The sequence below is a fragment of the Cryptomeria japonica genome, chromosome 5 (assembly GCF_030272615.1).
Source record: "Cryptomeria japonica chromosome 5, Sugi_1.0, whole genome shotgun sequence".
Lineage (NCBI taxonomy): Eukaryota > Viridiplantae > Streptophyta > Pinopsida > Cupressales > Cupressaceae > Cryptomeria > Cryptomeria japonica.
In genome coordinates this window covers 727123136-727267314 of record NC_081409.1, presented here as the reverse complement: position 1 = coordinate 727267314, position 144179 = coordinate 727123136, and the positions used below count along the sequence as shown (strand labels likewise).

Here is a 144179-nt window from a genome sequence, read left to right as displayed (position 1 = left end):
TTTTCATGGCCTCACTGTTATTAAATTATTACAAATAGACCTAGAAAGGTGATGAGGATAGGACATGCTAAAGTAGGGCAGAGACGTGGTGCAGATTGGCCTAATGACAATTTACAATGCTACAAGTTATAATTATTATGGTAGGAAATGATGTCCAAAGAGGTAAGAGAGAAAGTGACAACAATGGTGGGGGAGATGGAAAAGATATAAGAGATGATAGGCTATGGAGGTGGATAAAGATACAAGAGTAGTAATAGGTAATGCACACATATATATGGGTTACACTTCTTAAGAGACCTATGATGGGATAGGGATTGGGATCCATATTATAGGTCTTCTATAGGATTTGTTTGTGCTAATAGGTGAAAGAGAGGCATCATTTGTAGAGTGTACTAGTTCATAGGTTTGTGAGTTGATATCATAGTCAAGGTCTATGATATAAGATTTCCTAGGAGGCACCTTTAGAATCCTTGGAACTAGCGGATATAGGCAAATGCATATGATAGATATATGATTTTTCATGTGTGTGTGTTTTTTTATGTTAATATATGTTTATGGTGAAAGTGGATAATGGAGCAACAATGTTGAAAGACTAAATGAATTCATCTACAAAACCCTAGCCTAACAACAACAAAGATCCACCATAACATATGAAGATTACCTAAGACAATGCAAATCAAATGAAACAACACAGATTATACCATCACATGTCCAACAAGGTTTGGATCTCCGTTCTTCCTATCTCCATTGATCTTGTTTGATATATTTCCTCTCAGAGTTTATGTGTACACAAGAGCTCAACAAAGAACGTAAATGTGGTTACAAGTAGGTTTGATTGCATATGAAAGTTCAAAAGCGTAGTTGGGGGTTGATAATGAGAGAAGCATCTCCTTATATATAAGACACTATAAGAAATGGAGGGATAAGATTGAGAGGTGTAAAAGATAAATGGTCGGCTAGGATTAGAGGGTAGGTGAAAGAAATAATAAAATAATAAAAGGGTAGGTAGTGTAGAATTAAGAGATGAATGACATGTGTCATAGGTAGAAAAGGTTAATGAATTAATTAAATAAACTAAGATTCATTTAATTAATATAGGAAGTGGGATCAGTTAAATAAATAAAAGTATTTATTTAATTTAGGAAAATGATAATTTAAATAAATTAAGGTATTTATTTAAATGAGAAATAAGGCTAGAAGAGGATAAATGAATTAATTAAATAAATAAAGATTTATTTAATTAATAGAATAATTAGGATAAAATAATTAAATAAATAAAAATATTTATTTATTTAGATAGGACAATTTTAGGTGTGTATAATGTATACACACATTTACCTAAGTGAATCAATGAGGAGATTCCAATGCGTTAAAAAAATTGCTTGCTATACCATGATAAAATATGTGCTAGGTAAATATCAAGATGATTTGTTTTATGCATAAGAAGACTAACATAAAAGGAGGTGAAAAAATAAATAAAGAGGCAACTAGATGAAAATGGGGACATAAGAAAAACATGATACACCAATGAACATATCAAATAAAAATCTCTTGGAAAGAAGAAGAGACATATCAAATAATAGAAAAGAGAAAAGAGAAATTTCAAATAAAAATCTCTTGGAAAGAAGAAGATCCAATGTGGTGTTACCTATGGTAATGATGATCATAACCAATTAGTCCAAGTTAGGACCATTTCTTAAGAATGAGGGTAGAGATTATTTCAAGACTATAGACATTAAATGGTATGATTTTTATGATATTTAGAATCAATTTTCCTAGTCAATGAAGTCATTTTTTCATGACAAAAGATTCTTATTGAAGATGGTTCAAATATACTTAGTGAAGTATAGATCAATTTGTTGCCCCTAATCCATAATCAAAATTAGACAAAGGAAGGTGAGGAAAAATCTATTTTTTGTTACCGCCTTGTGAAAAAAGAAAAAAAAATTTAAAAATAGAAAAGTAATGAAAGAATGAGATGGTAGAGAGAGTGTCTCTATATATAATGAGTAAAAGTAATCGAGGTATTTTGGTTCTAAAATGTCATATCCGTACGTCGTGTTATATGACATTAGTGAAAATCACAGTTGTTAATCACATTATCGACGGTCAATAAGACATGAATGTCATATAACACAACATACAAATATAACATTTTGAAACTAGAATAGCTATAACCGAAAACTACAGTCTTATAATGATTAGATGAAACTAGGTTAATGAAATGTCTTGATATAGGGGTTTTAGGTAAATTACCAATTCGGCCAACCAACAATGGTCATGTGGAGCCTTGAAAATCAAATCTTACTATTCAGAGACAACCCTGCCCCATTTCTAAGTGCCACCTGATTAGGGGGAACCATGGCATTTTGGGGTGGCATGGTCTAGACTAGGGCATTCCACACCTTGGTCCTACCTTAATCAAGACCAAAATAAAGATGAATAAGGTGGGTATCCTATTGTAGGACCCACAAAATGTTTTTCATGGCCTCAATGTTAGAGAATTATTACAAATAGACCTAGAAAGGTGATGAGGATAGGACATGCTAAAGTAGGGCAGAGACATGTGGTGCAGATTGGCCTAATGACAATTTACAATGCTACAAGTTATAATTATTATGGTAGGAAATGATGTCCATAGATGTAAGAGAGAAAGTGACAACAATGGTGGGGGAGATGGAAGAGATATAAGAGATGATAGGCTATGGAGGTGGATAAAGATACAAGAGTAGTACTAGGTAATGCGCACATATATATGGGTTACACTCCTTAAGAGGCCTATGATGGGATAGGGATTGGGATCCATATTATAGGTCTTCTATAGGATTTGTTTGTGCTAATAGGTGAAAGAGAGGCATCATTTGTAGAGTGTACTAGTTCATAGGTTTGTGAGTTGATATCATAGTCGAGGTCTATGATATAGGTTTTCCTAGGAGGCACCTTTAGAATCCTTGGAACTAGTGGATAGAGGCAAATGCATATGATAAATATACGATTTTTCATGTGTGTGTGTTTTTTTATGTTAATGTATGTTTATGGTGAAAGTGGATAATGGAACAACAATATTGAAAGACTAAATGAATTCAACTACAAAACCCTAGCCTAACAACAACAAAGATCCACCATAACATATGAAGATTACCTAAGACAATGAAAATAAAATGAAACCACAAAGATTATACCATCACATGTCCAACAAGGCTTGGATCTCCATTCTTCCTACTCCATTGATCTTGTTTGATATATTTGCTCTCAGAGTTTATGTGCACACAGGAGCTCAACAAAGACCATAAATGTGGTTACAAGTAGGCTTGATCGCATATGAAAGTTCGAAAGCGTAGTTGGGGGTTGATAATGAGAGAAGCATCTCCTTATATATAAGACACTATAAGAAATGGAGGGATAAGATTGAGAGGTTTAAAAGATAAATGGTCGGCTAGGATTAGAGGGTAGGTAAAAGAAATAATAAAATAATAAAAGGGTAGGTAGTGTAGGAATTAAGAGATGAATGACATGTGTCATAGGTAGAAAAGGTTAATGAATTAATTAAATAAACTAAGATTCATTTAATTAATAGAGGAAGTGGGACCAGTTAAATAAATAAAAGTATTTATTTAATTTAGGAAAATGATAATTTAAATAAATAAAGGTATTTATTTAAATGAGAAATAAGGCTAGAAGAGGATAAATAAATTAATTAAATAAATAAAGATTTATTTAATTAATAGAAGAATTAGGATAAAATAATTAAATAAATAAAAATATTTATTTAATTAGGCAGGACAATTTTAGGTGTCTATAATGTATATACACATTTACCTAAGAGAATCAATGAAGAGATTCCAATGGGTTAAAAAGATTGCTTGCTATACCATGATAAAATATGTGCTAGGTAAATATCAAGATGATTTGTTTTATGCATAAGAAGACTAACATTAAAGGAGGTGAAAAAATAAATAAAGAGGCAACTAGATGAAAATGGGGACATAGGAAAAGCATGATACACCAATGAACATATCAAAGAAAAATCTCTTGGAAAGAAGAAGAGACATATCAAATAATAGAAAAGAGAAAAGAGACATTTCAAATAAAAATCTCTTGGAAAGAAGAAGATCCAAGGTGGTGTTACCTATGGTAATGATGATCATAACCAATTAGTCCAAGTTAGGACCTTTTCCTAAGGATGAGGGTAGAGATTATTTCAAGACTATAGACATTAAATGGTATGATTTTTATGACATTTAGAATCAATTTTCCTAGTCAATGAAGTCATTTTATCATGACAAAATATTCCTATTGAAGATGGTGCAAATATACTTACTGAAGTATAGATCAATTTGTTGCCCCTAATCCATAATCAAAATTAGACAAAGGAAGGTGAGGAAAAATCTATTTTTTGTTACCGCCTTGTGAAAAAAGAAAAAAAAATTTAAAAATGGAAAAGTAATGAAAGAATGAGATGGTAGAAAGAGTGTCTCCATATATAATGAGTAAAAGAAATTGAGCTATTGTGGTTCTAAAATGTTATATCCTTATGTCGTGTTATATGACATTAGTGAAAATCACAGTCGTTAATCACATTATCAACGGTCAATAACACATGAATGTCATATAACACGACATACGAATATAACATTTTGAAACCAGAATAGCTATAACCTAAAACTACAGTCTTACAATATCATCTCATGCACACCATTGCACACAAAATTGTGTGGGAAAACGATGAGAAATTCTCTCTTCATTATTGAGTCCTCAGCTATTTTCAATAATGTTGATGATGAAAAAAGTGACATTACAGGCAACTGCTTAACTCCTGCACCGTAGAACTGACACTACGCCTTTGGACAGTGACCCGGCTTTGGCTGTATGAAAGCGCTTTAGTCAGACTTCAAAGGAAGAAAACCAAGTTATACTGGGACTGATTGGACTGTAGGCGCCGACATCACTGAAACCGCAGGCATCTCTACTTTAGCCGTGATTTCAGGAAGAAAAATACAGCCTAAAATCTAGGAATGATGACCCCACTTTCGTTGTTTGACGTAGAGATATTATCACGATGTGACCAAAAAATCGATATAAAGGATCCACGCTTTACGGACAGGCAGGCAGGAGAGGGAAAATTACAGGGTATACGACCATGTAAAGAAAAACACCCATACTTTCGCTGTATGAAATGCTGGTAACTAAGTTTGATGTCTTGACTGAATATTCAAAATCGACATAAAGATTACACGCTTTTCGAGTAGAGAGACTGGAGAGAGAGAAAAAAAAGTTATGCAAGCACCGACACCACAGATACAGCTGGCATACATGCTCTTGCAATGATTTCAGGGAGGAAAACACATCCTACACCTCTCGTATAAACTAATACTTTCTTAGCAACTTATAAATATGAAAATAAAACTAGTAATTGCACCTTGGTGTGCAATGGGTACACCGAATTGATGTGGAAGTTCAATTAGGGAAAAATTTGGTATATTTTTTGTATACAATTGTGTGCTACATAATATCAATTGATAAGTCACTTTGCAAATAATGTTGTTTGTGAAACAAGTATCTTAATGGAGAAGTGATAGCTTCAAATGAACTTTGCATTCACAAACATAGATCTAAACACAACTAAAATAGAACCTTTGAATCATCTTTTGTTCCTACCTTCTAAATAATGAAGTAAACTATTTAGTGCAGCTTGATAAATGTAACACTATCAGACAACTAGCAAAAATAGACAAATTCACGTTGATACTTTTGCATAGGGACTATTCGGTGTTTTGGATTGGTGCAAACAAGCTTCTAGTCCATACGGGGAAATATCTTTCCTAGGATAATAGAGCAAACGAAAAAAAAAGAAAACATAACAAATGATAAAAATATAAAGTAGCACAAATCCGACAACAAAATCTAACGACTATCTTGCTTCCAATCGTCTTGCATGCCTGTTTGACATTGCGCACTGTTGATGTAGAAAGTTAGCTTTGTCCACTTCAGATAGGATATGCCTTCGGCGTAAATTATTTAACATGTCAAATTGCATTGAGCTATAATTATTAGTTTTGAATAATAAAATAATATTATATAAAAGTTGTATCTCAAAAATTTTATTGGCACCATAAAGATAAAACTAGATGACATTTATTTACATTACAGAATTTGATACTTTAATTGGTTAAAAACTATGTTATTTCACATATAGTTAATATGTAAAAGAATATATATGTTTCGTGCAACCAAAGATTTTCTTTCAAATTGTAAACTTGAAAAAATCAAAAAATCAAAAATTATTATACTAATATTAACAATTACCACCCTCCTAAATTACTCTCCCATATCTAGTCCATGACAATGACTAGGAGAGCTAGGAGTGATGGTTCTAGGGTTCAAGTGAGGTTGTAGATGGGGATTTTGAGGGAGATGAAGAGGATGAGAATGGTGATGCTATAAAGTCTTGTGTTGCGGTTGTTGTTTCTTTTTGTGTTGGTCCCTTGGTCTACATTGATTCTTCCCTGACACTCCACTCTATTTCCTATGTGGGTGCTTATCTCCTTATTTCTTTGTCATTTTCATGTCAACCTTGTTGATGTATTGGGATTCTTCTCTTATGGTCCATCTAGATTCTTGTTTGTTTATTTGCTATTATTATAATTATTATTTTATATTTTCTAATTCATATTATTTAATTTATTCTAATATATTTAATATACGATATTATTTTAGAATTAACCAAGACAAAGTTAGAAGAATTAATCAGGGAGGGGCTTAGTCATAATATACCTAATAAAATTTTAGTTTATATATCATTTATATAAAAGACACATAATTAAATAATAAATATATAGATATTAAATACAACATAATATAGATAATAGAATATATAAATTTATAATTTGATATTTCTTATCTAAGTTGATCATATTTCACAATTATTATATATATCCCTCTATATTCCTCTCTATATCTATATGCCTTTCTCCTCTATCTCTAGATGTGTATGCCTTTTTATATCTAAGCATCTCCCTCCTCTCTCCCTCCCCCTCTCTCTCTTCCTATGCTTTTATATCTATATCTCTTTGTTTGCATGATTGGCATAATTGATGATGCAGATGGAGGATGTTGTCTGAAAACCAGTAAAAGATTGTTGGTGATGATATAGTTGAGTTGTGATGACGAGTTTGAGATTGATTAGCTTAATGGCATTGATCAGTTATTTGTGTTGTGATTGATGGCAATTGATGTTTGTTCATGTGTTTATTTTGTCATCTAAGGCTTGTAGGTAATTGGTATTGGAGACGACTTAACAATGAACCTGTAATGAAGACAATGAACTAGGAATTATGATCTTAACTGCTAAACATGGAAATGTTTTGATTAGTTCTGGATAGTGGTGATGAATCAAGTGTTGCGATTTAGAATATATATTTGTATCATTGTAATGTATCTTTGACTAGAACTGCATCATGTTTTGATCACTAGAAGTCATTTTGATGATTTCTGTTGTATTTTATTTAGGGTTTAAGAAGGGTTTTAGAACCGTTAATGAAATCTTTTAACTAGTAATGATTTTTGGTTTGGCGGTTATTTATATCATGTTCAAATGTTGATAGTGGTGTGGCACAAACCACGTGGAAGGATAAGTTGATGTTTTGGCATGATTGAGGAAGGAATTTCTTGGGAAGCAGCAAAGGACTTAGAAGAATGTTTTATGGGTTTGACTACCCATCAGATCGAGTTGTGGTGATGAGTTATGATCATTCAATGGTTGATATTGTCTTGAAAATTATTGTAATGATCTGTATGATGATCTATAATTATTTGTATTGTAAATTCATTTGATCTTTGTTGTATCTAGGGTTTTGTAACCAAAAAAATTATAAAGGTTATTTAGGTCAGTTTACATGATGATTGTTGGGTCAGTGATTTGAAAAAATAGTGTGAAGCAGAACCAATGTGGTGTATCTGCCAAAGTGTAGCAGATTTGGAGTAGAATTAGATCTCATCAATAAAGTAGTGAGGTGCTATACTCTATTGTTCTCTAACAGTTGCAGTGGATGAAATCCCCTAACTAGGTAGGTTCTAACAGGCCTTAAATTGTAAATCCCCTAACAGCGTAGCTCAACATTTGATTTAAATCCTCTCACAAGGTTGCTTCTAATAGGTCAAATCTCCTAACAAGGTTCATCATAGAAAATCACTTAATTGGGTGACTCCTAACAGGTTCTGGTCCTAACAGTGCATCATTGTAAGCTCCTAACCAGGCTAGGCTCCAAAAGAGTGCAAATTATTGTGGGTACCAATTCCCACCATGGTTTTTCCCTATATGGGTTTCCACGTGAAAATGTTGGTGTTCATAAGGTGAATGTTTCTGATGTGTTGGTTTGATTTATTTTTAGTTTATGCATGTTTATGAACACTAAATGAATAGTTCTGATAAATCGGTTTAACAATTGGATCTCAGTGATTACCGATACTGGTAAATAGTTTGTTACTGGTTTGTAATTGATTTGGTAAATTTTTATAAGTTTAAGTTTGAGTTATGAATTATTGTTAATACTGAGTTAAAAAATATTGTTACTGTAAGGAAACTCAGGTGCGGAAACAGCTTCCTACACTAATCTCTAGAGGAAAGTATTGTGCAAATTCTTTTAAATCCTTACAATTTCAGATTTGTTAACTACTTTAACAAAGATATTGCAGCCATATACCATGCATACAGAAAATAGAGAATGACACAATGATTTAACCTGGGGAAAACCTTTCAGTAAAAAACCCCAGCACTCCAAAACCTACACAATGTATTATCTTCAACACAATGGTTACAACACACTTGCAATGCAAGTTCTTTCAGGAGACAATCGACACTTCAAGACAAATCCAGTAGCTCGATATCATACCAACAATACACTCTTTTCGTATCACAGTCTGTAATCGTAAAAAAATGACTATGCGCTTTCCTTTTTAGGGTAACTTCCAAAGATATCTGTATTAGGGTTTTACCATTCTTCGAGAAAATAGGAACCTACTGTAGGACCCACAAAATGTTTTTCATGGCCTCAATGTTCGACAATTATTACAAATAGACCTAGAAAGGTGATGAGGTTAGGACATGCTAAAGTAGGGCACAGACATGTGGTGCAGATTGGCCTAATGAAAATTTAAAATGCTACAAGTTATAATTATTATGGTAGGAAATGATGTCCAAAGAGGCAAGAGAGAAAGTGACAACAATGGTGGGGGAGATGGAAGAGATATAAGAGATGATAGACAATGGAGGTGGATAAATATACAAGAGTAGTGGTAGGTAATGCACACATATATATGGGTTACACTCCTTAAGAGACCTATGATGGGATAGGGATCCATATTATAGGTCTTCTATAGGATTTGTTTGTGCTAATAGGTGAAAGAAAGGCATCATTTGTAGAGTGTACTGGTTCATAGGTTTGTGAGTTGATATCATAGTCGAGGTCTATGATATAGGTTTTCCTAGGAGGCACCTTTAGACTCCTTGGAACTAGAAGATATAGGTAAATGCATATGATAAATATACAATTTTTCATGTGTGTGTGTTTTTTTATGTTAATGTATGTTTATGGTGAAAGTGGATATGCTCTACTTTCTAACCCCTTGGATGTAATTACACTCAGAATTATGTGGAAAAGTGATGAGAAAGTTCCTCTTGACCATTGGGCGCTTGGCTATTTTCAACCATAATAATGTTACTGACATAAAAAGTGAGAGCTATAATGACATTATAGGCAACTGTGAAATTCCCTGCACTGTAAAAGTTGATACGACAACTTTGTACCGATAATAGTCCAAGAATAGTGACCCCACTTTCGCTGTATGAAATGAAATGTCTTTGACTGTCAAAAAAAAGTAGACATAAAGCTAAACAAGTAGCCAGCTGGACAGATTAAAACAAGTTAGGTATACGATCACTTATGAGACTGAATGGACTGGAAGCACTGACATCACTTCTCCAGTGATTTCAGAGAGAGAATAAACTAAATAACCAATCCTTAAAAGAAAGGTCTTTAGATAAATGTACATTATTGATTTTATATTTCAGGTCGTCCATTTCATAGAATGAGACGCCGAAGTGAGACGCCTTCGGCGTAATTACACTTAGAATTATGTGGAAAAGTGATGAGAAAGTTCCTCTTGACCATTGGGCGCTTGGCTATTTTCAACCATAATAATGTTACTGACATAAAAAGTGCGAGCTATAATGACATTGCAGGTCCTGCACTGTAAAGTTGATACGACAACTTTGCACCGATAATAGTCCAAGAATAGTGACCCCACTTTCGCTGTATGAAATGAAATGTCTTTGGCTGTCAGAAAAAAGTAGACATAAAGCTAAACAAGTAGTCAGCTGGACAGATTAAAACAAGTTAGGTATATGATCACTTATGAGACTGAATGGACTGGAAGCGCCGACATCACTTTTTCAGTGATTTGAGTCTTTGGACTTTGAAGTCCTCCCCAGGAATTTGCTAACCATATCCTCCATTGGGATCAAAATAGGGATGACGTTCCTCTTTTTGTTAAGTGAGGCACTCAGCCACTTAGGGATGGTGGATGTTTCCTTTGGCAATGGTGATTGTTGATCACTGGTGACAATGGCCATAGTATTCCCCCAATCTTCAGGTTGCATGATTTCTTTTCCACTGTCTGCTTTATCTAGGAGGGGTTGATCTTGTATTTGAGCATCCATTGTTTCTTGAATTTCCTCTTCAGAATCTAAATCCACTACCAATGAACTTGCCAAGGTTTTCTAATTACTTTTCCTGCTGTGTGATCTGGTAACACGGGTGGAAGTTGAACCTGTGGAAGACTCTCCGAGACATGTGTTTTTAGTTTTCTTCGTCCTTTGTTTCCTTTCACCTGCAATATCAACAACAACATTAGAAGAAGGAAGAGATGTTTGGGAAGCGGCACTCGTTCGACCAAATTTCTTATCCTTAAGTGCAGGAATAAGCTTTTGCTTGAAACAATGATCTTTCAACCATTTCTCTGTTCTTCTAATTACATTAAAGGTTTTGGACTAAATGCTATCATCTCCTTTTCTACTCCAATCAATTTCTGGAATAGGATGTCCCTGTATCTTTTCATCAAACTCAGGGTCGACTACTTCTTCATCTCCTTCTTCTTGCACCCCAGAAACATTCATGGATAGGCCCATTGTGACAATTTGTTGAATTGTGAACCTCAACCACAGTCTTCTCCGGACTTCAAACTCATCAACACAATTTTCCCAATAATCCTCCAACTGAGGTTCATGCCAAAAATCACTGTCCAGTTCTAAATTTTCTCTAACAAATGCTCGAGTATCAAATTTGTATCAGGCAACATATGGTTGAAGCTTGAACTTTTTGAATTCAAGTTCAAGGTTCAATGCATCTGAAACAGATGCACAACTATAATGGCCAAGTTCCACAGGAAATATCACCCCAAACTTCCTTCCACTCTCAATGTCAATGTGTGCTAGTTGAAGATAGACTTCAATTATAACATATCTATCTAATACAAACTGGGGCAACCTGAAAGGTTCACCTTGGAAACTGCCAACTCGAAAATAAGTGAACTGGGAAAATTGGATTAAAAAACTACCATAAATGGCGATGAGTTCCATGTCCTCTATTGTCAATCTCTTATTTATGTTTCCCTGTAACTCGTGAACCAATCTCCCTACGAAGATGTCATTCCACCTCATAAAATTTTCTGCATATATTTGTTCCTGTAGGTGAGGAGAATATTCATACACCTTTATCCCATCAATCCAGGGTTCATGATGCAACCCATTCCAATCTCAGGCACATGCAAGCATATAAAACAAATAAGATGACATAAAGAAGCCAGTCATTCCTGCAAACTTGTTCAGACTTTCATGCAATCTTTATGCAATTACCTACCCCCAATCTAGGTAGGCGCTCCCATTCAACATGACTTGGATATAGAAGTACATCTAGTCTTCCCAATGGAAGGCATGGGCATTCCCTTTTAACCTATTCAAAAGAATGACAATGTCCTACACCTCCACTATGAAGTGTTCTCTGGTAAGTGGCCACGGCAATCTAGACCCCCCTTTTTGAATCTCTAGTATCCAATTTCTTGCAATCACACTTCTATAAGTGCTCTTCTTCTTAGAGAAGAATGAATATGATGTGCCAATAGTCCAATCCTCATATGGCTCTTTATGAGGTATACCCATGGCTGCCATTACAATTTCTCTGTCAATTTTTAACAACACTTCACCATTGACATTCTTGATGCATCTGTACTCTGCATCATACCTATTCATACATTCTAGTACCAACTCTAGGCATGGTGCAACAATGGGGAATGCAACGGCTTCAACCAAACCACTCTTCACTATTCTTTCCATCATTGAATTCGGAACTGGTTTTTTGGCTCTCGAGAAAATCAAAGAGGTCCGCTAGAGCTAATGAAGTATCTCCCATTTCTGGGAGTGAATTAACCAGGCAAGAATTGCGGCCTAGTTTGGGTAGGGTGGGCCTCATTATGGAACCTATCATTTAAACAAGCAATTTATAGGGATGAAATGAACTTATGCACAACAAAGGAGAACGAACGACAACTAATTTCTTGAATAAGAAAACACAGCAGAAGAGGGAATGACTGAAACTAACCTGGTTTCAATTGCAAATTCTTGAAAAGCTTCTACATGCAGACAAAACACCTTCAATTTCTCGCGCTTGCATTACAACTAAATAAAATTCTAGAGACAATTGCTAGCTTCCGCAACAATTGTAGACAAAATTACACTTAAAAATTAGCAAGTTGTACAAATTAAGGAAGTTCGTGTGAGCTATCGCCTGTTTTGACATATAGCCAACATGCATTTAATGTTCAGATCACTCCATCGCATGACTCACGCTTTATCATAATTGCTTGTCATAATTTTTAGAAACTAACCATTTTAAACTCCTTGGAATATTCTCTTTTCCCCCCGCCACCTTGCTTAATGATGCATGTATCAATTTTGCATAGAACTTTTCGGTCTTTTAAGAATTCAGATTTTGAACCTTAAACCAAGAACCAAGAGGTTCAAAGGTTCAAGTTCAAACACGAGAAATGACACATAACAACATAGAACACCAACTTCGCGACAAGACAAATAACAATTAATGAGCGAAGACGAAACTGACGCATGACCAACTTTGAACCTTGAACCTTGAACCAAAAGGGTTCAACGGTTCAAGTTCAATACAAATTACAATATAGCGTCTGCCTTATCATAATACAAAGTCATGAAGAGAAGCCTCTTTGAGCGTGTTTTGAACTTTGAACGTTGAACCAAGAACCAAGAGGTTCAAAGACAAAAAGTATATAATCGAAAGGCAAAGAAAGACCAAAAGGCAACCTCTGTGTTTGAAATTTTAATGAAAATTGGGGTGGGACTAACAAAACTATAATAATTTTTTAAAATATATATAAAAATGATTTAACCACATTATAAATTTTTATAAAATAAATCTCATATAATTAATTTATACATATATTTTAAATTAAAAATGTAACTTAATAGTAGTAAATAATGGTGAACAATCATGAATGATACTTGTTTATAATTTCTAAATAATATTTTTTAAAATTAGATGTATTTTATTTATTTTGGCTACGTATCAAATCAAAATAAAATAACATCTGCAATGATAACGTGGATTTGAGTTATTCCTATCAAAACATTGTGTAAGTAGTATATCTAATGGTTAGACAATTAAGAATCCATGAATCGTATTTAAATTTTTCCTTCGAAGAAATCATAATTAATATAACTTAAGTCAGTGGGAGTGGCCATGTCATGAGTATAAAAAAAATCCATTTTTGCTTATGAGTTTGTGATCAGAAATGTCATTTATTTTATCAAATTTTAAAAGTTGACAATGCTTATCCTACGCTTTGATGGTGGAGGTGACGTCAGATCAATCTTTATTTTTTCAATTTTTTGGGGAGTTGAATATTGGTTTGGGGTGTCGAAACAATACAATTGGGCGATTTTCACGAGGTAAAGGTGTTGACGTACCATGTACAACAAGTGGCAAGATAAAATATTTTAAATTAATGAGCACTTAAATCTAAGTGTTGGCACTTGCTATGAATAGGAATACTACTCATTGATCAATTGAAATATGTATCAAGAGAAAACTTGTTTGAAAAGGATGATTTGGATTCCTATCTTAGTTTAGTTGAAATCAAATTAATCTTTAAAGATATAAATTTACAAGAAAATTACATTAGTTTGAAACTATCCAAGATATTATATACTTCATAGACGTCAAGATCTAATAAAACCAAGGAGACAAAATGCCTTTAAAATAAAATCAGAGTTGGCATCTATCCTCTTTGTGACACTTGGACACTAATATTTTGAGGTTTATAGAGTCTAATTTAAGGAATTAACCAAATCGTTAAAATTTTCAAAGTGATCCCAAAAATTTCAAATCTAAAATCATTGTGAATTTGTCATATTCTACCTTGAGCCGAACTTTGACATCTATTATGACTTTAAAGCCTATATCTAATTGTAGAGAATCATAAATAGTAAGTTTTAATTAACATTAAAAATACGAGGAGATATTATCTCCATGAAATTAAATCTAGTCAAATTTAGCTAGAAAGAATTTTTACATCCAGAAGTTGTCAAGAGCTATCAAGAGCATTGTCAAACATCTAGGTACAAAATTAAAGTATTCTAAATAATTAATTCTAACAAAGGCAATGTTTATTTCTTCTAACTTTTGTTTGCCCTCTAATATATTACCCAAAGCATTGCTATTAGTCTAACCATTGCATGTGCTAGTAGATCATACAACAACAATGAGATGATAGTTAATCTATGGTTGCCACATACATGTGATACAATGAAAATATTGACATGTGATACAAAACTTTTCCGCTTTCTCATTAAATAATGCAAAAAACATTGATTGAAAAAACATATACATTTTTTTCATAAACTCTTACACATACAATATACAAAAAAAATTTATTGAAAAATATATATATATATTAATAATAAATGCAACAATGCATTGTTCTTCCAAGATAAGAATCTTGAAACCTTGATGCTCAAGACAAAAACAAATACTTCTTTAAATGTCAATTCAACTATTAAAAGCAAACGTCGATTGATAAATCATAACGTGAGGATAATTATGACATTTCAAAAATTAAAAGCAAACGTCGATTGATAAATCATAACATGAGGATAATTACACGCAGAATTATGTGGAAAAGTGATGAGTAAGTTCCTCTTGATGATCATTGAGCGCTTGGCTATTTTCAACCACAATAATGTTACTGACATAAAAAGTGAGAGCTATAATGACATTACAGGCAACTGAGAAACCTGCACTGTAAAAGTTGATACGACAGCTTTGTACCGATAATAGTCTAAGAATAGTGACCCCACTTTCGCTGTATGAAATGAAATGTCTTTGACTATTAGAAAAAAGTAGACATAAAGCGAAACAAGTAGTGAGTTGGACAGATTAAAACAAGTTAGGTATACGATCACTTATGAGACTGAATGGACTGGAACCACCGACATCACTTCTCCAGTGATTTCAGAGAGAGAATAAACTGAATAACCAATCCTTAAAAGAAATTACAGAGGCAAAAGCTCAGACTACAACCGGAATCAAAGTGAGCCAAAATTGAAGGAAACACAAAAGCAAATTAGGATTGTTCTCTCTTTGGCCCTTATCAACATGAAGTACTGTTACTTCGAAGTCACAAAATCATTTTTACCAGACATAGTGATTCCTTCGTACAATAATTGATTCGCGAGATCTCCTGATTTATTTTATCGCCTTATTTTTTGAACGAGTGAAGAGGCGGGGAAAAGGACCCGAAACGCAAAAAATGTGTAGGGTCCAGTGTCACGCGTAATAGGTAGCTATAATGACATTTCATAGAATGAGACACCGAAGTGAGACGCCTTCCGCGTAATTACACTCAGAATTATGTGGAAAAGTGATGAGAAAGTCACGCGTGATAGGCGGCTATAATGACATTACAGGCAACTGCAAAATTCCTGCACTGTAAAAGTTGATACGACAGCTTTGTACCAATAATAGTCCAAGAATGGTGACCCCACTTTCGCTGTATGAAATGAAATGTCTTTGACTGTCAGAAAAAAGTAGACATAAAGCTAAACAAGTAGTCAGCTGGACGGATTAAAACAAGTTAGGTATACGATCACTTATGAGACTGAATGGACTGGAAGCGCGGACATCACTTCTCCAGTGATTTCAGAGAGAGAATAAACTGAATAACCAATCCTTAAAAGAAATTACAGAGGCAAAAGCTCAGACTACAACCAGAATCAAAGTGAGCCAAAATTGAAGGAAAAACAAAAGCAAATTAGGATCGTTCTCTCTTTGGCCCTTATCAACATGAAGTACTGTTACTTCGAAGTTACAAAATCATTTTTACCAGACATAGTGATTCCTTCGTACAATAATTGATTCGCGAGATCTCCTGATTTATTTTATCGCCTTATTTTTTGAACGAGTGAAGAGGCGGGGAAAAGGACCCGAAACGCAAAAAATGTGTAGGGTCCAGTGTCACGCGTAATAGGTGGCTATAATGACATTTCATAGAATGAGACACCGAAGTGAGACGCCTTCCGCATAATTAACACTCAGAATTATGTGGAAAAGTGATGAGAAAGTCACGCGTGATAGGCGGCTATAATGACATTACAGGCACTGCAAAATTCCTGCACTGTAAAAGTTGATACGACAGCTTTGTACCAATAATAGTCCAAGAATGGTGACCCCACTTTCGCTGTATGAAATGAAATGTCTTTGACTGTCAGAAAAAAGTAGACATAAAGCTAAACAAGTAGTCAGCTGGACGGATTACAACAAGTTAGGTATACGATCACTTATGAGACTGAATGGACTGGAAGCGCGGACATCACTTCTCCAGTGATTTCAGAGAGAGAATAAACTGAATAACCAATCCTTAAAAGAAATTACAGAGGCAAAAGCTCAGACTACAACCAGAATCAAAGTGAGCCAAAATTGAAGGAAAAACAAAAGCAAATTAGGATTGTTCTCTCTTGGCCCTTATCAACATGAAGTACTGTTACTTCGAAGTTACAAAATCATTTTTACCAGACATAGTGATTCCTTCGTACAATAATTAACTCGCGAGATCTCCTGATTTATTTTATCGCCTTATTTTTTGAATGAGTGAAGAGGCGGGGAAAAGGACCCGAAACGCAAAAAATGTGTAGGGTCCAGTGTCGCGCGTAATAGGCGGCTATAATGACATTTCATAGAATGAGACGCCGAAGTGAGACACCTTCGGCGTAATTACACTCAGAATTATGTGGAAAAGTGATGAGAAAGTTCCTCTTGACCATTGGGCGCTTGGCTATTTTCAACCATAATAATGTTACTGACATAAAAAGTGAGAGCTATAAAGACATTACAGGCAACTGTAAAATTCCTGCACTGTAAAAGTTGATACGACAGCGTTGTACTAATCAGGCTTGGAATTTGACGGTCACCCCTACCTGTCATATGAATTTTTGATGACGGTTTAGTCATTTCAATGCCTTTCATTTGACGTTTTAAGAAAAATATTAACTATCAAAAAATATTAAAGTAGAAGATTGAAGCCACACCAAAATGCAATGCACATTTTTCTTGGGAAGAAACAAGTTTCTAAATTCATATGAAAAAATAGAACTATTCTAAAAAATCTTATTAAAATATTATAAAATTAGAAACAACTACATCCTTCCATATTCTAAATCCTTCCATTTCAAAATATTCTAAATAAATTTGTATTTTTATAATAAACATTCTAAACTAATATATGTTATCGACTATATTTTTTTACGGTTTATTTATAATTTGAAGTGTCATCTATATGGTTTTAAAAAAAATAGCATGTCAATGCATACATTCTACTAATTTTTTAAGCTGTCAAATATGGTTCAAAAGTGAAAAAACGGCCATTTTGCCTGTCAAATTCCAGGCCTGGTACTGATAATAGTCCAAGAATAGTGACCCCACTTTCACTGTATGAAATGAAATGTCTTTGACTGTCAGAAAAAAGTAGACATAAAGCTAAACAAAATGGCCCGCGCATGCCATGCGCATGTTTGGCCCTCAGAAAAAAGTAGACATAAAGCTAAACAAAATGGCCCGCGCATGCCATGCGCAAATGTACACGGCCACCACGGGAACTGCCAATGACTGTCCAATCAAACTGTGCTATCCCAATATCCTAACAACTACTTTTTTGATCTTCCATAGTAGCTTATGCTCTTTCCCAAACCAATTAGAACTTTTATTACGTTTTGTCACCTTGAATTTGTTTTCTCTAGAGTCGATGATATCCATTTCATGATAGTCAAAATCACTTTACAACTCCTAAAGATGATGGTTAAGTGTTTTGAAGCTCCTCTAGGGAAGGTAAAAGTGATGTCTATTATCAATAGTACCAAATGAAAACAAAACCACCAATTTATTTACATTTAAACACAAAACAACTCGTCGTTTAATGGATTCCTTTGCACATTGAATGGTGTCCTGTATATGATGTCATCTAAATGCCGCACAAATTTCTAACAGAATTAAATACTAATAAGATAAAGAAAAATCTAATTCAATTCTTAACATGAAGGGCACTCAAAACTAATGGACTCCTAAGAGACATGAAAGGAAAATGTAATATTGTTTAAATTTTTTTAAGTTATGTAAATGAGTAATAATGCTCTATCGCTAACTAGGGTCTAGAAAAAACATCATTTCTAAATGGTTTGTTCAAAATTGGTTTTACTTTTAAATTATTGGACTTAGAAACATAGTTTCTATCCACAAATTTATCATAACCAAACAATGATTAATCTTTCTTTTGAAATTTTCTGGATTCGATTGTGTGTATTTTTTTCCCATCAACGTATCGAGTCACACTTCGTGATTCATCATCAAGATAAAAGAATTCCAAAGAGAAATTGAATCTAGAAAATTTCAAAAGAATATAACATGGATTGTGGAAATCTCATAGCATTAAATGATTAATCTCCCAACAACTACTTAAAAATAATGTAAACCTTATATCTTTGTTCTATCATAGTTTATTATTTGCTAAATTCTACAACATTAAATAATAACTATGATAATAATTGTCAACAAATCAATAATTAAAAAACAAAGAGCAAAGCAATTTTATTTATGTTTGAAAAATTGAAATTAAAATAACTAATGAGTCTTTAATTCATTTGGATAATTAATTTCCTGATAAAATATTTAATTATCTACCTCCAAGATAATTGTATTATTATAATCATAGCATAGTAATAGTAAGTGTCTAAATAAAACATGAATAAGATTATAATCAAATATTAATTGCAACTAATTTTAACTTTTTAAATCTTCCAAATTGTTTTCTCAAAAGAATAAATATATAAACTAGTTTACAAATTATTTTTTAGATAAAAAACTAGAGTAAATAAGAGATGGATCAAGTGTAATTTACAAACAAACTATTTTTGTTTTGAAATTACAAATGAGCAAGTAAATTAAATAAAATCACTTCATAAACTAAAATTAGCTTATAATAAAAACATGGCTCGTTGGAGATATTTAGAGCCGAACGAAGAAGGTTGGAGAACCATGGGAAGAAAGGAATTCAAACGCTTCCTGCAGTCGAATACTTCAAACTTTCAACAAAGGTATTAGGAATCGAAGGAGCCATTTGGGAAATTTGAAAGGACTAATTCTCAGAAAATTTCATCTAGCAAAGGATTTTGTTCATTCTCGACTAACATCTCGATTTTCCCTATACGGTTCTTGAGGAAGCCAATTAATCCTCCTCTTCCAAAGAAGGCTTGGCCTTGGGAGCATTGGCATATTGTATTATCTAGAAATACGATTCTAAAGTCCCAAAGCTCTCCTAGAAAGAGGTATCTATCATTCCCTGTAAAGCCCTTTTCACATTCTTACCTGGGAATGTTGAACAGGAACCCCCAATCCTCCTCCTTTATTCCATCTTACCCAAATAACGTCCCTCTTTACCAAATGAGATTTAATGGTGTCCCTCTTCTTGGGGGTATTCAAGATCAAGAGAGACATTCCAGTCATGGAAGAAATTTTGGGGAGGGAATAAAATCAGGAACTCAGGCAGCAACCAAAACTACCTGTATTATTATCTTCAGAAGCTACATGATCAGTCAAGTTGGAAAACAAAAGCCTTCATTCCTATGTAAAAAGGGAAATCTAAAGAGAGCCAAATTGATCAAGTGTAGAGCTCATATGTAGCTAAGGAAAGGAGGCTAAAATCAACAATTCAAGAAGGAGAGATAAAAAACAAAGAAATAGGAATAAGTATGGAAGAAAAAGATCAAGAGGGTTCTTTTGAAACATAAACAAAAAGCGAGAACAAGGATAAAGATTTGGAATCAAGTCAGCAGAGAAAAGACAAAGATCCTCAAGTGAATGTCACCTTCTTAGAGATTTCACTTTCTCTCTAGTTGTCAAAATTCTGCCAAAAGGCAAATAATTTGTAAGTTTTGAAACAGACCTATTGAGAAAAAACATTTATTTCAATGGGTTTATGAGTAAATGAGGTTTTTTTGATAGACAATGGAAATGGATTCTTTATTACTTTGTTTGATTCTAAGGAATATAGAGATGAAGTCTTCAAATCAAATCATGGTGTTTTAAATCCTCTGGTCTATATATGCAAATGTTGACTCCAAATTTTAACCCCTATTATGTTATTATTAAGTTTGTTCCTTTCTGGATTCATGTTCAACATCTTCTTCTAGAATATAGAGAATTAGAGATCATAGAGATTTTAGGGAATTTGTTGGGAATATTTCTTAAGGAAGATTTAAATTTCTTTGAAAATCCTAATCTTCTAGTTAGAATGTGTCTGGTCATGGACACGGCTAAGAATCTTCCTTCCTCTCTAAACATCACCTCTAAAAATGGTTGTTAGACCCAAAAGGTATTTTTTGAAGCACTAGATCTGGTTTGTGAGAATTGTCATCTATCAGAGCATTGTTCTTTAGAGTGTCCAGACTCTAGTCTTTTATTCATTGTTAAATCCTCTCAATTTAGTTTTGAGGAAAGTTGCTTCTCCTCTCCTTCCCCCTTTTCAAAACATAGACCTTTGTTCTCAGATCTTTTCCCAGAGGACCCTTGTTATGGTTAGCTTCGTATGGATAATAAGACTATTGTGGGTTGTCATGGCTCTCTTGGTTGGAAGGCTCCCCCACAAGAGTTGGAAGGTCTACTTCAGGATTGGATTGAGGAGATTCAAGCAAAGATTATCGAGGAAATAGCGGATCAGGTTCTAGAAGAGGCACAAGAGACTAATACGATTGACAGTGGGGAGGCTCAAAGATCTACTTCTCTATTGGAGATCAATGAATTATCACTAATTCATAATGGGTCTAAGATCCAAATGCAATGGAAGAGAAAGTCTTCTTTTTTCCCTTGTCTATCAATTAATCTTAGTTTCCTAGAATCTTTCAAAAAAGGAATTCCATTCAAAAATATTTTCTTCACAAGCCAAGAATATTGGAATCCCTAGATTCTAAGTATATTGATAATTAAGAGGAAATCATTTTTACAACATTGCAAAGGTTGCCTTAAAATTTAAGCTTGAATATGCTTAAGAATGGAGGAGAATCCTCATATAATATCTTTAAGGATGAGGTTGATAGGCAAATCTTCTTCTTTTTTTGGCACCTCTTGTCACTTTATAAGTTTTCCCATCTATTAGGGATAGTGTAGACATATAAAATTGATTAAATTAATATTCAATTAATTATCCCTTTATCATATGATTAATTTAATTAATCATATTATCCTATCATTACCCTTAAATTAATTAAATTATATTTAATTAATAATCCCTTTGCATTCCTCCCAAAGTTTGATTTATTCTAATAAATCAAACTTAGACATAGGAATATTCCAATTTTATTCGTAACCCCAATTAGCCAAATTAATTCATAATTAATTAGGCTAATTTTGTGATTCCTACAAACGTATCTTCTAACTCCCCTCATTAACCTAACTAACCCAAAGCATAATCCCTTTTAGTATTTTATTCAATTTTTAAACACATCTACCTAAAACCCACATGTGACTCCACATGTCACTCAAAGTCACATATCCCTCACATTCCTTGAATTATTGGTGCGACATATAAATTCCACTTTTACAAATTTCCCTTTTGCAAAAACCTACTCTAGGCCACAACAAAATGAACTACAAAGAGTTGGTATCAAAACTAAAGCATGCACACCATCCAATGAAATCGACTACACTCCACTCAATGACAAAGAAGACATGTACATCTACCAACAACAAACAAATTCAATATAACCAACCTCTTCCGATTATCTTGTTCATACATTGCCAGCCACATTTTTCTATTATATTGATACTATAAATTATATACTTAAAAATTATATCTTTTGACATTACATAACTTAGAATTTAAGGAAAAATTAAAAAATTAATGCTTGAAATCTCCTTGATTTTCCTCTTATATACTTTTGCATCTCACCCATTGATTCAAGCTACATAATTACTTTTAAATTTGACATCTAATCTAGGCATCTAATAATTTTGCTACTTTTGTTTTACAAGTGTCAAAGACAAATGGCATATATCATAGAATCCCATCATTGAACATAACAAAGAGTTAATTTTCACCTAACTATTTTTCTTAATAATTTTAGAATTACTATTTAATAATATCACCTTAACTCAGCTATTGGGATGTGAAGAATATTGTTTGCGGAAGATAGCAAAAGTAAAGATGTACAATTCTTATTGAACTACAATATATCATGTCAAGAGTTGATATTTTTGGGTTTGACTAATAGCTACTATGGTTGTTGATCATAATCTTGAATATAGCATAGAACAAAACTACTCAATGTAATTAATATCCTAAGTTAATCATCTTCATACATCATAAAACATTTTGTATTACATAAAAAAAATTCATAGTATGTTGATTTAAATTATATGTTGCATTCGTTCATATTCAAGTTTTTCCAACATTTCACAATCAACTCAATTGTAATCTAAATATTTACTCCTATAAAAAACAATGTTCATTTCTTTCAACTTCAACTTATGCCTACCCTCAAAAATAATACCCAAACCATATCTAGCTATCAGCATAACCATTGCACCTCATTAAGGTGCAAGTGCTAGTTTAAATTATTATAATTTAATATTATTTTTCTTTATGCTTATTAGTTTGTTTAATTTTAAAATTCGTTTGCTTTTCAAAAAATATACATTATTATACATAAAATAAGTACATCATTAAATACATCATTTATTGTATTGACATGCCTATCTTTGCAATTATTCCTTTTACACATGTATTTTCTCGATAAGTAATATTGAGATTAATTAATCCATCTTTTCCTTCACACCACTACTTAGTTTTTAAAAAAAACGAAAATACTTACAGTTAAAGATAGTTTAAAAAACAAATTACTTACAATTAAAAAATTATTTTATCTTACTGCGATTAGAGAAATGGCATGTGTCATCGTATTGCAAGCCATCGTTTATGTGGAAATAGGAAGTATCATATATAATATTTAGTGATATATATTATAAGAAAAATCATTTTAAAAATTTATATACACTATACTTTTATTTGACGTCCATTTCAAAGTAAAAAATGTGCATCAATTGTTAAATATTTTAATGGTAATCTTTTGGAAGTTCTATAAATATGAATAGATTGTGTTATAAAAAGTAAGAGAATGTATTTGGTGGAATTTTATTAATTGGAAAAACAAATAAAAAAATAAAAGACAATTATTTGATAATTAAGTTTTATTGTTAAATTTTGTTGTTAATGGTTATTTTTATTTCTATTTTTTAAAGGTAAATTTATCTTTAAAAACTAATTTCATCGAATTCATAATTTCAATTGTATTTTAATATTTGATAAATTAATTTAATAATTTATTTTCAATTATATTTCTTTTCATTTAATTAATTTTTATTTATTAAATATACAAATACAGATTTTATAATATTTTTATTATATTATAAATTTAAAAAATGATATCTATATCTATCTATATATACATAATTTTTTAACAATACTGTTATCTATTTTATTGGTAAAGATGTAAATTTAATTATATTTATATTCAATTATATAATAATATTTTATTTGTTCTATTTCCATTTGCATCTCTACAACTCCATATTTATTCTTCAATATTTTTATATTTATCTTATTGTCTCTCCACCTCTCTCAATCACCATATCTCTCCCTTTCTCTCTCTCTCTCTCTCTCTCTCTCTCTCTCTCTCTCTCTCTCTCTCTCTCTCTCTCTCTCTCTCTCTCTCTCTCTCTCTCTCTCTCTCTCTCTCTCTCTCTCTCTCTCTCTCTCTCTCTCTCTCTCTCTCTCTCTCTCTCTCTCTCTCTCTCTCTATTTTCCTCTTTAACTATTGGTGAGACTTGACCCATTGCATCCCTTGTTGACATATATCATAACCATTCCATATATCACCCCTTTGAAACAGTTAAATACCATATATAAACCCCTAACATTTTTTATTAATTTATATTTTGATCATGTGTTTATCTAAATTAACATATGTTATTTCGAAAAGAGATTATAGTTATCTCTTACATCTCTTTCTATCCTTTTGTCCTCTCTCTCCATATTTCTCTATCGTTCTTTATCCCCATCTACATATCTCTATTTTTCTCTCTAACTATTGGCGAGAACTTGATGCATTGTGTCCTTGTTCATTATATTGTTCCCTCATGTGATAAGAAAAGCACACTAAAGAAAGTAACTTAAAAATAAATAGTTATGTAAATTTAGTGGATATAACACCAAAAGAGAGATACCAATGTTTATGTTTATCTCTTTTTGTTCATGTACCTAGTCTTACAAAGCAATCAAAGAGAATAATCGATATATGCATAGAAAAGAAATGCTACTCATTAAAACATAAGAAATAAAAATATAATAATGTGCTAAGTGTAAAAATATTACCATGGAACACATATAAGGATAAACAATGGTAATACAAATACACAAACACAAAAATATTTTCACAAATAAAATATACTTAAAATGTACAAGGTAGCACTTTCTTTCGTGAGGAAAAATATATCGAGATTCGCTCTACAAATAAGAGAATAGATGGAGTAGCTAGGTCATGAAGAAGACACCTTGACAAATGTCCAATAGAAATAAGAAAATGAAGAATAAAATTTAGATATTAAAATTGCAAACCAACGAATAGAAACTAGTCATGACAATAAGGGTTGTAAGGTAGCACCAAATACAAGGCCATGCTTGGAAAGAACATAAATGTATCAATTTCAATGGTAGACAATTATGCAAACAAGACTGGAGGGCCTTATCAAACTACCCAATCTTGTAGACTTTACATATTATCCCACCCACATAAACACATTTGAAATAAAGCTTGAAAAATATCTTTATTACAAATTCATCCAAGAACAATTAAAGAACAATTACATATATGAAGGATTTCAACAAGGAAAAAAACTTAGAAATCTTACAAGAGTTCTATGCATTTCAAGCCTACCTTCAAGTCTTCAAACCCTACTTTTTAGTGATTGGAAAGCTAGGAATGCCACTCTTTTTACTTACTATGTTGTTGATAAGCATTCTTCCTTATACACTTAAGTGATCATTCACTCTAATGGTCTCACCCAAATTTAGGTGAAAGCAAGAAAAATTGCATTTGGAGTTGCCCATCTCCAAGAACTATTGGACAAATGGGAAATACCCCTACATTGTTGCATGGGTCTTTTTACTCCATCTCTACTCAAGGCATTGGCATGGATGTAGCCAATCAACAACATGTGATCGTCGAAGTTGTGGAAATTGTGGTTCTCATTACAATGGCCCCTTGTGTTAGAATCCTCTAAACACTATTGCCTATGGAGGATGGTTTTATCTTTCTCCTAGGTGGGATTCTAGCTAGCTAAACATTAGTGAATTCCCTTGTATGTAGCTCACTATTTCTTTGGTCAATGCTTAGTATCTATCCAAATAAAATGAATAAAACACTGCCACTTTCGTTGCTAGGTGCCCATTGAAGATTGCACCCCTGACAATGCTTGTGGGAAACTTGATGATTAGTATCCTCCTTCCCCAACTAGCATAACTTTAACTACATAAATTCGTTTGTGGACTCGATCTCTATTAGTTGAATCTTTTATTAGATTCTATGTATGTATTGTTTATCACACTTTTTTTGGGGTTGAATATTATACTATTTCATCTGTGTTAATATAAAATTTAATAAAATATTAGAAAAAACTATACAATTTTAGAAAATTATCTTTATAGATTATCTTAGTTTTTCTTTAAGCAGCTGGAAGTGAAAATCGAAGAAGCTGGAATTGAGGCGGTCTAAAACTAGGGTTTGCGGACCACATCACTTCCCACTATGATGATGATGATGCCTACCTCTTTCCTCTACCTTGCTTGATATTTTATTTACTTTTTAACTTACTTTCATTCTCTACAATAATTGAGTCGGATCTAAGTAGTTTTGTGGCCGACTTTTCTTCTAATTGTCTGTGCTTTAGTCGGTGCATCCTCTGTTCCAGGTAACCAAGAAAACAAGAACAGGATGAATGGGGAACTCTTCCGTGCTTTGGAATTTGGTGAGGTTCCTCTTACCTTTGAAGAGTTTCAGCGGCAGTTCCCGAATTCGCTAAAAGAAGTTACTTTCCGGGGAGATACTCCTCTTCACATTGCAGCAAGGAAAGGCAATCTAGAACTTGTTCAAGGGATTCTTGGACATATACCCTCTTTGGCTAAATCTCGGAACAAGGATGGCAACACGCCACTCCACGAAGCTGCCAAAAGCAGTAATCTAAACGTCGTCGAGTGTTTCCTGCGACGTGAAGATAGATCTGACTACCTGCATTACAATAAGTTTAGAGAGACACCTCTGGTGATAGCTTCGCAGTATGGCCGCGTGGAAATTGTTGAACGTTTATTGGTGCCGGAGGCCAGGTTATCTGAAGATCTATTTGAATGGGATCGATCTCTTCAAAATGCAGCTTACAGGGGATATGAAGGTATTTCACACGTTATTTTTCCAAGTTGAACTGAATGTTAAATTTGCAGATACACCAAATATATTGAGATCAGCCAATGTAAATGTGACGCAGGTGTAGTTAAGGCAATGCTCAACAGAATACCCAGTCAGGTTAATATTGCCACGATTCTGCATACTGTCGTGCAAGGAGGACATCTTGTGTGCGTACGGGCAGTGTTAAATCATCGTTCGTGGCAGATCGGCTCAATGAAGGACAGTGATGAGTGTGGAAGATGCGCAGTTCATGTGACAGCCATGAAAGGCCTTTGGAACATAATCGACGAGTTTATGAACAGAATGCCAGATTCCGTCGAAATCCGCAGTTCAGATGGTAAATCTGTACTACACTTTGCCGTCGAACATAATCAAATTCAGCTAGTGCGGAATCTCCTTGCAAATAGGACCGAAGATAAAGCAGTGGAAATGGTGAGCCGCGATCATGACGGTTCAGGAAATACAGCATTACATATCGCAGCAGAAAAAAGAGTGGATCCCGAGGTTTGACATCGTTTACCCCGCTTGCTTTTTTTTGGGGGGGGTTCTATTTTTCTGCTTATTTCATGCTTTTTTAGTTGTAAAGCATCCTGATTTTATGTTCTAATGACTCCATCATTAGAATTTGTTCAAGTGTAATCCTAGTGGAGACATGGGGATATTATTTTTAGCACAGTATAAGATATAAAAATTGATTCACCTTCATATCTTTAAATACTATGAATATCTTTAATTTCATTTCTAAAATGTTTAGTGGTAAGCTCGTATCAAGATAAACTTAATAATTTAGGAAACCATTTCATAGTCTCTCTCGAAGATCTAGAAAATAATTTTAAGAATACATATCGAGCTTTAATTTTAAAATTATTGATCAAATAAAAAAAATCTTGAATGTGTACTTAGATATCATTAGTTATGGAAGTAGAAGAGTTATATATAAAAGATAAATCAATATATTCATACTTGTTAACAATAAAGAGAGGCCTTTAAGGATAAAGTTTTTGGGATTTGTCATACACATGTTTGGCTTCCTCTTTAAGAATATTTTTTCAAACATGTCAATATTTTAGGGGTAATGTTAGTAACTTTTCAAGGATAAGAGGTATTACCATGAATTTTACCATATTATTGCATTTAGGTTCACCATAGAAAGAAATAGTAAGATCCATGTGCTTGTACGCAATGATATATTATGCTAATGGCATGCACATTTTTGAAAGAACTAGCTACTTTATAGGATTCTAATATGTGTAGGACTAGCATACATCCAATAAGCTAATTTCATAAATTAGACTTTATCTCTATTTAATTTGGAGATATACATAAGCATTCTAGGGATGACATGAATAGGCCTTCCACCAAGAATTAATATAATAAACTAATTATATTCTTAATGTACATACCCATGCATTCATACAAACCAAGAGTATAAAATTTGTTATCCTTTCATTCATGAAGACAGAACATATGTAAATAACCTTTTCTTTCTTTTACTTGGAGCAATTACCTATACATTCATAACTTGTGGATGGCCTATTATAACCAATAGTAAAGCAATATGAACATTTGATTTAAGGGAAGACCAATAGAATTATATATGTACCATTATTTTATCGACTCTTTGCAATATAGCTCATTCATACTACTATTTGTATTTATACTATAGCATAACTCTTTAAGCAATTATTGATAGTCATAAAAATATGTGCATACCGCAATGATGTATTTATATCTATTAGTTGTGGCCTTGATGTTGCTGACTGTAAGAGTCACTAACTATAAAGGAACCAAAAAAATAGCTTGAATGCTATGGTAGCTTCTAATTGTAAGATAATGAAAAAACTATAATGGAATAGTTTTAATGTAAGAAGTAATTTATAAAATAATTTTATATGCTACATAAAAGGTGGAGACAAACTAGGGGAAGACTTAAAAGTGACTTATTCTAAAAATTCAACTAGTGGTTAAAGTGTAGTGACATTAAGGAAATATCATTAACATGGAGACAAGAAAAAATATGTGCAAATATATAGATAAAAATATTCTGTGTAAAAAAAAATGATCGAAAAAGATCTTATAGGCTTTGTAGACTATTGGTCTGAGATTAATGACTTGAAAAGTCATTAGTTGTAATTTGTAAATACAGTCACTAACTATAAGGAAGACTCTATTAGTACATGATGGGGTTCACCTAGTTTTCTCAACATTGCACCTAGTTGGTGTTGCTCAATTCCACCAACTCGCCATGCCTAGTTGTTCTCTAGACCTCCAAGTCCTTCTCAATCTGTTCTAGGGCTTGATTCTTGACCCTTCTAAGGTGTTTGCTTCAAGTGTTTTGGCTAGGAACCCTACCAATTCATAGTGCTTCTCTGGTGCTCAAATATAGCTTCTTGACTTCAACTTGTCAATTTGACCTCCTATTGTTGTGAGATGATGTAGAGGTGTGGAGGTGTCTTATAACATGTTTTGAATGCATTTAGGGTCCATTAGAGATTTGCAATCATTAGGTTTCTTACCGATTTCAAAATCTTGCCTAGAAAAGGGCTACAAGGAATGAGCCCCTTTTAGGCCTCCAAAATCCAGTTTTTTAGGGCTTGAAGGAAAATGATACAAAGGACACCCTAATAATTTTGGATTTTCTTCAAAGATACACTTAACCTCAAAGGAGTTTTGTGGTTTTGGCTTTTGGTTTCACCTTAAAATATACTAACCCCAAAATGAGGGTTTTGAAGGGTTTTTAGGCCTTCTAGCCGACAGTGACTGATCAAGTTAGGGTTTAGGCATCAAATGGATTTTTCAAGGATTATCCTTGCATTGGAAACTCTGTCCCAACTCCATGGACCCCTCCAAACTCTTAAAAAGTGATTTTTCATTCACCTCTGCACTTGTCACTTCATTTTCACCTTACTTCCTCTAGTCGGGTTACTCCTCGACTCGCCTAGAACAAGGTGACAGTCATGTTAAAAATCTTCTCCAGAACTTGTCACTGCATATGTACACTATAAAAGTGGTTTTCCTTCATTCCCCAACAGGGTGTGATGGTAGCACGTGTGGAGTTCATGGGGCAACCATTTTTACACAAAATTGCTATATACAAACCAAAACTAGCTGTTTGCAAACAAGAACAAGAAAACACTAATGGACACTATTTGCAAAGCTTGAAATGGAAACAATAGTACTATAACACTCTAATGAAACTCAATCCATTGATGGATCAATGAATTCAATCCATTTTCAAGTACAAAATGAGTAAAATCAAGCCAAAAATGTTGCCAACAAGTCTGAAAATGAGTAGTTTCAGTTTGTTGAACTTACATAGCACATTCTCCAACCTTGGTAATCATACAAGAGAGGGTATTTATATTTTTCCCACGTGTGGAGTCATCCTATGGCGTTGGACAATACCTAACTCCACCGCTAACCTATTCAGGACAAAAGTTGTGATGACAACGTTGACAACTTTTTACAACTTTGCACTTTTTAACTTCTTGGTCTTCTCAACCCATAAGACCTATTCTAAGTCACCACATATGAATTTTCAAATATTTCTAAGACCTATTTAACCCTCCCTAATGCATATACCAAGTTTTGACACATCTGACCATCAAGAAGGTCAACTACCTACTCAAACCCACTATTTACACAAAAATGAAAACCTAAGAAGAATGAACTCAACCTAGGCCTATATTGACTCAAAACACTAACTCTTGGACCCTCTTGGAGTCCTTATTTAGTACTAACTTGGCTAGGGTCAGTACAAGACAAAATTGTGAAAACTAGATAGCCTAAGTCCTAGGTGCTCCTACACCATTCTCCCAAACAAAAGAAGATCATGTCACCTCCTTGGGAATCAGATTTTGATCAATTCCAAGCTTCTTAAACTCTGTCTCAAGGACTCATGTAGCTTCAGCATCATCCATACCCTGCCATTTGATTAGGTGCTCCCAATAGGCTTGATGCCTTGTCTTCTTGGCGATCCTTGAACTCAACACCTTTTCTGCCTTTGGATTTGGTTTGGCTGGTAACTGAAGGTTGTTCACATCATCTGATACCTCTGAGTGACTACAATCTGAACCTTGAATTGGTCCCTTATAGGAAATTAGGTCTGCTATGTTGAAAACTAGTGACAATCCTATGTCACTAGGTAGATCCACCTTGTATGCATTTTCTCCATACTTGGCTAGAATGGCACATGGACCTATCCTTCTCATTTGTAACTTGTTAGGCACTGCTTGTTGTAACCTTGCTTTGTTTCGGTGCACCATAACAAGATCTCCCACTTGAAATTGTAGATTTTTCCTCTTTTCATCAACTTTTTGCTTGAGTTTGCTTGTGTTCTCCATCAATGCTTGCTTGACTGATTCATGGACTTCCTTCATTGATTGAGCAAAGTCTTCTATGTATCCACATCTTGCTGCTGCACTACCTAAGTCTCTCAACTCCAAAATCCCTCTTGGGTACACTCCATAGACCACTTCAAAAGGACTTTTGCCAGTAGTCCTATTTATGATGTGATTATACACCTTATTCAGCTTGTGAGAGTACTTGTTCCCATGTCTGACCATATTCCTTAGTAAGGCACCTTAGTAAGTTTCCCATGACAACTTTTTACAACTTTGCACTTTTTAACTTCTTGGTGTTCTCAACCCATAAGACCTATTCTAAGTCATCACATATGACTTTTCAAAAATGTCTAAGACCTATTTAACCCTCCCTAATGCCTATACCAAGTTTTGACACATTTGACCATCAGGAAGGTCAACTACCTACTCAAACCCACTATTTACACAAAAATGCAAACCTAAGAAGAATGAACTCAACCTAGGCCTACATTGACTCAAAACACTAACTCTTGGACCCTCTTGGAGTCCTTATTCACTACTGACTTGGCTAGGGTCAGTACAAGCCAAAATTGTGAAAACTAGATAGCCTAAGTCCTAGGTGCTCTTGCACCAGTACAACTAGCTATTAGTTGTTTGAAAACAACAAAAAAAAACTTGAATAGTATGGTAGTTGTTAGTTGCAAGACAATGATAAATTATAACAATGAATTATTTCTTAAGGTAAAAAGTATTAATTAAGCATTTTTCTGTATACAATAAAAGATGAAGGAAGAAAAATTAGGCAAAGATTCTAACAAAAAAAAATTTATTGATAAAGTTGAAGTGTTATGCCATGAATGGAAAGATGATAGTTCCCTGATTTAGAAAGGCACTCATTTGTGTCTATAGTGGATGGTTGGTTGTCTAGTTTGTTTTTTGTCAATCTGTGTAGTGGTTTTGTTCTGGTTGTCTGGTGATTTTCTGCATTTTTTGGTTTTTGCTTTAGCTTTTTGGTTGGGTGTGCACTCTTCATGCACCCCAACTAGTTACTTTTAAGTGGTTATGTAAAATTTTTGGGCCTATCCTCCCCTAATCAATCAAAATTAAGGCCACAAAAAAGGATTCGATATGCTTTGTGAGCTATTGGCTTGAGATTGACGATTGTAAAAGTCGTTAATATTATAAATGAAAACCCATTACATATAATTAGTTCTTAATTGTCTCTAAACAATTAAAAGTATCTTTAATTGCATGGTAACCATTGGGTGAAAGTTAAGAAAAAATAATAATAAATAAATTTTTCAAAGGTTAAAGTATTAGTACAACCCCTTTAAGGACTGTGTGAAGGGGAGGGTAGATGGAATATAATAATTTCTTCATGACACCTATAGAAATTATTTATATATATGTAATAGCTTGTAGATGACCTATAGTAACCTCCTATAAATCAAGAAGAACGTCTATGGTCCATGAAATACATGTATCATTCTTTTATTGGTTCTTTGTAGTATAGCTTATTCATATTAATACTTATATTCATAATGAATATAGTAGATAAAATAATGAATGAAAGTCATGTAAAAATAATAATAAACAACAATAATGATGTATTTAAAGTTGTTTATGTTATGAGTTTGAGAATGTTGACTAATAAAGCCATTAATTAAAAAGAAAGATCCCTTCATCAAAAATAGCTTTCAGTTATCTCAAAGTGGCAAATATTACTTAAATAAAATGTTGATTATGAATTATAAGTCTACTGGTAAACAAATTTGTCACTATGAATTTATCTTCAAAATTGACATTGTTTGCTCGAAGAGCAATGAAAAACTACAATATTATCCATAATAGACATACAAATACCAAACAAGACTTCCTATAGCCCACAACAAAGAAAAAGCCATCACTTTTCTTATCCCTGTTTGTAGTAAGCACAATCTTTGATAGATTAAAACTACAATATTATCCATAATAGACATACAAATACCAAAGAAGACTTCCTATAGCCCACAACAAAGAAAATGCCATCATTTTTCTCATCCCTGTTTGTAGTAAGCACAATCTTTGATAGATTAAAACTTATGTTCTACGAAAACTAATCCTTTCTCAAAAATAATTATAGAGTCATGACAAGTTAACAAAAGAACTATTTTAGATATCTTGAAAGATGATGTGCTTTGCCTTTCCATTGGCATATTACAAGTTCAAGATTTTTTTCTTTTGTGTTTTCTAACAAATAATCATAGTACAAGACCGTTTAGATATAATGATTTTCATATTTTACAAGCCATCTTCCCAACACATATAGATGATTATTTTTATTTTCCTTGTTTGTTAGTTTAAAGTAGCTCAATAAAACTTCTTGTATCTAACCCCGTCTATTCAAGAGATTTTTTAGTCATGATATGAGCTTTTTGACACAGTATATGCACTTTTCTCGACTTATTCCACGTTTTTGAATTCCAAGCCAACTTTCCTACGTCCATAATACATTAATAGAGAATTGATATAGCTTTCATTGTTTTGATGGTCTAAATAGCCAAAGAAGTTTAATAACACCACATTGTATCGATAAATCCTTTCTGTGTACCCTGCAATCATGCTCTCTTCCATAACTTCTATTTAAACCATTATATAGAAGAGTTCACCATTTTGCCTTCACTTCCATTTTTGCATATAACTTGTGATCATTGCATGCATGAGATTACATCTCTTTGAGCTATTCTGTAGAATAGTTTACATGCTTTGTTCGCTGATTCCGCGTCTTGCAGGCATGTCTACGGGAGCATTTACAACTTGAATATCTGACAAAAATCCATATGAATTTAGCTTCGATAAATGCCTGTAACCTGTTCCAAGTATCCCACTTTGGCGCAAGGTAGGAAGAGCGTTGACAAAGGTGGTGAATTAGTTTTGTAGTTGTCAACAACATTTGATTGAAATTTTCTGAAGCCTTTTCAACAAATCCATTAATTGCATATCCAGGAGTCATTACTTTCACGAAACAAACATTTCTTTGAAGCATCCTCATAGAGAGTTCATGTGCCCTTTGTATGCATCCACAATTTGATTGAATGTCGACCTTGCTTTCGTAGCAGGAACATCTGACAACGTCTTTCTCCTTTATGCTTTGATGAATGTTCATAGCCTCTTCCAAAGCTTCCATTTTATTACAAGCCAAGAATGGTTGGGATTAGGTGTTTCAATCTTGGAGTCTTAAAATTGGTTATTTAATAATTTATTTATTCTAATTTATTTATTTCTTAAGTTGCCATTCATTTTGTGGGTCTTCTTGGTGAGGTGGTATCCTACATGGCAGTGATGAGATGGCATAATCTTTTTCTTAGGAAATTGGTGTCCACTTGGAAGATTCTACATTTTGGGAAGGTGTTCTCATATATTTCCAACTTGGAGTGGGAATTGATTTGGCAATCTCTTATATTGACTAAAGAGTCTTGGCTTGTGTTTTCTATTATGGATTGGAGTTGTATTTGAGCAGCTAATATTTATGGTGAAGTTCACTTTTGACAAGTGGTGTGAGGTAAGGAAAGTGTCTATTCCTAGTTATGGGAGTTGCTATGTTGAACTTGCATTACATTAGGTAAGATAACCATTTTGGATGAGATAGGTGTTAGTGCTTTGGAAGGTTGTTATGTGAAACATGTCATGATAATGGTAATTATATTATTTATGATATGACTTACCTTTTAGGCTTTGAAGTTGGTTTTTGGAAACCATGGAAGCCTACAACTTTGTGTTGAGCTTTATAAATATGTGACTCCTTGGCTTATTTTGATGAGAAGTTGAAAGACAACGTTATGTTGCCAGAATTACTCCTGAATCTTGTAATAGTGTGAAGACTCCTAAAGAGCATTGGCTTTGTGCATTGTATTGTAATTGCTATTGTTGCTGATAATACAATTGAGTCTGGCTTTTGGAATGTGGGTTTTTTCCTGAAAGGGTTTTCCCATGTATATGTTGTGTGATGTGTTTATTTTGTTTTGAATGTTTGTTAACGTTTAATTAGATGTGCATATGAATTTGTAATTGTTAAAAGGTTTAGAAAATTTTTGCATTCACTCTTCTGATAGTTTAGTGTAGGAAGTTGTATTCTGCTACGTAGTTTTCTTTCAGGTGGTATCACAGCCTAATCACCTTTGATCTTAGTTGTGGGGATTGTTGGGTTTTTGGTATTGATCTAGTTTCAGTGGGAGTTTTGCAGAAGTGAGTTTTGCAGAAAAAGATGGTGAGCACATCTGGAAGGATTAAGATGGAGAATGATTATTTCAGTGAGGCATTGGTTGTAGCTTTGGCAGTGCAAGTATCTAAAGATGTGTGGTTAATAGATTCTGGAGTATCTTTTCACATGACATCATATAGAGATTGAGTCTCAAAATATGAAGAATTTGATGGTGGAAAGGTGTACCTTGGTGATGATTCTTACCTGGAAATAGTTGGCTGTGGAAGAGTTTGAATTAAATTCCATGATGATAGAGTGAAGGGAATTGATGGCGTGTTGCATATCCCTAATTTGGCACAAAACCTCCTTTCAATGAGTAAATTGATTATGTGGATGTGCATGTTGTCTTCTCAAGTGGAGGATGTAAGATGACTAGAGGAGCTATGGTTTTGGCTAGAGGAGTTCGAATAGGAACCTTGTTCAAGTTGGATGCATGCACTGTTTAGTGCAATAGTTCTTCTAATAAGTCAAAATATTTAGATTCTTCATCCTTATAGTCAAATAAAGGAGTGAAGAAATTTGTTTCATCTACTTCTGATGGTCATGCTTTCTAGGTACCTAAGGGTGCTCATTCTTTGGAAATGAAGCTTCCTATAAAGAAGACAATGTTATGGCACTAGAGACTTGGCCACATTGGTGAGAAGGGTCTTTGAACCATAAAATCTAAGAGTCTTGTAGAAGGCCTTGAAGATTGCAATCTCGAGTTCGACTTTTGTGAACATTGTATCTTTGGTAAATAAAACCGTGTGTAATTTTATAAAAGTTCTCATAAGTCTTCTGAGATGTTGGACTACATTCATGCAGATATGTTTGATCCTATAAATATTCCTTCATTATCAAAATCTGTATATTTTGTATCTTTTATAGATGAATATAGTAGGACATTTGTTTATTTCCTTGCTGAAGTCTTCAGTCGGTTTACAGAGTTTAAATCCTTGGTTGAAAATGAGACTGATAGAAAGATTAAATGTTTGAGAACTGACAATGGTGGTGAGTTTTGTTCTACAGAGTTTGATACGTTTTGTAATGAACACGGGATTGAAATACATAAGACAACTCCATACACCCCTCAACAGTATAGAGTTGTAGTGAGAATGAATAGGACGTTGATGGAGAGGGCTAGGAGTATACTAAGTGGAGTTGGCCTTAAGCAGAAGTTTTGGGATAAAGTTGTATCCATTGCATGTTATCTAATCAACAGATCTCCTACATCAACTCTTGTTGATAAGACACCCATGGAGGCATGGTCTGGTAAAAAGCCTTCATTAAGGCATTTCAGTGTATTTGGTTGTGAGGTATATGCACATGTGCCAAGTGAGAAAAGGTCTAAGTTGGAAAACAAAGTGGTGAAATGTATCTTCATTGGCTATGGTGTCGATGTGAAATGGTACAAGCTTTGGGATCTTGTGGCCTAGAAGGTTCTCTATAGTAGAAGTGTAATTTTCAAAGGGATGAAACCTTCCACTATATTATTGTGGCCAAAGAAAAAGGAGGAAAATGAGGTAGTTCGAGTTCCACTTACTCCTGGAAGAGATGAACTACGCACTCCTAGTGGACCTAACAAGGAGGAGAGCTCTGGAAGCTCTGAGCATTCTGAAGAAGATGAAGAACCTCAACCTTAACTATTAAGGATCTCTACGTGTGATAGGCGACAACTGGATAGCTTTGGTTATTCACTGGAAAGGTTTAGTTATTTATTGTTGGATTCAAATTACGTTTTTGCCTTGATTGCTAACATTGATGAGCCTAGGATTGTTAGAGAGGCTATGGGTATGGATGATTCAAATTCTTGAAAGAAAGCCATGGATGAGGAGATGGCTTCTTTGAAGAAAAATGATACTTGGGATCTAGTACCATTGCTTGATGGACATAAACTTGTTAGTTGTAAATGGGTGTTCAAGAAGAAGTTGGGTCTTGATGGTAGTGTTGAAAACCATAAGGCACAATTGGTCACGAAGGGGTATTCACACAAGGAGAGAATTGACTTTGGTGAGATTTTCTCTCCTGTAGTGAAGCTGTCATCCATTTGTTTTTTGTTATCACTTGCAACAATGCATGATTTGGAAATTGAGCAAATATATGTGAAGACAACTTTCCTTCATGGCAATTTGGAGGAAGAGATTTATATGTCACAACCTGAGCATTTCAGGGTTGAAGGTAATGAAAATCTGATATGTAAGCTGAAGAAATCTCTGTATGGTTTGAAACAATCTCCTAGGATGTGGTACCAAAAATTTGACCTATGTGTTGAGTTTGGGGTTTCAAAGATCTAAGTCTAACCATTGTGTGTATTTCAAAACTAAAAGTGATTGCATTCTCATTGTTGCATTGTATGTAGATGATATGTTGTTTTTTGGGAATGGTAATATGATTTCAGATTTGAAGTTTTAGTTGTCAACACAGTTTGATATGAAATATTTAGGTGCGGCGAGGTATATCCTATGGATGGAGATCAAAAGAGATAGAGCTAGCAAAAAGATCTGGTTAAGCTAGACCAAGTATGTAAACTCGATGTTGGAGAGATTTGACATGTCAACTTGCAAAACCTTGGTAGTTTCTTTTTTGCAAGGTGAAGTTATGAGCTGAGGATTGTCCAAAATCTCCTAATGAGATAAAGGACATGACCAGAGTATCGTATGCAAGTGCTATAGGCAATTTAATGTATGCTATGTTCTGTACTAGGGCAGACATTTCCCAAGCAATGGGATTCCCGAGTTAGTTTATGGCTAATCCTGGACGAGTACTTTGGGATGTAGTGAAGAAAGTATTCAGATATTTGAAAGGTAATTTCGAGTATTCCCTATGTTTTCATGGTTATCCTAGTGGACCTCGACATTGAGTTTGTATCCGTCGATTTGTGGATTCAGATTGGATAGGTGGTATTGACAAGAGAAGATCCACTAGTGGATATGTTTGGCGATTCTATTAGTTGGATGAGTAAGTGGCAAGATGTAGTCACTTTGACCACGACAGAAATAGGGTACATGGCAGCTACTCATGCTTGTAAGGAAGCCATTTGGCTTAAAAGGTTGTGTTCTAATATTGGTTTTAATGCATAACAGATTAGAACAAAGCATATTGATGTACAGTTTCATTTTGTTCGTGATATGGTAGAAGATGGAGAAGGTTGATACTTTGGCAAATGCTGCAGATACATTAACAAAGTCAGTGAGCACTAAGAAATTCAAATGGTGTGCCAGTTCGATTGGCCTTGGGGCCTAAGTAGTTGATGTTGTAGAGTTTTAATAGGTCTTCGACAAGTGGGAGAATGTCAGGATTAGGTGTCTCAACCTTGGAGTCCTAACATTGGTTATTTAATAATTGATTTATTCTAATTTGTTAGTTTTCTAAGTTGCCATTCGCTTTGTGGGTCCTCTTGGTGAGGCGGTATTCTATATGGTAGTGATGAGATGGCAAAATCCTTTTATTAGGAAATTGGTGTCCACTTAGAAGATTCTATATTTTGTGAAGTTGTTATATATTTGCAACTTGGAGTGGAAATTGATTTGGCTATTTCTTATGTTGACTAAAGAGTCTTGGCTTGTGTTTTCTATTATGGATTGGAGTTGTATTTAAGCAGCTAATATTTATGGCAAAGTTCACTTTTGACAAGTGGTGTTAGGTAAGGAAAGTGCCTATTCCTGGTTATGGGAGTTGCTATGTTGAATTAGCATTACATTGGGTAAGATAACCGTTTTGGATGAGATATGTGTTAGTTCTTTAAAAGGTTGCTATGTGAAATATGTCATGATAATGGTAATTATATTTTTTATGACATGTCTTACCTCTTAGGCTTTGAAGTTGGTTTTGGAAACGATGGAAGCTTACTACTTTGTGTTGAGCTTTATAAGTATGTGATTCCTTGGCTTATTTAGATGAGAAGTTGAAAGACAACGTTATGCTGCTGGAATTACTCTTGAATCCTATAATAGTGTGAAGACTCCTGAAGAGAATTAGCTCTGTGCATTGTATTGTAACTACTATTGTTTTTGATAATACAATTGAATCTGGCTTTTGAAGTGTGGGTTTTTTCCCGAAAGGATTTTCCCACGTATGTGTTGTGTTATATGTTTATTCTGTTTTGAATGTTTGTTAATGTTAATTTTCTGCAATCACTCTTCTCCTTATAATTCAGTGTAGAAAGTTGTATTCCGCTACTAGTTTCCTTTCAAGAATGCACTAGCAAATGTAAACTTATGAATGTCCATACTTTTCTACAAAGCATCTACTTTGGCGCTGCATGGGCGCGGTGGGCAAGGAATTTGGCTTTATACCCGCCAATTGCTTGTTTGTGAGTTTCTAAAACTTTTCTCACAAATCTATGTTGTATGAATGCTGCAATCATGGCATGCCTTGAGATGACTCGCCTTTGAGGCATTGTATTGAACAATTTATGCAATCATCGGATTCCATGAGAAGACATATTACAATTAATAGTATGGAATTCAGGTTTTCACATTGAATTGAATCAATATGCTTTAGTGGGTTTTTCTTTACATGGTGTCAATCTCATTGTTGCAAATCTTTCCATCGATAAAAACTGAAGCACCATAGATATGCTGCTGTTGGCTATTAGAATTTCTTCAAAAAAGAACTATCTGGGCAAAGAAAAAACCCGCACACAAGCTCTGATATCAATTGAAAGATTGAAGGATTAATGAAAAGAAAGGAACAACACTTATGCTATGCCAAAGATAAAATCAGAAATAGATAATTGCAAAATCAATCTCGAATTACAAAAATTAGGACTTCTCTATACTGTGCACACAACAGAGATAAATGAAAATACAGATCTGAAATTGAAATTTTATATATTGAAATTGAAAAATTGCTTACAAATATATAAAGCGCAATGTCTTTAACACTGCTGTCCTAACAGCCAAGTCTCTGATAGTCCAATCTGACCTCCCCATGCTTTTAAACGGTTAGTGGAGGACCTTCCCCACGTATTGAAATGATCCATAATTGGAATTGGAATACATTTTGTCAAGTTGTTCATTTCAACTTCGCACGTGTATAGGAAAGAAATTTCTTTCATCAAACTAGCAGTTTCTATAATCACTGCTGGTAGAAACCAATAGCATCATACTGCTAATTCCCATCGGGTGAGGGTTTAAACTTCATAAGTAAATCATTTTGCTGCTTTGTTATCTTTGCCAAATCTTTATCCATCACACATGTGCATGATTCCTCTCATTGCTAGTCTCTATGTTCTACATGCAATCTGCATTAGGGGCAACCATAAATGTATGTTTTTATATGTGACTAAGTAAATAATTCCCATTAAGAAGAGTTACAATGGATTTTTAAAAAAAGGAGAAGGGAATTTCGTCTTCCTTACATTAGCTTTAAGATAATTGATTCCCTAACTCTAATAAATTAGTAGAACTTATGGAGTTCATAAGAGGAAGAGTGAAACCAATATTTGAATGTGGGACACATGGACCAATACTTCTTTTATTTAGACCTTAACTAGTTTATTTCTGAGTGCAATTTGTTATACGTATTTATCATGGTTGTCTTGGTCAAGTTCAACCCCCATGCTACTGCAGATTTCTGGCTTAAGTTGGTATTGAATTTATAAGGGACTGAATATGGAAAGACTATCAGACTATCACATTCTTATTTTGATTTTGAAATCCAATAATTTTATTATGGACCACCATTATGGTTCATTAGGAGTAAATTTTCTAACCACTGAAAACTTAGCCTCATAATCATCTTTTAGAGGTGGGTCACCTAATTATGTTTCAGATTCTTTCAAAACAATTTCTGGGTTTATTTCTTTTCTCTTTCCCCTTTCCAGAACATAAAGAACTTTTGAATTTGGCTAACGGATGTGAAAGTTATGATGGTTTTAAGACTGCCCTGTTCACTACAATCTGCAGATTGGAAGCTGAGAATCGTTATATATAGATTATATGCACAAAATTAACAATTATTATCATTGTTATGCATATATTATTATGAATATAGGTGAAAAATAATAAATAGTTCATTACCAGGTCTTTGCAAAGGGTTTTAGATTGGGAAAAATCAACAAGTGAGAAAGTAGGACCTCTTGTGCGTAAGTTACCTAAAACTGAATGAAGTTAGGAAATTATGGTTGTTCTTTGAATTGGAATCTTAGTGGTCATCATTATCTATTTGTACTCTAGAAATACACTAATCAAGTTAAACCTAAAGGACTAAATGCTAGCTATGGGCTTGCCTTGTGCTATTGTTTATCTATCTTATTAAATATTCGGATGTCAAAGTGAGATGTTTGGGACATTATACGTCATAAACATTGATCATTGGTTACACCCATGTGTGCATTATTTAGATTGGTGACATTCTCCTTCACATAAATGTGTTCAATGGATGAGTGCATTAGACATGCATTGCACAAGTGTGTAGGCATTCATTCACGTAGTGAATTAGAATTTGTCATGAATGTTGCCACAAACTGCTATATCCTGCTATATCCTTTGTGATGGATTGGGTTTCTCTACTGGAGTAGCATGGGGAAGCTTCATGGCAGGTGGTTATCACCTTGATGATGCTCTCTCTCTTGTTTTCTCTTACATCCTTCAAAACACAAAGGAGACAAAAGAGAGCTTGTAATTCAAGTGTTAATGTATACCTATATTGCAACTTACTACTTGAACAATAGATGATTCTTATGTACTACTAGTCCCTTACAAAGTTTGATTATGAATCAGATTTGTGTTTGGACCTATAATGTAAAATGTTTTTTATTTTTATTTTATTTAAATTTATTTATTAATCATGCCAAAATGTTATGAATTGTATGACCGTAGAAACATTTTGTATGTTAGAAAAGAGAAATTTTTTATGTCTAAGTGTTTGACTCTTTAACCTTCAACGACCATTATGTTATATTATCCATCAAACTTAAATTTATCAATTTATTTTGAGTAGATATTACATAGTAAGCTACTCCTTTTTTGTTTAAAGCTTATTTTGTAAATCTACTATGTAACCCCTCAAGCAGAGCTACTTGTGATTTCAGGTGCAACTAGGAAGTACCTCTACTACTTGTGTGGTGGTTCTTGGTCAAGAGTTGGTTGATAATATCTCCATATTTAAGAGAAAAGACTTGATGTAAAGGTTTAAGAACTTGTGGCCTATGCTACTAAACTTGCAAAAATAGATCTATAAGTGCATTATAACCCTGTGGTTGAAGATAAGATTGAGATCTACCCCTTTGCCTTCAGTTTCTTGTCATCTATTTTACCTCCTCTGAAGATTGTGATGCCCTTATGGTCATGGGTAAATGGAAATGTTGCCCTCTCACTTTATTCAACCTTTGATGCCTTCCTTTAACCTGATAAAAGAATATATTGATGTTTCACTTATTTAGGTAAGACATCCCTATCTTCCCCTATAGCTCTAGTGTAATTCAACTTATGAGGCTACTGTAATACACTAGGTAATTTCCTTAAGGTGGACCCAGATACAAGTAATTTCTCCCATACTTGGACTATTCCTATATCTTGGAAGAAAGTGATTTTTCAAAGGCATCGCTAAGTGAGATTGTTCTACAGTTGTGTGAGTATCCTTAGCCTCTGATGAATTACCATGAGGGACTTCCTTTCTATTGTACATGTAGTTTCACTATGATAGATTTGACCTTTGTTTCTCCCCATGGTGTCTTCCTCCACCTAGTGGAAGAATTTTCATCTAAGCCATCTCATGGTCTTCCTTGACATTTTTGATGTTGAATCAAAGGATTCTACTAATACAGCCTGCCTCTATGCCCTACTACTTCAGCTAGTTTAGTCAACCATACAACCCATAACGACACCATATTATGTCCTAAGGGGTCATATGGTATCCTAAGGGGCCATAGGATACCAGATGACCCCTTAAGACACCATGTGACCCCTTAGAACACCATATAGTGTCGTTATGGATCATATGGTGTCCTAGCGGGTCATATGGTGTCCTAAGGGGTCATATAGTGTCCTATGACCCCTTAGGATACCATATAACCCCTTACATGTCGTTAGGGTTCACATTGTGTCCTAAGGGGTCATATGGTGTCCTATGACCCCTTAGGACACTACATGACCCCTTAGGACACAACATGGTGTCATTACGGGTCGTATTGGTGTCCTAAGCAGTCATTAGGTGTCTTGTGATCCCATAGGACACCATATGACCCATAATGACAACATAAGGTGTCCTAAGGGGTCATATTGTGTCTTAAGGGATCATAACACACCATATGACCAATTAAGACACAATATGATTCTCAATGACACCTAAGGGGTCATATGGTGTCCTAAGGGGTCACAGGACACCATATGACCCATAGCGACACCATATTGTGTTCTAAGGGGTTATATGGTGTCCTATGATGCCATAGGACACCACATGACCCCTTAGGACATCATACGACCCATAACGACACCATATTGTGTTCTAAGGGGTCATATGGCGTCCTATGACCCCATAGGACACCATATGACCCCTTAGGATACCATACAACCCATAACAACACCATATTGTGTTCTAAGGGGTCATATGGTGTCCTAAGGGGTCATAGGACACAATATGACCCCTTAAGACACCATGTGACCCCTTAGAACACCATATAGTGTCATTATGGGTCATATGGTGTCCTAAGGGGTCATATGGTGTCCTATGGGGCCATGTAAGAAACAATATTATCCTTCTTGTTCCCAAGCAAGCAAGTGTAATGTATTGTAACTTAAGATCATTCAGTCTAAGAGCCCCCCCACTTCTTATGAATGGAACACCATTGCCATTTTACAATATGTTGTTTCCTCTTTTCTTTTCCATTAGACCATAGAAACATCCTTTTCTACTTTTGAATTTCATTAACTTGATAACAATAAAATAACCATACTAAGCAATAGTAGAGGCTATATGAAGATAGTATTTTTTGACAGACCTACAATTTGCAAGCCAAGAAATAGAGCTGTCAATCCTATTCATCTAGTTTGTGCTTGAATTTCCCCTTAAACCATAACCATATATCTTTTAAATTTTGATTAAGGGAAACAATATTCTCAATTATCTCACTTGCTTTGAAGGACCACCCCACTCGATGTCATATTTGCAAACCATAGAGGAGGCTCTTCTTGCTACCCTAACATTATGGATTTAGATTTTGATAGCTTTTCTCAAGAAACATCACAAAAAAGAGAGATCTTCTTCATTGGAGATCCCATATTATCTTTGTTGAGTTCAAGAAATAGGGAAGTATTATCCATAAATTGAAAGTTTAATATATTTTCCATGTTAGTGATGCATATACCCTTAGCTTTAGGTGAAAGAGTGGCCTCTTCGAGAAAGTAGTATATAGAATCTACTACTATGAAAAATGGAGTAGGGGATAATGGAGAACCTTATCTAATGGATCTTTCAAGGCTGAATGATTCAATTAAGGAACCATTTATATCAATCTAAACATAGGTATCTTTCAAGAGAGTTTGGGCCTACTAACAAAGGGTTGCTAGGAATCCAAAAGCCTCTTGGGTTAAGCCTCCTAGGTGATGATTGGGATGGAGCACCGAACCCTATCATATGATTTTTTGAAGTCCAAGAGGAACATTGTATCATTTTGTAGAGACCTTGGCCCAATTCATGGCCTCCCATGTAGTAAGAAGATTCTCCATGATGTATCTCTCTTTGATAAAGTTGGTCTGTGTAGTGTTGATAAATTCAAGAAGAAAGAATAATATGGAAGATGCGAAATAAAGTATTTTAATTTTATATGGAAGATGAACGGGTCATATTTTGTATAATTGAGGTTTTAATTTTTTAATTTTTGTCATTTCTTGACATTTATAAGGCATTTTTGACCCATGTCCTAACTCATAGCATAAACTTGTAAGAACTCTAAAAATATAGATAAGCCTACAAATACATTCATATAAAGTACAACAAATTAATGTTATGTTCCTTGGGGAGATTTTGTACATATATTATGCTTGTGTTGTACTTGCACTATATTATAAAGTGCAACTAGGAGTTCTGTATAGTCTTAATTTTCACCACCGTAAAATGAATCCTAGTGATTCCCATATCATGAACATTTTCCTTAGAATTTTGTATGCAATTTTTTAAGTAACTTTTGCATCATAATTGATTTAATGTTGTTTCCACATATTCTTACACATATGTGCCATGCTTCAATTTTTCAATCCGCAAGCAATTCTTATTACCATTAAGATGGAATTATCACATGGTTATACAAATGTATCCATATTTTTTAGTGGAGCAGTGGAGAAACCTTCTAATTTATTGTTATAAACATATTTTGTGAGATTATAGAACAATAGTAGAGCCCCGCGCATATTTTAGTAATGTACTATGGTTCACTCGTGTTTTTTTGTATCTGTTATTTTGATCTACATTCTTGGGAGGTTAATGGACTTTAGTAGACACTATCATTTCCTCTTTAATAATATCTACAAATTCTACACACTTTAGGAGTTCATCATCATCATCATGTTCTCATATTCATGGGATATTTTTCAAGACCTTTCATTCCTTCTCATTTCTCACTTTTGGAGAGGAGTTTTTTTGTTAGTTTGTTTTCTATTTTTCTTCTTTTTATTGGAGATATTTATTGTATATAGTTACCTTATCAGGCTATTTTATTATGACTCATCATTTTTAGTGTTTATTTTTCTTCCTACGTATCAATTAAGCGGGGGGGTTGAATAATCTAGTTAGTGTTTACCCTATCTAGGAGATTCATATTCACACTACACTTAAATCTTAGTTCGGAGACATCTCACCTTTTATATTACCTCATATGGACTCACCAAGTGTCTAAATACTTGTCCATAATGTTTTAGAGAAGATTCATTCTTGGAGGGATAGCCATATTTTCACTCTTACCTTCTCTCCACTCCATCTTTTTAATAAAAAGGGATGTTATTGATATTTAATATTTTATCCTAATTATATTTTCTCATCTTTCATATGGTTTCTTATGGGGATTTTTTATTTTGAAAGTAGATATTGGCTACTCCACCAATGCTTGAAAGGAAAGATCATTCATGAGGGATTATTAGAGCTAGCATTATAGTTTTATTTGAACTTAAAACACCTCTTGATCTAATAAAATAAATTGAAAAGTGTTCATAATATTTCCATTGTTTTCAAATCTTGACGCATTATTTCACAAAAGAAATCTTCTTTTATGACTTGAACATTTTAATAATGATCCTATGATCTTTTCTACATTCTTTAACTTTTTTCCTTCTTTCTCTCATCCTTATCTTCTAATCTATATGTGGTTATATTAAATGATATAATTTTTTAGTATTTTATGTTTAATCCTTAAAGATATGAGTTTTTCTTAACATAGAAGTTCCATACAAGTTGTACATGGAATAAAAATATATAAAAATATCACTTTTTTCACTAACTATGAAAAAGCATATGATAAAAATTATAACATTTAAACTCATATGAATCTCCCCACATTTAGCTTTTTACCTGTAATGGAATGTCACTTGGGATTTTTGGCTTTAGTTTATAGTATTTGTAAAGAATATCTTTCATTTTTCTAAATGATCTTGTTGATCCCAAATCAATAAAAGCATTAAAATATAATGGCCTATGCTGATGAAAAATAAGCCTTATTTTTGTATACATGGTATTATTTACAAGGTAAGTGGTTGGATCTCTTTTTTTATTTTACTTATCTTCATTAGAGGGAAAATATTTATTTATTTATTTTGCATCAATAAAATGTCCCTAATATCTTCTACATATAAAATATTTCTCTCTATACTAGTTGTATATTCTATTATTATATCTATATTCTTAAAGAATAATTTCATTTCATCAACGGTAGAATAATTCTCATACTTTTCATGTTTTTTTAATTTTAGTTCGACTCAAAATATTTGCTAACATTTCTCTTGCCAAGGTTCTGAATTCTTTTTTTTTAATATTCTTTTTGAATCTTTTTTCTTTCTTTATTTTTCAACTCCTCTAAGTTTTGGAGGTAATTTTCTCTTGACCCCTACTTTCTTCCCATGTCACTACATCTTTGTATGGGTCTCCATTTTCTACTTTTTCTAACTTCTTTTGAATTTACTTTGAGAAGAGTTTCAACATAATCTATATCTTCTTCTAGTTTGGATTTATTATAAAAATATTGTATTTTTTTTTCTTTTTATGTAATCATATTATATAATCGAAAGACCCTTTCCTTTTGCATATGTGATCTAATCTTAACAATTTTTTGGACACTATTTAATTTTCATTTTTTACCTAATTTCCTTGAATATAGACATGGATTCATAATTTCAAGTATCCTACTGATTGTAGTGACTTTTTTCTTATGCTCTTTCTCTTTCTCCTTAGGAGTCCAATCTATGCTAGGATTAATTTTAGTTTCTAGCATATTGTAATGTCCTCTTGTGGGCTACCTAATATTTTTTTATAATGGTTGATTAAATAATTCTATTTAGAAGCAATTGTAGTTATTATACTAGGACCTTGATTGGAACAATACAACTTCAGTTTAGCAATGATTCTTATTATTTACAAGCATATGTTGCTAAAGATTATTGTAACAATGTAATAATGACTTCATATGAATACGTCTCAGATCTGATTTGCAGTGTGATTACACAGTTAAATGTTTGCAATTTGTAGTCGATGTGCTTAAAACTGATTAAAAAAGACAATAAGGCAGATGCTCAAAAAGCAGAAGCAAATATGGATAAAAGAGATAAAAGCTTCAAAACCAATGATTGTCGAAGCGAGTTTAATCACTTCCTTATATCTTGCAAAAACGGAATGATAGGCCGTATCCCAAAAGACATCCAATGCCTATTCATTAGTCTCATTAATCATCGCCTTCTTAAGTCATAATAATAGATCACTGCCATTAATCTTCTAACTCACAACTCCATCGGTAACGATATAGATTATTATAATCAATGTCGATTAGCATAATGGTTGTTTATTTGCCGTCACCCATAACAATCTGCTGTCATTAACATTGGTTATGACTAATCATCGATTGGTCAACCTTTTTCTTAAACCGATATCCTTAACTATTGCTCATAATGTAATCTCTTTAAGTCGCTGTTTTAGCATAAATCAAGCAATTCAAAACTGTTTCTTTTCCTAAATAAAATATAAAGTATATACATGAATGCATGAAGACACAAAGACACGAAGACACGAAGAATATACTTAAAATATGGAGCATACATATGAAAACACAAAGTAGACACATGGATAGATACAACTATACACATGTAGATATAGTTTACTTAGTCCACAACAAGCAGGAACGTCCACCTAGGACCAGATCCCTCTCTTGGGCCAATTTAATTTATTCACAAGAGGCAGGAGCGTCCAACTAGGACTAGAACCATCTCTTGGGCCAATTTTCTTTATCCACAAGAGGCAGGAGCATCCAACCAGGACCATAACCATCTCTTGGGCCAATTTACTTTATCCACAAGAGGCAAGAGTGTCCAACCAAGACAAGAACCATCTCTTGGGCCAATTTACTTTATCCACAAGAGGCAGGAGCGTCCAACCAGGACCAGAACCATCTCTTAGGCCAATTTACTTTTCCACAAGAGGTAGGAGTGTCCAACCAGGACTAGAACCATCTCTTGGGCCAACTTACCTTTTCCACAAGAGGTAGAAGCATCCAACCAAGACCAGAACCATCTCTTGGGCCAATTTACTTTATCCGCAAGAGGCAGAAGCATCCAACGAGGACCAGAACCATCTCTTGGGCCAATTTACTTTATCCACAAGAGGCAGGAGCGTCCATCGAGGACCAAAACCATCTCTTGGGCCAAATCAAATGTTAACTCAATTATATGAAATATCTAACTCTATTGATGGTGTTCACCCATAAGGGGCCTCTTGCATCTTTATATGATGTTTTATAAAAAACTTTTAGAACCGCTAGGTTAATAATTTATTGTGGATGCAAGGATGTTATAACCAATAGATTTGATCCTCCACAAAACTCCATGTGTTTCTTGTCCTTTCCCCTTCTTTTCCTTTTTCTTCAGTGGATGTGGCTTCTATTTTATGGACTTGGCTTCTCTTCCTACATTTCTATCCTACCTCCAACCTTTCATTACATCTGTAACACAAGTATTTTTTATTAATGTTCTATAGATTACAAATGTTCCCATGTCTCCATTCATTTTGGCATTTGTAGCACACCTTTTCCTTGCTGATTTCATCTTACTTACAAATGTGTCCCTTTCTCCATTTTTTCTTGCAATCAAAGCAAGGGCCTTTCCTTTTTTATTATTCTCGATCATTATAAGAAAGATATTTTTTCTTGTGTTCATCTTCCTTAATAAAATGATTATCTTTTGGTGGTACTCTCTTATGGTGACTTTTCTCCTTTGTTTGGGTAGAGTCAAGCCTTGTGGCCTTAAGAATCACTTCTTGTAGTGTAGTAGGATCCAAGGCGCTTACTAATCCATGGGTGGTGTTTGGTAATCCTTCTACAAATAGGTAAATGATCCTATCTTTGGATATCCCATGGACCATGATGACTAACCTTTAGAATTTTGAAATATATTCTTCAAGAGTCCCCCTCCGTCTTATCCTTGTGAGCTCCTTAAAATGTTTTTGAGGATGGATGCTGTCAAATCTTTCAATTAGTTTTTTCTTGAAGTCAACATAGGTTTTAACATTTTTATGGTCTTATGTACCTAGTCCATGATGCCACCATTCATGTGTTGTTCCTTCTAGGTGGAGTATGGAATATGTTATAGCATCCCTTTCTATCATAGGGCAAAGGGTGAGGTAAGTTTCTAATTTCTGAATCCATGAGTAGGCTAAAATTTTCTTAGAACCACCAAAGTTGGGAATAGTCATTTTTCCCACCTTGTTTTATATATCCATGTTATAATGTGTCCCACCTTTCCTATAGTTTCTTTTTTAATCTTCTTCACAAAATTTAGAAAAGGGAAACTTATTTTTATTTCAACATCTAGCCTTGTGTATTCTATTGCAAGCTCTCTTATGACCAAGATATGAGTCTCTTCCCTACATATCGAATGTTCTTCTATAATTAGGAAAGTTGGTACATTGGTCCTAGGAGTAGACTCCCAAGTTGTCCTACCATCACTTTTTGATTGACTAGGGGACCTTTCCCTTCCATTCCCCTAGTTTGATCTAAGATTGTCTATGGTGGTTGTTATGTTTTGTAATGTCTGAGTACTTTGTTCCATAAAAGTTCTAAACTCATGTTCTATGGCTATTGTTGCTTCATTTTTTTCTCTTTCTAGGGCCCTTAAAGTTTGCTGACTTAATTGCATCAACTAATCCACTTACATTGGTAGGAACATGCTCTGATATGACTTGTAATGTCCCCTTGTAGACTTCCTCATATTTTTTGACAATGGTTGGTTAAATAATGATATCAAGAGTGTTTGTAGTTATTATACTAGGACCTTGATTGGAACGATAAGAGAGAATAATTTATACAACTGTAATTTGGCAATGATTCTTCTTGAATGTGTGAACAACTTCTTATTTACTATTGATCAAGCATATGTTGCTAAAGCTTATTGTAACAATGTAATAATCACTTTATATGAATACATCTGAAATCTGATCTACAGTGTAATTACAAAGTAATTTTTTTGCAATTTGTAGTTGATGTGCTTACAACAGATGAAAAAGTCAATAAGGCAGATGCTCAAAAAGAAGAACCAAATATGGATAAAAGAGATAAAAGTTATCTTCATCATTTTAATTCGTGCTATATATATATATATATATATATATATATATATATATCTCATTAAATTATATTTCAAAGTGTGGAAATTACACATATCCATTTGATGATGATTATTTCTTAAATCTAACAAAATAGTCATTGAAGAATTAGAATGATAAGGATTAGATGACATTTTTCTTCGAAACATATTTTGAGGAAAAAATATAGAGCTTGACGCTTTGTTTGGAAAATAGTCCATAAGTGGCTTGTTAGTATAATGAGGGATGACATATCATTAGACCATGGAGCATTTTCTAGATGTTACCCTTAGAGATCTTCTAAAAGGCTCTAGTTCTACAATTTATTGTCTAAGCATTTCTTCTAGATTTGTAAGTCTATTATTGGAATTTCCTACCATTGAAGTTTTGGAGAATTGGTTAATCCTTTGAATCTTTGGACATCAAGGTCCCAAAAGCTACTCTTTTCTCTAGAAACCAATTGTTGATCTATTGAAAATATTATAACAAATGTACTATGGTCGATATGATGACCATAATCCATTATGGAAAATTTCCTCTTAGATAAGATACTCTTGATATAAAATATGTAGGTGGCAAAATAGTATTCAACAATATGCAAAAACTTCCATCTCTTATTGTGCAATACATTGATCATGGGTATAGATCAAACCCTTCATTTTGTAGAAAAAAACTAATAGTAGAATAAATATGTTGATTTTATAAGTAGTAAAAATCAAACGCGTAGAACGTTATCCATCTCTTTTATCCAATTTTCCCTAGTGTAACTACAACTTCTTCTTATACTCTACATCTTGTATTTATTAGAATAAACAAATATGTAGATCCAATATCATGATTTAGATAATTATGTACAAAATTATATACATAATAAAGATGAATAAAAATATCCCTTTTCACACATCACTAAACTTCTTTTGCAATAATAAAAGATAAATATACAAGTCTAATGTTCACTCTTTTAACTTGTCGATTCAATTCAAACATCCTAACACTAGTTAACATATTTTATTTAATAACATTTTTGAGTAGAGGTCTAACAGCTTCAATAAATTTTAAACTACCCTTCTCATCAACAAGAATCTCATTATGAAAAGTTTTATTTGTGCTTGCATCCATGGTTATCCTCATTGCCATTTAATTAAATTATAGAGTATAAGTTATGAATTATTACTTGAGATTATTATTCTTTTATTATATTTCTTGCTTCACTATAATTTTAATGTTAATGAAATATTTTTAAAAAATAGTTGTTATAAACATTAAATGTAGAATTTTAATTTTAATATTAATAGCTTATGGAATTTTAGTATAGTGTATGGAGTTTTAGATGAGTTATAAATCAACCAAGATAACATTAAATACTAAGCAATATATTTAAGTCTAGAGAATGTTAGTCAATTCTGTGTTAAAAACTTTTAAGTCTAGAAATCAAACTTATTGTGTGTGATTTAAGCCGTCTGATTCTAAATGATAGTTCTCTGTATTAATAATGTGTATTTATTTATTTAATTTCATTCAAGGTTGATTCCATTGGTGATATCAATAAATGTGAGCATCAATAGAGGTTTCACTGATGTAAGTTTATTTTTTATTGGATGAAAATAAGAATTACAGAATTAGATCATAAATACAAAATCAGATATAGAAGCTCAGTTGTCCCACATACATAGGGACACCTGAAACAAAAACACTAAGACAACTGAGGAAAGAATAAAGAGACAGCTGTGGAAACCAGCTGTAGCAATTACATACAAACTGTTGTAGCAGCCTACAAATGAACCATAGAAACCTAGATCTCAGCAAGAAACATAATCTCCACACTTTAAAACCGTAGCAAGCTGAACACCACCCAACTGAAAATATTGAAGCTGGTAAAAGTCACAGGATGAGCCAAACACCCTCCCTCGAGACATAAAGTATTGGATGGATCATTTATTAATCCATTGATAATGGAATTGTATGATTATTATTAATGCATTGCGCTTGATCCATTAATTCTCAATGATTATTTATCATTAATGCTTATTCATGGCATGAGTTAGCATAGCTTCAAAATTCAGTGCAAGAAATAGTATAAATATGGTTACATATGAATTATCTCAAAGCTTGAGACTCTGTGAGGACCATTAGAATGGTTAGAAATGTAATACAGTATGGTTTTGTTGTGAATACAGATATTGGACCTCCTCCTGCCATTTCGAGGTGCCAATATAAATGTGCTGAACGATGAAGGCATGAATGCACTTGACATAGCATCTGCAGCACCTCAAGACAACCCCAATTGTGCCAGAATCGTAGAAAGACTGGAAGCTGCAGGAGCTGTAAGGTCGACTATTATACCAAAATCCAATACTTCAAAAGACGATAGTATCATTAGTACACACATGGTGGTGGCATCACTGATTGCCACCATCACTTTTGCGGTCATGTTTCAAATCCCAGGGGGGATTGAGGATGACAAAGAGAGTATACATTATGGAGCTGCCAAACTGGCTTTCCATAAAGTTTTCAGATTGTTTTTATTCTCTGACACTACGGCCTTTATCGCTTCCATAGCAGTGGTTGTCGCGTGGTTACTTAAACAACATTTGAAAGCTGCTTTTTGGGGGGGCTCAGCTATGGATACGCTGTCCGATTTCTCTGAGGCAAGCTTGCTAGTCTCAATCTGTTGGACGGTGGTAGCATTTGTGAGTGCCACCATCGCCGTCCTAATACCCCATGATCTGGACAGCTTGAAAAGTAGAGATAGGGAGGTTTTCTCGAAGTATGAATCGCTCTTGACATACGAGATCGTTCTTGTACTCATCACACCAATTGTGGTCGCACTCGCGTTTCTAGTCAAGTCAGACAAACGGGGAATTAAAATTCTACACAAATCGGGAACTGAAATTCTATTCAAGTCCGAAAAATGGGGAATTAAAATTCTAGACAACCGGAGAACTAAAATTCTAGACAAGTTCGAAAAATGGGGAATTAAAATACACTCGCCTAACAACAGTGACGTTTTTGTATACGTGTATTTACAAATGGTATACCTCGTCATCATTATTCTTATCTTTGCTTTTAAATGAGCAAACTATTTTTCTGGTTATGTACTATCGGAAATATTGTTTCCATATATATTTCTGTTCGACCTTGCAGAGTAGTTGGACTATTAATCTTCTCTTTCCTTATACAGATGGTCTTAGAAGAGGTATATGTCTTCTCTTTCAACGTACAGCACTTATGTAGTTCACAGTGACGGCTCATTGTCTTTTTTTTAAGAGATGTCAATCAAATTGGATTTTAGGATTTTCATTCGTTATTCATATTACTTAGAAACTCGGGTTTTATGGTTTCTATTGGAGCATTTTAAACAAGAGCAAAGTTTTTGTCAAATGTTAGTCATTATTTTGTTATAATAGTATAGGATATCAAATAATAATCATTATTTTGTTATAATAGTATAGGATATCAAATAATTACAAGATATGTATGAAAGAAAAGAAAGAAGATAATGGAGTTGATTTTTCTTAAAAAAAATTGGAGGTTTAGTTGCATTTATTGGACTAGATTTTGTTTACTTTTCATTTCCACAACAAAATTTACTTTTACACTTTTACAATAAGTTTACTTGCATGTAAGTTTCAATTTCTTCACAATATTCTTCCATCTATATTGAAATTTTACAACCATTTATTTAAATTTAGTGACCATTCACTATTGTTTAACCTCGGCCATATTTGTTTACCATTATGATATAATAGATTTACTTAATATTTAAATAAAGGTACATTTTTGTCCCGATACTAGTCACACTAATTAATAATAAATAAAAATTAATAGGTAAGATAGCTCTCAAAATAAATAATCAATGACATTTTTTAATGTATAATCTGTCAAGCAATATATATATTATTTTGATTGGTTAAATCATTTCCTACACATAAAATAATCCAAAAAAAATAATTTTCTACACAATAGTTTAAAAATTAAATTGTTCAAAATATTAATGATATCTAATAAACCTATTTTACCTAATAAAAAAGGATGTTTAAAATGCCATTAAAAGATATTTTACTATGAAATATTAAAAAAACTATAAGTATTTAAATATTTAAAATAAGTAAAAAATTCAATAATATTTTTCAAGCGATTAAAACTCATTATTTTAGTATTCTTTTAGAAAAATCAATTTTTTTCATTAAAATTAGAAATTATTCAATTAGCCATTTGAGTCAACATTTTAAGGGAATAAAGCATAAAATGAAATCTTTAAAAAAGATTCATAATAGAATGTTCTCTCATATCGCTTAAAGTTTAAGAACCAATTAAATTGAAGATAATTAATTTTCTTAATATTTTTAATTAAAAAATTTGCATCTATATTTAATAAAGATTAATAGGTTTTTTGGTAGAAAAATCTCTAAATTTTGACTTGTTAATTTGTTTTTTATTAATAACTACTTAAAGAATGGCCCTTGCCAATAGTTCTATGCCTATAGTAAAAAATAAAAATGAAACCAGTATGAAGTAATTGCTAAAATTGCATTTGAAATGGTTTCTAATTTGTTTCTTCATTTTGTTTATTTTTTATTTATATATAGATTGGAAATTGGTGTGAAATGTATATTATTTTTATTATAATATAGTTTTTAAAATATAACATTTTCAATGTATTTTTAATTATATAAGTGTATTGGTAAATTTTGCGTACTTGTTCTAGTTCTTATGTAATTTTGGGTTCAGTTTAAAGAATATTTTAATATAGCAATATATATAAGATTGATATAACTCTACCAAATAATTAATAGGTTTCAAAATCTAGAACTTCACCCTCGATATCATACATTTTGAATCATTTGGCAATTGAGTGTATATATGAAAGAACAAGAGTTGCATTATAGCATAAATCCCCCCAAATGTTGGCAAGGTAGAGTTGGTTTTGACAAAGATACTATGGACATCTATTAAAGAAATTGAAAATGAAGTCCAAATTAAAAAATTTAACACTCTAAGACACTAATTTGTTTTCATTTGGATCACCATTAACTAAATATGTCCAAATATGAAAGAGATTGAAAAGGAAGTCTAAATTAAAAATCTTAACACTCTGATAGGCATATTTGTTCTCACTGACATGTTGTACCATACATAATCATTTGAGGGAACCATTCCTCCAATATTCAAGGTACGTATTAATATCCTACCAAATGCCCTAAAAGTTGTTTAGTAAATTCAAATCAGTATGATTTGACATAATAACCTACGAGAAACTCAAAACACCTTTATATCCTTCAACATTTGCTTCATCCACAAAACTTGTGTACAGTTAGTAGCAGCAACAACATACTCAAAATCAGCAATAAATAAAGAAGTACATGATTTTTTCTTGCTAATCCATGAAACCAACTTCTTTCCAAGAAAGAAAGCTCCATTGGAATTACTTTTCTAGTCATCAACATCTCCAACCCAATCAACATCTATATATGCACATAAAGTAAAGTTATCATCTTTAGGGTACCACAAACCATATTCTAATGTACCTTGCAAGTATCTAAAAATCCTTTTCATCACAATCTCATGATTTTCTCTAGGATCACTCTGAAATCTCAAAACAATATAAATAGCATTCATTATGTCAGGTCTAGTCTGAGTCAGATAAAGAAGACCTCTAATCATAGATTTATATCTTATAGCATTTACAAGTACAGAAACATCTTGTCAATTTCTCGCTTGTAACCATAGGAGTACTTACCAGTTTAGAATCTCCCATACCAAATTTCTTCAACAATTCCTTAGCATATTTAGTTTGACAGATGAAAATACCTTTGTCAGTCTAAGTAATCTGCAAACCTAAGAAAAATTTCATCTAACCAATCATAGACATCTCAAATTCTTTCTCCATATTCTTAAAAAATTCTATGCATAACTTATGTTCACCTACAAAAATAATGTCATTAACAAATACTTCAATAATAAGTATATTATCATCAGTGATCTTGTAATATAAATTAATGTCAGCACTTCCATTAGCAAAACCAAGCTTCAAAAGATATTTATCCAACCTTGCATACCAATCTCTAGGTGCTTGCTTCAATCCATATAAAGCTCTCCTTAACCTGCAAACCATATTTGTATCATCTTATAGTGAAAAACCATCAGGTTGCACAATATAAACTTCCTCATCAAGATCCCCATTCAAAAATGCACATTTAACATCCATCCGATAAACCTCATAGTTTTTTATAAGCAGCATAGGCAAGAAATAATCTTACAGTTTCAATCCTAGCTACAGGTGCAAAAGTCTCTCCATAATCAATTCCTTCCTTCTGAGAATATCCTTTACAAACCAATCTAGCCTTATTCCTTATAACTTGACCATCCTTATTCAATTTATTCCTAGAAACCCATTTAGTTCCAATAACATTTTTATTTTTAGGCTGGGGAACCAAAGTCCATGTATTATTTTTCTCAGTCTGATCTAATTCTTCTTCCATAGCTTTCAACCAATATTCATCTTTACATGCTGCAATTACTAATACCGGTTCAACTTATGAAATTAAACATACCTCATTAGTTGTGAGTCTTCTTCTTGTCATCACTCCATTGCTCTTATCCCCAATGATATGATCTTATGAATGATTCAATCTCACATACCTAGGAGTCCTCTGACTCTTTGTTCCTCTTCCATGTTCTTTAGTCACTGTAGAATTCTCTGATATTGTCGGAGTAACTAGTTCAACACTTTGTTTCGATAAAGATGCTATTGGTTTAGATATAATCATTTCCACTACCACTTCCTTCTCATAAATTTTGATTTGAATTCAATTCAGTTCATCTACTTTGACATTAGCACTCTCCATAATTCTTTGCAATCTCTTATTATAACATCTATATGCTTTTCTTTCATTAGAATAACCAAGAAATATGCCTTCATCACATCTAGGATCAAATTTTCCAATGATATCATCTCTCCTAATATAACATTTACTACCAAATATTCTAAAATACTTAACTGTAGGTGTATTGCCAAACCCTAATTCATAAGGTGTCTTACCGGTTTCTCCTTTGATATGTACTCTGTTGAATGTATAAACTATTATGCTCGCTGCTTCTCTCCAATAGATATGAGGTAGACTAGCTTCCATCATCGTTATTCTAGCAGCATCCAAGATAGTTCTATTCTTCTTTTCCACAACTCCATTCTGCAAAGGTGTCTAGGGAGCAGAAAATTGTCTTTTTATACCACTCTTCTCACAAAAGTTATTAAACTCACCAGATGTGAATTCTCCACCATGATCTAACCTCAAACATTTAATCTTCAATCTTGTCTCAGTTTCCACTTTAGCCTTAAAGATTTTAAACTTTTCAAATGCTTCAGATTTTTCTTTTAGAAAAGTAACCCACATCATTCTAGAAAATCATCAATGATTAGCATAAAATATCTATCACCTTGTAAGCTTTTAACTCTAGCAGGGCCACATAAATCAGTATGAGTAAGATCAAGAAAATCCTTAGATTTATCTTGTATACTCCTTGTAGTCACACAAATCTGTCCATTTTAATTAAATGAATATTTTGTATTTATTTGATTAAAAATCCACTAGCCATCAAATTCATCTCCAAACATTCTTCTATTAATTAAATAAATTATTCAATTTATTTTAATTAATTCATTAAAACCAAGTTCACAAATCAATTAAATAAATAAAATCTATTTATTTAATTAAAATCCCCCTTTTCTTCTTTTAAATAAATTAACATTTATTTAAATCATTTAAAAACCCCCTCCCACTTGCATTTTCCTACAAATGCAACTTGCACACATTTATTGAAATAAATGAATTTTTATTTTAATAAAATCCTATTTTCCCTCACCCACCAAATCCACTTGCAAAATCTAATCCCCTTCTAGATTCTTCTAACCCCTTCCTAATTAGCCTAATCCATCCCCTAATTATTGTCACATTCCTAAGCAAAATGAAGTCACTTCTCAAAGACTCCAAAGTCTTTGAAAAGCATTTAATGCTTTGTGTGTTCAACAAATTAACCCCCCAAAGTCTTCCAAGACCACTAATGGCTCTTACATGACCATTTATGGCTCTTACATAACCATTTATGGTTATTTCAAACTTGTCTCCCCAAACATTTATTGTTTTGACCATATTCATCCATTTCACATTTGCACAAGAGTTTATCCATTGGATAAAAGCTTTATTCTTTGAATTCATTCAACCAACCTTGACTTTAACTCTCAAGGTCATGTCAAGCATTAAATGCTTATTTCCTCTCCTCTCAACCTATCTCACATTGACACTTGTCATCCTGGGATTGAGTTGAAAGCCCTCACATGGATTTGAAATCATTCAATCCTAACCCTTGTTGAGATTGCTCAATCTCAACCATCCATTGCTCCAATTTTCCTATAAATATAGCCCATTTCTTCATAAACCAGATCCTGAAAACTTGTATACATTTAACCTATAGGCATTTTAAGAGAGCATTTAGCATAGAAAACTCAGGTATTGTCATTTTGGGTTAAAATCAATCATTTTAATATCATCTAGTATTTTAGCTTTTTATTTTACATTTAGAGCAATACTACAATCTCAATCCTCCATAAGCATCCATAGTGCAAAAAGCTGCGTAGAGCTACACTATTTTGGAACTTGGAGAGGAGAGGAACAAGGGAGAAGGAGCTAAGAGCATGTTAGGAGGTATTTGGAGATGCCTCATCATATTTGCTTCTTTAGTTAAATATGCTTTCATGTTTTTAGTGTCTCTCTTGATATGCCTATTTAGATTAGCTTTTGATTGACTAACACTAATGATTTTCTGGTTTCTTGTGTTGTTTGTCATTTGCTAACCCTGTCCATTTAGCAGAGCATCATTTGGTGAACCCGACGTGAATCGAAACACCAAAAATTTTATTTTTTTAGCAAACTAACATGTCTGAATGTTGAAAGTGTCACACAAGTTGCGCTTTGGCGCTATTGAACACATTCTAGCGCTACCGACACTTATGTTTTTTGCGCTATTATTCTTACAATAGCGCTATTGTCCAAATTTCAGCGCTTTTGGACGTGTTTTGGCACTTTTGTCATTATTTTGGTGCTATTGACAACATTTCAGCACTTTTGCCTCTCTGTCTTTCCCATTCTTTAAGCTCTTTTGTGTTAAATAGCGCTTCTATTCAAACACAGACTAGCGCTATTGTAACAGAATGTCGTAAAAATCATCTTGTAACCAAAAAAGTGAAAATTTTAGGCTTGTGGAAGCCCCCCCTTGGACATAGATTTTACTAACAATTTGTTGTTTGTGCAGGTTAAAATACACCATTAAAAATCACAAATTTTCCTTTGGTGCATTAAAAACTTGAACAAACAAAATTTTATTGCTTTCTAGTTAGGGCTCATCTTCATTTTGGTGCTTAAAATCAACAAACAAATTTGATTTCCTTGCATCAACCTAAAGAATTTACAATCCACACTTCAAATTTTGGTGCACATAAAATACACAATCCATTTGTTTTGTTTTTTGCAAGCAAATTTTACTTCAAGCAAACATGTTTTTCATTAAGTTGACCAGGATTTCCAAATTCTAGATTACAAAACACATTGCTTTTAAAGTTAAAAAGAACACCATGGTTATTGGAGCAACATCTCCAAATAGTTAGATCACATTGCGATGATGGATTAAAAAGAACAAGTGTTTTTCATACTTGGCACACTTGTGCAAAAAGTCAGTCGAGTGGTCCTACCTCTAACACACACTATCCTCTCCCTTGGCTTTCGTGGTCCTAGGTGCAAGAGAAAAGTGTTAGTAACACTCAAATTTTATCTTTTTAAGAGAGGCCTGCCAAGGGATCGATACTCTTGGGAATGACCTCGAGCGGTAAATCCTTTGAGCCGCTAAAGAAATCAGGTGAGAGCAAAAGCTATAGCCTTGGGTATAGCTGTTCCTACAGTGTAACTGGCCGAAAGGACAAATGGCCCCCACCACTAGTTATAAGGCTCTTAAGTGAGTCACTGCAGAATGAACTTATGTCCAAAAACATCGAACATGACTAAACACCTTTAAGTAGTAGCCCACCCATTCTATTGATTGAGGATATTTGCGATATAATTTATTGCAAGAGCATAGATGGTTTTGCTCCCAAGATACTCACCATACATATTTCCTTGAGTAGAAACATAGCTTTTTGAAAAGTCACTTGTGGCTTGATAAAAGTGGTGACTCCCCCATCATAGGGATCATCTATTTGTTATGCTCGTGCAAGACTTAGTATATCACATCCTTACCTGCCATGGCGGGATTCATAAGGTATGTAGTACCAAAGTCGAAGAAATATCAAGATGTGGGCTAAATTTATCACAACTGGCCATTTGACCTTAGGGATAAAAAGTGTTTGAAGTGTGTTCGTTTTAAAAACCTAGTACAAATTAAGCCGACTTCAGGCTTTGGAAATACACCTTAAAATACATCTAAAGGAAGGGTCATATACAAGTCCAAGGATTGGGTTGATCTAGACCCATACTCATTTGTGCCTTTGGGGGCAACATTCTTGTGTTTGTGTGCTTGCTTTGTTTTCTTGTCAAAGAAACGTCCAAAAGAAAATCACTTTCCAAAACAAAGTATTCAAAAACAACCAAAAACACATCAAAAACAAAGTGCAAACAACAAAGTATCAAAACTTTATGACCATTCTTCACATCTTGCGAAAGAAGAAGCGTCATTAGAATATCAACTTAGAAAGAAAACCATTAAGCTCAAAGGCTTTGATCAAAAGGATGAAGTTCTTCTATATAAATAGACAAATCTTTGTCTCACATAGAGTCTTTCTGCATCGGATGCATCTCTACCTTCAAGGCAAAACAAACGAATTTGATTCAGAATCTTTGAACCGCAGAGCTTTTATGCAATATAGAGCTCTGAGTTATCACAAAAACCAAGGAGGTAAGATTAATCCCAACTTTTTCCCAAACGTTTGTATCACATACAACACAACTCGAGAAATACCACCAACACCCGAGAGAGAAGAGGTAGAGTTTGTCCCATTTGTGACACAGTTTTTATTGAAGTTAAAAACATTTCATCCATCATCTTCTTCACTCATTATCACTTCATCATCATCAATCCATTCCAACTCTCAAAACATTAAGAGGTTCTTGTCCCAAGTTCTCTTTTAGATATTGCTTGAATCAATCGCATCACATTACTTTTTAGATTGTTTCTACATCTAGGATAAGCTCATCCTAAGAGACACATCTACGCAGGTTAAAACTAGTTCATGAGTGAATCCTCTCATTACTAGGTAGTTCAATCTGTAACACATCTCAGATTTCTCTACACCTTATCACATCCAAACTTATCAAACAAGCAAGCAATTCAAAGAAGGAATTTCGGTTACATCTACCTTAAAAGTGCTAGAGATCTACCTACCACACAAATCACCAACCATCAATCTTTCATTTCATCAAACAACTCATCATCATCTTCAATCAACTTCAACAAAAGCTTGTAAAACAAAATGGCTCAAACTCGATCACAATCAAGGCAACAAGAAATAGAAATGGAAGAAGAAGAAGAGGAAAATCTCAATGAATTTCAAGAAGCACTTGGAGGAAATGCGAATGATGAAAACCCAAGTACTCCTACTCCTGCAACAATAGAAAGGGCCCAGCATAACCCTCTCTTTAACAGACTGTTTGACGAAATACTGAGGAGCAATGCGGATGCTCACTTCTTAAGACTCGCTCAAGAAGGAGCAAAACTCCCCTCTGACTTTGATCTTGCCTAATTAAGACAAGCATCAGAAAGGAAAAGTCGCCATGAAGAGGAAAGAGGTAGAGATCCCATCAGATATAACATTCCTCGAGGTAACCCACCACCTCCTCCTCCGAATGAAATGGAGATGTTGCGGCAACAAGTCGAGAATCTTGCCCAACAACTTCATAGTGGTGTCAAGACTAACCAATTATCACTCAATGACATCTGTCCCTATCCTTTTGATAGGAATCTTTATATGCCACCCTTTCCACGTGGGTTCGAAACACTCAAATTTGAAAAATATAGAGGAAAGGGGGATCCCTATGATCATGTCAGAGAATTTCATTCCGCTTGTCTTGAAGTAGCATATGAAGACACCTACCTAATGCACCTTTTTCCCCAAAGCTTGGGAGGAACAACCACATCATGGTTTTCCCGCTTACCAAGTGGCATTAGAACATTTGAGGAACTCATCCAGAAGTTCCTTGCTCATTACTCTCATAACATTGAACGCGACATCACCATGGCTGATCTGTGCAACACTAAACAAAAACCAGGTGAACTATTCTCAGTATTCCTGCAACGATGGCGTCAAATGTCTAGCAGACGTTCTCTTCAGTTACCTGAACGAGAACTAGTGGAAATATTCATTTCCAACTTAAACGAAGAAATGGAATTTCACCTGGATGTCAAAGACACAGACTCTTTTAATGATATGATCACCAAGGGTTTGAATTGTGAACGGGCCCTCATCAAGAAAGGACTCATCAAAATCTTTAATGAACCAAAAGATGGTCCTCGCCCGCGCTTCAATAGTGATAAACCAAGTTTCTGGAACAAAAACAAGAATATCGTCAACGATGGGGTTGTGGATGCCCGGAATATCCAAAACGCACAACCTGTGGTTCGGTTTGCAGGACAAAATCCTCCACCTCAGAATAACACAAATGTTCCTTCCAATCAAGGTCACATCACATCTCACGATGAACCAAGACCTCGTCAGCAAAAATAGAAACGCACATACACTCCCTTAGGGGAACCCATTGAAACTGTCTTGCGACAACTCATTTCTCAAAATTTGGTCACTCTACCTAAACTATCAAACTTTGAGCCTCAGGTCAAACCGGCATGGTGGAGAGATACTGAACACTGTGAATTCCATCAAGGGAGAGGACACAAGACAAGTAATTGTCACCGATTAAAAGGTCTTATTTAGGATCTTATTGATCGAGGAGAAATTGAAATTGAAGGACATGACCCAAAAACAACAAATAATGATCATCTGATGTTCAAAAATCCACTTCCATCACAAGATCAAAGGGGTCCTTCCACTTCCAGGCGAGGCACTGATACCACTGATTATACACAGGCTACGTATAATTACATTGTAAATCATCTGTATGATGCTAGTGAACAAGTTGCAACTATAACCTTCAAAAATCCCAACTCCAATTGCAATGTTGTTACACGTCGCGGCAAGGTCACCATAAAGGCAGCTCCACAAGGCACCACCTCCATCCCAAAGTAGTACAATCTTGTGGAACAATTAGACAAAACGCCTGCACTTATATCCATTTTAGAGCTATTACGCCTGTCACCATCTCATAAAACTATCTTGGATCAAGCACTCCAAGAGGCGTTAGTCTTTGCAAACCTAAATACAGACCAATTTCAAGCCATGGTTGGAAGTCTAAAGTCATCACCTTGCCTCACTTTTTTCGAAAGTGACAACTCTTCCTTCCAGCAACCTCATAACGCTTCACTACACATTGAAGGCTTTATCAATCAGCATAGGATCAAGCGAGTCTTGATCGATAATGGAGCAGGCCTGAACATTTGTACACTATAGTTGGTCACAGCATTGGGATATGTGGTAGAATTAGTGGATCCTCGTAAGAAGATCACAATCAAATCCTATGACGATGCAGAGCATTCATCCAAAGGAGCTGTGCTACTACCAATCCGAGTAGGCCCCATGGTAAAGCACATCATCTGTCAGGTTCTGGACCTTCCTCTGCCATACAATCTATTGTTAGGAAGACCTTGGATACATGCCATGCAAGCCGTTCCATCTACCTACCATCAATGTATCAAGTTCCCACATAACGGTGTAGAGATCACAATCCTGGGCAATGCAAATCCCTTTGCGTTTTGCCATAATATCAACCATCAACCAGAGATTACCATTCCTAATAATAGAGAAGCCACTTCATCCACATCATATATAAGTCCCGCCTCTCTTGCCAGTTCGAACACCACCATACCAAAGCAAGAAAAGCTTAAGATGAAGATAGCAGAGGAAGGTCCTGGGGAATACAACTTGAGTCAACTCTTTTGTGTGGGACAAATGCCCACTTCTCCTAGAACACATGGTAAACCACAGCAGTTACTCCAGCAACCACTGATCATGCCAGCGTGTGCTTTGACGCCTTTCATCCTTGGAAAGAGTCAAGAGGAAGAAACCCAAGATGAGGACCTAGCGGAATGGATCTACAAATATCCCATCACCATTGATATACCGCAAGTTAAACTTCCTATGGATCAGTATGGCAAAGGTCTCCTCATTATGCAACGAATGGGATATGATGGTCAGAGTGCTTTGGGATATTGCAAACAAGGATGACATGAACCTTTGTTGCCAAAATTAAAGCCCAAAGGTAATACAGGCCTAGGCTTTGAAAAAGAGATCTTTCCTAAACTCAGATTCAAAGGAAAACCCAACAAACCATTATGTCAACCTACTGCAAAAAGGACACCTTTCATCATTAAAGCAGCCTCAAGCACCATCCCCACTGCCCCATCAAGGCTCACAACCCCAATGCAACTATCACCAATGCCATTCATCCCACCAAACGAACCCGTAATCCCATCAGCAGCACCATTAACAGCAGCAACTATATCAGAACCCATAGCAGCATCTATGGCACCAGTAGTTGTAGCAGAAGCACCTGAGTCAACACTACCGGCACTCCCCATATCGGATTCCTTGATCCCCATCATCCTTCCTGCAGCACCAAACACTACAAGGGTACATCAACCAATCATGCCTGCAGTGTTTAACTCAAAAAATATCCTAGTGTGGTATAGTAATCGGATGCTGGAAAGTGACTTAGAGACCAACTCACATGAATGGGAATTTGATTCTGTATAGCTTAACACTTCAGATGAGGAAGACACATCACCACCTCCACCATGCAAAGACATCCTTGTTTACAGAGAAGCACAGATAAAGACCACATGGGTTCCTGAACTGGAAACATCTTCCACAAACCCTACGTCTCATCCTACGCCCGATTCTGACAAGAAGAGTACCATTAACGACCTTCACCATAACGTCTTAACCCTCACTGATACATCTAATGCAATTAACCTAATCGATGAAGTAATGCCCATTATCCACCCTGAACTTATCGAATGGAACCAACCAAATCCCCCATGTCTTGACTTCTTCCAAAACGATGAGGCTATCATTGACTTTTTGGAATTAAGGGATAATCTACCAAGCGGGGATCACAAAGCTGGATTCGCCATTGAACTTAATAGCGCAACATACTTTGGGGCGGATGCCAAACCTTTCAGCTACAAAAATATAACAATAAAACATGGATCTTCCAGTGAAAATCACATTGTGGCACTATTTGATCTGACAAAAGTAAAAAGAAAGAGCGTATCCGATGGTGAAAACCTCTCTGAGGCACCTGAGGATGAAGGGTTTGACATTCTCCCTGCTAATGCACAACAGGAACGATCAACGATTCTCATCGAGGAAACCAAAGAATACAATGTGGGGACCCCTGAAAATCCTCATCTCATACATCTAGCATCTCTTCTCACTCCAAAGGAACAACCTAAATTTATAGAGTTCTTTCAAAAGCGTCAGATCAACTTTGCATGGTCATATGCAGACATGTCGGGGCTTGATCCTGATTTAGTCATGCATCACCTCACAGTAGCAGAAGGAGCCAAACCTGTCAAGCAGAAGCTTCGTAAGGTGCATCCTCAGATTGCAGTGCTAGTCAAAACAGAACTCAAGAAACTCCTAGATGTTGGTTTCATTAGGCCAATTCATTATGCAGAATGGATCTCCAACATTGTGCCTGTCGGCAAGCCAAAAGGGGGCATCCGCATTTGTACTGACTTCAGAGATCTAAATAAGGCATTTTCTATGGATGACTTCCCCCTACCAAATATCGACATCATAGTGGATCTGACAGCAGGACATGCCATGCTTTCACTCATGGATGGCTTTTCAGGATACAATCAAATAAAGATCGCACCAGAGGACCAACATAAGACAGCCTTCACATGTCCATGGGGCACATATTGCTGGAATGTAATGCCTTTTGGTCTAAAGAACGCAGGAGCAACCTATCAACGCGCAATGACCACCATCTTCCATGACATGATGCATACTATGATGGAAGATTATGTTGATGACTTACTAGAAAAATCACTCACTAGAGACAAGCATCTCCACGTCTTAAATAAAATCTTTGATAGACTGGAACAATACCATGTTCGACTCAACCCAAAGAAATGTGTCTTTGGAGTGACCTCCGGGAAGCTTCTAGGATACATTGTCTCAAGCAAAGGTATTGAGGTCGACCCAGCAAAGGTAAAAGCAATCATGTACATGCCACCACCAAAGAATATCAGTCAGCTACGAACATTACAAGGGCGACTTCAATCCATCCGAAGATTCATTGCACAGTTTGGTGATAAGTGTCACCCATTCACACACCTGCTACACAAGAAGATCCGCTTTCAGTGGGATGCTAGATGCCAGCAAGCATTTCAGATGCTTAAAGACTATCTCATGAATCTACCATTGCTGATGCCACCAGATCCAAGTAGACCGTTGTTACTCTATATATCAGCAACAAGTACAACATTGGGTGTACTACTGGCACAACATAATGTAGAAGGAAAAGAATGTGCTGTTTACTACATTTCCCGCACACTGGTGGGCTATGAACTCAATTACACACCTATTGAGCGAGCTTGCCTCGTAGTAATCCTAGCAGCCACTAAGCTGCAGCACTATCTGTTAACACACAAGGTACAACTCATTGCAAAGATTGATCCACTCAAGTATTTACTTAGCAAAGCAGCATTAACAGGCCACTTGGCCAAATGGGTGATGATTCTAAGTGAATTTGACATTGAGTATGTAGACCGTAAAGCTATCAAAGGGCAGGTCATTGCAGATCAGTTGGCCGATGCACCCCTCACAGGCGATCATCCTCTCATTTCCAATTTTCCAAATGAAGAGATATTCATGATCACAACAGCACAACCATGGAAACTATACTTTGATGGTTCATACACTAGGCACGGCTTGGGGGCAGGCATTCTATTTATCACACCTCAAGGTGACAGCATCCCGAAGTCTTACAAGCTCACATTTCCCTACACAAACAACATAGCAAAGTATGAGGCCTTGATCACAGGACTTAGGCTAGCCATACAATGGAAATTACAAGAACTGCAAGTATATGGCAACTCACAATTGGTCATTCGACAAGCAACCGATGAATATCAGACCAAGGATGATAAACTCATCCCATATAAGCAAATGGTGGACAATCTAAAAACATCATTTACTACTATCACTTTTGAGCAGATACCGAGAGATCAAAATTGAGCTGCTGGCGCTATAGCTACCATCGCATCTCTCCTAGATCTTCCACAAAATTCAACACGCTACGAGTTCTTGGTAGAACAGCTTTGGATCCCCGCTTATGATATCCCCGAATCCGAAATGATATGTCCCCTTATTGGTTCTGAATCCCCATGGTATGGTGAGTTCTACACCTATCTCCGCGATCACACCCTTCCTCCCAACCAATCGAATAACCAACGTAAAACCTTCATTCGCCAAACTGCTCGATATACCATTATTGCCGAAACCCTATACCGTCGTGGTCTTGATGGTACTCTCCTTTGATGTCTGGAACAAGGTGAGATAACAAAGGCTTTGGAAGAGGTACATGAAGGAATTTGCGGGACTCACTCAAGTGGTCTGTCACTAGCCAAGAAACTCTTGCGAGCTGGATATTATTGGCCATCTATGGAAAAGGATTCCTACTACTTTGTCAGAAAATGAAAGAAATGTCAAGTTCATGGCGACCTGATACATGCACCAGCCCAAGAACTGCAACCAATCACAACACCACGGCCTTTTTGTCAATGGGGCCTTGACCTTGTGGGTAAGATTCATCCATCTTCATCCAATGACCATAAATTCATTATTACCGCCACCGCATATTTCACAAAGTGGATCGAAGCTGTTCCACTTACCCAAGTCACCGACAAGCAGATCGCCTCATTCATCCTCAACTACATCATTTGCTGATATGGTGTGCCCATGTCCATCATCACAGATAATGGTCTTCCTTTCAAAAATCAGGATGTCCGCAAACTTTGTGAGAAATTTCATATCTAACACCACTTTTCCACTCCCTATTACCCACAAGGTAATGGTCAGGCTGAAGCATCTAATAAAAACATATTGAGGATCCTAAAGAAGACAGTCAATGATGCCGGTCGTGATTGGCATGTTCAACTAAATCCAGTGCTATGGGCATATCGAACTAGCATTCGAACACCTACAGGTGCAACTCCCTACTCCTTGGTCTATGGTGCAAAAGCTATCTTACCTATTGAGGTTGAGATCCCATCACTACGGGTTTCCTTGCACAATCTCATCGATGATGAAGCATATAGAGTCTCACGTCTTTAGGACTTAGAGTTACTTGACGAGAAGCGACAAGCTGCATATAATCACCTCAAAGCCTATTAGCAACGCATGAGTAGAAGCTACAATCACCGAGTTAGATCTCATACATTTGAGGTAGGTGATCTTGTTCTATGAGAGAATCCTCGCAACCAACCAAACAGAGAACATTAGGGCAAGTTTGAATCAAACTGGCTGGGCCCATATATTGTCACTGCTGTATTTGGGTCTGGGGCATATCAGTTGGCTACATCAGAAGGAGAACCGCTCATAGATCCAATCAACAACATGCACCTCAAATGGTTTTATACCTAAGCTGAACAGAGCATCAGGCTCCCCTACATACCAGAAAATACCAAAAACATTCAGAAAAATGTCCTGAAGAAATACAAAAACATTCAAAAAAATATCTTGAAGAAATACAAAAACATTCAGAAAAGTAAAGAAAAATCATGCATCCAAACAGTGAGCAACCACTCCGGTGGCACCTTGGGTAAGTACGATGGTGAAAACCTGGCAAACAGGCGCCACTCGTAAAGACAATGGCTCCAGTATCTTTCAGGCTCATTGCGATCACATTCATACATACACACATCCATCCATCCAAACCATGGCTTGCTATTTGATCTACAACAAAGAGAAAGTACTTCATGCGTCTTGCATCCCGCTTTTTTATAGTCATGTCTAAACTTGGGGGCAATACCCTTAAAATCTAGATGATGGAAGTGGATTCTACATTACTGGTGATTCATTGGCAAAAACATTCAAAAATGTCTCACAAAATCCAAAAACATTAAAAAATGTCTCACAAAATCCAAAAACATTCAAAAATGTCTCACAGAAAATGCAAAAAACATTCAAAAATGTCTCACAAAATCCAAACAAACATTCAAAATGACTCACAAAATCCAAAAACATTCAAAACTGTTCCACAAAATCCAAAAACATTGAAAAACCATGGCAACACCTTGTACATACTCATCCCAACAGATACAAAACAAACATTGACACAATACTCACATGATGACCATTTATCAATCAAACCACACAATCAACATCAACATATCAAACTGTCTTTAAACAAGGATGCATCCTTCCTTACCAAAACAAAGACAAAGTGATGTTTTCTTTGACAAGAAAATTATGTTAAGCTGTCAAATACTTGGTTGATTTGTGAGTACAATCATTCGTTTATCTGTATCGGGATCTTTCGGCATTGTTTGTGTATCTTCGGCACATTATTCCAATGAAGTTTTGGGGCATGTACTAATGGTGTCTACGTGGGAAGTTCACCAGGCTACATGATATTATGCCAAATGTAGTCATAGATCACTATGGCTTGCTGACTACAGCGTATACCTCGACCATATGAACATGAACCATTACCAAGGATCCTTATTCTTTATTGTTTATGTATATACTGTTTGTTTATAGGTACAATGCTCATTCTTTGGTTCCTCCTCATCCAAATTGGATAAAGGTTTTATGTCTTAGTATGGTATGCACTTGTCTCAGGATATGAGCAGCCTAAGATCAAGGAGGACTATCCAAGTCATGCATGAAACGGAGATAATCCTTGTCTGTTCTGCAAGCAATACTTTGGTCGACTTGACCCTTATATCAAGTCGTTTGTATTAACTTGCTATATAAAATCCATGTAAGGAATACTCAGGTCATCTTGAATTATTATGTCAAGATGCTTGTATTCTCTTCCAACATTTTAAAGCTCAATGATGAAAATCGAGCACTATGGATCATCATTCCATCTCATCTATTTATATCTTGCATTTCGTTGCATATCACCCATCCATTCATTCATTCATATGTAGGCTTTTACATGCAAAAGTGACCATAAAAGCTGGCCTTGGATACAATCATGATCGAGTACTCTGATACATCATCAATGCATCATGCAAAGTCTCAAAAACCTTGCATTCCTCATGGTCATATCATCATTGCGTTTAGGTGCATCTTGCATTAAGTCCATTCATGTCATTTTTAACTTAAACATTGCATATAGTTCATTTTTGACATTAGTCTTCATTAACCATTTGCATCATTGCATCAATCATAAATAATTAGATTCAATCATTGGATCAAATTGTCTTTGATTGTGTTTTTAAATCATTTACTATGCATTCATTTAGTGTCCAAATTATCCATCATCATTTCATCATCTTTTATCGTTTATCATTGCATCCATTCATTTAATCAAAAAGTGCATTCATTCATCCATTTATTAAAGTATCTTAGTATGCTCATTTTAGGATCCATTTCACATTACATTATCCATTTTTACTTACATTAAGGTGCAGTTATTAAAACCATAAGTTGTATTATCATCACATTATCATTTTTACTTAGATCATATTTAAGCATTTAGAATCATAAACCCATTTGTTTCAAAACATTGGTTCATACCATTATATATATCCATTATACATATGCATTTATTTAGGCATTATCATATAAACATTTGTATTTAACATTTTGTTTATCCATATTACATTCATCTAAAAAACATCTAGATGCATATCCATACATAATATCATTCAACCACTACATTAACATCATCGCATAAATCATCTCATCATTATATCACAATAGGAAACACCAAAATCCTACTCATAAATCATCATAAGCATACATCATCATCAAGGCATTACATAAAGCATTACATCAAAAATAAAAAATACATCATACATATATAAACCTGCATTCATATGTCAGTATCCCACATCATCAATCATCATAAACACATGCATATAGGAAACATCTCATCAAATGCATACATATACACATATCCATCTAAGCAATAACTCATCATCCTACATAAACATCCATAAAAATCAAATGCATATCATCACAAAAGGGGATCTCCTCATATATATCATCTCATATATCAGAGTACAATGAAGTCTACAAAATCGGTCACCAAGAGCCATCCAAGATATAGTCCAACAAATAAACAATGATACAATGCATATATGCAAAAATGCTCTCTCAAATGCCACTCTAGCCAGATGCTGTACCACCACCACCAGCACCACCTACTCTCCCACTGGTGCCTGCACCACTTGATCCATCTCTCCTTGGAGGCCTCATCGAACCCCCACTCCCTCCCGCATCCCCTGATCTCTCCCACCGTAGAGGACCCATCACACCCCCACTGCTCTATGCCCTCTGCGATCGCTCTGATCTGGCCTGTCGCATCTAAAAATAGCTGAGAGCTTGCTGGCTAACTGGCACAACCTGCTCATACAAACCCCGCCAGTACTCTATCTCTGCCTGTGCTCATCACATCTCCCTCATCACCTCCCCTGTAGGACCCTGTGCCCCTACTCCAACTCGGACTCTCTCCTGCAGCTCGGCCAATCTCTCCACTGCACTATCCCTCTCCTGCAGCACCACCACCAGCTCTGACTCCCATGCAAATAGCTGCACATCCCTAGCTACCACCTCCTCCTCCAAATCCTCTATCCGGGTCTACAAACGTACTATCATGTGATCCCGCAGATCTCCAATGGCTCCCTCCCCGGTGTCCATCACTACCTCACCTGTATCACCCTCTCTAGTAGTCCCCTCCCCGCTGTCAATCGGGATCTCTCTCTCCATCCCCCTCCCACTCAGTTGAACTCCTCCCTGTATCAATGGTCCCTGTGATATCTATAGAGGTAGTCCACCTCTCCCTCTCCGCTGACTCCGCAACCCCAACCCACCTCCTCCTCCTCCTCCTCCTCCTCCTCCTCCACCCCCTCCTCCTACCCTGGGTCCTTGACCTCCTTCTCTCCTCCGTCTCCATCCCCTCTCATCCTCAAAATTTGGGATCGGCTCAGCTGGATCTGATATCCGTAGGATCGGGTGCGCTGCCCGGTACTGCGTGTACTCATCTATAACATCTGCATCCACGACCCTCGATCGTATATCCCACGATCTCGCCTGTGGTGTCCAGAACTCTGCCAGTGCCTGATCATATGGTAGCACTGGCCCCCATGCGCACCTCTCCTGAATAACCCGAGCATACTCTCCTGATCCACTGGGCAGTCCCTGCTGCCGTCCAAACTGTCTCAGCACTCTTCCAGGCACCTGCCTCTCCACATGGTATGCAGTCCTCCCAATGAGGAATCGAGTCATAAAAACATACGGCAATGCCTCTGCGTCATCATCCCATGGCTCACACTCCAAGTATGGCTGCCATATCACTGCATCCAAATCATCCAATGCCCACCACCACCACTCTAACTTTCCCAGGTGGGGCTGACTCATCATACCGCTATACATGAACATGTACGGCTGGTCTACTGCCCGGAATCTTAGACTCATCGGTCGAGTCACTGGTAGGTGCTCCCAAGCCCAAATATGTAGCAGCGTCATGCCCACTACTAAGGAACCCCTCCCCCGATAAACCACCTCATGGAGCTCCTGGTACATGTGCACCAGCACGCATGACCCCCACGCAAATCGGGTCCCCTCGGTAACCATCATCTCGATCACCTGTCCCCACCCCACGGCCAACCCATGTGATCGCTTGTCTAGACAGAGTAGTCCTCCCACGATATTGCTAAAACTGCTGGCAGAGGCTCATATAATGCCGCTATCTCCTCCCATGCAATTGAGCCATCATCAATGAAAACATCCTTGTCAAAAATCCTCTAAACTGCAAAAGTCCCCCAGGATCTATCATATGTGACCAGCTCCCCTCGAATCAGAATCTGTAGAATGCGCCACACATCCTCCAGGGTCACTGTCATCTCCCCCTGTGCCAAATGGAAGGTGCACGTCTCGCTGTGCCACTGCTCTGCTAGTGCTGTGATCAAACCGTGATTCATACGAATCACGGGCATATGCACCACCTCATATAGTCCCGTCGAGGCAATGCAATCGATCTTTGCCTCTGTCAATCGATCCCGCAACTCTTATGTCGCAGGATGGCGCTCGCGTAACTGCAACACGCGTAGCTCCTCCTGTGCATGGACATTCATCAAATCACCATCAGTTGTTTTATTTTCAAACTTTCTTAAGTTTAAACCTAGACTATCATGAGATACTTTGATCAAGTATCTTCGGGTCTCAACAGGTAAGCAATCATGGCCACCTAGACTTCAACGGGCATTTATCCTAACAGATGACCTAAGTCTCATCAGGCTGCTATGGTTCAAAACAACTCCCACTTCACCTCACCATCCACCCATCATTGGCATCAAGAGATTCTCTTCATCCACACTGGGGCATATCTTTATCCTAATGCAAAAGCGCTATTTTACTATCAAAAGCACTAGTTTCTTAACAATAGTGCTACAACCCTAGCAAAAGCGCTCAATCAGCTATCCGATAGCGCTAAAACTATAAATGCGCTCAAACAACTATGCAGTAGCGCTAATAAATATTAATAGCACTCAACCAAGCCTTCAATAGCGCTTATTCATCAATAGCACCTAAACTTGCCTACAATAGCGCTAAAGAAAATCAAAAGCGCTCAAACAAAGGGACAATAGCGCCATTGCGGCACAATAGTGCCAGTTAATAGAGCAAAAGCGCCAAAACCGAAGTTCCAATGCTCTTGCTCTGACTCAACTTGGACTCAGCTAAAAACATATCAACAAATCCTAAAAATTAAAAATTCAAATTTGCGTACCGTTGGTCCGTAGTCATTTCGATGCTGGAACCATCGGACTCACTCGAATCTGTGCTCGGCTATCGGTATCGGCATCCTAACTACTGCTTGCTCCTCCAAATGTCCCTATCAGAGCTCTCGTTTCACACTGGTCGCGGTCACAAATGATCCTGTTTTCACCCCTTTCACCCCATTTATACCCTTCGTCGTCACCGTAACTTCCCCCCGTCACCGCCGTGGTCCCCGTGAACTTCCCGAGCCCCCCATTTCTCCATTTTTCCCCCATTTCTCCATTTTTCCCCCGTTTTCTTCTATTTTTCACCCGTATGGCTAACTTCTTTTCTTCTAACACCTTGCCAATTTTCATTCTTTTTCGAGAGATCGCCCGATTTTTTGAAATTTTTCGGCCCATCTCTCGAGGGGGCATACCACCCATTAAATTTACATTTTATGGGACATTTCTTCACACCAGTTTTTCTTTCTTTGAAACGACGCGATAAATCACACCGTCTCAAAGAGGGGCAAATGTAGTCACACAAATCTGTCCATTTTAATTAAATGAATATTTTATATTTATTTGATTAAAAATCCACTAGCCATCAATTAATTAAATTAATATTTAATTAATTCATCTCTAAACATTCTTCTATTAATTAAATAAATTATTCAATTTATTTTAATTAATTCATTAAAACTAAGTTCACAAATCAATTAAATAAATAAAATCTATTTATTTAATTAAAATCCCCCTTTTCCTCTTTTAAATAAATTAACATTTATTTAAATCATTTTAAAACCCCCTCCCACTTGCATTTTCCTACAAATGCAACTTGCACACATTTATTGAAATAAATGAATTTTTATTTTAATAAAATCCTATTTTCCCTCACCCACCAAATCCACTTGCAAAATCTAATCCCCTTCTAGATTCTTCTAACGCCTTCCTAATTAGCCTAATCCATCCCCTAATTATTGTCACATTCCTAAGCAAAATGAAGTCACTTCTTAAAGACTCCAAAGTCTTTGAAAAACATTTAATGCTTTGTGTGTTCAACAAATTAACCCCTCCAAAAGTCTTCCAAGACCACTAATGGCTCTTACGTGACCATTTATGGCTCTTACATAACCATTTATGGTTACTTCAAACTTGTCTCCCCAAACATTTATTGTTTATCCATTTCACATTTGCACAAGAGTTTATCCATTGGATAAAAGCTTTATTCTTTGAATAAAGAGTTTATTCATTCAACCAACCTTGACTTTAACTCTCAAGGTCATGTCAAGCATTAAATTCTTATTCTCTCTCCTCTCAACCTATCTCACATTGACACTTGTCATCTTGGGATTGGGTTGAAAGCCCTCACATGGATTTGAAATCATTCAATCCTGACCCTTGTTGAGATTGCTCAATCTCAACCATCCATTGCTCCATTTTTCCTATAAATAGAGCCCATTTCTTCATAAACCAGATCCTGAAAACTTGTATGCATTTAACCTATAGGCATTTTAAGAGAGCATTTAGCATAACAAACTCATATATTGTCATTTTGGGTTAAAATCAATCATTTTAATTTTATTTAGTATTTTAGCTTTTTATTTTACATTTAGAGCAAAACTACAATCTCAATCCTCCATAAGCATCCATAGTGCAAAAAGTTGCTGAGAGCTACACTATTTTGAAACTTGGAGAGGAGAGGAACAAGGGAGAAGGAGCTAAGAGCATGTTAGGAGGTATTTGGAGATGCCTCATCATATTTGCTTCTTTAGTTAAATATGCTTTCATGTTTTTAGTGTCTCTCTTGATATGCCTGTTTAGATTAGCTTTTGATTGACTAACACTAACGATTTTCTGGTTTCTTGTGTTGTTTGTCATTTGCTAAACTTGTCCATTTAGCAGAGCATCACTCCTAAAAGAGGTTCTGGCCTATTTACCCATTTGACATTCTTTACATATTGGGTTATAGGGCTTCATAATCTTAGGTATATCCCTAACCGCCTTATTTGAACTGATCTTCACAATGCAATCAAAATTCACATGATAGCCTTTTATGCTGTAGTCACATAAATCTGTCCATTTTAATTAAATGAATATTTGTTATTTATTTGATTAAAAATCCACTAGCCATCAGTTAATTAAATTAATATTTAATTAATTCATCCCCAAACATTCTTCTATTAATTAAATAAATTATTCAATTTATTTTAATTAATTCATTAAATAAAATTCCAATCAATTAAATAAATAAAATCAATTTATTTAATTAAAAACCCCCTATTCCTCTTTTAAATAAATTAAATAAAATATTTATTTAAATCATTATTCCCCCCCCCCCACTTGCATTTTCCTACAAATGCAACTTGCACACATTTATTGAAATAAATAAATTTTTATTTTAAATAAAATCCTCTTTTTCCTCACCCACCAAATCCACTTGCAAAAATCTAATCCCCTTCTAGATTCTTCTAACCCCTTCCTAATTAGCCTAATCCATCCCCTAAATATTGTCACATTCCTAAGCAAAATGGAGTCACTTCTCAAAGTCTAAAAGTCTCTGATAACCATTAAAGGCTTTCAACCTTCAACCACTTAATTCCTCAAAGTCTTTGATAACCATTGAAGGCTTCCAACTTTCAACCACTTAATCCCCAAAGTCTCCAAAAACCATTAATGGTTAACCCAAACCCTTCCACATGGTTAAAACATTTGTTTTGACTCAACCTCTACCCAACCCAAAGGTCTCATCAAGCTTTTAATGCTTTGACCATGATTATCTCTTAATCATTTGCACAAAGATTTATCCTTGGATTAACTCCTAATCCAGTGGGTAATCCTAATTTAGGCTTGACCCTTAGCTTTTAGATAACCATGAGGTCTTCTCAGGCCTTTAATGCCTCCAACCCCTTTCTTTCAACCCAACCCTATGTTGACACTTGTCACCATTTTATTGGTGCCAATTGTGCACATGGATCCCCAACTTTCAAGCTTGACCCTTGATTAAACCTTTCAATCCTGGCCATCCATTGCTCCATTTTTCCTATAAATAGAGCCCATTCCTTCATAATCCAGATCTTGAAAACTTGTATGCATTTAAGCTATAGGCATTTTTAGAGAGCATTTTAGCATAAACAATCTAACATCTTATCATTTTGGTTAAAATACATCATTTTAGCATAGTATTATCTTTTTATTTCATATTTGAGCTATACTACAATCTCAATCCTCCATAAGCATCCATAGTGCAAAAAGCTGCTGAGAGCTACACTATTTTGGAACTTGGAGAGGAGAGGAACAAGGGAGAAGAAGCTAAAGCCATGCTAAGAGGCAGTTGGAGATGCCTCATAATCTTCGTTTCTTTTATTAGATATATTAGCATGCCTTTTTGTGTCCCTTTTGGTATGCCTTCATAGTTTAGTTTTAGATTGATTAACACTAATGTTTTGTGTGTTTTGTGTTCTTTGATCATAGACTAACCTTGTGCCATTTAGGAGGGCATCATTTGGTGAACCCGACGTGAATCGAACACGCAACCTTCTGATATTTTTTGTGACAACTAACATTTTTGTTTGTTGAAACTGCCACACAGGTTGCGCTTCGGTGCTAATGAACACGTTTTAGCGCTATCGAAACAATTTATTTTAGCGCTATTGTCCCTAAAATAGCGCTATTGAAAACGTTTTAGCGCTACTGATTCTATTCTGGCGCTTCTGTCATCTTTCTGGCGCTATTGAAACACTTCTGGTGCTTTTGACCTCTCGGATTTGTCTATTCTTTCAGTGCTACGGTGTAAATTAGCGCTTCTGCGAGCATAGACTAGCGCTATTGTATAAATTAGCGCTTCTGCTCAAAAAGCAGAATAGCGCTATTGCGACAGAGTGTTGTCCAAGTCGCTTTTGTAACCAAAAAATTGAGTATCTTAGGCTTGTGGAAGCCCCCCTTGAACATTGGTTTTTGCTAACTTGTTTTTTTTTTTGTTCATGCAGGTTAACAACCCAACATAAAAATCACAAAAAATTTATTTAGTGTTTAAAAAGAACTTAAAAACACAACAACAAAAAAAAAAAAAAAAAATTTCATTGTTTTCTAGTTAGGACTCATTTTCTTTTGGTGCTTAAAAATTAACAACACAAGTTTGATTTCATTGCATCAATTGGGACCTAAAATTTACAATCCACACTTCAAAAATTTGGTGCAAATAAAATACACAATCCATTTGTTTTGATCTTTTTTACAAACAAATTTTACTTGAAGCAAAACGTGTTTTTCATTAAGTTGACGAGGATTTCCAAATTTTTAGATTACAACACATTTTGCCATTGAAGTTAAAACGAACACCATGACTGTTGGAGCAACATCTCCAAATAGTTAAATCATCTTTGCAAATGCTGGATTAAAAAGAACAAGTGTTATACGTGTTTGGCACGCTTGTGCAAAAAGTCAGTCGAGTGGGCCTACTTCTAACACACACTATCCTCTCCCTTGGCTCTCGTGGTCCTAGGTGCAAGAGAAAAGTGTTAGTAACACTCAAAATTTTATCTTTTTAAGAGAGGCCTGCCAAGGGATCGATACTCTTGGGAACGACCTCGAGCGGTAAATCCTTCGAGCCGCTATAGAAATCAGGTGAGAGCGAAAGCTGTAGCCTTGGGTATAGATGTTCCTACAGTGTAACTGGCCGAAAGGACAAATGGGTCCCACCACCAGTTACAAGGCTCTTACGTGAGTCACTGCAGAATGAACTTATGTCCAAAGCCATCGAACGTGACTAAACACCTTTAAGTAGTAGCCCACCCGTTCTATTGATTGAGGATATTTGAGATATAATTTAGTGCAAGAGCATAGATGGTTTTGCTCCCAAGATACTCACCATACATATTTCCTTGAGTAGAAACATAGCTTTTTAAAAAGTCACTTGTGGCTTGATAAAAGTGGTGACTCCTCCATCATAGGGATCATCTATTTGTTATACTCGCGCAAGACTTAGTATATCACATCCTTACCTGCCACGGTGGGATTCATAAGGTATGTAGTACCAAAGTCGAAGAAATATCAAGATGTGGGCTAAATTTATCACAACTGGCCATTTGACCTTAGGGATAAAAACTGTTTGAAGTGTGTTCGTTTTACAGACCTAGTGCAAATTGAGCCGACTTCAGGCTTTGGAAATACACCTTAAAATAGATCTAAAAGAAGGGTCAAAAACAAGTCTAAAGATTGGGTTAATCTAGACCCATACTCATTTGTGCCTTTGAGGCAACATTCTTGTGTTTGTGTGCTTGCTTTGTTTTCTTGTCAAAGAAAAATTAGAAAATCACTTCCCAAAACAAAGTATTGATCCAACCAAACATTTTTCAAAAACAACCAAAAATACCAAAAACAAAGTGCAAAACAACAAAGAGACAAAATTTATAACCATTCTTCACATCTTGCGAAAGAAGAAGTGCCATCAGAATATCAACTTGAAAAGGAGACCATTAAGCTCAAAGGCTTTGATCAAAAGAAGAAAGTTCTTCTATCTAAATAGACAAATCTTTGTCTCACATAGAATCTTTCTACATCGTATGCATCTATACCTTCAAGGTAAAACAAACGAGTTTGATTCAGAATTATTGAATCACGGAGCTTTTCTGCAATATAGAGCTCTGAGTTATCAAAAAAACCAAGGAGGAAAGATTAATCCCAACTTCTTCCCAAACGTCTGTATCACATACAACACAGCTCGAGAAATACCACCAACACCTGAAAGGGAAGAGATAGAGTTTGTCCCATTTGTAACACAAAGTTTTTATTGAAGTTGAAAACATTGTCATCCATCATCTCACTCATACATCATCACTTCATCATCAATCCATCCCAAACTCTCAAAACATTAAGAGGTTCTTGTCCCAAGATTCCTTTTTTAGATATTGCTTGAAATCAAACACATCACATCACTTTTTAGATTGTTTCTACATCTAGGATAAGCTCATCCTAAGAGACACATCTACGCAGGGTAAAACTAGTTCATGAGTGAATCCTCTCATTACTAGGTAGTCAAAATCTATAACACATCTTAGATTTCTCTACACCTTATCACATCCAAACTCCTCAAAACAAACAAGCAATTCAAAGAAGGAATTTCGGTTACATCTACCTTAAAGTGCTAGAGATCCCCATACAATACAAATCACCAACCATCAATCTTTCATTTCATCGACAACTCATCATCATCTTCAATCAACTTCAACAAAAACTTGCAAGCAAAATGGCTCAAACCCGATCACGGTCAAGGCAACGAGAAATAGAAATTGAGGAAGAAGAAGACGAAAATCTCAATGAATTTCAAGAAGCACTTGGAGGAAATATAAATGATGAAAACCCAAGTACTCCCACTCCTTCAACAATCGAAAGGGTTCAGCATAACCCTCACTTTAACGGATTGTTTGATGAAATACTCAGGAGCAATGCGGATGCTCACTTCTTAAAACTCGCTCAAGAAGGAGCCAAACTCCCCTCTGACTTTGATCTTGCCCAATTAAGACAAGCGTCAGAAAGACAAAGTCACCATGAGGAGGAAAGAGGTAGAAATCACATCAGATATAACATTCCTCGAGGTAACCCACCACTTCCTCCTCCAAATGAAATGGAGATGTTGCGGCAACAAGTCGAGAATCTCGCCCAACAACTTCATAGTGGTGTTAAGACCAATCAATTCTCACTTAACGACATCTGTCCCTATCCTTTTGATAGGAATCTTTATATGCCACCCTTTCCACGCAGGTTCGAAACACCAAAATTCAAAAAATATAGAGGAAAGGGAGATCCTCGTGATCATGTCAGAGAATTTCATTCCGCTTGTCTTGAAGTGGCATATGAAGACACATACCTAATGCGCCTTTTTCCCCAAAGCTTGGGAGGAACAACCACATCATGGTTTTCCCAACTACCAGGTAGCATTAGAACATTTGAGGAACTCATCCAGAAGTTCCTATCTCATTACTCTTATAATATTGAACGCAACATCACCATGGCTGATCTGTGCAATACCAAACAAAAACCAGGTGAACTATTCTCAGTATTCCTGCAACGATGGCGCCAAATGTCTAGCAGACGTTCTCTTCAGTTACCTGAACGAGAACTAGTGGAAATTTTCATTTCCAACTTAAACGAAGAAATGGAATTTCACCTGGATGTCAAAGACACAGACTCCTTTAACGATATGATCACCAAAGGTATAAAATGTGAAAGGGCACTCATCAAGAAAGGACTCATCAAAATCTTTAATGAACCAAAAGATGGTCCTCGCTCGCGATTAAATAGTGATAAACCAAACTTCTGGAACAAGAATAAGAATATCGTCAATGATGGGGTCGTGGATGCTCGAACTATCCAAAATGCACAACCTGTGGTTCAGTTTGCAGGACAAAATCCTCCACCTCAAAATAACACAAATATTCCTCCTAATCAAGGTCACATCACATCTCAGGATGAACCAAGACCTCGTCCACAAAAACAAAAACGTACATACACTCCCTTACGGGAACCCATTGAAACAGTGATGCGACAACTCATTTCTCAGAATTTGCTCACTCTACCTAAGCTATCGAACTATGAGCCTCAAGTCAAACCAGCATGGTGGAGAGATACTGAACACTGTGAGTTCCATCAAGGACGAGGACACAAGACAAGTAATTGTCACCGATTGAAAGATCTCATTCAAGATCTTATTGATCGAGGAGAAATTGAGATTGAAGGACATGATCCAAAAACGACCAATAATGATCACCTGATGTTCAAGAATCCACTTCCATCACAAGATCAAAGGGGTCCTTCCACTTCTCGGCGAGGCACTGATACCACGGATTATACGCAGGCTGCGTATAACTACACTGTAAATCACCTGTATGATGCCAGTGAACAAATTGCAGCTATAACCTTCAAAAATCCCACCTCAAATTGCAATGTTGTTACGCGTCGCGGCAAAGTTACCATAAAGGCAGCTCCACAAGGCACCACCTCCATCCCAAAGCAATACAATCTTGTGGAACAATTAGATAAAACGCCTGCGCTCATATCCATTTTAGAACTATTACGCCTATCGCCATCTCATAAAACAATCTTGGACCAAGCACTCCAAGAGGCGTCAGTCCCTGCAAACCTTAATACGGACCAGTTTCAAGCCATGGTTGGAAATCTAAAGTCATCACCTTGTCTCACTTTTTCTGAAAGTGACAACTCTTCCTTCCAACAACCTCATAACGCCTCACTCCACATTGAAGGCTTTATCAACCAACATAGGATCAAGCGAGTCTTGATAGATAATGGAGCAGGCCTAAACATTTGTACACTACAGTTGGTCACAGCATTGGGATATGCAATAGAATCAGTGGATCCTCACAAGAAGATCACCATCAAAGCCTATGATGATGCAGAGCATTCATCCAAAGGAGCTACGGTACTACCAATCCGAGTGGGTCCTGTGATAAAGCACATCATCTGTCAGGTTCTGGACCTTCCTCTGCCATATAATCTATTATTAGGGAGACCTTGGATACATGCCATGCAAGCTGTTCCATCTACCTACCATCAATGTATCAAGTTCCCACATAATGGTGCAGAGATCACAATCTTGGGTGATGCAAATCCCTTTGCATTTTGCCATAATATCAGCCATCAACCAGAGATTACTGTTCCTAATAATAGGGAAGCCATTTCCTCCACATCATATGTAAATCCCGCCTCTCTTGCTAGTTCAAACACCCCTATACCCAAGCAAGAAAAGCTAAAGATGAAAGTAGCAGAGGAAGGTCCGGGAGAATATAACTTGAGTCAGCTCTTTTGTGTGGGACAAATGCCCACTTCTCCTAGAACACATGGTAAACCACAACAGTTACTCCAAAAACCCATAGTCACGCCTGCATGTGCTTTAACGCTTTTCGTCCTTGGAAAGAGTCAAGAGGAAGAAACACAAGATGAGGACCTAGCGGACTGGATCTATAAGTATCCCATCACCACTGATAAACCGCAAGTTACACTTCCTACGGAATAGTATGGCAAAGGCCTTCTCATTATGCAAAGAATGGGATATGATGGTCAGAGTGCTTTGGGATACTGCAAACAAGGACGACATGAACCTCTGCTACTAGAATTCAAGCCCAAAGGTAATACCAGCCTAGGCTTTGAAAAAGAGATCCTTCCTAAACTTAGATTCAAAGGCAAACCCAGCAAACCATTTTGCCCACCTATTGCAAAGAGGACACCTTTTATAATCAAGGCACCATCAAGAACTATCCCCGCTACCCCATCGAGGCTCACAAACCCACCGCAACCATCTACAATACCAACCATCCCACCTAGCGAACCAGTAATCCCATCCATAGCAGCCATCACATCAATAACACCAGTAGCAACAACAATTGTATCAGAACCCGCAACAGTATCTATGGCACCAGCAGTTCCAGCAGAAGCCACTAAGTCAACACTGCCGATACTTCCAGTAACAAATCTTTTAATCCCCATCAAAATTCCTGCAGCACCGGTCACTACAAAGGTACATAAACCAATCACGCCTGCAGTATTCAACTCTAGCGACATCCCAGTATGGTATAGCAATCGGATGCTGGAAAGTGATTCAGAGACTGACTCACATGAGTGGGAATTTGATTCTGTACAGCTTAACACTTCAAATGAGGAAGACACATCACCACCTCCGCCACACAAAGACATCCCTGTTTACGGAGAAGCACAGATCAAGACCACTTGGGTACCTGAGCTGGAAACATCTTCCACAGACCCTACGTCTCATCCTACGCCTGATTCTGACAAGGAAAGTACCATCAACGACCTTCACCACACTGTCTTAACCCTCACTGATACCTCTAACGAACTTAACCTAATCGATGATGTAATGCCCATTATCCACTCTGAACTCATCGAATGGAACCAACCAAATCCCCCATGTCTTGACCTCTTCCAAAATGATGAGGCTATCATTGACTTTTTGGAATTATGGGATAATCTACCAAGCGGGGATCACAAAGTTGGATTCGCCATTGAACTCAATAGCACAGTATACTTCAGGGCGGATGTCAAATCCTTCAGCTGCAAAAATATAACATTAAAACATGGATCTTCCAGTGAAAACCACACTGTGGCACTTTTTGATCCAACAACAGTAAAAAGAAAGAGCGTATCCAACAGTGAAAACCTCTCTAAGGCGCCTGAGGATGAAGGGTTTGACATTCTCCCTGCTAGTACACAACAGGAACGATCAACGATTCTTATTGAGGAAACCAAAGAATACAATGTGGGGACTCCCGAAAATCCTCATATTATACATCTGGCATCGCTTCTCACTCCAGAGGAACAACCTAAATTTATCGAGTTCTTCCAGCAGCGTCAGATCAACTTTGCATGGTCATATGCAGACATGCCTGGGCTTGATCCTGATTTAGTTATGCATCATCTCACAGTAGCAAAAGGAGCCAAACCTGTCAAGCAGAAGCTTCGTAAGATGCATCCTCAGATTGCAGTGCTAATCAAAATAGAGCTCAAGAAACTCCTGGATGTTGGTTTCATTGGACCAATTGATTATGCAGAATGGATCTCCAATATTGTGCCTGTCGGCAAACCAAAAGGGGGCATCCGCATTTGTATAGACTTCAGAGATCTGAATAAGGCATGTCCTAAGGATGACTTCCCCCTACCAAATATCGACATCATAGTAGATTTGACAGCTGGACATGCCATGCTTTCACTCATGGATGGTTTTTCAGGATACAATCAAATAAAGATCGCACCAGAGGACTAACATAAGATAGCCTTCACATGTCCATGGGGCACATACTGCTGGAATGTAATGCCTTTCGGTCTAAAGAATGCAGGAGCGACCTATCAATGAGCAATGACCACCATCTTCCATGACATGATGCATACTATGATGGAAGATTATGTGGATGATTTACTAGCAAAATCACTTACTAGAGAAGGACATCTTCACATCTTAGATAAAATCTTTGATAGACTGGAACAATACCATGTTCGACTCAACCCAAAGAAATGTGTCTTTGGAGTGACCTCCGGGAAGCTTCTAGGATACATTGTCTCAAGCAAAGGCATTGAGGTCGATCCAGCAAAGGTTAAGGCAATAATGGACATGCCACCACCAAAGAATATCAGTAAGCTAAGGACACTACAAGGATGGCTTCAATCCATCCGCAGATTCATTGCACAATTGGCTGATAAGTGTCACCCATTCACACACCTGCTACACAAGAACATCCGCTTTCAGTGGGATGACAGATGCCAGTAAGCATTTCAGGCACTTAAAGACTATCTCATGAATCCACCATTGTTGATGCCACCAGATCCAAGTAGACCATTGTTACTTTATATCTCAGCGACAAGTACAACATTAGGTGTATTACTAGCACAACATAATGCAGAAGGCAAAGAGTGTGTTGTATACTACATCTCTCGCACACTAGTTGGCTATGAACTCAATTACACACCTATTGAGCGAGCTTGCCTAGCAGTGATCTTAGCAGCCACTAAATTGCGGCACTATCTGTTGACACACAAGGTACAACTCATCGCAAAGATTGATCCATTTAAGTATTTACTCAGCAAAGCAGCATTGACAGGTCGCTTGGCCAAATGGGTAATGATTCTAAGTGAATTTGACATTGAGTATGTGGACCGTAAATCTATCAAAGGTCAAGTCATTGCAGATCAGTTGGTCGATGCGCCCCTCATAGGCGATCATCCTCTCATTTCCAATTTTTCAGATGAAGAGATATTCATGATCACAGAAGCACAACCATGGAAACTATATTTTGATGGTTCATACACTAGGCACGGCTCGGGGGCAGGCATTCTATTTATTACACCTCAAGGTGATAGCATCCCGAAGTCTTATAGGCTCACATTTCCATGCACAAACAACATAGCAGAGTATGAGGCCTTGATCACAGGACTCAGGTTAGCCATACAATGAAAATTAAAAGAACTACAAGTATATGGCGATTCCCAACTAGTCATTCGACAAGCAACAGATGAATATCAGACCAAGGATGATAAACTCATGCCATACAAACAAATGGTGGACACTCTAAAGACATCATTTACTACTATCACTTTTGAGCAGATACCAAGAGATCAGAATCGAGCTGCTGATGCTATGGCTACCATCGCATCTCTCCTAGATCTTCCACAGAATTCAACACGCTACGAGTTCTTGGTAGAACAGCTTTGGATCCCTGCTTATGATACCCCTGAATCCGAGATGATATGTCGCCTTGTCGGTTCCGAATCCCCATGGTATGGTGAGTTCTACACCTATCTCCGTGATCACACCCTTCCTCCCAACCAATCAAATAACCAACGAAAAACCTTCATTCGCCAAACTGCTCGATATACCATTATTGCCGAAACCCTATACCGACGCGGTCTTGATGGTACTCTCCTTCGATGTCTGGAACAAGATGAGATAACAAAGGCTTTGGCAGAGGTACATGAAGGAATTTGCGGGACTCACTCAAGTGGTCCGTCACTAGCCAAGAAACTCATGTGAGCTGGATACTATTGGCCATCTATGGAAAAGGATTCCTACTACTTTGTCAGGAAATGCAAGAAATGTCAAGTTCATGGCGACCTGATACATGCACCGGCCCAAGAACTGCAACCAATCACAACACCATGGCCTTTTTGTCAATGGGGCCTCGACCTTGTGGGTAAGATTCATCCATCTTCATCCAACGGCCATAAATTCATTATCACCGCCATCGAATATTTCACCAAGTGGATCGAAGCTGTTCCACTTACCCAAGTCACTGGCAAGCAGATCGCCTCATTCATCCTCAACTACATCATCTGCCGGTATGGTGTGCCCATGTCCATCGTCACAGATAACGGTCTTCCTTTCAAAAATTAGGATGTCCGTGAACTTTGTGAGAAATTTCATATCCAACACCACTTTTCCACTCCCTATTACCCACAAGGCAATGGTCAGGCTGAAGCATCCAATAAAAACATATTGAGAATCCTAAAGAAGACGGTCAATGATGCCGGTCATGATTGGCATGTTCAATTGAATCCAGCATTATGGGCATATCGAACTAGCATTCGGACCCCTACAGGTGCAACTCCTTATTCATTGGTCTATGGTGCCGAAGCTATCTTACCTATTGAGGTCAAGATACCATCACTACGGGTTTCATTGCACAATCTCATCGATGATGAAGCCTATAGAGTATCACGTCTGCAGGACTTGGAGTTACTTGATGAGAAGCGACAAGCTGCATACAATCACCTCAAAGCCTATCAGCAGCGCATGAGTAGAAGCTACAATCACCAAGTTCGATCTCGTACATTTGAGGTAGGTGATCTTATTCTTCGAGAGAATCCTCGCAACCAACCAAACTGAGAACATCAGGGCAAGTTTGAATCAAACTGGCTGGGCCCATATGTTGTCACTGTTGTATTCAGGTCCGGGGCATATCAGTTGGCTACATCAGACGGAGAACCACTCACAGATCCAATCAATAGCATGCACCTCAAACGGTTTTATACCTAAGGTGTACAAGGCATCAGGCTCTCCTGCATATCAGAGAATACCAAAAACATTCAGAAAATGTCCTGAAGAAAATACAAAAACATTCAAAAATTCAAGAAAAATCATGCATCCAAACGGTGAACAACCACTCCGGTGGCACCTTGGGTAAGTACGATGGTGAAAACTAGGAAAACAGGTGCCACTCATAAAGGCTATGGCTCCATTGTCTTTCAGGCTCATTGCGATCACATCTACTTCATACATACATCCATCCATCCATCAACCATGGCTTGTTATTCCTCTGCAATTATGATAGTACTCCATACATCTTGCATCCCGCTTTTTCATAGTCATGTCTAAAACTGGGGGCAATTCCTTCACCCTATTGATGGAAGTGGATTCTACATTGTCTTATGATTCATTAAGTTCTTCATTCAAACAATCATCAAAAATCCAAAAACATTCAAAAATATCTCGCAAAAATACCAAAAACATCGACAAAACCATTGAAAAATCACCCAAAAACATGACAACACCTTGTACATATTCATCCACGCAGATACAAAACAAACATTGACAAAATACTCACACAAATGACCACTTATCACTCGACCAACACAATCAACATCAACAATCCAAACTGTCTTAAACAAGGATGCATCCTTCCTTATCAAAACAAAGACAAGATGACATTTTCTTTGACAAGAAAATTATGTTAAGCTATCAAATACTTGGTTGATTTATGAGTACAATCATTTGTTTATCTGTATCGGGATCTTTCAGCATTGTTTTGTATCATTTGCGCATTACTTCCGATGAAGTTCTGGGGCATGTACTAATGGTGTCTACATGGGAAGTTCACTAAGCTACGTGATCTTATGCCAAATGCAGTCATAAATCACTACGGCTTGCTGACTACAGCATATACCTCGACCATATGAGCATGAACCATTACCAAGGATCCTTATTCTTTATTCTTTATGTATATATACTGTTTGTTTACAGGTACAATGCTCATCCTTTGATTCCTCTTCCTCCAAATTGGATAAAGGTTTTATTTTCTTAGTACGGTATGCACTTGTCTCAGGATCTGATCAACCTAAGATCAAGGAGGATGATCCAAGTCATGCACGAAAGGAGATAATCCTTGTCTGTTCCGCAAGCAATACTCTGGTCGACTTGACCCTTATATCAAGTCGTTTGTATTACCTTGCTATATTAAAATCCATGAAAGAAATACTCAGGTCATCTTGAACCATTGTGTCAAGATGCTTGTATTCTCTTCCAACATTTTAAAGCTCAATGATGAAAATAGAGCACTATGGATCATCATTTCACCTCATCTGTTTATATCTTCCATTCCGTTGCATATCACCCATCCATTCATTCATTCATATGTAGGATTTACATGCAAAAATGACCAATAAAGCTAGTCTTGGATACAATCACGATCGAGTACTCTGATACATCATCCATGCATCACGCAAAGTCTTACGAACCTTGCATTCCTCATGCTCATATCATCCTCACATTTAGTTGCATCTTGCATTAAACATTTAAGTTGCATCTTACATTAAACATTCATGTCATTTTTAAAAAAAAACTATAGTTCGATTTCTTGACATTTAGTTTTCATCAAAATCATTTGCATCATTACATTAATCATAAATAATTAGATCCATTCATGGGATTAAATTGTCTTTGATTGTATTAAACCATTTACTATGCATTTCTTTAGTGTCCGTTATCCATTTTATTATCCTTTATCATTTATTATTGCATCCATTCATTTATAGTTACAAGGTGCATTCATCCATTTATTAACATATCTTATTAGGCATATTTTAGGATCCATTACATTTTCATTTTTAATTGCATTAAGGTGCAGTTATTAAAACAATAAGTTCTAGTATCATCACATCATCATTTTTACTTAGAAAAATTTAAACATTTAGAGTCATAAAATCCATTTGTTTCCAACAAAAAACTAGTTCATATTAATATCCATTATATGAATGCATTCATTCTACACATTATCATATAAACATTTGTACTTTACATTTTGTTTATCCATATGCATTCATTCTACACATTATCATATAAACATTTGTACTTTACATTTTGTTTATCCATCTGCATTCATTTAGGCATCATCATATAAACATTTGTACTTTACATTTTGTTTCTCCATATTACATTCATCTAAACACATCTAGATGCATATTCATACATAACATCATTTCATTCAAACATCATCACATAAATCATCTCATCATTACATTGCAATAGGAAACATCAAAAATCATGTTCATGCATCAAGCATAAGCATATATCCTCATCATGGCATTCCATACATAAAGCATTACATCAAAAAATCAAAAACCAATCATACACATATAAACCTGCATTCATATGTCAGTATCTCAACATCATCAATCATCATAAAAACATGCATATAGAAAACATCTCATCAAATGCATACATGTAGACATATCCATCTAAGCAATAAATCATCATCATGCATAAACATCCATACATAATCACATGCATAATCATCACAAAATGGGATCTCCTCATATATATCATCTCATATATCAGAGTACAATGAAGTCTACAAAATCGGCTACCAAGAGCCATCCAAGATACAGTCCAAAAATAGACAATGATACAATACATGTATGCAAAAATGCTCTCTCAAATACCGCTCTGGCCAAATGCTGTACCACCACCACCCCTACTTGCTCCACCACTGGTACCTGCACCACCTGATCCATCTCTCCGTGGAGGCCTCATCGAACCCCCACTCCCTCCTGCATCCCCTGATCTCTCCTGCCGTAGAGGACCCATCACACCCCCACTGCTCTGCATCCTCTGTGATTGCTCGGATCTGGCCTGTCGCATTTGTGAGTAGCTGAGAGCTTGCTGGCTAATCGGTACCACCTGCTCATATAATCCCCGCCAGTACTCTATCTCTGCCTGAGCTTGCCGCATCTCCCTCATAATCTCCCCTGAAGGCCCCTGTGCTCCAATCCGCACTCTCTCCTACAGCTCCGCCAATCTCTCCACTGCAGTATCTCTCTCCCGCAGCACCACTGTCAGCTCTGACTCACATGCAAATAGCTGCACATCCCTAGCTGCTACCTCCTCCTCTAATCTCTCTACCCGGGTCTGCAAATAACCTATCATATGATCCCGCAGATCCCCAGTAGCTCCCTCTCCCGTGTCCATGGTTGCCTCCCCTGCACCAACCTCCCCTGCACCACCCTCCCCTGCACCTGTATCCATCGAGATCTCTCTCTCCATCCCCCTCCCACTCAGCTGCACTCCTCCCTGCATCAACGGTCCCTGTGATATCTGAAGAGGTAGTCCACCTCTCCCTCTCCGCTGCCTCGGCATCCCTAAACCTCCTCCTCCCCCTCCACCTCCACCTCCACCTCCTCCATCTCCTCCTCCTCCACCACCTCCTCCTTGACCTCCTGCTCTCCGCCCTCATCCCCGTCCTCTCTCATCCTCAAAAGATGGGATCGGCTCGGCTGGGTCTGATATACGTAGAATCGGGTGTGCTGCTCGGTACTGTGTATACTCCGCTGTAACTCCTGCATCAACGACCCTCGGTCGTAGGTCCCATGGCCTCGCCTGCAGTGTCTGAAACTCTGCCAGTGCCTGATCATACGGTAGCACTGGACCCCATGCATACCACTCCCGAATCGCTCGTGCATACTCCCCTGATCCGCTAGGCAGTCCCTGCTGCCGCCGAACTGCCTCATCACTCATCCCGGCACCTGTCTCTCTACGTGATAGGAGGTCCTCCCAATGAGGAATCGGGTCATGAAGACATAAGGTAGTGCCTCCGCATCATCCTCCCATGGCTCACACTCCAAGTATGGCCACCAGATCACTGCATCCAAGTCATCCAATGCTCGCCGCCACCACTCTAACTTCCCCAAGTGGGGCTAACTCATCATGCCACTGTACATAAACATGTATGGCTGGTCCACGGCTCAGAATCTGAGACTCACCGGTCGAGTCACTGGTAGGTGCTCCCATGCCCACACATGTAGTAGCATCATGCCCACTGCCAGAGAACCCCTCCCTCGGTACACTACCTCGTGTAGCTCCTGATACATGTGCGCTAACACGCACGACCCCTAGGCAAATCGGGTCCCCTCCGTCATCATCATCTCTATAACCTGACCCCATCCCACCACCAATCCATGTGACCGCCTGTTTGGACACAGAAGTCCTCGCACAATCCTTGACAACACTACTGGAAGGGGCTCATATAGTGTTGCTATATCTTCCCATGCGATCGAACCATCATCAATGTATACATCATCATCAAATATCCTCTGACAAGACACCGTCCCCAAGGATCTATCGTATGTCACCAGCTCCCCTCGAATCGAAATCCGAAGGATATGCCACACGTCCTCCAAAGTCACTGTCATCTCTCCCTGGGCTAGATGAAACGTGCACGTCTCACTGTGCCATCGCTCTGCCAAGGCTGTAATCAGGCCGTGATTCATCCGAATCATGGGCATGTGCATCACCTCGTACAACCCCGTAGCTGCTATACAATCAATCTCTATCTGCATCAACCGATCCCGCAACCCCTGTGTCGCAGGGTGGCGCTCGCGTAACTGCAACACGCGCAGATCCTCCTGCACATAGACATTCATCAAATCAGTTGTTTTGTTTTCAAACTTTCTTAAGTTTAAACCTAGACTATCATTAGATACTTTGATCAAGTATCTTCGGGTCTCAACAGGTAAGCAATCATGGCCACCTAGACTTCAACATACATTTATCCTAACAAATGACCTAAGTCTCATCGGGCTGCTATGGTTCAAAACAACTCCCACTTCACCTCGCCATCCATCAATCATTAGGCATCAGGAGATTTATTTTGTCCAAAACTGGGGCATCTCGTTATCCTAAGGCAAAAGCGCTATTTTATCTACAATAGCGCTAGTTCTACACAATAGCGCTACAACCATATCAAAAGCACTCAAAAAGCTACACAAAAGTGCTACAAAAATAAAAGCGCTCAAACCGCTATACAATAGCGCTATTACATATCAGTAGCGCTCAATTAACCCTACCATAGTGCTACTTGGTCAAGTGCGCTAAAACTTACCTACATTAGCGCTAATGAATACAACAACGCTCAAACCAGACCACAATAGCGCTATTGCGGCACAATAGCGCTAATTCATGGAGCAAAAGCGCTAAAACCATAGTTCCAGCGCTCTTGCTCCGACTTGACTTCGACTCAGCTAAAAACCTATCAAAAATGCATAAAAAGTTAGTTTTCGAATTTGCGTACCGCTGGTCTGTAGTCGGCTGGGCGCTGGAACCGTCGGACTCGCTCGAATCTGTGCTCGGTGATCGGAATCGGCATAGTCGTTCCTCCTTGCTCCTCCAAATGTCACTGTCAGAGCTCTCGTTTTCAACTGGTCGCGGTCACAAATGATCCTATTTTCACCCCTTTCACCCCATTTATACCCCCCGCCGTCACCGTAACTTCGCCCCGCTCATCGCCGTGGTCCCCGTGAACTTCCCGAGCCCCCCATTTCTCCATGTTTCCCCCGATTTCTTCTATTTTTCACCAGTATACCTACCTTCTTCTCTTCTATCACCCTGCCAATTTTCCATTCTTTTTCGAGAGATCGTCCAACTTTTCGAAATTTTTCGGCCCATCTCTCGAGGGGGCATACCACCCATTAAATTTACATTTTATGGGGCATTTCTTCACACTAGTTTTTTTCTTTCTTTGAAACGATGCGATAAACTGCACCATCTCAAAGAGGGGCAAATGTAGTCACATAAATCTGTCCATTTTAATTAAATGAATATTTGCTATTTATTTGATTAAAAATCCACTAGCCATCAGTTAATTAAATTAATATTTAATTAATTCATCCCCAAACATTCTTCTATTAATTAAATAAATTATTCAATTTATTTTAATTAATTCATTAAATAAAATTCCAATCAATTAAATAAATAAAATCAATTTATTTAATTAAAAACCCCCTATTCCTCTTTTAAATAAATTAAATAAAACATTTATTTAAATCATTATTCCCCCCCCCCCCACTTGCATTTTCCTACAAATGCAACTTGCACACATTTATTGAAATAAATGAATTTTTATTTTAAATAAAATCCTATTTTTCCTCACCCACCAAATCCACTTGCAAAAATCTAATCCCCTTCTAGATTCTTCTAACCCCTTCCTAATTAGCGTAATCCATCCCCTAAATATTGTCACATTCCTAAGCAAAATGGAGTCACTTCTCAAAGTCTAAAAGTCTTTGATAACCATTAAAGGATTTCAACCTTCAACCACTTAATTCCTCAAAGTCTTTGATAACCATTGAAGGCTTCCAACTTTCAACCACTTAATCCCCAAAGTCTCCAAAAACCATTAATGGTTAACCCAAACCCTTCCACATGGTTAAAACATTTGTTTTGACTCAACCTCTACCCAACCCAAAGGTCTCATCAAGCTTTTAATGCTTTGACCATGATTATCTCTTAATCATTTGCACAAAGGTTTATCCTTGGATTAACTCCGAATCCAGTGGGTAATCCTAATTTAGGCTTGACCCTTAGCCTTTAGATAACCATGAGGTCTTCTCAGGCCTTTAATGCCTCCAACCCCTTTCTTTTAACCCAACCCTATGTTGACACTTGTCACCATTTTATTGGTGCCAATTGTGCACATGGATCCCCAACTTTCAAGCTTGACCCTTGATTAAACCTTTCAATCCTGGCCATCCATTGCTCCGTTTTTCTTATAAATAGAGCCCATTCCTTCATAATTTAGATCCTGAAAACTTGTATGCATTTAAGCTATAGGCATTTTTAGAGAGCATTTTAGCATAAACAATCTAACATCTTATCATTTTGGTTAAAATACATCATTTTAGCATAGTATTAGCTTTTTATTTCACATTTGAGCTATACTACAATCTCAATCCTCCATAAGCATCCATAGTGCAAAAAGCTGCTGAGAGATACACTATTTTGGAACTTGGAGAGGAGAGGAAAAAGGGAGAAGAAGCTAAAGCCATGATAAGAGGTAGTTGGAGATGCCTCATAATCTTCGTTTCTTTTATTAGATATATTAGCATGTCTTTTTGTGTCTCTTTTGGTATGCCTTCATAGTTTAGTTTTAGATTGATTAACACTAATGTTTTGTGTGTTTTGTGTTCTTTGATCATAGACTAACCTTGTGCCATTTAGGAGGGCATCATATGCCATAGCCAACTCTCATCAATCTGTGTAATCAAACATGTATTCTCAACAAAGTTGAAATGAAATATATTACCTTTTGTTTGTGTAGTGGTTGCAATCTCCAAGCCAGATCTATGAATGATGTTGCATTTTCCATCCTTGAGCTGTAATTGAAATCCCTTATCCACTAATTGTCCTACACTCAAAAGATTCAACATAATAAACATTGTCAGTATTGTTCTTACCATCCAATGATATAGTTCCTTTTTCTTTGATCATACATTCTTTGTCATCTCCAAATATAACTAGACCACCATCAAATTCTTGTGAAGATAGAAACTTCCCTTTATCTCTAGTCATATGATGTGAACAACCACTATCAATTACCCACTCATCCTTATCTTCAATTTTAGTAGCAAGTTCCTTCTCTTTAAGTACATTCTTTTCCAGTATCGGATCATCTTCCTTGATAGCCAAAAACACTCATTCAATCTCATTGCCAGAACCACTAGTAGAATCTTTTGTCGGTTCATCATCAGAATCAGTAATACCTTCCTCATCCGCTATATAGCATGATTTTTCTTTGTTTTTCATGTACTTTTACTTGTTTTGATATCCAAGGTTAGGCTTAAATGATCTTCTAACTCTTTCTTCAAATCTTGAATTCTTTTCAGGACATCTAGATGCAAAATGAACAATCTTATTACATGCAAAACATTTAAAAGGTGTTTTTTCTTCATACTTACTTCCTACCAGTCCTTTAGGTACTCTTCTAGAAAATAGTGCTTCAAGTTTCTCAAACTCATCATCTTCTCTCTTCATATCTTCCAATTCCTTTGCATACAAATCTTTCAATCTTGCTTACTAGTTGTAGATGTAGATGCATGTAAAGAAGGTTCAATCTTCGCAGCTCAAGAAGGTCCAAATTCTTCAAGCTCAAAAGAAGATAGTTTCCCAACTAAATTATCTATGTTGACAGATGTATTATCTATTGTTCTCAACTTATTAATAATAGTAGCCTTCATTTTGTCAGTCAGTGGTAGGGCTCTCAAAACTTTAGAAACAATTTCATCTTCGCTCAGAATTCCACCACAACATTGAATTCCCATAACAATCTCATTTACCCTTTCCATGCATGTAGTAATCCTTTCATCTTCTTCCATCTTCAAGTTTCCATATCTCACCTGGTAACCATCAAATTTGGAAATCTTCACTGTAGGGTCACCTTCATTAATAGTCTCCAACTTATCCCATATATCTTTTCCAAATGATTTTCTGGTTAATCCCATTATTTGTTGATTAGAAAGTGCACACAAGAGGGATTCTCTTTCTATACAATCATTCTCAAGCTCCTTATCTAGGTTTTCAAGAGGAGGATTGCCAGATCTCGGATTATAAGGTGTGACACCATTCTGTGTGATCTCCCAAATCTCCTTGCCAAGACATCTTAGATGAGTGTCCATCTGAATCTTCCATACTGTGTAATTTGTTCCATCAAGCCTCAAAATATCCCTTCAAAAGATAGCTCCAGAAGAACTAGATGAACTTGAACTGTTAGTCACCATAGGATCTTCCTCAAGCGGTTAAACTTTCTGCAAAGAGGAGAAAAGCTCTGATACCAATTGTTAGATAGTTCAAATAACTAGAAGACAACTGAGAGGGGGGGGTGAATCAGTTGTCACAGGTTAGTGTAACTATTAGCAATTAAAACTTTAATACCGGAACCCAAAACATTAATACCGGAATAGAAGTTAAACCAATTAAGCATAAATAGTAATCATAGAATAAATACCATCCACATGATATCAAGATTTATACGTGGAAAACCTGGTAAAGGGAAAAACCACAGTGGGAAGCCTACCCATAGTCAGATAATACTTTTGCAGTAAGTATGTGAATTACAATTGAGGGGTCTGCACTTGTAGGAAGGCCAATAGCCTATAACACACTGCTCATCACAAAAGGAGCCTCATTGACTACATAGAAATCCAAAGTAAAATCTAGAGAAGTGTTGAATTGCAAAAGATAGCATCTCCTATGCCTGAGAACAGTTTCGGTTAAGCTCAATACCGGAAGACTAAATCCTCTTACATAAACCCAATTTGATCTCCAATGATCGACCATATCCTCTACCTGAATAATATTACATTATTCACACATTACATTCCTTGGCCATGACCTCTAACACAACCATGATGATCTACAATGAGATCTTACATCTATATATACAAACCCTCGACCATAAACAATTAGGTCAACCACCAGATAATAAATCAATAACATAATTAAAAACCATGTCATCCTTAGACCAAACAAATAATATCCAACACATAAGGCATCACGGAAACACATCGAGAGGTCCAATCCACATGCTACATTAAAGTCGGTCCATAACCTAGATCAACTGGGACCCAGTATAGGTCCACACACTACAAAAATGATCTCCATCCACCAAGTATCGAACATGATCACCAAAAACATCTTGAAACTCCACCAGAAGTTGCACCAACACCACTTATGTAATTCATCAAAGCTCTTCATAAAAAGCTCTACCGGTGAAACCCTTACTAGAACCAGAAACCAAGCTTCTAAGCAAATTTACAGGATAGCATCTGATCACCAGACCAAGATCAACTGACTGAATATGAGGAATGAGTATCATAAGCAAGCCAATTCTATAACCAAACTATACTAGAGCCTACCAAATCATGTTGGATCCAAATCAACCAAAAACCACTCAACCTACCGGGACCAGAAGAGTGTCGATAAAGAATCCAAATAGCTAGTTTTGGCATCGATGACAAAACATCAATGCAACACATAATCAATTCCACCAAATTTATAACAATAGCATGGACCTAATCAATCGCCTTGAACATACAACACGTCCAATAATCATGCCACAAACATCTACAACACACTACAATCATCCAGTCGACTAAGAATGTTGCATAACACAAATGTACCAAAGAAATCATCAATAACGAGCACAACGATCAATGTGGACCACCAATACAAATGGAACATGATCTATAAAAATCCACAAGCATCATAAATTACCACAACATTCACACCAACTCAAATTACTAGACTCAATATTATCATCATACTAAACTTCAATAATGCAACTACATTGATTGTCAACTCAAAAGAATCACTTGCAGACCTCCAAATTATGAACAATCTAAATTGAGGACACCTATGAACGTCCCAAACATATTACCAAATCTGTAGAACATGATATTGCAATGAGGAGCAATGCCGATTAAAATACTAACACACTAGAATCACTGAACAACTGAAAAATAAGCCACAACATAGATACTTAAATCATCATGCGGACCTCTGGCACTCACACTGAATCAACTAGAGATAACCATCCAACAACCCTTTAAACCATAACAACTGATCTTCACCATGCAGATCAAATCAACTCACTAAACTCATTGCAACACTACACCAGACAGAGAAAATATGTTGACATCAATGACAACACATCTCTCAATCATCCTCAAATATCTCACAAACACATATTTAATATCTAACAAGCACATATTTGCACATTATCCTAACACAAAAAGTGATCAAAATTGATTGAAATTAATTGAAGCTTGATTGAAAATGATTGAAAACTAGGACAAAACCCTAATTTGACAACACTGAAGATTGACCATGCTCAATTGACATGATAAGGTTTGTCATGACCTATGATTGCAACTCAAAGATGACATTGAGAAGACCTAATTCAAAATGGAAGAGATTAGAATCAAATAGGAAATAAATGCAGAGGAAAGACGCAATGTTGACAAACAATGAAGATTGAATGCACGACATAGAGGAAATGTCAATAATATGTGAAAACCCTAAAAGAAGGTCATGTGGACATGTTAAAGTATGGTGCATCAAGTTTTGACCATTTTTACATGCCTACATTTTTCCCCTCTTTAAGGAAATGTGATTTTGAGCATTTTTTCAAAGAAAAATCAAGAAATATACCCCAAACAATGACAAGGTATATATATGCCCCCTCAAGGAATTTGCCAAAAAAAGTCCAGGAAAGAGGCCAATTGGTTGATAATGGTGACATAAAACCATTGGTTAGAACATGCTGAAAACCAGAGATTGGAAGCACAAGATACAAGCATTACAAGGCACAAAAAACTGTGACCAAGGCAATATGAGAAAGGTGCACTTCCATCTAGACACTTGAAAAGGCTATAAAAGGAGATGGGAAAGGTGAAAAGAGGTCATTTCACTTGCTAATTTGAGTAATTTTGTGCTATGTAAAAAGGATATTGTAGACAAATGGTGAACACTCCAGTGGCAGACCACCTTGGGGAATGTGTACATACCTTCAAACGACCAGATGACATGGGATCATCGGTAAGGACCATGGATAGGAAGAGCTTCATCCTCGAGACAAGACATAGATCAGGAGGACAAAGGGAGAACACTATGACAGGGACATATATATTGTCGTTATGATTTAGGCATCTTTTTCTCATGATGTACTTAGCATATGGGCCATACTAGGATAGACAGTCCAATTTTGTACTTCGACACTTTTGATATATATATGATATGATATGTAGCTATGATATGGACTGCACTTTTTGTTTATATGATTTAATCTATGGATGCACTATGTATATTTCATGTGATGCAATGAATGAAATATGCACTTATGTTTCCTGATGCTTTGTGAGATGCAATGAATAATGATTGTATGCAAATATTTTTTATTTGTGATAAAAGAGAATGATGTGCACATATTTTGTTTCTATATTTATGATGCAATAAATGATTAGGATGTGAAAATATACTAACTAATAAATGTAGGATGCATCATGTTATTGGCATACCAAAGCACTAGACTGGATTGACTGCAAGGATTGACAAAAGAAATGTTAGCAAGTGGAAATTAGATAGAGAAGAATTAGTGGTGAAGAAAAACTTGCTTTCACAAATGCACAAAGAGTAGGTGAGAACCTTTATTTTGATATTTCAAAATGACTGCAATGCACCATGGCAATGAAAGCCAAGACAATAATGCAGTCCCTTTGCATAAAATGGACACATTGCAGACAAGGAAATGGGTCAAAACATCCTAAGACATTAAGTGTGTCAAGAGTCGAGGTAAGTGTAGCATTCACAAAGCGAACATACTTATCATAGACACCCAAGACATATGTGCCCCAAAAATCTATGAAACCCTTTGCAAATAGAAAAATAAATTAAAAAAATGATCATGAGCCTTCCCAACCACTTTAAATCACTGATAGTAACATCATCAAGTGACATTGGAACATGATCTAACATAAATCAAAGAAATATAAGACTCGCAAATTCAAACAAGTCAAACAACCATTTTGATCTCCATTGTCAAAATTGATAATATGACGTTGAAAGGATGATCGTGTTGTTTGGTTTTAGGGAATGCAGTACCCCATCTAAGACAAGACACGGTCTGGTTTTAAGCATACCACACCCTGTATAATACCCATGATAATGTTGACAAAAGGACCGACAACGTCAATGTTGCCTGATTGATAAGACAAATTTGATCTATCTAAACACTTTGTTGGTTGAATAGTTCATCTGGTAATTTGTGATTTCATTTAAGCACAATGTTAACTATGTTATTTGCTTGACATAAGCTAAAATGTATGTCTATTTACAAGAGGGACAATATTGGCGAAATGAAATGAAAGCGATTGTTTTTGAATTTTTTAATGCTTTCTAATTTTAAGGGTTTTAAAACTTTTTTTTTTTTTTGGTTTTTTTTCATGACATTTTTGTTGAAATCCAAGAACACTGAGAGGGGGGGGGGAGGGGAGTGAATCGGTGTTCTACTAGTACTAGTAGTTTTGAACTTATTTCTTTTGAAACAGTTAACAAAAAATAGAGTTAAAGTGCATAAACCAAATAAAACATAAAGAAGCAACACCATAACACCAATATTTATACGTGGAAAACCCTGCAAAGGGAAAAACCACAATGGGGTTGATACCCACAATATTTATATAATTGATCAAGGTATACAAATATTACATTGAGGGGATTTCACATGTAATCAGGCCAACTACCTAGATCTCACTGCTAAAATAGAAGTCTCACTGACTTACACAGTATTACAAGATGATTACAAATAAAAATGAACTCATAATATGCATCTAACCATGCTAGATAAGTTCTGGTTTATGCTCTGTTAACCCTCACTATGTACCAATTTTGTTGATGTTTTGTTCTTCTCTGTTTTGCTACCAGTTTACACTATGCACATGAAACTGCACACAAACGCTTCCTTTCACTGACCAAAAAGCATATCATCGATCTCTGAAAGATTCGTAACCAAAATCACATTCCAAAACGTATAATCCATCACTGAAAGGATCTCCTTAAATACCCTTCTAAATTTTCATCATCTCGACTTCAATGAAAAATATAATCCTGTCAGTTGTTGAATCACAAGGTATTTCATGCTTAATCCCAATGACTATGTCGACCTTCACATGTTACCAAAAATTCCTTGAAAGAAATTATCGATGCCACAAGATAACTTAGCCCAGTCCTATCCATAACCAGGTTCCAAATACATGTTACTAGAATGGTGACTTAACTGGTTGTAAAGCAAAGTGAATATCGGTTAAGTGTAGTAAATACCAGTTAACCCAATCAAAGAAAAATGATAAATTAATGAATCTTGATAAAGAGTATCAACACCTAGAGATGAGTATCAATCACTTGAAGATGAGTTGCTATCAATGACAACCCAAAATGCCATTAACCCTTACCGGATGAGTGTGAATCGCCAACAATTTTATGATGTTTTTTGGATTTTTTTCACAACATTTTTCAATTTTGTTTTGTTTAATTTTTTCAAGACTATTTGATTTTTATTTGTTTTTTCAAGACTTTATTTGATTTTTAGAGAATTTTTTAGGATTTTCTTTGATTTTTAGGGTTTTTTTCAGAACTTTATTTGATTTTTTAGGGATTTTATTTTTATTTTTTATTTTTCCCCCAGTGTTTAGAAAGGCAAGGAATATTACAAATGGATAAATAGGTTTTTGTAATGTTGGTCAATAGAGGGAAGACAAAGGCCATTTATGATGGAGATAGACCAGATTCAATTTCCAAGGGCTATTGTGTGATTGGCTAAGGGACTAGATATGACAATGCAAAGTAATAGAATGGCATGAGGGACATGTCAAGACGTTATTAAAATATATTTTGCATTGTACATCCTTATATTGAATCAAGATCAATGGAAGGAAAAGAGTGTATGGACGATAAGAGTGAATGGACCAATGATAGGATATGGATACAATAAGCAAGATCAAAAATGGATAAGGGATATGAACTGAAGGTTGCAATAGGCTAAGGGATAATGAAAAAAGGTTGTAATAAGCCAATGGATAAGGACCGAAAGATATGATAGATTGAAATATGCAAATAGGATGCATGATGCTCATGAATATCCTCGGCCTTGTCAAGATCAAAGGTGGAAAAGGGAATATGGACATGAGGGACAATAGGATATGAAGGGCAATAGGATATGATGGATGATAAGATAATGAAGGGTATGACATGGGTACAATAGGATAATAGGATAAAATGGATGAAACCTAACCCCAAGTATGGAATGCAAGAAGTTCATAGATTATGCATGACACCTATTTTCCAATTTTTCATCATGGTACTTTCCCAAGGCGCCCATTTTCCAGGTTTTCATTGGTGAATGAATGATTTCTCTTTACTCTTTTCTTTTTTGCATTTTTTTCTTTCTTTTTTCTTTGTTTTTCTTTCTTTAATTTCACCAAGGCACCTATTTGCCAAGTTTTCACCAAGGTGATTTCTTTTTCACTTTTTTTTTGTATTTTTTACTTTTAGTAGAAAAGGGACACATGATAGGGGATAGAAGAAGGACTAAAAAATATTGTTGTTTACATAGTAGCCTTGAAAATGGACCATGACCATTAAAAGTATGTTCATAGACATTGGTAGGATAATGACATGGAAATGAGATGGAAATCGGTGTCCACTCGAAAAATTTTACATTTTGTGAAGTTGTTGTCATATATTTCCAACTTGGAGTGGAAATTTCTTATGTTGACTAAAGAGTCTTGGCTTGTGTTTTCTATTATGGATTGGAGTTGTATTTGAGCAGCTAATATTTATGGCAAAGCTCACTTTTAACAAGTAGTGTTAGGTAAGGAAAGTGTCTATTCCTAGTTATGGGAGTTGCTATGTTGAACTAGCATTACATTGGGCAAGATAGCCATTTTGGATGAGATAGGTGTTAGTTCTTTGGAAGGTTGCTATGTGCAGTATGTCATGATAATGGTAATTATATTATTTATGACATGAGTTACCTCTTAGGCTTTGAAGTTGGTTTTGGAAACCATGGAAGCCTACTACTTTGTGTTGAGCTTTTTCTTGGCTTATTTTGATGAGAAGTTGAAAGACAACATTATGTTGCCGGAATTACTCCTAAATCCTGTAATAGTGTGAAGACTCCTGAATAGCATTAGCTCTGTGCATTGTATTGTAACTGCTATTGTCTTTTATAATACATTTAAGTCTGGATTTCAGAATGTGGGTTTTTTCCCGAGAGGGTTTTCCCACGTATATGTTGTGTTATATGTTTATTATGTTTTGAATATCTATTAATATTTGATTAGATGTGCATTTGGATCTAAAATTGTTAAAGAGTTGAAATTTTTTGCATTCACCCTCCTAATAATTCAATGTAGGAAGTTGCATTCTGCTACTTAGTTTCCTTTCAAGATTGCACTAGCAAATGCAAACTTATGAATGTCCATACTTTACTACAAAGCCTCTACTTTGGCGTAGCACGAGCGTGGTGGGCAAGGAATTTTGCTTTATACCTGCCAATTACATTTGCTTGAAAGTTTCTAAAACTTTTCTCACAAATCTATGTTGTATGAATGTTGCAATCATGGGGGTGAATTCACAAAGCTGGTTCCCACTTTTGCCAATGAAGGAATTTGGTGAAAGTGGGAATTTCGGATTTGCCAGTGTTTGAGCGAAATACAAATGTTCGCTCAGACTACCCCTGGGAGTTCGAGCGAACCAAACTGTTCAGTTGGGTTCGTTTGAACATTGGGCGGGTCTTGGGTTCGAGCGAACCCATTAAAATATTAATATTTAATGGGTTCGCTCGAACCCCCCCATTCGCTCGAACCCTTTGCGGTTAGGGTTTTTAAATTTTTTTTATAAATATCGAAAATGACAGTTAAAAGGTCATTGTCAAATTTGACTTTTTCTGTCTGGTGGGGGTTGGATCGAACCAGTCGTTAGCATCACATCATCGAACTTTGTCTGCAGCAGTTAGCATCTTTCCTATTTTAGTTTTCGACCTTTGTTATATCAGGTGCACAAAATAACCCTTTGTTTGGTTTAATAATGTCTTTTTTTATTAAATTTGTAAATAATTTATTTGTTAATTTATTTTTTTAATTAAATAATTGTATATAGTTATTGTTTTTCAACATTTTAGAAAAATGTTTGATAATTTATTGTTTTTCATTATTTTAGAAAAATGTTTGATAATTTATTGTTTTTCATTATTTTAGAAAAATGTTTGATAATTTATTGTTTTTCATTATTTTAGAAAAATGTTTGATAATTTAATGTTTTGATTGAAATGTGTCAATTTGTTTTTAAAATTACATAATTGTATAGATGTATATTTTTTTCAACATTTTAAAAAATTGTTATGAAAAACATAGAAAACTAACTTGTAGTAAATCAAAACTTAGAAAAACATTAGCAAAAAAAGAAAAACGTTAGAAAAATTAATTTAAATAAACATTAGAAAATTTAGATAACAAATTTAAACAAATTAGACAAAATAAATTTCCTCTACAATGTGACCCATTTTCACATCCTATTACATGCACAACATGACCCCTTAAGACCACATATGACACTATACGTTCCCTTAGGAGGTCATAGAGGATCACATATAACATAATAGTGTACATGTATGACATTCCCTTTAGGATCACATCTAGTGTCCTAAGGGGTCATACGTGGTTCTAAGGGGTCACACATGTGTTATAACACGTGTGACCCCTTAGAATCGCATATGACCCCTTATAAAATTGTAGTGTGAACGACATACCCCTTAGTCCATCAAATAGTGTCTTAACACATGCGTGACCCATTAGAACCGCATATGACCCTTTATAAAATCCTAGTGTGAACGACATATCCCTTAGTCCATCACATAGCGTCTTAAGGGGTCGTATGTGGTCCTAAGGGGTCACGCATACATTAACACATGCGTGACCCCTTAGTAGGTCACATAGGACCCCTTATAACATCCTACTATACATATGACATTCCCCTTAGGATCACATAGTGTCATAAGGGCTCATATGTGGTTCTGAGGGGTCATGCATTTGTTATAACATATGCATGACCCCTTAGAACCGCATATGACCCCTTATAAAATCCTAGTGTGAATGACATACCCCTTAGTTCATCACATAGTGTCTTAAGGGGTCGTATGTTGTCCTAAGGGGTCACGCATGCATTAACACATGTGTGACCCCTTAGTAGGTCACATATGACCCCTTATAACATCCTGCTGTACATATGACATTCCCCTTAGGATCATATAGTGTCCTAAGGGGTCATATGTGGTTAGACCCACATATGACCCCTTATAAAATCCTATAACCACATATGACCCCTTATAAAATCCTAGTGTGAATGACATACCCCTTAGTTCATCACATAGTGTCTTAAGGGGTTGTATGTGGTCCTAAGGGGCCACGCATGCATTGACACATACGTGACCCCTTAGTAGGTCACATATGACCCCTAATAACATCCTACTGTACATATGGCATTTCCTATGTGTCCTAAGGGGTTGAATATGTGGTCCTAAGGGCTCACGCATGCATTAACACATGCGTGACCCCTTATAGAATCCTAGTGTGAACGACATACCCCTTAGTCCATCACATAGTATCTTAAGGGGTCGTATGTGGTCCTAAGGGGTCAACATGCATTAACACATGCGTGACCCCTCATAACATCCTACTGTACATATGACATTCCCCTTAGGATCATATAGTGTCCTAAGGGGTCATATGTGGTTAGACCCACATATGACCCCTTATAAAATCCTAGTGTGAACGACATACCCCTTAGTTCATCACATAGTGTCTTAAGGGGTTGTATGTGGTCCTAAGGGGCCACACATGCATTGACACATATGTGACCCCTTAGTAGGTCACATATGACCCCTAATAGCATCCTACTGTACATATGACATTTCCTATGTGTCCTAAAGGGTTGAATATGTGGTCCTAAGGGCTCACGCATGCATTAACACATATGACCCCTTATAGAATCCTAGTGTGAATGACATACTATAGAATCCTAGTGTGAATGACATACCCCTTAGTCCATCACATAGTGTCCTAAGGGATCGTATGTTGTCCTAAGGGGTCACGCATGCATTAACACATGCGTGACCCCTTAGTAGGTCACATATGACCCCTTATAACATCCTACTATACATATGACATTCCCCTTAGGATCATATAGTGTCCTAAAATGCATGCGTGACCCCTTAGTAGGTCACATATGACCCCTTATAACATCCTACTATACATATGACATTCCCCTTAGGATCATATAGTGTCCTAAGGGGTCATATGTGGTTAGAACCACATATGACCCCTTATAAAATCCTAGTGTGAATGACATACCCCTTAGTTCATCGTGCATAGTGTCTTAAGGGATCGTATGTGGTCCTAAGGGGTCACGCATGCATTGACACATACGTGACCCCTTAGTAGGTCACATATGACCCCTTATAACATCCTACTGTACATATGACATTCCCCTTAGGATAATATAGTGTCCTAACATATGACGTGTTAGATCTCTCTATTCTTGAATTTTTTATGTATGTCAAAGATTTAAATATGTACATGTACATTAGATCTCTCTATCTCTCTGAAATATATGTTATCTCTAGATCTGAAATATATGTTCTCTCTCTCTCTCATTGAAATATTTGAAATTTTTACATGTATTTTTTGAAAATGAAAATGATCTCTCTCTCTCTCTCTCATGAAGATTTATATGTATATAATCTCTCTCTCTCTCTCTCTCTCTCTCTCTCTCTCTCTCTCTCTCTCTCTCTCTCTCTCTCTCTCTCTCTCTTCTCATGAAAATGATCTCTCTCTCTCTGCTTACGTATTTATTTTAACTTTATGACATGTACCTAGATAGATGGCATCCCAAGATATACCTTCGCAGGCTCCTGATCAGGATCCACCTTCGCAGGCTCCTGATCAGGATCCACTTGTGCAGGCTCCACATCAGGAGCCACCACAGTAGGATCCTCCACAGCAGGATCCCCCCTTGCCCAACATTGCTACTATTTTTCATTACAGTGATCGAGAGTTGCATAGGTTGAGGGCCATACTAGATGACCCTCGTACTAATGGTGTGTACAAGAATACGTGCACATCCATTTTTGACAGTTTACAGACATTGAGGGACCGCTTAGTATCTCATACCTCATTCTCACCTGAGGTTATAGAGGATATATATAGACATTTCAGGAGTGAGGTGAGGGGTCCTCATTCTTTTGCTGATGTGGTGGGGGTGGTCTCGAAGGAGACCATCAAGGAGAGATGCTTCCCACAATATCAGGAGAAGAGTAAGGTGAGGGGATATCAGGTTACCAGATGTATCGACCCACAGGTTGCATCACTGATTTACCCATGATTCTTAGCAGCCCATGGTCATTATCCTAATAACGACTAGATTCCATTATACTTTGCACAGTAGGTATTTGCTGAGGTTCATTGTCAGATGAAACCAAACTACCTTGATATTCCAGGATATTATGGACAGGGGAGGGGTTGGATTGCTGATAGAGATGCATATCATAGGCGTGATAGAGCTCCGCCTAGACATAGTGACCTTGTTGGCCAGAGATTTCCTGCAGTAGTCCCAGCCATGGCACCCATAGCAGATCACGTTGTGATTGCTTCTCAGAGAGAAGCAATTGATAGGATTGGACAGATTGCATCAACAGCAACCACCATATCTTCTGACAGGGTGGGTAGATATATGATGAGTCGACCACGTTTGCGATCATCCATAGATCATGCATCTTCTAGTCATGGGGGGGCTTCAGATTCAGATGATCGGTATATTTCTGCTGGCATCCCCTCCCTAGATGAGGTAGCATCTATAGTCAGAGGTAGTAGACATGTACAGATGTCGCAGTATTTAGTCGAGGACCTACTACATGCTTATAGTTTTATTTCATCTCGACTTGGGATACCATTGGGTGATGTTAGAGAGGAGATTCTCAGATATGGTCAGGCTACAGTAGCATCGACGCATACCCCAAGGCAGTCATAGCATTCTCATCACTCTACGCATGCTCCAGGCATTGACCCACCTACAGATCACTCTGTTGCTGCAGAGGAGGAGCTACAAGCTGATGAGCTCCATATCATAGATGACGGCTGGTTGGATTCATTTGAGGAGGAGATACGAGCTGATCAAGTACATATCACAGATGAGGGTTTGGACTCATTTGAGGATCAGCTGAGAGATTTGAGCCATACTGGATTTATGGACATGCTACTACAGTCAGACACTTCATCCATGATGCCCACTCATCTAGTTAGCCCCTTGCACTCCTCAGTGATACGTACAGCTAGAGAGAGATATGCAGGCACGAGTGATGTTGTTGATATGATCACGAGACAGGATCAGACTATACAGCCTACTCCAGGTGATACACAGGTATGTACATGTACATGTGCATTTAAAATTTTAGAAGATATGTATACATACATTGCAAATTTGTACCTGATAAATCTATATATATAGATCTCATGTTTAATAAATAATCTAGAGTTCTAAGTTTTAATTTGTAGATCATTTAAATTGATTGTGGACTAATCCTTAAATTGATAGTTAGCTCATGTCACTCCTTCCTTGAGCTCTGAGCATGTGCGTAGGAGAGATTCTTTAGATGATGTTAGTGTACAGGTTAGTTATGGTTTTTGGTATAGATATATTTGATGTACATGCATGTCTAGAGATATATATATATATTATATTTAATATTTAAATAAATTCTACTTTTGCAGGACTCCCCCTCAGATGGTCGCTTAGTTCGTAGCTGACATGATGATCCCTATTGATTTGCTCCAGACTTTATAGCTCATTTACATTTATCTTTTTATATACTTTCATGTTATATATATTAATGCACGTACATGGAGTTTAGACTCTAGATTATACTTTATACCTGGTTTGTGTTTGACTCTAGATTATACTTTATACTTTATACATGGAGTTTAGACTCTAGATTATACTTTATACCTGGTTTGTGTTTGACTCTAGATTATACTTTATACATGGAGTTTAGACTATAGATTATACATGTTATAAGTTTTATACATGTTTGATTATATTATATTTATACATGTTTGATTATATTCTAGATTTATGTACATGATGTTTGATTAAATTAGATTTAAATACATGTTTGATTAGATTGTATATTTCATGCATGTACAACGACTTGTTTAGACTCTAGATTATACTTTATACCTTGTTTGTGTTTGATCATCTATTATACATGTTTGATTATATTAAATTTATACATGTTTGATTAGATTAGATTTAAATACATGTTTGATTAGATTGTATATTTCATGCATGTACAACGACTTGTTTAGACTCTAGATTATTCTTTATACCTGGTTTGTGCTTGATCATCTATTATACATGTTTGATTATATTAGATTTATACATGTTTGATTTTCAAACAAAAGAGTATGTATGAAATGAACAAACTAAACTTAATAGGTCATGTATTGAATAGTTCACATCCAGTACATGTATATTACATAGGTATGTATATTTGTAGGTATGTGAGCTTCTAGGTATGTATATTGTAGTTAAATAGTTCACAACATGTACATGTCCTAATTCCATATTAAATATATCAATTTTACAAATGTACATATTACATTCTAATTTAAATATGCATTTTTTAATTAAATACAAATACAATTACATACAATTACACGTGCACATTTAAATACATCCTAATTTGATATAATGTATAAATAAACTTAAAAATATTTATCCTTTAGTTTCAAAACAAGTCACTTGAGATCTAGAATTTATCTTGAACTTGTACATTAAAATTCAATTAATGTGGATTACTAAATGTATATATAGTTCATACCACATCAAGTGGTTCACAACGCTCTTCAATAACACTTAATATTTTGTCATGATCTTCACTATCTAGTCTCCACTTTTGAGACCGCCCTCGACGTGGAACTGTTTGAAGAATTAGGCCAATAACAATGACCAAGTGACTATACTGATATACCTTGTTATCAATTTGGTATTCAGTGAAATGAATCCCATGTTGAACAATTTTAACTTGTTTGAAATATGTCCCTTGCACTACAACTGATCCTGCATGTACATGTATATAAGAAACGTGAGAAATTAAAAAATTTCACACAAGCGATTTGTATGTATGTACATATTCAAATTAGAACTCAAACCTATGGGAAATGACATTCCATCACTCATCTCAGATTTTGATAACTTCTTTCTCTCTTTTGTGCAACGCAATAAATAATAACTAACACCTTCTATATTTCCATCTTCTGCTATGACTGCAAAAATATCTCCTGCAATTTGACACAAGTTAAATAAATTCTAAGTTATATGTCATTTTTAAGGAAATGTTTACATGTGTACGTCATGTATACATACCTTTTTTAATGAATCCTGAAATATGATCGTAATCACCAAAAATCAAAGGAATGTCTTCAAAGTTTTCATCCTCATTTGAATCCTCGTATGTGTCAGAAACATCTAGTGGCACCATTTTCCATTCACTAACATATCCAAGCTCTTGGTTCTTGCAAACAACATAGTTTTTGAAAATGCATTTAGAACAAAAACATGAATAATCTCTAGTGTATAATGTCCATGGGCGATTATCTGTACTCATGACACAATGCAAAGATCTTGTCCTCTCCACACTCTTGCATCCATGCATTGATTTTCTATCCACATCTGTAAAATGTACATGTGTACAAGAATGTACATATAGATCAAGTTGTTAAATTAAAAAAAATTAAATAAAATACTAAAAGAGAACACGTACCGGTTATCTCCCAAAACACTCTATATGGAATGGGCTTATATGTTCTTGATGATGATTCCCCAGGATAATTAGGTTGCTCAAAGTGTTTCTTACACCATTCAACAACATCATGTGCATTTTCTATAGATTCTCATGTGTACTTTATTTGATGCTTTCTTAGAGCACGTTTGATACAAGCTCCTGCACCATCATGTTCACCCTTTCTATGACCACTCTCAAAAAAACTCCAAACATGTGGTATTTTGTCATTTCGATGATATCTACATAGTGCATAAAATGGCCTCAAAGATTTGAATTGTGTCGCACATTCATCAGACCAAACAAAATGTTTAACTATTGTTATGCCTCTATCTTTCAAATATTCAAAAAACTTCTTAAAGCAATGTTGTACAAAAAGTGTGTCATGCTCCTTATCATCACTGATATAGAAGTGGTACTCTTTCTTAATGACACGATTTTCAAATTTACTATCAACACCATCCAAATTCATCTGTGCATGTCGATAACACACATGCATGAAAATAGTGATTTGCTTTGAAAAGTAATACTCTGATTGAATCTCTTTTTGATGCACAAAAGAGTAATTCTCTGCGAAGTCAACTACAGATAAAATAGTTCCAAGTGGGAAAGTGTCTCTTAATCTTTTAAATTGTTCTGCTTGCCACTTGGCAAAAAAACCATGGCATATGTATGGTTTTATCAACTTACGAAAATTTTCCATAAATGTTCCAATAGGTATTTCCTCTTCTACATAATCTAGTCTTGTAGATTCCTTTCCAAATTTTGTTTCAAATTTTTTGTACTTGTAACTCTTGCAATTTACCATCTTCCTCATGTCAGTATCTTCATCTCTCAAAGGCAATTTAGCCAAGTCCCCGCATGTTCCACAAATTCCTCTTATGCAATTTATTTGACCGGTTGCATTATCATCTGATTTATCACATAAGATGGATGCTATGAATTGACTTGTTCATTTAGGAGGAGCATTTTCATAACCATCATTATCTTCTCTAATCTTTCGAAACACCTGATAGTACAAGTCAAATTCGATGTGATAACGACAACAACAAGTTTTGAAAACTTTATTTAACTTCACAAAATATGGCCTTAACCGTTCAAACATGGTTTGTCCAATCTTTATATGAGGGTTTGTTTTAGTAAACAATACATACAATTCATGTTTTGTTGTGTCTATCCAATGTTTTACATGGAGATCATAACGATCAGGACCAATCCTTTGCTTGATAAAATCTCTACTATTTGATGAAGGGCGAGTATTATCATTCCAAAAACTTGTCACAAAGTTCCTAATAACATCTTCAATTCTATCAGAACAAGGAGCTCTACACATAATTGCCCAATTCCCTTCTGAGGTAGTATCATCCAAAATCTTTCTCCTTTTAACATATTTAGATATTGTCCTTCTACTAAAACCAAACTCAGATGATAGTGAAGAGATTTGTCTTTTTTCAGACAATCTTTCATTTACTCGTCCACATCCATTTCAAGTAAATGATCTAAATTTTTATAAGAAATATTTCTCTTCACCTGTTTAGCTAGATCCACAATATGCTCATCCATATCAGTGGTAGGACGTAAGGAGCCTGACCCCTCTCCTTCAAAGGTCTCCATTGGTTCAACTTGGACAATCTCCTCCCTATGTTCATCAACTATATTGTGTTCTTCAACAGGTTTGTTTGCCCGTTCTGCACATAATTTAAGAGTTTGTGTAAGGTTCTTGAATTAATCAGAGATTATTCAATTAGGATTAAGAATAGGGGTGAATTTGGCTTAAAGCTTTACATGTTAAAATTAGCCCATTCAATTTGGTTTATTAAATTTCAATACTTTTAGAACCTTATTGTTATAACTCTAATTAAATTACCTGTTTAGGTTTAAAGTTCAATTTGTTCTCAGGTTAGGATTAAAGTTCAATCTCTAATTTTGAGCACTAATTTAACACATAAAATAAAATTTTGATAAATTAGAAATTCCAATTTTGAAAATTAAAAGTACAAATATTTTGATGCATGTATACGATAACTTAGGTGACCTCATATTAATTTGTTATGGACCATAATGTAAGTGGACTATAATTTGTCACATGTGTGTATATTTAAGACCTATTATTGCATAATAGACCCCCTAATCTGAAATGTTTTTGCATGTACGTGAAGTTGAATATAAATAGTTCACCTAAATTATTCAACATGTTTAATAGGTTATAAATTTATGTCACATTTAAGAACTATAATCAATGTAATAGTCCTAATAGGCCTTATTATTAAAATCAATATGACCACATTTGAAAAAACATTTCACAAAATTAATATACTTAACTACCCTTAAGATAGATATATTATGTGATATTAAAGGACCTATCACATGAAATTACTTGTACATGTAGATTAAATATTCAATATATATAATTTAGAACCTAAAAATTATGACATAATAGGTCTTATTAATTTTATGACTTAATAGGTCTTATCTATTATAAATGAACTTAATTATATAGGAGAAAAATGCAATTACACAACAAGCAAGTTGATGGAATTTGAAATTTGCAAATACACATGTATTATCTCAAATTAATTATGTTTTCCAATTAAAACAAAATTATTTTTAATCCTATTAAAAATATTAGATAAAAAATATTGAATTCTAATTAATTGATACGTAATACATATTAAATTAAATAGAAATAAAATAAAAAATACATACTTGCATCATGATATTTTTATCTTCTTTGTTCTCGATATCTTTCTTTCGTTTTGAGAGAATAATTCTTTGAAGTCTTATTTTGCCTTCTCTTCTTGTTCCCCATGCTTTTACAAAAAACCTTCAAATTATTGCCTTCAAAATAATTTTCAAATATCTTCTCTCATCCAAAAATGCAAATTATTTTAATCATTTGAGTGATAAAAAACGAAAAAAAATTATGGACATTTATACGATTCCACAAATGAAAAGAAAAACAAAAAATGCATCGGCCCGAGTTCGAACGAAAGCCGACAGTTAAAAATTGTTGGGTTCGCTCGAACATGGCAATTACAAAAATGTGTGTGCCAAAATCTAGCTCACTGGTTTGAGCGAAAGGGGGTTCGCTCGAACCCCTTTCGGTTCGAGCGAACCCAATCCGATCGAACTCGTGTTCGTTCGAACCCCAAAATTAGAAGTTTCTCCCAAAAAATTTCAGAGTTCTGAAGAATTAATGACTTCGGAGCTCTGGTTCAATGCACGAATGAAATAATCTTGATAACCCAAAAATATTAGATGGTAGTACTCGAAGCAAGCTTTCCAACGAATATAATTTTGTTATATTTTGAATTTATTATGTTCTTGATTTTTTAATTTTATTAAAAATTGGTTTTTCACCAAACATGAACTTCTCTGTTCAACGCATTGGGAAAAATAAGAAACTAATTCAAAAAAATTCTGAAAAATATCTATACCCTTGGTATTGATGTCTTCTTTCTAACAAAAAAAATTAAATTGAATTTTGATTTATATAGAACAAGTTATGTGTTCAAACGTAAACCTATGTTTGAATTATGACTAGTCGGACTTCAAAACTTTATAAAATGAAAAATATTGAACATATCACTATAAAACCAAATGCAAGCCCTGGATATTGATGTTACAAACCAAAATTCGAAAGAATTGAGTTTTTATCATTTATAGAAAAAAAGTTATGCGTTTCGGGAGGCACATCACTCTTAAAAAATGTAGTTTGTTGTAAAAAACTACTTTTTGAGGGAGATAGAAATTTTAAAAAAAAATCCTTCAAAAAAATTTGAAAAAAATGTATATGGAATCTACAAACAAAATGCTAGAAATCACTAATTTACATCATCTTCAAATTTTTAATAGTTTAAAAGTTATAGTTCTTAGAAGTTGAAGATTATTTTAAAAATGTACATCTTAGTGTCAAAAGTGGCAAAAAAGTGGGAATCATTATTGTGAGTTCACCCATGGCATACCCTGAGATGACACACCTTTGAGGCATTGTATTGAACAATTTATGCAATCATCGGATTCCATGAGATGACATATTACAATGCATGTCGTTAATAGTATGGAATTCGGGTTTTCACATTGAATTGAATCAATATGCTTTAGTGTGTTTTTCTTTACATGGTGTTAATCTCATTGTTGCAAATCTTCCCATCGATAAAAAATGAAGCACCGTAGGTATGCTGCTGTTGGCTATTAGAATTTTTTCAAAAAAGAACTATCTGCGCAAAGAAAAAACCTGCAAACTGGCTCTGATATCAATTGAAGGATTGAAGGATTGAAAAGAAAGGAACAACACTTATGCTATGCCAAAGATAAAATTAGAAATAGATAATTGCAAAATTAATCTCGAATTACAAAAATAAGGACTTCTCTATATTGTGCACACAACAGAGATAAATGAAAACACAGATCTGAAATTGAAATTCTATATATTGAAATTGAAAAATTGCTTACAAATATATAAAGCGCAATGTCTTTAACACTGTTGTCCTAATAGACAATAATAGCAGACTCAGCTATTTCTAAAGATAGAAATATCATCATGTGTTTCCATGCATGGAATAATTATTCAAAAACAAATAAGTTAAAATAGAACTGCCATACATATGTGCAGATTTATTGGCCATCAATGAACTGAAAAAAGATTATGCAGTTAACTACAGTTTATTATTTTCCTTAAAAACAAAAAAACTAACTATCAGAAAACTGTCGTTGCATGAGCCATTGTGAGGCCACAATGCGATGGATGTCTTCAATAGGGAATACTCAGCTGAGATGATATCTAGTTGAGGCATGACTGTCTGCAAGTGAAAATTATTCTAGAGTCCAATTTTGCAACTACCAAATGCATTGCTTGAAAGAATACAAGGCTTTGTAAACAGTTGCGTGCGTATAGTCAGCTATAATAATTACCTCATCCCTTTCTCTTATGGGCATTTTTAAAAGATTTTTTTCTATATGGAGCAAAATAATTAAATAAATAATATATTAGGAAAAGCTATTAAGGTAGCTAAAAATATATGTTCTAATATCAGTCACAAGACTGCAAAATATAACCAAAAGTTACATAAAAGTGAAGAACTTACAATGACTAGGACAATCTAAACAAACAAACAACATCCATAAGGCTGTGAGATAAAACCATAAATTACCTATATTGATTATAGCTCTTGCCATGACTCAACTCGCTATCCAGCTGAAACTTCCTAATTTCCTATTTGATTTGTTGTAACTGAAGCATAGCCTTCGCATTCCTCTTGCAACACATCTATTTTTCCAAATATTTTTTAAAAGAACTTGCCAAATTGAATCAACAATCACATCATTCTATTGATAAAAAAAAAACAATCACATCATTCTACATGACAAAACAAAAATAACTTTATAGAATACTTAGACAACTTTACATTGCCGATGATTTTAGTTGATGTGCATGGCTACCTTTGGTGCCTTTCATAACTGGCCAATTAGTTAATGCACGTTGTTCTTTTATCAACTAAAACAACTTGTTGATGAGTTATGTGTTGACCATAGCGGTCACTTTGGAAATAATTACAATTCACCAATAAGCTATGACATATTAAGTGATCCAGCAATTTAAACTGATTTCACAATCTGGCGAAGCTACCCATTAGTGATTTTATTCCCACTCAAAATTTGATCATATCGACATTTTTATTTCTTTGTACGATATACTAAAATGACCGATGCTATTGAGAAGCCATGTGCCAACTTCTCAAGGTTTGTACACTTTGTAAAATTACTGGTAACAACCAAAAGACCGAAATGCTTTTCCAAATCCACTTTGGTGTGGAATAAAACTTGTACAAATCAAATTGACAAAAAGACCGACACAAAAAGAACTATTCAAAATATTTTTTCTACAACTAATACAAATTAATCAGTTTAGAGATAAGACATGTACTTATATTTGCATTCAGCTGAAATAGATTACCTTTGGTCTGCATGCCGGTGGCCACCATTTCACCATCCTTTCCTTTCTTGAATTCCAAAGTGAGACCAGTGTCATTCAGCTGGGCAACACTCAAAAGGTTGTCTCTGAGACCATCAACCCAGTACACATTGTCAGCACTACTCTTTCCATTCAGAGAGATGGCCCCTCTGCCCTTGACCATGCATGGTGCATCATTACCAAAGTGAACCACACCACCATCATACTCTTCCAAGGTTAGAAACTTGCTCCGATCACCAGTCATATGGTGAGAACAGCCACTGTCAATGATCCACTCATTGGAATTATCAAACTGGGAGACAAGAGCCTTCTTGTCTGACACATCTTCCTTGACAGCAACAAACACAATATCTTCATTTTCTTCATCCTCTGATTCCCCATCTGTGACACCTTCATCAACTGCCACAAAACAGTTTCTCTGGTTTCCTCCTTTGAACTTCTTGAACCTTTCCGGTTTGTCCTTGTTGTCGCCATTAGCATAATTTACAACAATATGTCCTATTCGATTACACTAAAATCATTTCAAAGGTAGCTTACCTCTGTATTTGCTGGTTCCTTTAGGAAATTTCCTGGCAAGGAGAGCTTCAAATGCCATCACAATCTCCTCATCATCCATTTCTCTACTCTGTCTTGGTTCACCACTAGTGCTAGCTTCTTTTCCTTTTCTGGATGGTACAGTAGAAGCTTTAAAAGCTGATTCAGTCTTTGAAACACTGCCATCAAAGCTATTTAGCTCATAGGCTGTCAACTTTGCAATGATGGAGTCTAGGGACACCTTAGTCTTGTCTATTGATCTCAGCTCCTGAATAGCAGCAACCCTTATTGCATAGACCAGCAATAGGGATCTCAGGACTTTTCTTACCACAGTGGAATCTTCCATTTTACCACCTACACTCTTGATATCTCCAACAACGGTTTTGATTCTTATTCCATATTGTTGAATGGTCTCACCTTCAACCATCCACATGTCTTCAAACTTCCCTCTAAGGCTTTCTTCCTTATCTTTTTTAACATGCTCATAACCGCCATAGATATTTTCAAGAGTATCCCATACCTCTTTGGGATTTACCTTATCTCAGACATCAATAAACTCAATGTCAGATAAACTACTAATTAGGGCTTCCATGACTTGCCCATTCTCTTGCATCTCTCTCTTCTGGTCATCGGTGAGAGTACCGATAGGGGCAACGTAGCCATTCTCAACATAGCTCCAGTGTTGAGCACCCATGCTTCTGATGAATATCTTCATTTTGTCTTTCCATAAACTGAAATTTTCTTTGTTAAACTTTGGACCTTCCCTCTTCATCATTAGACTGAGATCTTTACCTCAAGCGGTTAAGATTATAACACAGAGGACCTAGAGGATGCTCTGATACCAATTGATAACACAATGATGAACGAATAGTACCCAATTGGTACTGAGGGGGGGGGGTGAATCAGTACAGACAAAAACACACTCTTGAACTGGTTTGTCTGCAGACATTGTGCATTGACAAACAAACAGTAACACCAGTCCTAAAACAGAGTACAACCGGTAAAAACCGAAACTAGCTAAGACAAGCATAAACTGGTTAATACCTATCTTCTCATATACTCTAACACTTCATTTCCATTTCACCCTAATACATGAGCAAGTAATCTACCATCAAAGATATACATATGAGCAACTAGATCAACATGATTCACCACTTGATAGAAAACAATATAGCATCACATGAAAAAGACATCACACATGACACACATATTTTCACGTGGTAACCCAACTAGGAAAAACCACGGTGGGGATGAATACCCACAAGCTTGTTTTTGAACTCTTTAGATGTCCGCTCTATTAGAAGCCTTGTCCTGTTAAAGACTGATACAATGGGTTCTATTAGGAACCGATCCTGTTAGGGATCACCCAGTTAAGGGATGGCTAGAATACTCAATAAGGGTTAAATCCTGTTAAAGGTTACCTTGTTAGAGGATTTCAAGAACTCAATGGTTTTGAGTAACCCTGTTAAAGGATTTACAGCAAGCCTGTTAAATCTACTCTGTTAAGAGATTTCTCAACTGTTGAAGTGGTTAGAGATCAACAGGTATTACAAAGATCTGGTAACAACACTCAATGTCAATGTAGATCCGTTTAAGCTCCTCTTCACCTTCTACACTTACACTCTGCAGGTATCACTTCTCTCCTTTGGTCTGGCAAGAATCACGTATCTCTTCTCTTGGATACACACACACAACTTTTTCCAACAACCCTAGAAAGAGTCACAACATCGACCTTCTAGAAAAATAGATAGGTCGGTAGCATAAACCCTAAACCCTAAACCTATTAGGTTAAGGAATTCAAACGGTTCAACCCTAACCATTGAGCACACTACATTAATCTCCATCGTTCATTTTCCACCGATTTCGTGGCGGTTGATAACCCATCACACATTATCACCGTTTACAGAATTTGCATATTCCCGAGGTAGATAGGAACAATCTTCTTCATGCAAGATCCTTCATGCACACAAGGCTTACGTGGAAACACAATCTATTCTTTGTTATCATGCTAACTCATCACACAAAGTCACCAATTGAGCCACATAGGCTTGAAGCACTTCAACCGGAAACCCTAAAGTTGAGACTACCAATCGGAAGGCATACAACGCTTCCATGTGCTGATTCCCATAACCATATGTCAGTTCACCTTGAACAAGAACACCACTTCACTTTGGCACAAATGCCGGTTCACAGTGTTATACCGATTCTCACATATGCCGGTTCTCACCTCTTCAGCATATTGACATCAATGACAACATACAATGTCATTATGTCCTCATACCAGTTCACATAATGCCAACAATCTCCCCCTTTGACATTGATGGCAATATACAAAGATATCTCTCCACTTCACATTTTCTCCCCCAATTTCTGCAGATATCTTCTCTGCTTCACATCTTCTCCCCCTTTGACAACAATGCCAAAGTGGAGGCACAAGCTTCCTTGTTCCATTATGCTGCTCCCCCTGAGGAGTAGTATCCTTCAACACATCAATCCAAAATAAATTTGACTATGCAATACCTGACTGATGTGGAGCATATGCTTTTAGTTTACCTCCTAAAGGGGCAACACCCCTAATTCACCTCTTAAGTACATAAATGTAGCCTTTGGGAGAGGCTTGGTGAATATGTCTGCTAACTGCTCCTTATTGGAAACATGTTCTAGTTCAATCTCTTTGTTCTTAACCTTTTCCCTTAAGAAATGATACTTAAGCTCAAAGTGCTTGGTTCTAGAATGTAAAACTAGATTCTTGGAGATATTAATTGCACTTGTATTGTCACAAAATATACTTATTGGTTCCGATACAGGAACTTTGAAGCCATTTAATACATGCTTCATCCAAATTGTCTGTGTGCAGTTCATGAAAGCTGCAACATACTCTGCTTCCGTAGTAGACTGAGAGATACAACTCTACTTCTTACTCATCCATGAGACTAGTCTACCACCAAGAAAGAATGCACCACCAGTTGTGCTCTTCCGGTCATCTACATTACCAACCCAATCAGCATCTGTGAACACTTTTAGGTTAAAATCATTATTGTATGGATACCATAACCCATAGTCAATAGTTCCTTTCAGATACCTAAGAATCCGCTTGACTGCAACTAAGTGGGATTCTCTTGGACTTTTCTAGAACCTTGCAGTAATGCCAATTGCATGTGCAATATCTGGTCTGCTATGCACTACATAATGCAATTTGCCAATCATTGATCAGTATTCCTTCTCATCAACCAGTGCTAAGTCATCCTCTTTGGATAGTTTATAGCTAGTCACCATGGGTGTACCAATCGGTTTTCTATCTTCCATGCCAAAGGTCTTCAACACCTCTTTGACATACTTGGATTGAGTGATAAAGATTCCATCTTTCATCTATTGGATCTATAGTCCAATGAAGAACTTAATCTCCCTATGAGTGACATTTCAAACTCTTTCTTCATCTCATCTACAAATTCATGACTCATCTTGTCATCTCCACCAAAGATAATGTCATCAACAAATACCTCACAGATTAGGATCTGATCTCCTTCAGACTTCAAGTAGATATTGCTATCTTCACTTGTTCTCTCAAAGCCAATCTTCACAAGATGAGAATGCAGACGTTCATACCATGCTCTAGGTGCCTGCTTTAGACCATATAAGGCTTTATGTAGCCTACTTACCATGTCACTGTCTTCAAATAGGGCAAACCCATCTGGTTGCTCTATATACACCTCCTCTTCAAGTATAGCATTTAGGAATGTAGATTTTACATCCATTTGATATACTTTGAAACCTTTAAAAGTTGCATATGCAAGAAGCATACGAACTCCTTCCAATCTGGCTACAGGAGAAAAGGTTTCTCCATAGTCTTCTCCTTTTTCTTGAGCATATCCTTTGTGCACCAATCTAGCTTTGTTCCTAATCATTATGCCATCCTCATTCAGCTTATTTCTGAAGACCCATTTGGTACCAATAACATTTTTATGCTTCGGTCTGGGTACCAAAGACCATGTACCATTTTTCTCTATCTGGTCAAGTTCCTCTTCCATTGCCTTGATCCAATCTTCATCTTTATGTGCCTCTTTGAATGTTTTAGGCTCAAATTCAGAGATCATACATGAGTTTTCTTTGACCTTTCTTCTTGTAAGGATTCCTGCATCCTTATATCCTATGATCTGCTTAGGATCATGATTCAACTTAACATACCGAAGAATGGTCTTGATAGATTCCTCTTGTTTTTCTTCTTCATCCTCATCTCCATCAGTATCAGCATCTACATCTGTCGATGTAGGAACATTATTACCGGTACTCGGTTGACTGACAATCGGTTCCTAGAAGGTTGCAACCGATTCATTTACCACTTGCTTACTGCCGGTTTCCTCAGTTTTCTCAAAGGTTTCATCAACTCTTACATTGATGCTTTCCATAATTCTCTGAGTCCTATTATTGAAACACTTGAGAGCTTTGCTCTTGGTGGAATACCCTAGAAATATTCCCTCATCACATTTAGCATCAAATTTGCTCTGGTGTTCACTCCTCTTGATGTAACATTTGCTACCAAACACTCTAAAGTAGCTAACCACAGGTGTCTTGCCGGTCCAATACTCATAAGGGGTTTTATCCTTACCTTTCTTGATGAGTACTTGGTTCATTGTAGAGACTGCAGTGCTCACTGCTTCTCTCCAAAAGGTGTGAGCTACCTTTCCTTGAATCAACATGGTTCTAGCTGCTTCAACCACAATCCAGTTATTCCTCTCTACGAGGCCATTTTGCTGTGGAGTCCGTGGAGCAGATAGTTGCCTCTTGATGCCATGTTCTTCACAGTACTTGTTGAATTCATCAGAAGTGAATTCCCCTCCTTGATCAGTTCTCAGGCACTTGATCCTTTTACCACTTTCCTTCTCCACTAATGCTCTGAAAGCTTTGAACTTTACAAAAGCTTCAGACTTATCTTTCAAGAATGTGACCCACATCATTCTTGAGCAGTCATTAGTGAGAATCATGAAGTACCTATCACCCTACACACTCCTAGTTTTCATAGGACCACACAAATCAGTATGCACAAGATCAAGCAGATTGTCAACAGTAAAAGATTTACCTTTAAAGGTTGAGGAAGACATTTTCCCCAATTGACATTCTCTACACAGGGTATTATCTGGTGTGCTTAGCACTGGCAATCCTCTAACTACCTTGATCTTCCTAGCCTTCACAATGTTATCGAAGTTTACATGGCAGAGTCTCCTATGCCATATCCAGCTATCATCAAATTTAGCCATAAGACATATACTTATATTTGCATTCAGCTGAAATAGATTACCTTTGGTCTACATGTCAGTGGTCACCATTTCACCATCCTTTCCTTTGATTCTGCACACTCCATTCTTGAATTCCAGAGTGAGACCACTGTCATTCAGATGGGCAACACTCAAAAGGTTGTGTCTGAGACCATCAACCCAGTACACATTATCAGCACTACTCTTTCCATTCAGAGAGATGGACCCTCTGCCCTTGACCATGCATGGTGCATCATTACCAAAGCGAACCACACCACCATCATACTCTTCCAAGGTTAGAAACTTGCTCCGATCACGAGTCATATGGTGAGAACAGCCATTGTCAATGATCCACTCATTGGAATTATCAAACCGGGAGACAAAAGCCTTCTTGTCTAACACATCTTCCTTGACAACAACAAACACAATATCTTCATTTTCTTCATCCTCTGATTTCTCATCGGTGACACCTTCATCAACTACCACAAAATAGTTTCTCCGGTTTCCTCCTTTGAACTTCTTGAGCCTTTCTGGTTTGTCCTTATTGTTTCCATTAGGACAATTTACAGCAATATGTCCTATTCGATTGCAAGAAAAACATTTCAAAGGTATCTTACCTCTATATTTGCCAGATCCTTTAGGAAGTTTCCTGGCAAGGAGAGCTTCAAATGCCATCAGAATCTCCTCATCATCCATTTCTCTACTCTATCTTAGTTCACCACTAGTGTTAGCTTCTTTTCCTTTTTTGGATGGTACAGTAGAAGCTTTAAAAGCCAATTCAGTCTTTGAAACACTGCCATCAAATCTATTTAGCTCATAGGCTGTCAACTTTGCAATGATGGAGTCTAGGGGCACCTTAGTCTTGTCTATTGATCTCAGCTCCTGAATAGCAGCAACTCTTATTGCATAGACCAGCAATAGGGATCTCAGGACTTTGCTTACCATAGTGGAATCTTCCATTTTACCACCTGCACTCTTGATATCTCCAACAATAGTTTTGATTCTTATTCCATACTATTGAATGCTATCACCTTCAACCATCCGCATGTCTTCAAACTTCCCTCTAAGGCTTTCTTCCTTAGCTTGTTTAACATGCTCATCACCACCATAGATATTTTCAAGAGTATCCCATACCTCTTTGGGATTTACCTTATCTTGGACATCAATAAATTCAATGTCAGATAAACTACTAATTAAGGCTTCCATGACTTGCCCATTCTCTTGCATCTCTCTCTTTTGGTCATCGGTGAGAGTATCAGTAGGGGCAACGTAGCCATTCTCAACATAGCTCCAGTGTTGAGCACCCATGCTTCCGATGAATATCTTCATTTTGTCTTTCCATATACTAAAATTTTCTCTATTAAACTTTGGACCTTCCCTCTTCATCATTAGACTGGGATCTTTACCTCAAGTGGTTAAGCTTATAACATAGAGGACTTGGAGGATACTTTGATACCAATTGATAACACAATGATGAACGAATAGTACCCAACCGGTAGTGAGAGGGGGGGGGGGTGAATCAGTAGAGACAAAAACACAATCTTGAACCGATTTGTCTATAGACACTGTGCATTGACAGACAAACAGTAACACCGGTCTTAAAATAGAGTACAATCGGTAAAAACCCAGAATAGCTAAGTGATGGGATGGTGCTCGGGATAGACTAGCCTAGTCTATGCTCTTGGATCCTTTCCTTGGATCTCTTGGTTTTCTCCTCACACTCTAGGGTCTCTAGGTCTTCCTTTGCTTGAGGAATCCCCTGACCTTGCCCAATCCACCCACCAATGAGTTGCTTTGTTGTTCCTAAGGTCTCACCTACTCATGAGACTCTAAACCCCTTACTATGGCTAATAAGGGCTAAGGGTTGTTTCACACTTTCCAAGGTCTTAGCAAGGTTAAATCTGGTCTCAAACCATGTTTTATATCCCTCCATGTGGCCCCAAGAAGTTTCTACCTTCATCCTTTCTACCGATGTCACTGTTTTGTGTTTTTGCTTACAAAACAGGGCTACAAGGATTTGGATCAATTAGGCCTCCTATCTAGTCCTTTAGGGCTTTCTCTCATAAATGATGCATACATAACCCAAACTCCTAAAATGGATTGCCAATCAATTGGCAAGTACTCAAGGATTTTCTAGGTTTTGGGCCTCCAAGTGGCTGTATAGTGCCTAGGGCAAATTTTGGGGTTTTTAAGGGTTTTGTGAGGGTTTTGTAGTCTGCCTGGGTCACAGTGAAGGTTCTGTGTGTTAGCCACCTTGTTTGGATTGGTGGAAGATCCTCCTTCACACCAATGATTCTTCAAACTCTCCTCTACACTTCCTCCAAAGGATGAACTCTCCACTATTCAACCTTGCTCTCCAAGACCTCTACATCAGCAACCATTCCTAACCGGGCATTATCCAGTCTCGCCTAAGAATGGGCATTTGCTTGGTCTTCCTACATTTTTAAGCACCCTTCTTGCTTGGGACTATTGTACAGGGTCTTCACATCCATTCCCCATGGTTTCATGGTGGTTCCACAATGGGGAATGGAGTTAAGACTTCATTTACACAATCCTGTCCAAAACCGGATAGTAAGAAAATAGTTTACAAACTATTTACAAACACACTCACTTTGTAAGTAAAAACCTAAAATAATTTCTTGAAATGAAAGTATTTACACCATGAAAGACATTCCACATAGATTTGGATGTTTCTCAATCCATTGATTTGCTTGTTTTCTTCATTCAAACTAACTAGTAATAGTTTTACAGTCTCAGTCTGATCTCTTTGCTAGGGCCATACAATGTCTGATATCCAACCCATGAATTTAGGGTTTGCAAGTACTTATAGTACCTTTTCCTCAGTCTATGTGCCCAAACTAGGGTTTTCCACACTAACCTAAAGAACTTGACATCATGGTGGAAAAGTTGCTTGACAACTTTTAAAAGTTGTCATGCAACTTTTGCAACTTTTGAGCAACTTTACCAATGTTGCTTTTTATGACTCCTAGACCCACATTGGGCCAACCTAAGGACACCACCATGTTATAAAGGACCCCTAAACACCTCCAGGACACACATACCCTCCATTTTCAAGAAAATCACAATCTTGACTCATGACCCCTAAGATCTCCACTAGGACCCTAACTAGGACCTAGTCTAGCACACATGAGCTCCTAGCTCTTATTCATGAACAATGGCTTCTAAAGAAGCATGACACCAACAAGACAAAGAAATAGAAAGAGTCAGGAAGGGTGCTCCTACACCATACTCCCCCTCTACACACAGCTTAAGAAATAGAAGAAGAGATGAGAGCTGGGTCTATTCCAAGTGCCTTGAACCTACTCTCCTCCACCCAAGTTGCTTCCGACTCAGGCTATCCTGCCCACTTCACCAAGTGTTCCATGTAGACCTGGTTTCTGGTGGACTTCTTCACTTTTGATTCCAAGATCTCCTCTGCTATAGACTTCTTCACCTGTGGTAAGGCATTAACATGAAGGTCCTGCAGTACCTTGGCTTGGTTCTCAGTGTGTCCTGCTATCTCACCCTTGTACATGAACAGGTCAGCTACATTAAAGACTAGTGATATAGCTAAATTTGGAGGCAGGTCAACTTTGTAGGCATTCTTACCATATTGTGATAGGATTCTACAAGGTCCTACTCTTCGCATCTGTAGTTTGGTAGGCTTACCTCCTTGCATCCTAGCTTTGCTCAGATGTATCATCACATAGTCACCCACCTTAAACTGAACTTCTCTCCTCTTCTCATCCACTTTGGCTTTCAATTTTTGAGTGGATTCAAGGATGGCCTTCTTAACTTGCTCTTGAACTTCCTTGATGGTTTGAGTGAAGTCTTCTACTTGTCCACTCTTTATTTCCAAACTACCAAGGTCTCTCAACTCACATACTCCTCTTGGATGTCTGCCATACACAACCTCAAAAGGACTTCTACCAGTGGTTCTATTCACATTGTCATTATATGCATACTCTGCTTGAGAAATGATTAGGTCCCATGTCTGGCCATATTCCTTAGTTAAACACCTCAACAAGTTACCTAACACCCTGTTGATGACTTTAGTTTGACCATCTGTTTGTGGATGGTAGGTTGAGCTAAATGACAAGTTAGTACCTAGTCTCATCCATAGTGTTTTCCAAAAATGGCCCATGAATTTGTTGTCCCTGTCTGAAACAATGCTTAAAGGGAGTCCATGAATCCTAACATTTGAAGAAGAGATGTGCAACATAGCTGGCATCATGTGTAGTCTTACATGGGATAAAATGACTCTCACCTTGGAAAATCTATCTACTACCACATAGATGTTGTTCATACGTGTTTTTGTCTTGGGAAGTCCAACTACAAAGTCCATGCTTATACATTCCTAAGGTCTGTTAGGGACCAGCAATGGTTGATATAAACCGGCATTGCTTGATCCACCATTGGCTCTTTGACACACTCCACATTGCTCTACATACCTCTTTACATCTCTTGGCAACTTTGGCCAATAGTACCTCTGTACTAAGTCTAGGGTCTTATTAATCCCAAAGTGTCCACTCAAACTTCCATTATGTTTCTCTTGGATGATGTTCTCCCTCATAGATCCTCTAGGTACACACAACTGGTTACCCTTGAACAAGAGACCATTTTGGAGAGTGTAATCTGCATACTCACCATGGAAATGGTTCTCAAACTCTTTGCAAACCTTGTAAGCTGTTGAAAAGTCTTCATCTCCTTCATAGAGGTCTTTGAAACCTTCTATGCCTATGCTCTGCAACTGTAACTCTTGAATAGTCAATATCTTCCTGTTTAATGCATCTACCACCTTGTTAAGTTACCCCTTCTTATGCTTGATGGTGAAGGTGAAGGATTGGAGGTATTCCATCCACTTCAGATGCCTATTTCTTAGCTTCTCTTGAGTGTTTATGTAACTCAATGTCTGATTGTCTGTGAACACTACAAATTCTTTTGGAAGTAGGTAACGCCTCCATTTCTTTAGTGATTGCACTAATGCATACAACTCTAAGTCATAGGCTGAGTACTTCTTCTTTGTTTCATTAAGCTTCTCACTGAAAAATGCCACAGGTCTTCCCTCTTGACTCAACACACCGCCTACTACAATTCCACTTGCATCACACTCCAAAGTGAACAGCTTATCAAATGTAGGTAGTAGAAGGATAGGTTTTGTGGCTACTTCTTGCTTCAACATTTGAAATGCTTTATTTGCCTACTCAGTCCATTCAAACTTAGTTTTAAGTCCTCCCTTAATGGTGTCAAGGACTGGTGCACATATGCCACTGAAATTCCTCACAAATTTCCTATAGAATTGAGCTAATCCATGGAAACTTCTTACCTCAGTCCCTGTTTTAGGTGTAGGCCAATTCAAGATTGCCTCCACTTTGCTTGGATCCATCTTCAAGGTTCCCTTAGACACCACAAATCCTAGGTAAACCAACTCTTGTTTCAAGTATTCACACTTCTCTAGGTTGATGGATAGCTTCTCCTCATGCAACCTTTCCAAAACTAACCTCAAATGCTCAAGGTGCTCTTCTTTGGTTCTGCTATAGATGAGTATGTCATCTAGGTACACTACCACAAATCTGCCTGTGAAATCCTTCAACACCTCATTCATCAACCTCATAAAGGTGCTTGGAGCATTAGTAAGCCCAAATGGCATCATAAGCCACTCATACAATCCACCTATGGTTTTAAAAGCAGTCTTCCACTCATCACCCTCCTTAATTCTTATCTGGTGATAACCACTTTTAAGGTCTAGCTTGGTGAAATACATAGACCCTCCTAAACAATCCATTAAATCCTCTATTCTAGGAATAGGAAACCTATACCTTATGGTAATCCTATTGATTGCTCTTGAGTCAGTGCATAGTCTCCACTTACCTCCTTTTTTTATGCTAGCACTATCGGGACTGCACATGGGTTGATGCTCTTCTTAATCTGTCCTTGTTCCAATAACTCCTGAACTTGCCTTGCTACCTCCTTATTCTGATCAGGTGTGAGCTTATATGCATCCTTGTTAGGTAAGGATGCACCGTTAACAAAGTCTATTTGATGACTTATAGACCTTCTTGGTGGGAGTGTTGTAGGTGCTCCATCACTCACTATGTCCTTATACTCTTGCAACATGTGCTTCACCTCTTTGGGTATATATGTCTGCAACTTGTCTTCTTCCTCCTTTGGTTTCACAAAGATGGCACACTTCACTATCTCCTCCTCATGTAGCAAATTTAGGAACCCTTTACCAGTAGCCATTAAAACACTAGGTGTTTTTGAAGTGCCCTCTTCATCCTCTGTCAAAAACTGAATCTTGAAGGTCTTGTTGTCCTTCTTGAATGATATGGAGTTCTCCTCTCCGTCATAGATCACCTTCTTGTCAAATTGTCAGGGTCTTCCTAGCAACAAGTGACATGCATCCATAGGAAACACATCACAAAGGATATTATCCTTATATCCTCCAATAGAAAACTCTAAAAAAGTCTGTTCATTGACTAGCACACTCTATCCTTTGTTCAACCAAGTCACCTTGTAAGGATTGGTGTGGCATATTCTTGTGAGTTTCAACTTCCTCACTACCTCTTCTGAGATGATGTTGTCAGTTGAGCCTGTATCAACTATCCCCTTGCACACTTTACCAAGAATCTTGCACCTCACCCTAAACAATGCTCTCCTATGTTTGGGTTCCTCCTTAATCAGTTGTCTGATCAAAATCCTATTGAACATCAGATTCTCACCAACTTCTAATTTAATCTGGTCCACATCTAGTGTCTTGCTGCTTGAAGAGTCTTCTTGTGCATAAGCAACCCTCTTTCCACTGTTTGATGATGTAGGCTTGTCAGGGCATCTATATGTTGGGTGTCCCAATTGTCCACAATTGTAACACTTCAAAGTTGCAAAATAGGAGTTACCTCTACTAGTACCTCTACCCCTATTTGGTTCACCTTGTGCACCTTTTCCTCTACAATGTCCTCCTCTAGGATTTGTTTCACTACCTTGCTTAGTCAACTTGGCTTCTCCTTGGGTTCTTTGCTCATTTGTCTTACTTTGGTAACCACCTCAGTGATTCACATGGTCTCTACCTTTGCCTCTACCCCTGTTATTGGAGTCTCCTTTCCTTTTGTTCCTCTCTTCTACCTTGACAGCAAGTTGATGGCATTTCTGAACAGTAGTAGGAGTCCATAGGCTTATCTCCTCTTGAATGTTCCACTTTAGGCCGCTTAGATACCTAGCCACCTTAATAGATTCATCTTCTTGAACTTTTGATCTAAGACAAAGTTTTTGAAACTCTTCGGTGTAGGAAGTTACATCAAGATCCTTCTACTTCAATCCTTGTCTCTTCTTATAAAGTTGAACTTCATAATCCTCTTAATCTTACTCACCATAGCTTTCCAATTTGCAATAGGTAGCTTTCCCATACTAACTCTTTCTTCTTGCAGGTACTTCCACCATGTCAAAGCTGCTCCCCTTAATCTTGATTTGGCAACTTTAACCTTCTAAGCCTCTATCACTCCTTCACACTCAAAGTGGTTTTCCATGCCCTCAATCCATTCCATAATAGTGTCTATGTCCATTCTTCCACTGAAATGTGGCAATCCTTCAAAAGCTTTAGTGTTCAAAGCCTTAATAGCCTTCACAAATGGCTCTTCATTTAACAAGGGATCTGGTTCAGGGATGATATCATCTATGTCTACAATATTCTTGCCTTTACCCTTGGTGTCTTCATCCCAAGGTTCATGTGACCTCTGATCCACTACTTCCTACAGTTTATCCCTTATCTCACTCATAGCTGCCTCAAGGAGTCTATTTTTCTCCTTCTGTTCTTCCACTTTTCTAGCTAGCTTTGCATTAGTAACCATTCTACTCTCCCCTACTGATTCACCAGTATATAGAAACATACATGATCCAACAAGTCTTTTACTTGCTCTGATACCAATCTGATGGGATGGTGCTTGGAATAGACTAGCCTAGTCTATGCCCTTGGATCCTTTCCTTGGATCTCCTGGTGTTCTCCTCGCACCCTAGGGTCTCTAGGTCTTCCTTTTCTTGAGGAATCCCCTAACCTTTCCCAATCCACCCACCAATGAGTTGCTTTGTTGTTCCTAAGGTCTCACCTACTCATGAGACTCTAAACCCCTTACTATGGCTAATAAGGGCTAAGGCTTGTTTCACACTTTCCAAGATCTTAGCAAGGTTAAATCAAGTCTCAAACCATGTTTTACATCCCTCCATGTGCCCCCAAGAAGTTTCTACCTTCATCCTTTCTACCGATTTCACTGTTTTGTGTTTTTGCTTACAAAACAAGGCTACAAGGATTTGGACCAATTAGGCCTCCTACCCGGTCCTTTAGGGCTTTCTCTCACAAATGATGCATACACAACCCAAACTCCTAAAATGGACTACCAATCAATTGGCAAGTACTCAAGTATTTTCTAGGTTTTGGGCCTCCAAGTGGCCGTAGAGTGCCTAGGGCGAATTTTGGGGTTTTTAAGGGTTTTGTGAGGGTTTTGTAGTCTACTTGGGTCACAATGAAGGTTCTATGTGTTAGCCACCTTGTTTGGATTGGTGGAAGCTCCTCCTTCACACCAATGATGCTTCAAACTCTCCTCTTCACTTCCTCCAAAGGATGAACTCTCCACTATTCAACCTTGCTCTCCAAGACCTCTACAGCAGCAACCATTCCTAACTGGGCAAAGTCCAGTCTCGCCTAGGAATGGGCATTTGCTTGGTCTTCCTACATTTTTAAGGGCCCTTCTTGCTTGGGACTATTGTACAGGGTCTTCACATCCATTCCCCATGGTTTCATGGTGGTTCCACAATGGGAAATGGAGTTAAGACTTCACTTACACAATCCTGTCCAAAATTGGACAATAAGAAAATAGTTTACAAACTATTTACAAACACACTCACTCTGCAAGTAAAAACCTAAACTAATTGCTTGAAATGAAAGTATTTACACCATGAAAGACATTCCACATAGATTTGGATGTTTCTCAATCCATTGATTTGCTTGTTTTCTTCATTCAAACTGACTGGTAATAGTTTTATAGTCTCAGTCTGATCTCTTTGCTATGGCCGTACAATGTCTGATATCCAACCCATGAATTTAGGGTTTGCAAGTACTTATAGTACCTTTGCCTCAGTCTATGTGCCCAAACTAGGGTTTTCCACACTAACCTAAAGAACTTGACATCATGGTGGAAAAGTTGTTTGACAACTTTTAAAAGTTGTCATGCAACTTTTGCAACTTTTGAGCAACTTTCCCAATGTTTCTTTTTATGACTCCTAGAACCACATTGGGCCAACCTAAGGACACCACCATGTTATAAAGGAACCCTAAACATCTCCAGGACACACATACCCTCCATTTTCAAGAAAATCACAATCTTGACTCATGACCCCTAAGATCTCCACTAGGACCCTAACTAGGACCTAGTCTAGCACACATGAGCTCCTAGCTCTTATTCATGAACAATGGCTTCTAAAGAAGCATGACACAACTAGCCAAAGAAAAAGAAAGAGTTAGGAAGGGTGCTCCTGCACCACTAAGACAAGCATAAACCGGTTAATACATATCTTCTCATATACTCTGACACTTCATTTCCATTTCACCCTAATGCATGAGCAAGTAATCTACCATCAAAGATATACATATGAGCAACTAGATCAACATGATTCACCACTTAATAGAAAAAAATATAGAATCACATGAAAAAGATATCACATATGACACACATATTTTCACATGGAAACCCAACTGGGAAAAACCACGGTGGGATGAATACCCACAAGCTTGTTTTTAAACTCTTTAGAAGTCTGCTTTGTTAGGAGCCTTGTCCTATTAAAGACTGATACAATGGGTTATGTTAGGAACCGACCCTGTTAGGGATCACCCGATTAAGGGATGGCTAGAATACCCAGTTAAGGGTTAAACCCTGTTAAAGGTTACCTTGTTAGAGGATTTCAAGAACTCAATGGTTTTGAGTCACCTTGTTAAACAATTTACAACAAGCCTGTTAAAGCTACCCTGTTAAGGGATTTCTCAACTATTGAAGTGGTTAGAGATCAACAGGTATTACAAAGATCTGGTAACAACACTCAATGCCAATGCAGATCCATTTAAGCTCCTCTTCACCTTTTGCACTTACACTCTGCAGGTATCACTTCTCTCCTTTAGTCTGGCAAGAATCACGTATCTCTTCTGTTGGATACACACACACAACTTTTGCCAACAACCCTAGAAAGAGTCACAACATCGACCTTATAGGAAAATAGATAGGTCGGTAGCATAAACCCTAAACCCTAAACCTATTAGGTTAAGGAATTCAAATGGTTCAATCCTGACCGTTGAGCACACTGCATTAATCTCCATCGTTCGTTTTCCATCGATTTTATGGCGGCTGATAACCCATCACACATTATCACGTTTACAGACTTCGTACATTCCCGAGGTAGATAGGAACAATCTTCTTCATGCAAGATCCTTCATGCACACAAGGCTTACGTGGCAACACAATCTGTTCTTTGTTATCATGCTAACTCATTACACAAAGTCACCGGTTGAGCCACACAGGGTTGAAGCACTTCAACCAGAAACCCTAAAGTTGAGACTACCAACCGATAGGCATACAATGCTTCCATGTGTCGGTTCCCATAGCCATATGCCGATTCACCTTGAACAAGCACACCCCTTCACTTTGCAACAAATGTCGGTTCACATTGTTATACCGGTTCTCACATATGACGGTTCTCACCTCTTCAGCATATTGACATCAATGACAACATATAATGTCATTATGTTGTCATATCGGTTTACATAATGCCAACACGGCTTGCCTTGTGCTATTGTTTATCTATCTTATTAAATATTTGGATGTCAAAGTGACAGATGTTTGGGACATTATACACCATAAACATTGATCATTGGTTACACCCATGTGTGCATTATTTAGATTGGTGACATTCTCTTTCACATAAATGTGTTCAATGGATGAGTGCATTAGACATGCATTGCACAAGTGTGTAGGCATTCATTCACATAGTGAATTAGAATTTGTCATGAATGTTGCCACAAACTGCTATATCCTGCTATATCCTTTGTGATGGATTGGGTTTCTCTACTGGAGTAGCACGCGGAAGCTTCATGGTAGGTGGATATCACCTTGATGATGCTCTCTCTCTCTCATTTTCTCTTACATCCTTCAAAACACAAAGGAGACAAAAGAGAGCTTGTAATTTGAGTGTTAATGTATATCTATATTGCAACTTACTACTTGAACAATAGATGATTCTTATGTACTACTGGTCCCTTACAAAGTTTGATTATGAATCAGATTTGTGTTTGGACCTATAATGTAAAATATTTTTTTATTTATTTTTATTTTTATTTTATTTATTAAATCATGCCAAAATGTTATGAATTTTATGACTATAGAAACATTTTGTATGTTAGAAAAGAGAAATTTTTTATGTCTAAGTGTTTGACTCTTTAACCTTCAATGACCATTATGTTATATTATCCATCAAACTTAAATTTATCAAGTTATTTTGAGGAGATATTACATAGTAAGCTACTCCTTTTTTGTTTAAAGCTTATTTTGTAAATCTACTATGTAACCCCTCAAGCAGAGCTTCTCGTGATTTCAGATGCAACTGGGAAGTACCTCCACTACTTGTGTGGTGGTTCTTGGTCAAGTGGTGGTTGATAATATCTCCTTATTTAAGAGAAAAGTGTAAAGGTTTAAGAACTTGTGGCCTATGCTACTGAACTTGCAAAAATAGATCTATAAGTGCATTATAACCCTGTGGTTGAAGATAAGCTTGAGATCTACACCTTTGCCTTCGGTTTCTTGTCATCTATTTTACCTCCTCTGAAGATTGCGATGCCCTTATGGTCATGGGCAAATGGAAATGTTGCCCTCTCACTCTATTCAACCTTTGATGCCTTCCTTTAACCTGATAAAAGAATATATTGATGTTTCACTTATTTAGGTAAGACATCCCTATCTTCCCCTATAGCTCTAGTGTAATTCAACTTATGAGGCTATTGTAATGCACTAGGTAATTTCCTTAAGGTGGACCCAGATACAAGTAATTTCACCCATACTTGGACTATTCCTATATCTTGGAAGAAAGTGACTTTTCAAAAGCATCGCTAAGTGAGATTGTTCTACAGTTGTGTGAGTATCCTTAGCCTCTGATGAATTACTATGAGGGACTTCCTTTCTGTTGTACATGTAGTTTCACTATGATAGATTTGACCTATGTTTCTCCCCATGGTGTCTTCCTCCACCTAGTGGAAGAATTTTCATCTAAGCCATCTCATGGTCTTCCTTGACATTTTTTATGTTGAATCAAAGGATTCTACTAATACGACCTGCCTCTATCCCCTACTACTTCGGTTAGTTTAGTCAACTGTGACATTTTTCTGCTGCCCCTTCTTTCAGGGTATTGGGAAGATCTACTCTTCTTTCTATGGTCCCTAACACTCATCTCCACTATGCGAGATTTCTTCTTCCAAAATTGGCTCTCGTCTGGCTAGGGCCTGTCTTGTTTGTTCTAAGGGAGCTTCCTCCCCTAATCATATGCTTTCTTCTCATGAAAATGCTGCTTCTTGCACAATTGTTTTTCACAAGGAAGTTAGTCCTTAAGGGTCCCTCCCTCTGATGATGTTCTTTCAGGGCTGAAGTAGGGCCCCAACTTAAATTTTAATTGATCATTATAGTTGTTTCTATTTGTGAAGTTTCACTATAGGATTATTGTCCTATTTATTGGATGTTTTGTTTGTTTTAGTTTCTCTTGTGTTAGTTCTTGTTTACCCAAGCAAGATCTAGGCCTTATAAAAAACCGAACTTATCTTAATAAATAACATTTATATCAATATTAACACATGAATAATATATATGTGAGAAATAAGGTTATAGAGATTAAAGAAATAATATGTATTAGAAAATGTATATAATACAAATTGACAATTGCATCTAAAATTCACTAGGAATTAGAGATAGCAATATAGTTGTAGAATGCCTATGAGTTGGGTTGAAAATATGTTTTTTTGTGGGATGGATCCCTTGATTCTTGTTTTCCTTCTCAATAAGCAACATCTTGATATCTCTTCTTGGTGTTTAGCGTCTCTTGTACCCCAAATTAACAACTTATCTTAGTATTTTGATTCGGTTTCTTCATTCATATTCCTTGTGAATGAAATGTTGTTGCTGATTTGTTAGGTAATTGTGCTTCAACAACTCCCAATGAATGAATTGTTTGGGATTGGGATTCTCTATCCTCCAAACAAGTTACTTAGTTTTTGCATCCTCCTTTCTCTTGATGTTTGATGGGGTTGTGAGTTCTTGGTTTTGGTGGTTTCTTATGAGGCCCTTTTGGCTCTTGTATGTTCTTCTTGTGATGATAGCCATGGCCATCTAGAAATATTTTTTTTTATTAATTAATTTTTTACTTTTTAGCCAAAAAAAATTGAACTCACAAATTTATAACGTAAAAAATTAGTAAAGTGAATGTGTAATTAGTGAATGGGGAATGTTTATTTTCCTAGATAGGAGATCTTACAATCAAATGAAGTTTTTGGATGTCTATCCCACAAAAATGTAGTAACTTTGCATGGGTGATCAATAATAGTAACCCTAAGTTTCCTACAATTTCATGGCAATTGCACATGTTTTCCATAGAGTACTATTAAAATGTATTAATATAGATATTCCTTTAAGTATCTATAATTGTATGGAAATAATACTCGTTTTTCTAAAATACCTATGATTCCAAGTTGATTATATATGTTATGTCTAAATTAAGTATAATTGTGTTGACAATCACATCCCCTTTTTTTTTTATTGCCTATACTTTCATTGACAATTATACAACCCTTTTCCCTTAATTCTCTATTATTTATTTGATGATCACACTACCCATTGCCCTTAATTAAAACATAAACTGTCAATCAAAACACTTTCTACCATACACTCATGGAAATAATCCAAAACATAAGAATGGTAAAAATCAAGATTTTAATTTAAATAAAAAGATTTTGAATATAAAATTCAAAAGAAAGATAAATTATATATAAAATCTCCTTAAATGATTGTGAATAGCATTATTCCTCTTTTACTTCACCCGTAAATTTATTTTTGCTTCGTTATAATTATAAAATTGACATTAATGAAATATTTGAAAATAAAATAATGCAGTGACGTATGAATTATCTTAAAATTTGAGATTCTCAAGAGGAATGTTCGAATAATTAGAGATGTAATACAATAGGGTTGTTTTTGGTGAGTGCAGCTACTGGACCACCTCCTGCCTTATCGAGGTGACAATATAAATGTCCTCAACGACGAAGGAAAGACTGCACTTGACATAGCATCAGAAGCAGCTCAAGACAACCCCAATTGTGTTACATAGTACAGAAACTGAAAGCTGAAGGAGCTATTCGGTCGAGTCTCATACCAAAATCCAGTGCAACTTCTTCTCATCCAAGTAATGATGCCAAGAAAGGGGCAGACAATGATGCCAAGCAAGAGGGAGATAGAATCGTTAAATACACAGCTGGTAGCGGCGTCAGTGATTGCCACCATCGCATTTCAAGCCATGTTTCAAATCCCGGGGGGAATTGAGGATGATGATAAAAAGAGTATACACTATGGAGTTGCCAAGATTGCCTTTGATAAAGCTTTCAGATTGTTTATATTTTCTGACACCGTGGCTTTCTTCGCTTTCCTTACAGTAGTTGCCAGCTGGTATATTCGACTACAGTTTCCACAAGAATATGCTAGAAATTTGTTGTTCCAATTCCCTGCTTTGAGCTTACTAGTCTCAATCATTTCGACGGTAATAGCATTTATGTGTGCCACCATTGTCATCGCAATACCCAAAAATCTTGACAGCTTGGAAAGTAAGAATAAGGAGGGCGGCTCGAAATATGACTCGCTCTTGGTATACGACATGCTTTATCCAGCTCTGTTGCCAGTTCTTATTGCAACCGTATGCGAGGTTTGGTCACGAGCAGTTCGGTTGCTTATGCACTGATTCCCTGCACAAGAACTTTGTTTCCGGTGGCTTATGCACTGTCTTACTTGGTGTTGTTCTTTTATGTCTGGGTCTCTAAATGAGCGAAACATTTTGTTTGTTAGTAACAATGGAAATTATTGTTCCATATGCATTGTAGTTCTTTGGAGATTGATTGGACCATTAAGATTGTTTACTTATGTTGTTTACAGACATGTATATCGATTGAATTTTAGAATTTGTATACATTTGATATTCTTATTTTACTAATACTAATAATACTAATATGATTTATTTATTTTTTAAGACAATTTTTATTTTTTAAAATTTTTTTTGGTAGGTAATAGCCAAAGCTTCATAACTTAGAATTTATTTTAGATGTTTCTATTGGGAATTGAACTTGGGTCTCCACAGTGAGAACCCAGTGTTTCAACCAATTAAGCTCAACCCCTTGAACAAGACAAAACTTATATTACTTTCACTTTCTGACACAAATACGCAGGATTAATGTTATGTTGTTGAAACAGCTATAAATTTTACACCACAACACATACTGACATAGCTTGTTCTGTTATTTCTCTTAATTTCAAGATATACTCTATATTTGTAGATAATTTAAAAGTAGTCATTTGACACCTGCATGGTTTTTACTTTCCTTCATTCTATTACTTCCATTTCAAAGTCCGTGTAAATGTGTTATAATGCTAAATGACATGATTTTTTGTAATGTATGATGTAAAAATCGAATTCAAATTAGAAAAATGTCATTTGGGATGTTTTGAAAATAAAAGCCGGATACCAAGCATTTCTATTTTCTATTACAAGGCTGAATTTGCCGTTTTCTACCACAAGGCTGCAGAGCATGTCAAGATTGAAGCATTTTCTATTTTCTACCACAAGGCTGCAGAGCATTTCAAAATTTAAGCATTTTCTGTTTTCTATAACAAGGCTGTAGAGAATTTAAGCATTTGATGACTGAAGTATTTCCTCTTTCTTTTCTGCTCCAAGTCTGCATAACATTTTCAAGACTGGAGCTTTAAATAGTTACAGTTCAGGCAAGTCATTTTTAATTATTTTAAGTATTTAGAAATACTTTAAAGAAATACACCTCATAATAGGGGAAGACTTATTTTTCATCTTTTCCTTCCCATATAAATTATTGCTGGAGATTTAGGAATCTCGAACTGTTTTTCATTTCTTCTTTTACTTCTGAAGGGTTTATTTGTTTTGAACAGTTTTTTTGGTTTTCCCCAAAACTCAGTAAAGAATTGCTCGAGGTGGAGATACAGATGGAAGTTCAGGCATCGTTTGTTGTTTTGGGATCTTCAAAGTAAATATGAGGTGATATCTTCTTTGGGTACTCTCTTTTTTGACAGTATTTTGTAGAGTCTACTTTTGACTTTCATGCCTTTATGTGTTGTTCTTCGAACCCATATCTATCAATAGATTGCAATCCTCTTTGAAAGTTAAGCAGAAATGAATATTAGTTATGAAATATAGATTGTTCTTAGTTTGTCTTCCCTTTTAGTGACGGGTATTGTTCATTACCACTGCTTTTTAGTTGGCTCTGGGGTTAGTGATATTAGAGATATTTTTACATAGTAAGTACAATTATGTCATACTGTATTTAATAGAATAATAATCATTATGAAAATTAAAACTCTGTTTTGCACGCTTCATTTATGTCTAGCAAAGGTCTTTAAATTGATTTTGAAGTGGTGAAGCTCTGGGCTCAAATGTGTGTGCTTCTTTCATACCTACTCGTCTGGGTTACTACCTTAATCTCTAAGTGAGCTTTTTCGGCTGTCACTTAAGCTGAGCATAGCTAAAGGCATTCATTTAAGTTTTTATAATATAGATGTTGGCAATAACACAACCAACTGATTTCAGTATAATACAGCAAATGGGAAGGTCATAGTTGTTGCGGTAAGGACTGTAGCAGTTTCATTGGAAATTATTAACATATGTTTAGAATTGATTTACATGAATGTGGAATATGAATTTGAACATTCTTGATTTTATACTCTAATGTTATGCTGTTGATACAGTTGCAGATTTTAGAAACAAGACACTTTCTCACAACTTCAAGGTATACTCGACAATTGAACACAGTTTAAACACGGGTCGTTTAGCACATGCATGCTTTTTAATTCCCTTCATTTATTTTCTACTATTGCCCAGTGTTAAGATGTTAGCATTTTGGGAGATGCATAATGTAAAAATATTCTTTTTCAAGATGATTGGTGGAAACATATACCTCCCTTGGACAACTATTCCTAATTAATTATGCTATCACATATTAATTTTACCCCCTAGTGCACACAACATTAGGCATGTTAAATTGCATAATTTTACCCAGGGATTTGAATTTGGGTCTATACTTTAAAGCCCATATGCTTCACCACATGAGTTCATTCCATTTGATGGGAACTACTTACCCACTATAGTGGGACTTCCAGATTCTTCTCTAAATTATAGTTGCAAAGTAGGATGTTTGAGTTTATCTTTGGTAATAATCTTTCTTGAAGACCTATAACTCTTTGCCAGGGTTTTCCACATTTTCAGGGATCATTCTTGAGTACTGTATATGTCTAAGAGTAAATGAATGGTGTAATTCAGTTGAGCATATTAGCTTTTCAGTTTGTCTTGAATATCACTACTTTCTTTAGCTGACAGCTTAATAGTTATAAACTAAAGTTCTTTCAGCTTGGAAAATAATATTTTTTACTTCATCAAAATTGGTTGCTGGTTGTTACTGTTATTGCACAATTTCCTACTATAATAGACTGAGTTTGTGGCCAAAAAGAGAAAATAATGCCTCTCTACCTGAATTGTTGTCTCTCCAAGCCAATTTTTTTGTTCATGGATGCTTGAATCATTGATTCGACAATTGAAAATTTGATGAACATTAAATTCATGCAGGCCTATAGTAGATATGCTTACTGCATCCTTCAATTGTTTGGATCAGCAATAAGTGTAGGTTATGTTGTGAAGTAAGGAATACCATGCGATATATACAAATCAAGGTTGGAATAAATGAATGCTGAACTGAGATAAGAGAACACAGCCAAAGTAATTCAAGTCTATTATAGAAATATAGATTAAAAGCAGATAAACCAATAGTGTGATGGAAAATCAAGTTTGATGTAGAAGTATGGGTCAAAAGCAGATAAATCAATAGTTTGATGGCAAATCAAGTTTACTGTAGAAGTATAGATTGAAAGCAGACAAATCGAAACTTTGATGGTAAGTTCCTAAATGTGCTTCATGCCAATTCCTCCAACAAGACATTACAAATATTCATGAACTCATGATTGGTTTGTGATAATGAACTGGGGAAATATTCCTAAATCTTTTCTCTCAATTGTTTTGACATTCTTGGCACCCAGATCTATAGGAGGAACACTAGGGATAGTATACCCATTTTTTATAGACATCCAAACATCAAAACCTAGGGAGGACAGATAGGTTTCCATTCTTTTGCTCCATAATGCATAGTTGGTACCATCAAACATGGGAGCTTTGGAGGAAGAGGACTCATTCTTTGCCATTGTGTTCTTAAACCAAAATCTACCCAAGCTAGAGAAAGCTTTGACCAATAGGGAACCTAAGGATCTGATACCAATTGTAGAACACAAGATATCACTGAGAGGGGGGTTAATAAGTGATTATAAACAATTTCAAACACAGTGTGCAACTGGTAGAATAGAGAAAACCTTAACAAGAAATCACACAAAGCAAATCACATAACACAGGATATACGAGGAAAAACCAATGTGGGAAAAACCTCAGTGAGAAATATTCCTAGAGATCTACTGCTCCAATCCAGCCTCACAATGAAATAACAGTTTACAATGTTTAGGGCACCAACCCCTAGCAATTTATGGGAACCTACCCAAAGGAGCACCAACCCCTAATCTATTTTGAGCACCAACCCCTACACCGAGAACCCACTTAGTGAAATACAATTAGATAAAATCAATACAATGAAAACACCTTGTTACAAATGAATTTTGTAAGTCCTGTAACCAAACCTCTCTGTCAGTTTAACTCTTCTCTATCCCACTGCTTTTTTTCTTTGTCGGTTATTTGATCACTCAGTCTAAATCCTTTTCAACTTAGGTTTTTCCTTGTCAAATCTCCTCTCGCACTTCCTTCTCGCTTCTTCACTCTACTTCTATCTTACCGGTTCAAACTCTGCTGGATAGATGAACTGATATACTCTGTAACAGAATATTGGTTACCTTAACCCTTGCTGGTTACACCTTTCTTACCAGTTCTTCATCCAACACTCAGTTGCTTCAATATTTTGCAACCAACACCCAGACTAATTAACTCTCAACTCACAAAAACACACTTTCTCATCAATTTCTCATCATCATCCTAGATCTAAACGATTTGCACATTTATACTCATGATTCCTCGCCAGATAGGAAATTCAAACTTTATGCACCTAGGATTTTCTTCACTGACCACGATTTGTACCAAATCAGATCTTATCTTTGGGATTGATAGCCTGCAACAAATCAAACATGACCGCCATTTTTTATCCTTCCAATGCAAGTTCACTATTTTGAGCAAACCAGATCCTGTTCATCGGCCTTGATTTTTGTCAACCCAACTGTTTCCATTTGATTCACTTCAATCCACAGTCCTCTATACTTGATCTATGATTTTCATAGTCGACAATTAATATCGACCTATTCTGCAACTACCTCGTAGATGCACTATTCACCTACCACTGCATGTTCACCCCTTGGAGCCCACCTGTTATCTTTGTCGGCATCAAACTAATTTGATTGTGTAGGTTCAAACTCGGTCACCTGTCAAACATACTGCTGGTATTCACTAACCGG

General features: G+C 36.2%; 1 protein-coding gene across 1 annotated transcript; it reads left to right on the top strand.

Annotated features, from left to right (window-relative positions):
• Positions 1–26671: 26671 nt before the first annotated feature.
• LOC131051727 (ankyrin repeat-containing protein At5g02620) lies at positions 26672–138720 on the top strand. Its single transcript, XM_057986352.2, has 4 exons — positions 26672–27125; positions 27219–27643; positions 53632–54486; positions 138601–138720. Exons 1-4 carry the CDS (start codon positions 26672–26674, stop codon positions 138718–138720), a joined length of 1854 nt encoding a protein of 617 aa, XP_057842335.2.
• Positions 138721–144179: the final 5459 nt, after the last annotated feature.

Bases quoted from the DNA above. Each gene is read 5' to 3' on its own strand.
- LOC131051727 (XM_057986352.2), top strand. From the start codon at position 26,672: ATGAATGGGGAACTCTTCCGTGCTTTGGAATTTGGTGAGGTTCCTCTT. The intron at 27,644-53,631 runs GTTTGACATCGT...TTGTGAATACAG, and splicing joins AAAAAAGAGTGGATCCCGAG to ATATTGGACCTCCTCCTGCC. The intron at 54,487-138,600 runs GTATACCTCGTC...TGGTGAGTGCAG, and splicing joins TATACGTGTATTTACAAATG to CTACTGGACCACCTCCTGCC.